The 144,179-nt window shown below is 37.4% G+C and overlaps 7 protein-coding genes across 10 annotated transcripts; 4 read left to right on the top strand and 3 right to left on the bottom strand.

Moving 5' to 3' along the window:
* Nucleotides 1–2,063: 2,063 nt before the first annotated feature.
* Nucleotides 2,064–4,839, bottom strand: LOC142164954 (uncharacterized). The gene is made up of 7 exons (XM_075223622.1): nt 4,835–4,839; nt 4,631–4,746; nt 4,476–4,546; nt 4,303–4,374; nt 3,597–4,178; nt 2,798–2,887; nt 2,064–2,753 (listed from the first exon to the last, which is right to left on the bottom strand). The coding sequence occupies exons 1-7, from the start codon at nt 4,837–4,839 to the stop codon at nt 2,064–2,066; spliced, it is 1,626 nt and encodes a 541-aa protein (XP_075079723.1).
* Nucleotides 4,840–41,829: 36,990 nt separating this feature from the next.
* Nucleotides 41,830–43,049, top strand: LOC142164955 (uncharacterized). The gene is made up of 2 exons (XM_075223623.1): nt 41,830–41,857; nt 41,950–43,049. The coding sequence occupies exons 1-2, from the start codon at nt 41,830–41,832 to the stop codon at nt 43,047–43,049; spliced, it is 1,128 nt and encodes a 375-aa protein (XP_075079724.1).
* Nucleotides 43,050–53,477: 10,428 nt separating this feature from the next.
* Nucleotides 53,478–55,453, top strand: LOC107802581 (uncharacterized). Of its 2 annotated transcripts, XM_075222538.1 has the most exons (4): nt 53,478–53,610; nt 54,068–54,174; nt 54,256–54,429; nt 54,502–55,453. In XM_075222538.1, exons 1-4 carry the CDS (start codon nt 53,592–53,594, stop codon nt 55,219–55,221), a joined length of 1,020 nt encoding a protein of 339 aa, XP_075078639.1. In that variant the 5' UTR covers nt 53,478–53,591; the 3' UTR covers nt 55,222–55,453. The 2 variants fall into 2 exon arrangements, with proteins under 2 accessions (XP_075078639.1, XP_075078638.1); XM_075222537.1 differs by having other exon boundaries at nt 54,256–55,453.
* A 4,182-nt stretch (nt 55,454–59,635) lies between these two features.
* On the top strand, nt 59,636–65,094 carry LOC107802582 (uncharacterized). The gene is made up of 5 exons (XM_016626112.2): nt 59,636–59,761; nt 61,440–63,110; nt 63,636–63,739; nt 63,838–64,005; nt 64,077–65,094. The coding sequence occupies exons 2-5, from the start codon at nt 61,499–61,501 to the stop codon at nt 64,848–64,850; spliced, it is 2,658 nt and encodes an 885-aa protein (XP_016481598.2). The 5' UTR covers nt 59,636–59,761; nt 61,440–61,498; the 3' UTR covers nt 64,851–65,094.
* A 3,240-nt stretch (nt 65,095–68,334) lies between these two features.
* On the top strand, nt 68,335–77,872 carry LOC142164585 (uncharacterized). Of its 2 annotated transcripts, XM_075222540.1 has the most exons (3): nt 68,335–68,985; nt 70,583–70,683; nt 71,525–77,872. In XM_075222540.1, the coding sequence occupies exon 3, from the start codon at nt 74,609–74,611 to the stop codon at nt 75,683–75,685; it is 1,077 nt and encodes a 358-aa protein (XP_075078641.1). In that variant the 5' UTR covers nt 68,335–68,985; nt 70,583–70,683; nt 71,525–74,608; the 3' UTR covers nt 75,686–77,872. The 2 variants fall into 2 exon arrangements, with proteins under 2 accessions (XP_075078641.1, XP_075078640.1); XM_075222539.1 differs by lacking the exon at nt 70,583–70,683 and having other exon boundaries at nt 68,336–68,985.
* Nucleotides 77,873–88,540: 10,668 nt separating this feature from the next.
* On the bottom strand, nt 88,541–94,655 carry LOC107807899 (uncharacterized). Of its 2 annotated transcripts, XM_075222541.1 has the most exons (5): nt 94,496–94,655; nt 91,162–92,823; nt 90,624–90,730; nt 90,380–90,526; nt 88,541–90,303 (listed from the first exon to the last, which is right to left on the bottom strand). In XM_075222541.1, the coding sequence occupies exons 2-5, from the start codon at nt 92,756–92,758 to the stop codon at nt 89,500–89,502; spliced, it is 2,655 nt and encodes an 884-aa protein (XP_075078642.1). In that variant the 5' UTR covers nt 92,759–92,823; nt 94,496–94,655; the 3' UTR covers nt 88,541–89,499. The 2 variants fall into 2 exon arrangements, with proteins under 2 accessions (XP_075078642.1, XP_016487839.2); XM_016632353.2 differs by lacking the exon at nt 94,496–94,655 and having other exon boundaries at nt 91,162–93,915.
* Nucleotides 94,656–96,323: 1,668 nt separating this feature from the next.
* On the bottom strand, nt 96,324–98,465 carry LOC107807900 (PAN domain-containing protein At5g03700-like). Its single transcript, XM_016632354.2, has one exon. The coding sequence runs from the start codon at nt 98,252–98,254 to the stop codon at nt 96,752–96,754; it is 1,503 nt and encodes a 500-aa protein (XP_016487840.1). The 5' UTR covers nt 98,255–98,465; the 3' UTR covers nt 96,324–96,751.
* Between the last annotated feature and the right edge of the window lie 45,714 nt (nt 98,466–144,179).

Genomic DNA, 144,179 nt, shown 5'->3' on the forward strand with positions numbered 1-144,179 from the left:
AGGGTTTAGGTTTGGGCTCTATAAGAGCATGCTTTGCTTCACCTTCGTGCTTCTTAACCTAGGAGCCTTTCATACTCACATATCACATACTTGCAAAGGCTCTAGAGTTGTAAGACTTAGAAATAGTGATTAAGGTATAATTAGATAGGGAAATTTGATGAGCTTCCAGAATGTGAGTGATTGTCATGCCATAGGGTAGGCTGGTGGAATCTTCAACAATTTCAATCATGAAATTAATGACCCAGGAGGATAACTTGATTTTGAGTTTGGTCACAAGGCAGTATACTAACAAAGTGTCTCTTTGAGAGAAGGTTGAAAAGGAACCAGTGTGGGGAAGCAGAGTAGTTGCTAAAATGTGGGCCAGAATTCGAGTTTCAAAGCTAACATCACTGGGACCTAACTGGTTGGGAAGGGAATCAGAGGGACATTCAGCAATATAATGTTTGTCTTGGTCAAAAGAAATTTCAAAATCATTCGGCCAGGTGTTTTTGAAAAGCATAGGAAAACCAGAACATCGACATTGAAATAGCGAATCAAACAGGGCACAATTAAGAACAATGCATTTTCCTAACACTATTCTAACCTGTCAGGATTACTAGAATGGAGATTGGCATAAAACATCTTTACCAGGGGCTCATAGACCTTAGGCGGAGGAATAGAGAGGAACTTAGCCCACCATTTATGAACAAAGAGGTTTTTGACCTTACAATTTAGGGCTTCCATGTCGTCAAGGTCGACTACCCTTCCATGAGCAACGACCTTGTCCTTTAGAGTAATGATGAAATCCCTATTTGGAGAATCCTAGAAATTTAGGTCGGATTCTAGAGAGCCATAAAAATCAAACTTGGATTTCTTTTGGGTAGAGGAAACACGGGGGGTCTTCCATGGGTCGTTTTCCTAGGGCTTTTTCTCCTAAGTTTTGAGAGTGATTAGAGAAATCTCCCTGTGAAGAGGCAAAACCCTCAGAGTGGTCAGACCCTAGGTCTACCTGTTCTGGGGGCATAGAATGGGGTTTTGCTTTGGAGCGGGTACTTTTTCTGGTGGAAGCAAAGGGATTTCTGGGTTGTTTGGCCATTGAAGAAAAGTGGTTTGATCAGAGCTTTGGAGAATGGTTTGCTAGAGGAAAGAGATGAAAGTGACTGAAAGGGGTTCTCCAACTTAAGAAGAGAACCTTCTAATGGTTGAGTGCAGAAAAGGAAAAGGTGTCAGTTGAAGGGATGTGATGATTGGCTTTCCAACTTTGAACGACGAACTAATGTGAAAGAAGAGAAAAAGAGAGGGAAAAACGGAGGCGTAATAAATTCATGTGTAAAGGAAAATCATTACACCTGTAAAAGTATCTGTAGTACACATAAGTCCTATAGGTTATTAGTTAAACAAGTAATGCCAAGTAATTTTCTTAAAGCACAAAATCTATCCTCTAATAATGGCTTAGTAAAAATATCTACTAACTGATCAGTAGTTCCAACAAAAGATATTTCTATGTCTCCCTTAAGAACATGATCTCTAATAAAGTGATGCTTGATATTTATATGGTTTGCTCTAGAATAATGCACATGATTTTTTGAAAGACAAATAGCACTTGAATTGTCACAAAAAATTTGTATAGGTTTAAAAAAGAGTTTATAGTCACCCAATTGATAAGACATCCACAGTAATTGTGCGCAGCATTGTCCAATGGCAATGTGTTCACCTTCAGTAGTAGATAATGCAACTGATGCTTGTTTTTTACTATTTCAGGATATCAATGCTTTTCCAAGTAATTGACATGTACCATTTGTGCTTTTTCTATCTTCCTTCACTTGCAAAATCAGCATCTGAAAAACATTCTAATTTAAAAGAGTTAGAGTGAGGATACCATAGTCCATGAGTTACAGTCCTAATGAGATATCGAATGATTCTCTTCACTGCAGTCAAATGAGACTCCTTAGGAGCTGACTGAAACCTGGCACATTTACACACACTAAACATAATATCCGGTAGACTTGCCGTCAGATATAGTAATGATCCAATCATTCCACTATATTTAGTTTCATCAACTGGGATTCCTTGTTCATCTTTGTCTAGTTTGTTGAAGGACTCATTGGTGTGCCAATGGATTTTGCATTTCTCATGCCAAATTTTTGAATCTGCTCCTTTGTGTATTTGGTCTGACATATAAAGGTTCCTTCTTCAGATTGTTGAATTCTAATGAAGAATGTTAGCTCTCCCATCATGCTCATTTCGAATTCGCTTTGTATAAGATTTAAAAATTTCTTGCACTTAAGAGGGTTAGCACTACCAAATATAATATCATCAACATAAATCTGAATAATGAGATTACCTTCTGATGTTCTTTTAATAAACAAGGTAGTGTCTACTTTACCTCTTGTGAAGCCATGATCAACAAGAAAAGAACTAAGTCTATCATACCAAGCACGTGGAGCTTGCTTTAGTCCATATAATGCCTTAGTGAGCTTATATACATGGTAGGGAAACTTTGAATCTACAAACCCAGACGGTTGTTTCACGTATACTTCTTCCTCAATAAATCCATTCAAAAAGGCACTTTTGACATCCATCTGAAATAACCTAAATCCTTTAAATGATGCGTATGCCAGAAGGATTCGTATGGATTCCAAGTGAGCTACTAGAGCGAAGGTTTCGTCATAGTCGACTCCTTCCTGTTGTGAGTATCCCTGAGTAACTAGTCTAGCTTTATTCCTTACGACCTTTCCATCCTCGTTCAATTTGTTTATGAAGACCCATTTATTCTGATTACAGAAACATTTTCAGGTTTGGGTATCAGATTCCACACCTGATTTTTACTGAACTGATCTAACTCTTCCTGCATTGCTTGAACCCAACTTGAATCTTTTAGAGCTTCCTCTATCTTCTTTGGTTCAACCTAAGAGATTATTGTAACATTTGCTTTATTTTTGAGAGCTTCTCTAGTTTCCATTCCTTCATTTGGATCACCTATGATGAATTTTTGAGGATATTCAGGCTCGTTTCTACATTAGTAGTCGATTCGATTGGATGATCTGGTACACTGCTGCTGATTTCATTAGTTGACTCTATCATAGCAGATATATCAGTCGACTCTTGAGATTTGCTTGTCTCCTGAATTTCTTGAGCTTGATCTTCGTCACCTACAATAATTCCTTTCTCGACCAAGGGATTATTTTCATCGAATATAACATGTACAAATTCTTCCACACATAAAGTACGTTTATTATAGACTCTAAAAGATCTACTATTTAATGAGTAGCCCAGAAAAATACCTTTATCACTTCTTGGATCGAATTTACCAAGATTGTCCTTACCGTTATTGTGAATGAAACACTTACTTCCAACGGGATGAAAGTAACTGATATTGGGACGTTTACCTTTCCATAATTCATGGGGAGTCTTCTTTAGAATGGGCCTTATGAGACATCAGTTGAGAATGTGACATGTTGTACTTACACCTTCTGCCCAAAAATGATTTGGCAGTGAATGATCTAGTAGCATGGTTCTTGTCATATCTTGGAGAGTTCTGTTCTTTCTTTCTACAACCCCATTCTGTTGTGGTGATCGTGGTGCATAGAAATTATGAGTGTATCCCTGATCATTACAGAAATCTTCAAATGCTCTACTTTCAAATTCTCCTCCATGATCACTCTGAATTGTAGAGATCGGATATCCCTTTTCTCTTCAACCTTTTTGCAGAAAACTTCAAATTTTCTTAATGCTTCATCCTTATGAGATAAGAAAATTACCCAAGTGAAACGTGAATAATCATCAACAATAACAAAGGCATACCTCTTTCCTCCTATACTAGCAGTTCTAGTAGGCCCAAATAAATCCATATGAAGCAATTGCAAAGGTTTAGAAGTAGATACAATATCTTTATTTTTGAAAGAGTTGCTGGTCCGATTACCAATTTCACATGCATCACAGATATGAGTTCTAGAAAAATTCAGCTTGGGTAGGCCAACAACTAACTCATGTTGGACAATGTTTCTATCAAATGCATTGCTAGCATGACCAAGTTTCCTATGCCATAACCATGGATCATCAGACATAGATGTTAAGCAAATATGACCATCTATCTTTTCAAAACCATCAAGGATATAAACATTTTTATATCTTTTTCCAGGAAGGACTGTTTTACCTGATTCGTCTTCAATAGCACAACCTGTTTTCTTAAAATTTACCTAATATCCTGAGTCGCATAGTTGACTTATGCTTAGGAGGTTGTAGTTGAGTCCATCGACTAGATAAACTTCAGTGATGTCACAGTTGTTATTGAAGGGAATTGTTCTAGTACAATTATTTTACCTTTTGAGTCATCCCCAAATTTAATGCTTCCTCCATCAATTTTTGTAACTTCTTTGAACAGGTTTTTGTCGCCTGTCATATGACTGGAACACACACTATTTAGATACCATTTTCCTTTGCGGCTTATTCTGTGGTGTTCCTGCAAAACAAAGTGATTACTTTCTTTTAGGTACCCAAGCTTGCTTGGGTCCTAGAGGGTTAGCTTTGCTAGATTCAGAATTGTTTTTTGCTTTCCAAACCCATCCTGAAACGTTTGCATTACGAAAGCGACAAAAAGAATATTTGTGTCCACTTTTGTTACAGTAGTGACACGTAACTTCTGACCCACCTTTAGGTCTTTCATTAGTGTTAGTACTAGTGGACTTTGTTCTGGCTGGTCCTTTTCCAGACGACTCTGGTCCTTTTCCAGTTGACTTGTATGTCGTCTGGTTTGACCTGACAGAGCTGTGATGGTGGATTTGCGCATGCCATTGAGTTGCATTTGCAATTCCTCAAACTCTTCTTGAATTACTTCTTTTTCAATTTCACATACTTCATGTTTGAGTTTCTAGCCTTTAACCTCTTTATTTAGTCTCTTAAGCTCATCCATCATTTTTTGAGATTCTTTCGAAGTTAAATCAAGAATATCTTGCAATTCATTACATCTTTTGCAGTCATAAGATCTTACCTCACTTGTTTCACCTCGTGCTATGAAACAGTTTTCATTTTCGTCATCTGACGTGTCCTCATCTGTCCAGCATCCTGAGGATTTGTTCATTTCGTTTTCTAGAATCATCATGAAGTAAAGATTTGCTATCTCTTTGTGGTCTAAACTGTCCTCATCACTCTGGCTTCCAAAAGATTTGTTCTTGTTAAAGCCTCTAGAAATTTTTCTTTTTAGTTCTGAGCACTCAGCTTGAATGTGTCCAAATCTTCCACACTCATAGCATTCTTCTTCATTCTTGTATTGTTCGTTGTATTGCCTGGATCGCCTTGGTGGAATTCTTCCTTTCTTTGTATTTTTGAATCTTCTCATTAAGCCATCTATGCTTCTCGATAGCATAGCAATCTCTTCTTGTAGAGCTTCAGGATCATCATCGATTTCGTTTTTAGCTATTTCAGTTGAAGCCTTGAACGCAACTGTTTTCTTTTTTTCTTATTGACTAGTTTTCTTGAGATGCGTCTTTTCAAAGGCTATGAGTTCTCCTCGTAGTTCATCATATGATAATTTGTTTAGATCTTGAGATTCCAGTGTGACTACTTTGGTCTGCCAAGTGGTTGGTAGGCTTCTAAGAATTTTTCTAACTTGATCACCACTAGTATATGGCTTGCCAAATGCCTTTAGATCACTAATTATTTTGTTGAACCTGGCAAACATCTCTTCAATAGATTCTCCTTCTTTTATTGAGAAGCGTTTGTAATCATGAACCAACATGTTAATATGTGTTTTGACTACAGAATGTTCTTGTAAATTATGGCCAATACCGGGTATATAAGCAATGATTTTACTTTGCTGGTTCCTTCGTATGTAACTTCAAGCTTGTCCCACATTTCTTTGGTTGTGTCACAGCTAGAGATTTTCTCATATTCTTCACCACTTATAGCATTGTGAAGCAGATTTCTCGCTTTACTGTTAACTTGTACCACTTCCATTTTCTCTTTTGTATATAAATCTATATCTTCAGGATCAACAAGTGGTGGAGTAGCAGCTGGTAAGGGATAGTTCCCCTTTTTGATGACTCTCCAAACTTTAACGTCATAAGCCTTGATAAAGATCTCTATACGCACTTTCCAATGAGAAAAATATTGTCCATTGAAGTATGGTGGTCTAACTTGTGAAGTTTCTTCCTAAAAAAGAGCTCCTATGATAACTTGATTTGCCATGATCTTTTCTCACAAGCTGTTAAGCAAAACGTAGAATGTGAGCCTTGCTCTGATACCAATTGAAAGTTTAAGAGGGGGTGGATTGTATATTTTTAAAACTTAATCTTATTAGTTGACTAGTTTGCCAATTAGTCGACTAGATGCAATGACCTAACAGTTATAATAGTAGATTGTAAAACACAGAAAGTAAGTGCAAGAATTAAACACAACGAAATTTTATACTGGTTCGGATTCAATGTGAATCCTAGTCCAGTACCATTGGGTTGCAAGAGAGTTCTCTTTAGTAAATGCGTTTTTCCGAGTATAATAGAAATGATGTGATAGCTCAGTTCCTATAACACTCGTCTCTTTTGATACAATGCCTCACCAGTGTTGTACTCTCATTTTTCCTCTGACTTGTTACATAGTAGATCTTAGAGAACTACAATGTTTGTATGTAGTAGAACAAAGAGAGGATTTTTGGTTCGATCAAAGTATATTTGTCTAAGGCTTGATGCTGAGTATAAATACTTTGGTGAAGACCGTTTTCTGATGAGACTTGACAACCTAAGAGATTTGATCCTTGGAAAGAGATTTATTCTTTTCAAGAATAAGATTGCTTGTCGTTGCTCTTCCTTGATGAGAGGAAATTAACAGCTTTCCTTCTACAGTTGTTAATGATGAGGGTTTACTCCTTGATTGTTGGTCCTTCCGAAATTAGCCGCTCAGCTACTCTTCTCATAGAATCTTCGATGCTTTTTGACTGCTACAATCTTCCGGATTTGAATGTGCTGGCCTTGATTAATGCATTAAGTTTAGGCTTGCTTGATTCTTTCCATCACAATCTTTTCTGATTGATTTCCTTCCTTAGACATCCATATTTGATGACTGATTCGTAATCTTTGCTGATTGATTCCTTTCCTTAAGCATCCAGATTGACTCCAACAATCTTGTTCTTTCTTAAGTAGCTCCTTGATTCCTTGTTCTTTTGTAACTGATTTCCTGCACAAATATATTATTTTAATCATTAAAATTAGATCTAACACCTTCTTCCTCTTCGACTTGACCAACATATCACAGATATAGACTTCCATTATTTACCGAGTTGGTCTTTGAAATTTTTTTGTTACCAAACCTCTGATATGTCGCCCCTGCATTTTACAAGCAGAGCGGCATAACCCTATAGCAGTACGTCCCCTGGTGAGTGATGAAAGTGGTCTTTTCTTGGTCCTCCTCCTCCATGAGGATTTGGTTGTACCCGAGTAGGCATCTAAGAAGCTTAATAGCTCGTGCCCGGCTGTTGCGTCGATGAGTTGGTCAATATGGGTCAGTGGGAATGAGTTTTTTGGGCAGACTTTATTCAAAATTGTGAAGTTTATGCACATCCGCCACTTCCCATTCTTCCTTTTTACCATGACCACGTTGGCGACCCATTGAGGGTACATCGATTCTCTAATATAACTGTTCTCTAACAGTTTTCCGACCTCTTTGCGGATCGCATAATTTATTGTGAAGTTGAATTTTCGTCTTATTTGCCTTACTGGGGGGTAAAATGGGTTGACGTTAAACTTGTGGTTTGCTATCTCTTTTGGGATGCCCGGCATATCTGCATGGGAAAAGGCAAACAAATATCTGTTGTTAGCTAAAAATTGATGAAACTTACCTGAATATTAGAGTTTGCGACCGATATAGGATCTTTTACTGTGGTTGTTATCATCGAGTTGGCCGGGGTCGAGGTCCTCTATGGCAGATACTGTAGCTTCTACTACTTCGGGATATTTGATTACATCCTTCTCGTCATCACTTGACCTCAACCCTGTTGGTTGCTATGCTTTTTTGGCTTTACCTTTCAACTGTTGGGTATGCCTGCAGTCTTGAGCAATGCGATAGAACTCCCGGGCGGTGCACTGTTCTCCTCGGATGCTGAATATCCCCTAAGGGGTGGGAAATTTGATGACTTGGTATAAGTTGGAGGGAACGCCTTTCATGGCATGGATCCAAGGTCTACCTATGATGGTGTTGTACGTCGTGTCTTAATCCATGAGGTGGAATGTGGTTTCCAAAGTGACGCCGCCGGCCAGGACGAGCAGTGTGAGTTCTCTAGGGGTCCGCTCAACTACATTGTTAAAACCCGTTAGTGTGATGCAATGTGGCACTATCTTATCCTCGAGTTTCATTTAAGTGAGAACTCGAGGGTTGATAATGCACGCGCCGCTTCTATTATCGACCATAATACATTTTATATCAGTATCTAAGATGCGTAAAGTAATGACAAGGGTATCATAGTGAGGAAAAACCAAATAGTGGGTATCTAACTTGTCGAAGAAGATAATTTCTTTGAGTTCGTCATACCGTTCATGAGTGATCAGACGTTTGAGTTTATGGGTGGTGGTGAACTTCACGTTGTTGATTGACGCGTCGTCAACCCCTTCGATGATCATGTGAATGGTTCAAGTCAAAGAGGGCGGTCCCTGGTATTGTTCACGTCCACGGGCAAAGTTGGCCCTTCCTCGGTTGCTCATCAGCTCCTTAAGGTGCCCATAGTGAAGCATATTCATGACCTCTTGTCTTAAGGTGATACAACCCTTGGTCTTGTGACCTCGCTCCTGGTATTTGCATAGGGCGTTTGACTTTCTACTGCTTGGGTCGAACCTCATCTTTTGCGGCCACTTTACTTTCAAGCCAAGCTTCTCTAGTGCGTAGACTATTTTTGAGGGCGAAACACAAAAATTATGAGCAGATAGTAGGGGGCATACCTTTCTCACCTCGGCGAGTCTCTGTTCGTGGCCTAGATGGGCCTTCATCGTGGTAGGGGGCGACATGAGGGTACCTCGATTGTAATGTTGATATCTTTCTCGACTAGGTTGAGGTCCCGCTAGATCTCTCCTATTTTTGCTTCTTCGATCCTTTCTAGGCTCGGCTTGCACTGAGTTAGCCATTGAGTCGGCCCATTTAAATCATCCTCATTAGCTCGAACTTTGGCACAATAAGCATTGTGTATTTCATCCCAAGTGGTATGAGGATATTTCATGAGGCAGTTCGGCATCTTTCTTGTCGCCCTCAAACCGCTTTTGTTTAGTCCATTCTAAAAGGCTGCCACGACCATTCCTTCCGATACGTTTGGAAAGGTCATCCTTACTCTGTTAAATCGGGTGAGGAAGTCCCCGAGTCCCTCTCCGGGCGATTGTTTGATACCAAGTCAACGCTCCCCCGATGAGAATTTTGCCAAACTTTTTCAGTAATATGGATGAAACTTGTTCTTTGGCGAGGTCATTTCCTTTCACTGCAGTGACATAATGGGTCACGTGATCCTCAGGGTCCATTGTGCCGTCATATATTTTCAAATACGGCAGCATTTTGAAGGTTTTAGGTATGGCGTGTGGCGCAGCTTCATCACTGTATGGCTGCTCAATAAACCGATCGGTGTCTCTTTTTGGTAGGAGTTTTGGGGCGCCTGTATTTTATCTACCCTTTCTTGATACTCTTTTATCTGTTCATGGAGCATTTTGTTTTCGTTCTCCATCTCTTCCATCTTTTTCAAAATGGTCGTGAGGGTGTCGTTACATGCATCATTAACATTGTGAGTAATGCTTGTTACGGGGTGGCATGTTGCTCGTTAGGCGTTGATGCAACGCGAGCTTCTGCGCCTTATGTGCTCGGTCTTTGAGATGGTTTGTCAAGAATGCTGGTCAACGTATTTGTCAACCGCGCCTCGAGTAGTTTCTTCACTACGGGTGGCGTCTTTTCTGTTGCGTATGTTAGAGGCCCCTTTTCCGTGTGAGGTTGTGATGTTGCCAATGGGAGGGGGCGAGATGTTTCACCGAGGAGATGCATTCGGTATTACGTCCTCGTCCTCCGCTTCATCGATTTCGTTGATGGTGTGAAGGAGGTTAGCAGTGAGGTCATCTATTGCTTTTCTCTTTTCCTCTCCGTCACCTGCCATGTTAGCTTTGCGTGCACGAAGAAGTGTTGCGTGTTTTATGTTATAGATCTAGAAGAAACTAAAATTTTAACTAGAAAATCCCCACAGACGACGCCAAATTGTTTTACCAAAAAGTATAACAACTTTTGTTAAATCAATTAGATAAGAAGGTAACGGGCAAATCCTAGTTAAATGTAATGAATTCTAGATCTAGACGAGAAAGTTTGTTTAAACCAATTTAATATAATGTATATTAAATGTTACTGTCATAAGTGAGTAAAGGAATAGTAATGGGCAATAGCTATATTAAATGGCAATAAATATATGTAAAGAGAATGATTCACCCAATATTGAAGAGGGTGAATGATCCTTTTCTCCGACAGCCTTGAATAACCTAAGTGATTGAGAATATGATACACTTTCTTGGATTTGATGGAAATAACAGTCGAATCATTCACAAAAAGATGGAATCTTTACTAAAATTAGTGTCACACCTCCTCTTTCCGCCCCCGCGAGGCGCGTGGGGAGTTTTCTCCAATTAAAAAACAGTCGAAACGGGATTTATTTGTTTGTTTCAGAGTCGCCACCTGGGAATTTTAAGGCGTCCCAAGTCACCGGTTTTAATCCCTGAATCGAGGAGAATATGACTCTGTCTATTTAACAGTTTGCGTACCAGAAATCCGAATAAGGAATTCTGTTAACCCGGGAGAAGGTGTTAGGCATTCCCGAGTTCCGTGGTTCTAGCACGGTCGCTCAACTGTTATATTCGGCTTGATTATTTTGATTTGTTAAATACATTTTTATTGCATGATTTTATTGTTACCGCTTCTATTTAGATTTAAAGACCCTTCTTTGAATCGAATCACGCGTACGTATATTCGTGTTATAAATTATATTCTTAAAACATGCGGAGTTGTGTCACGCGCACGTGTACACAATAATATAGATAATATTTTTATTAAAATAATTATTTTCGAAATTATGCTTTAAATAAAATCAAGAACATTCGCCCTTTTGGTATAATTAAGTAGTGAACCTCACATCTCGGGTTTTTATGAAATTAATAATGATATTCTCTGAGAAATCCCTTTTATTAAATATTCGATCGAAGTCACGCGAACGCATAATCCGAATTGCTTTTAGAAATATAATTAGGTTACGCGAACGTATCCCTAATCACAAAATATTCTTGATGGTAGTATAAATTTGTGTACCAATTGTTTATTATATCCACGTATTTTTGTGTGAACATCATGAGAAATAAATATGCTTCTAGTCTCTAAATTCCTTAAAAAGAATTTACAATTTATTGGACGTTGATCGCAATTTATATTTTTTCGCGTATGAATTATATTCCTCAAACCATTCGAATTTGAGGAGTAAAAATAAACAACGTGTGATTAATACTACCATTTAGTGAATACAATATTTTCCTACCCAAATAAACAACGTGCAAATTACGTATAAAAATTGGGAAAGAATGGATGTAAGAAAGGAAGTGATATTTTTGAATAATTTCCATTGTTCTATTTGAAGCGAATGCTAAAAAAAATGTTATAATCTATAAACCTAATCACCTTCTACATTACTTGTTTTTAATCCAAAGTTATAATCGTTTGGTTAATTTATTTATGATGGTAGATAGGCATCAAGTTGATAAGAAAAGGAATTATTATACAAATCGATTGAATAAAATTGCCTTACATGCAACACAATTGTACGTCTGAAACATTCATAACACTCTAACATCGTAACGAGCTATATCAAATCACCTTCCACTTATAGTTCTATATATACCTGTTATCATGCCATATATGAACGTACAACTTACATCGTTCAATCCACAACTAAATCAGATATTAGAATAAACTATCAATATGGTTTTTGATATTTTCATACTATTCTTTATTCAACTAACAATGCCACAAGGCTTAGTTAATGGCCAATCTTTATGCCATATTTTCTATCTTGGCAATCCAATCATAACTATGCTTTTAATGAGATTCCGAAATATAGACAACATTATTACTACGCTCATACGAATTTCAAAAGAGAAATGATCAACTAATAGTTATTCTATCAAGCATATTACTATGTTAATCAGTATGAAGCAAAACTGAAATTTAAAATAATGAACTTAGACGAATGAAAAATAGAATTGTATTTCCCAAACTTCATTTATTTGTCATGTTGAAACTCTTCACAACATGAGTTTAAAAGATATGTACCTGATATTGGAAGCAAAAGAAAATGAAGATGAAAATCAGCAACAGTAATAACAGTGCAACAGCAACAACTACCCAGCAACAGTAACAACCCAGTAACAAACCGGTGGAGTAGTAATCCCAAAAACAAAAGTTTTGAATGAAACAACAACCATTAATACTAATTTCAAACAAAGAAAGAAAGCAGAAGATTTTTTAGTTTTTATTTTTATTTTGAAAGCTTAAATATTTTTTGGAATTTTTCTCTCTTAAATGTTCAGCCCTTTTTTTTTCTTCTATTCTCTGTCCGTTTTTTCTATCTATTTGTGTGTGTATTTTTTTCGTATCTCTCTCCCTCTTCTATTTCAAGACTTCATATATATAACTCATCCCATAAATCTTTCAATTAATTAAAACCACTACATTTTCTCTACCCAACCCATTATCTTCCCACTCATCCCCATTACATTAAATAAACATATCACATCACCCCATTATATTTTGTCCCCCATGCCTAACATAAAATAATGCAAGATTCCCCTCACTAAATTTTGTCTTGTCCCCCCTTTATATTAAATAACCATATCACAACCCATCCCATTTCATTTTGTCCCTCATGCTTTATATAAACAATTACAAAATGTACAATTCCTAAACTACGCCTCCGACCTTATTGCAAATTACTGTTTTACCCCCGAAAGTACTATAAATTACCAAACTACCCATCAGCTATAACACATCAATTAATCAAACTTAACCAAAATATAGACAATATGATTAATTTCTAACAATGTTCAAACAACAAATTTCATGAACATGATTTCTTCAACATTTCAACAACAAATCACATGAACATGATTTCTTCAACATTTCAACAACAAATCAAATGAACACAAATTGAACAACAGAGAACAACTAAAATTTGATTGAACAATATTTTAGCAACAAACAATCCTATTTTCGGATTCAACAACAACAACAAACAAGTATATTTAGATTTCTAAATTCAATAATATTGAACTTAAAATCAGCTACAACAACATTACAACAAACAATTCCTATATTAAACTTAAACAAGATTATGAGACAAATTCAAGAAATAATCATAAGTGATAAACAAGAAATCAAACTATACAAATTTCGGATTCAAGAACAATCAAACAAAGTATGAACATGAATGAGTCTATTTTAACACAACAAACATGACGGATTAAATGATTAAATCAATATATTCCTTCAACACAACTAAATTCTTTAGACAAATAACAAGATCAACGAAGAAACAATTATGAACTTAAACTTGAACTTAACAATATTAACAATTTCTAACAATACATAAACACATGAAACAAATTGAAGAAACAATTAATTAAATTTCAATTTGAATCTAACAAACATCAAACTAACAAATTCTTACTTAAACAATAAAACAAACATGAAATAAACATGAAGAACCACAAATTAACTTTCCATTTGAAATCTGAAAATTAATTCAAACAAACAACATGAACAAACTAGAAAATTATTTTAACGACGAACAAACCAAACAAGAATTAAATCACTTATTGATTTTGGATCCGAAAATAACGAACAAAAATTACGAACAATAAATGAGATTCAAAAACCAACTAACCGGAAATGAATCAACGACGAACTTCGATTATAAACAAATCTGTCCAAGCCTCGACCAAAGCTCGAACGAAGGACGACGAAGACGAAAAAAAGAAGTAGAAGCAGTCATGCAACTACTGCCGCGACGAGCAGCAACAGCAGTCCGTCCAACACCTGCTGCGACGAGCAGCAGCAGCACTATGTAGGAAGCAGAAGCAACGGCGGAGGAAGGAGGAGAAGCAGCGGCGATAGGCGTGTTTGGACGTGAGGTTGCTGAAACGCAGCTGCGCGAGCAGCAGCAGTTCGGTCGCATTTGGTTGAAACAGAAGCAGCAGCGACATGGATGACGATGAAAACACGAAGAAGAAGAAGCAGCTGAACGCAGCAAGAAGGAGAAGCAGCTGAACGCAGTAGGGGAAGTCATGGATGAGCTCAAACTCGACGATGACGAAGCTTGATGGAGGAGGGCAACTATGGAGTTGTTGGTGCGTGTGTGCGTGAGTGACGGGGTGAGGGGGCGTTCGTGGGGGAGGGTGGTCGACGTTGCAGGCTGGGGTTTGTGGGGGGGCAGCCATGGATGACCTTTGGAGAAACTTGGAGAAGAAGAAGCAAAAGTGGGGGGGTGGCGGATGGGTTAGCATTTTAGGGTTTTCTCTTTTTTTTTTTTTTTTTTGTAAGATAGGGGTGTTGGGTTATGGACTGGGTCGACCCAGTTCGAAATGGACTGGTCGTAGGGAAGATTGGGCCAATTTTTGGGCCTATGGCTTGAAATCGAAGAAGAGGCCCAATTCCGACTTTCTTTATATTTTCGCTCTTTTTTCTTCTTTTATTTCTCTAAAACTAAATTATAAAAATACTTAAACTATTATTAAGAATTAAATTAAGTTATAAAAGCGCAAATTAACTCCCAATAACAATTAACGCACAATTAAGTAATAATTAAGCATAAAATTGTATATTTGGACATTAAATGCTAAAAATGCAAACGATGCCTATTTTTGTAATTTTTAATTTTTGTAAAACAAATTTAATTACTAAAAATTTTAGAATTAAATCCTACATGCAAAATGTGACATATTTTTGTATTTTTTATTAATGTAGCAAATAAACACGCACAGACAAATACAAATAATTATTCAAAATATCACAAAATATCACAAAATTGCACACCAAAGAAAAATCATTTTATTTTTGAATTTTTTGGGAGTAATTCTCATATAGGGCAAAAATCACGTGCTTACAGCTGCCCCTCTTTGCCCGAAGACACGAAGGGTTTTCGTGCAAAGATAAAGCGAACGATTTTTGCCCATCCGAGTACTCCGTTAAAGCATTTTTTGAAAAAGATTTGACCGAACCTTTACTTCAAAGGTTTCCTACATATCCTGGGCTAAACAGGAATCAGGTCAATGTAGTTCGGGAAACTTTGGGTAGCTGGGACTACCATGGGACTGTGATGCTACTGCTGTTTCGTGCTGCTTTTACTGCTTGCTGATCTCCTTATTACACCTTGCTTCAAAGGTAATACAAAAAGCTAAACTAGACTATGGTACATGAATTATAAAATCTTATCTAAATCATGCCCTTGCGTTTCTTGTTGTCTTGATATCTTGGTGACTCTTGGGCATTTGGCTTATTCTGCATTCCCTTTCATTGTGTCCCGTATTTTCTTTCTCTGTTTGGGACTCTTGTTGTTTCCTGCTGGGGACTTTGTTGGACTCCTCTGCTTTATTGTCCTCTGACTTGGTCTTGAAATGTATGCCTCTGTTGTATGGGCGGGCTCCCAACTTCAATACTTGAAAATTAAAGACTGAAATGTATGCCTCTGTTATCTGGGCGGTCTCCCAACATCAACAACAACTTTTAAAAATAAGCGTCATTCCTCTCTTCAGGCGGGCTCCTGACTTCAACCAATACATCGTCATTCCTTTCTTTAGGTTGGCAAGATTTCAACAACTTTTAAAAACGCCTTTCCTCTCTTCAGGCGGGCTCCTGACTTCAACAACAACTTTGAAAATAATCGTCATTCCTCTCTTCAGGCGGGCTCCTGACTTCAACCAATACATCGTCATTCCTTTCTTTAGGTTGGCAAGATTTCAACAACTTTTAAAAACGCCTTTCCTCTCTTCAGGCGGGCTCCTGACTTCAACAACAACTTTGAAAATAATCGCCATTCCTCTCTTCAGGCGGGCTCCTGATTTCAACCAATAAATCGCCATTCTATTCTTCAGGGGGGGCTCCTGATTTCAACCAATAAATCGCCATTCTATTCTTCAGGGGGGCTCCTGACTTCAACCATTTTTTTTTCAATTCAAACTTCTTCTTTTTTTAAATTATCCTAGGAGAAAATTCATCAGACTAGGATTTGATATCTTATCTTAGGAGAAAGATTCATCGGACTAAGATTTGATATCTTATCTTGGGAGAAAAATTTCATCGGACCAAGATTGTGACTCTAGGAGATAAATCGTCAGACTAGGTCCATTTTGTTGTGATCTTAGGAGAAAGATTCATCCGACTAAGATTTTATTATATTATCTTGGGAGAAAAAATTTCATCAGACCAAGATTTTGACTCTAGGAGATAAATCGTCAGACTAGGTCCATTTTGTTGTGATCTTAGGAGAAAGATTAATCCGACTAAGATTTTATTATATTATCTTGGGAGAAAAATTTCATCAGACCAAGATTTTGACTCTAGGAGATAAATCGTCAGACTAGGTCCATTTGTTGTGATCTTAGGAGAAAGATTCATCCGACTAAGATTTTATTATATTATCTTGGGAGAAAAAATTTCATCAGACCAAGATTTTGACTCTAAGATATAAATCGTCAGACTAGGTCCATTTTGTTGTGATCTTAGGAGAAAGATTCATCAGACTAAGATTTTATTATATTATCTTGGGAGAAAAATTTCATCAGACCAAGATTTTGACTCTAGGAGATAAATCATCAGACTAGGTCCATTTGTTGTGATCTTAGGAGAAAGATTCATCCGACTAAGATTTTATCTTGGGAGAACAATTTCATCAGACCAAGATTTTGACTCTAGGAGATAAATCGTCAGACTAGGTCCGTTTTGTTGTGATCTTAGGAGAAAGATTCATCCGACTAAGATTTGATATCTTATCTTGGGAGAAAAATTTCATCGGACCAAGATTGTATCGGGAGGTAAATTCATCAGACTAGGACTTTTTATCCTATGAAAAAAATGTAAAGATCAATGATTTGAGAAACTTACCTTCGTAATTTCTTCTTTTCTTTTCTCCTTCCTTTGCGCTGCTTTGTTCTTGCTTGCTGGGGATAATACCACTGTGGGAGTGTCCTTTCTTCCCCTCCTTCAAATTTGTTTTTTTTTTCAACACTGCTGGGGATAAAAGTGTTATCTTCTTGGGATAACGTTGTTGAGGATAACGCTGCTGGGGAATTTTATCCCTTCAAATCGATGCTTCATTCTTTTGGAAGCTGCTGGGGATGATAATGGCTCTTTGCTTTTCTGAGCACAAGTGTCATCCCTTTATTCTGTCTGCTGGGGATAACTTCCTCCATTGGAAACTTATTATGTTGGGGGCAACCCTGGTTCAAAGACCACTTCCTTGGTGTTATCTTTATTCTTCCCCAGATGGGTACCTGATTTCCAGAAAATTTTCTAATTGAAAAGAAAATTTTCTGCCCTAGTTTGATAATCTTTTTTTTTTATGGCATGCCTTTCCGTCATCAATGCCATTTCCTTTACTTGTTTCAAATCAAAAATTTGTTAGCTTAAAGCGTTGTAGTTGGCTGTGATACTCCACTGGGATGGTTTTCTCTTTCTCCTTCTTTGCTCTGCGTCCCACAACTTGTTGGGGATGATATTATTTGCTGGGGATAATCTATTTCTGCTGGGGATATCCCTCTTCTTTTGTGGCACAGCTCGGAAATTGGCTTTTCCCCGACTTTTTTGTCTCGCATGAATTTCTCAAATCATGCTCATTGCTCTCCTTGCTGTGTTCATGGGCCTTGGCCTTGAGGTTTATAACCTTTGGTTTTGCAAGGATATCCCTCTTGACACTCGTCAATCCTTCTGTCAATTCCCTTTTGCTGGGGATATCTTTCTTGATACTGGCCTCGCGCTTGTTCCTTGCTGACTATACCATTTTTATATACTAGTCAGATCTTAAGCTGATGGCCTATTTTGAAGTCATTTCCCACTGGTTCTGACCAAACAGACTCTACTGGGAAAATTTCTATGAAAGGAAAAGATAAAAGGAAACAGAATAAAAGACAACGGAAAAAGATGACTCTTTAACAAAAGAAACTATAAAGAAAAACCTATCAAACGCATATACCGACTCTAATGGTCATGACATGCACCTGTGGCCTATCCTCTGCCGTCAATCGTCTTTCAAGACCTTCAATTGGCAATTTCCCATCTGATTCCCAATCTTATTCGACTTGTAGTGCTCGAAGGGTTTTCACTATCAAGCCTCTCTCATTTTGGTTTTTCTCTCAACTTTCATCGCCTTATGGTGTCCGTGAAGATTTTCACCGATAAGACTCTCTCATTTGTATCACTTTCCAGCTGGGGATTTGGAGTGTTGCCGGTATGACTCTCTCTGCTGGAGATTAGAGTCCTTTCTGCTGTGGAACAGAATGTTATGTTTGCCGGTAAGACTCTCATTTGTCTGACTTGACATCTTTTGCAGACTGTTCAGAAGGTCTTTCTTTGGACCGTAATGTGGGTTTTTTGGATAGGCTTAGAAAGAAAGGGTATTAAAGGCTCAAAAACAAATCAAATTTGGGGTTCAAAATTACAACCTTCGAAATCATATTTGTTTACAACAAGCGCAACCTTTGCCCCAGTTTCTTGCTTGGGGATTATTTATTTATTATTTATATATTTTTTTAATTTTTTGTTACACTATGCACACCATGCACATCATGCACACTATGCACCCTATGACCGAGCCGTGAGGCGCCTACGTATCCTCTTTGAGGAATCAGGTCAAACGTAGTTCCCAATTCCTCTGTTTTCTTCTGACTTTCTTTTTTTCTTTATCTTTTTTTTTGTTGATTTTTTTTCTCTTTTCTTTTTCTTTACCTTCCAGGCTCGTATTTCCTAGTCGTTGCTATTGATTCCGAACGAGGGGTATGAAAGAAAATAAATAAGGCTCAAAAGGGGTAACAAAGGATAAAGTGTTTAGGTAGCAGAACAAAATGCCTTCGTCATTCCAGTCTTCAAAACATGCCAAGTGCAAACAACACAATTGAACATAGATTTATAGTCTCTTCCGATGGTGCTGGTCTTGACAATTATATTAAACACTTGCTTTTCATTTGTCATTTCTAAAGCACTGTTGGGCGACACTCTCACTCTCATTATCATGAAAGGTGAATCTTGCTTTTAACGGTTTTCTTTATGTTTTTCTTGCCCCCAGTTCCACATGACTCGGGCTTCAAATGATCTCAAACCGTTCTTATTTCCTTTAAATGCTTTGATCACCTTCCCAGGGTTTTATGATTAACTTTTAAGATTAGGCCCAAATTGTGTGCGCATGTCATGTCCCTAGAATCGGCATAAAAATGACAAAAGGACTAAACAAAAAGAAAACTGGAAATAATAAAGGACCGGATTTGCTTTAGACTACCGGTGAGATGGTTTGAATAACAAAACAAACAAAATAAAATGCTAACACAGCCTGGACAAACTTAAACAAACTGATATGACAAACTGGAAAGATAAGAAGGTTTGACACAAGACAATATTCGGATTACAACCCTAAGAATAATCCGGACAACAGAAATGGCAACAAAATAAGCCACCAAAAACTTCTCTCCTGCTAACCAAGGAACGGAGCGTCCTCCCATTTTATCAAAACTGATCTCAGCCACTGAGCTTCGCATCAGTATTGCCCAGACCATTGCCAACTTCAATATCATCAACTTTAGTCAACAAGTCCCAATAGGATTCGAGTGCTTCTGTTATCAGGCCTGATCCCCGCAAAGTGTGCTTCTGGGTCTTGTATTTCCGGCTTACCACAAACCAACCACCTTTTTTTTCTTTGTGATTCAAAACAAAACAGGTTAGAATGGACTCAGTCGGTCCTCATTATTAACAACATCTTTTTTTTCATTTTTTTTTCTTTCTTTTTTTTTCGATTTTTTCATTTTTTTCATTCTTTTTTCCATCATTTTTTTTCGTTTTTTGTTTTTATTTTTTTTTCATTTTTTGTTGTGGTCGAATCTTATGGAGATTGCCTACGTATCATGACCCCGCATGAATCAGACCTTGCGTAGTTCGGACCAATAAAAGATAAGCAATACTAATCATTTTTTTTTCAATTTTCATATTGGATTTCAAAGGTTTAAAAATGACCTACAAACTTGAAAATCAAACGACCCACATATTATAATCAAAAGTTTTACAAACTCCAAAACAAACGGCAAGCTTCCTTTCTCCGTTTGACAAATGCAACCGAACGATTATTTTTGCAAATGTGGCCCTTCCAAATTTGGAGGCTGGAGAGGATTATTTTATGACACTTTACAAACTTGCTCATTCTTTTACGAAAATAGCCTTTCGATAACTAAAAGATACTCTAAGGCTATTTCGGCAAGAACGGTTTAAGACGCGATCGAAGCTGGCTCGGCTTATTTTGACCAAAAATCCAAACGGTATTCACCTGACCGCTGACTCTTTGTTTTTTTTTCAAATTACAATAAAATCGTGTGTTGCAAACATGGCCCTTCAGCGCCTCGAGGACGAAGATTTTTAAGGCCGTGTGGGTCGACTGGACCAAAATCCTACACATGACCCAAAAAATGGCTGTTTATGCGAAGTCAGCCTTCCGGCGTCCCTTTCGAGAACATTCGGCTATTTTTGACAAAAACAGCACCACCCTGACTTATTTATGACTCTTTAAAATTTGTCATATATTTTTTTTTGTTGCTATTTTTAGCAAAAAGGGGGGGTTGGACACCACCCGACTTATTTATGACAAAAATTAAAATTTTGACACATTTTTTATTTATTTATTGATTTTTGGCTATTTTAGCAAAAAAAGGGGGTTGGACCCGATGAAGGTTGCCTACGTATCTCACATCCGGTGAGAATCAAACCCGCGTAGTTCGGGCAGATCATGAATAAAGTAAGTAAAGTAATTATTATTATTTTTGAATTTGTAAAAGAACTGTTTTAAAAAAAGAAAGGAAGTATATTTTTTTTGAATTTTTGATTGATTTTCTTTTTGAAAGAAAGACTTCTAAGAATTCCTTTTCTTTTGATTTGAACTTTGAGAATTTCAAAAGTAAAAGGAACATATTTTTTTTGTTTGAATTTTCATTTGTTTTCTCTTACTCTAAAGAAGAAAGAAAATATTTTTTGGAATTTTACCTTTAATAAAAGAAATGCTTTCTAAAAAAAAATATTTTTTGAATTTTGAATTTTCTTTTCAATTTTTAAAGAAGAAGGAAAATATTTTCGAATTTGTTTTATTTTATTATATATATATTTTTTTAATAATTAAAAAGACTTTCTAAAGAAGTCAATAATGGAAAATATTTTTGGATTTTTTGTTTTGAAAATTGGGAGTCTAAAAAAAACTTTTCTAGACTTTTTGGTAGGACAAATATTTTTGCAACAAATAAAGATATATATACACTTTTTGGAAATAAAGAAAAACTTTTTGGATTTATATATATATATATATATATTTGCATTTGCAACAAATAATAAAACCACTTTCAAAGCCCGACTCTTTTTATTTTATTATTTTTTAAAAAAAACAAGACAGAACAACAACTCTTTTTTTTTCTATTTTTTCTTTGCTTTTAATAAAACAAACTAATAAGACACATTTTTTTTTCAAAATTTCGGCAGAGTTTTGACAGTATTTGGGCATTGGTTTTTTACAAAAATAAACAATCAATTCCCTAACCGCTATTTTCCTTTTTTTTCGATTTCAAAATATTATTCCTGATATTCAAAAGTCAGTCAACACACAAATCCGGATCAATTAAATGCATAAGTAGCAGCAAGTAAGATGCATCAGGATGGTCATTTTCATTTTTTTTTGGTACACCTGTCCTAGACAGACCTAACCTCTGTGTTGAGCCTCCAAAGTCAAATGCACGTGATGCAAACAAACATTCCTACTAGGGATCCGGCATGAAGCTGAGTTATTCTAAGTGAAAAACCTGAGGCATATTGTTCTAGCCCTGGCTTACCCAAGTGGACAGCTTGAGCCGAAATGGGGGCAACGTACCGGGAGCACGAAAGTCTGTCCGGCCTAATTACTTGTCCCAACTTCGTTTTATTTGGTATGACTTCTAACAGAAAGGTGGGCCACGCGCACGTGTACACCATAAATTCAGAAGACTCAGAAAGAAGAAGGGTTTCGTAGCAGTTTTATATACACAATTCAAATAATATTAAAGCGGTAAAAGCATCATTTAGCACATTAAGCATATATCATGTAAAAATCAGATAATAAATAAAGCCAACTATAGCAGTTATTTTAAGCTCGAATTCTTGAACCCTGAACCAGAGATTCTGGATCTTTATCCCCAGCAGAGTCGCCAGAGCTGTCACACCTCCTCTTTCCGCCCCCGCAAGGCGCGTGGGGAGTTTTCTCCAATTAAAGGACAGTCGAAACGGGATTTGTTTGTTTGTTTCAGAGTCACCACCTGGGAATTTTAAGGCGTCCCAAGTCACCGGTTTTAATCCCTGAATCGAGGAGAATATGACTCTGTCTATTTAACAGTCTGCGTACCAGAAATCCGAATAAGGAATTCTGTTAACCCGGGAGAAGGTGTTAGGCATTCCCGAGTTCCGTGGTTCTAGCACGGTCGCTCAACTGTTATATTCGGCTTGATTATTTTGATTTGTTAAATACATTTTTATTGCATGATTTTATTGTTACCGCTTCTATTTAGATTTAAAGACCTTTCTTTGAATCGAATCACGCGTACGTATATTCGTGTTATAAATTATATTCTTAAAACATGCGGAGTTGTGTCACGCGCACGTGTACACAATAATATAGATAATATTTTTATTAAAATAATTATTTTCGAAATTATGCTTTAAATAAAATCAAGAACATTCGCCCTTTTGGTATAATTAAGTAGTGAACCTCACATCTCGGGTTTTTATGAAATTAATAATGATATTCTCCGAGAAATCCCTTTTATTAAATATTCGATCGAAGTCACGCGAACGCATAATCCGAATTGCTTTTAGAAATATAATTAGGTTACGCGAACGTATCCCTAATCACAAAATATTCTTGATGGTAGTATAAATTTGTGTACCAATTGTTTATTATATCCACGTATTTTTGTGTGAACATCATGAGAAATAAATATGCTTCTAGTCTCTAAATTCCTTAAAAAGAATTTACAATTTATTGGACGTTGATCGCAATTTATATTTTTTCGCGTATGAATTATATTCCTCAAACCATTCGAATTTGAGGAGTAAAAATAAACAATGTGTGATTAATACTACCATTTAGTGAATACAATATTTTCCTACCCAAATAAACAACGTGCAAATTACGTATAAAAATTGGGAAAGAATGGATGTAAGAAAGGAAGTGATATTTTTGAAGAATTTCCATTGTTCTATTTGAAGCGAATGCTAAACAAAATGTTATAATCTATAAACCTAATCACCTTCTACATTACTTGTTTTTAATCCAAAGTTATAATCGTTTGGTTAATTTATTTATGATGGTAGATAGGCATCAAGTTGATAAGAAAAGGAATTATTATACAAATCGATTGAATAAAATTGCCTTACATACAACACAATTGTACGTCTGAAATATTCATAACACTCTAACATCGTAACGAGCTATATCAAATCACCTTCCACTTATAGTCTATATATACCTGTTATCATGCCATATATGAACGTACAACTTACATCGTTCAATCCACAACTAAATCAGATATTAGAATAAACTATCAATATGGTTTTTGATATTTTCATACTATTCTTTATTCAACTAACAATGCCACAAGGCTTAGTTAATGGCCAATCTTTATGCCATATTTTCTATCTTGACAATCCAATCATAACTATGCTTTTAATGAGATTCCGAAATAGACAACATTATTACTACGCTCATATGAATTTCAAAAGAGAAATGATCAACTAATAGTTATTCTATCAAGCATATTACTATGTTAATCAGCATGAAGCAAAACTGAAATTTAAAATAATGAACTTAGACGAATGAAAAATAGAATTGTATTTCCCAAACTTCATTTATTTGTCATGTTGAAACTCTTCACAACATGAGTTTAAAAGATATGTACCTGATATTGGAAGCAAAAGAAAATGAAGATGAAAATCAGCAACAGTAATAACAGTGCAACAGCAACAACTGCCCAGCAACAGTAACAACCCAGTAACAAACCGGTGGAGTAGTAATCCCAAAAACAAAAGCTTTGAATGAAACAACAACCATTAATACTAATTTCAAACAAAGAAAGAAAGCAGAAGATTTTTTAGTTTTTATTTTTATTTTGAAAGCTTAAATATTTTTCGGAATTTTTCTCTCTTAAATGTTCAGCCCTTTTTTTTCTCTCTTCTATATCTGTATTTTTTTCTCTCTGTCTCCCTTAAATCTGATTTCAAGACTTCATATATATAACCCATCCCATAAACCTTTCAATTAATTAAAATCAATACTTTTTCTCTACCCAACCCATTATCTTCCCACCTATCCCCATTACATTAAATAAACATATCACATCACCCCATTATATTTTGTCCCCCATGCCTAACATAAAATAATGCAAGATTCCCCTCACTAAATTTTGTCTTGTCCCCCCTTTATATTAAATAACCATATCACAACCCACCCCATTTCATTTTGTCCCTCATGCTTTATATAAATAATTACAAAATGTACAATTCCTAAACTACGCCTCCGACCTTATTGCAAATTACTGTTTTACCCCCGAAAGTACTATAAATTACCAAACTACCCATCAGCTATAACACATCAATTAATCAAACTTAACCAAAATATAGACAATATGATTAATTTCTAACAATGTTCAAACAACAAATTTCATGAACATGATTTCTTCAACATTTCAACAACAAATCACATGAACATGATTTCTTCAACATTTCAACAACAAATCAAATGAACACAAATTGAACAACAAAGAACAACTAAAATTTGATTGAACAATATTTTAGCAACAAACAATCCTATTTTCGGATTCAACAACAACAACAAACAAGTATATTTAGATTTCTAAATTCAATAATATTGAACTTAAAATCAGCTACAACAACATTACAACAAACAATTCCTATATTAAACTTAAACAAGATTATGAGACAAATTCAAGAAATAATCATAAGTGATAAACAAGAAATCAAACTATACAAATTTCGGATTCAAGAACAATCAAACAAAGTATGAACATGAATGAGTCTATTTTAACACAACAAACATGACGGATTAAATGATTAAATCAATATATTCCTTCAACACAACTAAATTCTTTAGACAAATAACAAGATCGACGAAGAAACAATTATGAACTTAAACTTGAACTTAACAATATTAACAATTTCTAACAATACATAAACACATGAAACAAATTGAAGAAACAATTAATTAAATTTCAATTTGAATCTAACAAACATCAAACTAACAAATTCTTACTTAAACAATAAAACAAACATGAAATAAACATGAAGAACCACAAATTAACTTTCCATTTGAAATCTGAAAATTAATTCAAACAAACAACATGAACAAACTAGAAAATTATTTTAACGACGAACAAACCAAACAAGAATTAAATCACTTATTGATTTTGGATCCGAAAATAACGAACAAAAATTACGGACAATAAATGAGATTCAAAAACCAACTAACCAGAAATGAATCAACGACGAACTTCGATTGTAAACAAATCTGTCCAAGCCTCGACCAAAGCTCGAACGAAGGACGACGAAGACGAAAAAAAGAAGTAGAAGCAGTCATGCAACTACTGCCGCGACGAGCAGCAGCAGCAGTCCGTCCAACACCTGCTGCGACGAGCAGCAGCAGCACTACGTAGGAAGCAGAAGCAACGGCGGAGGAAGGAAGAGAAGCAGCGGCGATAGGCGTGTTTGGACGTGAGGTTGCTGAAACGCAGTTGCGCGAGCAGCAGCAGTTCGGTCGCGTTTGGTTGAAACAGAAGCAGCAGCGACATGGATGACGATGAAAACACGAAGAAGAAGAAGCAGATGAACGCAACAAGAAGGAGAAGCAGCTGAACGCAGTAGGGGAAGCCATGGATGAGCTCAAACTCGACGATGACGAAGCTTGATGGAGGAGGGCAACTATGGAGTTGTTGGTGCATGTGTGCGTGAGTGACGGGGTGAGGGGGCGTTCGTGGGGGAGGGTGGTCGACGTTGCAGGCTGGGGTTTGTGGGGGGGGGGGGGGGCAGCCATGGATAACCTTTGGAGAAACTTGGAGAAGAAGAAGCAAAAGTGGGGGGTAGCGGATGGGTTAACATTTTAGGGTTTTCTCTTTTTTTTTTTTTTTTTTTTTTGTTTTGTAAGATAGGGGTGTTGGGTAATGGACTGGGTCGTAGGGAAGATTGTGCCATTTTTTGGGCCTATGGCTTGAAATCGAAGAAGAGGCCCAATTCCGACTTTCTTTATATTTTCGCTCTTTTTTCTTCTGTTATTTCTCTAAAACTAAATTATAAAAATACTTAAACTATTATTAAGAATTAAATTAAGTTATAAAAGCGCAAATTAACTCCCAATAACAATTAACGCACAATTAAGTAATAATTAAGCATAAAATTGTCTATTTGGACATTAAATGCTAAAAATGCAAACGATGCCTATTTTTGTAATTTTTAATTTTTGTAAAACAAATTTAATTACTAAAAAATTTAGAATTAAATCCTACATGCAAAATGCGACATATTTTTGTATTTTTTATTAATTTAGCAAATAAACACGCACAGACAAATACAAATAATTATTCAAAATATCACAAAATATCACAAAATTGCACACCAAAGAAAAATCATTTTATTTTTGAATTTTTTGGGAGTAATTCTCATATAGGGCAAAAATCACGTGCTTACAATTAGTTCTTTGTATTTTTCTTGAGAGTCAACTTTCTATGATAATTCTTGTCATACAGAATATTGCATATCCCTTTTTCTTGTCTCTTACACTATTTATATGGGATATTCCCAAAGAATACTAGAAAGTACAAGTAGAGGAAATATTATGTTCCTTGCCGTTGCTTCTGTTCCTCGCTATTAGACCTCAATCTCGATGAGCCACTCAATGACTCGTTCTGTTTATCACTGACCCCAGCCTCAATGAACTCTTCAACAGCTCGTCCTGGTCGTGCTCGACCGAGCAGCCCATGGTAAGTTACGCTTCTCACGATGATCACCTCCCCGTACTGAACTACCTTGGTCGGATTTTGGCCTATACATATACTATATTTTTTAAGGGTATTTTAGGTAAGAAGAAAAGTCAAAACTTCTTCTGCTTCTGCTTTTGGGAAGAAGCTACTTTTTTTTGCTTCTCATAAATTGCTTCTGCTTCTTCTCAAAAGCATTTTTTCCCAAAAAAGCTTGGCCAAACACCTCAAGTTAGGAAAAAGGTCAAAATAGCACGAGCTAGCCAGTTTTCGGACTGGTCATTCTAAAATAGCCAGCGTTGCAAAGTCATTAAAAAATTATTTAGCTGCAACACGAAAAGTTCCAGTATAATATACTGGAGATCGGTGCACATGTGTATGAACTTCCAACATATTATGCTGGAACTCCAACACGCGGAAAGTTCCAGTATAATATATTGGAGGAGTATCTGTTCTCCAATCTCTAGTATATTATGTTGGACCGATATATTATACTGGAACTCTAGTAGCATAAGTATACTAGAACTCCAGTATATTATACCAGAGCATTTTTCTGGATTTTGAACAGTGTTTTTGTTCAGATTTATCTTTATATGAAAAGTGGCTAAATTTTGATTACTTTTGAAACTGTAGCTATTTTTGAATGATCACTTGTAAATCTGGCTATTTTTTAATTTCTCCCGTACTTTTGGCCTCTTGAGAAGCTTGGCTAAATAGGCTATTACCCTTTTAATAGTGGTGTGAAGTAAGATGGTTGAGGTCACCCCTAGTGTGGCTGATTGATTAGTTTCTGAAACAAATGCGGATCTTTAAAGTTTATATGTTCTACGGCGACCTCAAGTTAATACAACAATAATTATTATGATTCACAATAAAATATTTATAAATATTTAGTGCATTTATTAATCTAAATACAAGGTCTAAGCAAATGCCATTGAATGTGAAGGTATTAAACTTCACCCTGTTTATGTAAATGTGGTTTTCCTTTGATTTTCTCTTATTTTGTCTTTTGAGCTTCTTCAAGATTTCTTTTTATTACATTTTAGGATGAACTAGCAGTTCTATTTCCGTTCTTTATAATGTAGGACAACTAGTCCTTTAATATTCAAAAAGTAGGATTTAATATGGATTTGGCCCTTCGACAAGAGTAGAAAAGTGGTATATTAATCCTTATAATTCATAGTGCTAGGGGCAGCCTGGTACATAAGGTATTCTGCCTTCACGCAGGATTCGAAAAAGAATCGCACCCCAAGGAATTAAACTTATATTATATATGTTGACAATGTTTAACATGTTAGGGGTTGTTTGTGTTGAAGTTGTCAAATATCTCACATCGGTGGTTGACACTTTTGTTTGGGATTTTTTCCCTATAAAAGGAGGCCTAATATTTAGGATTTAAACACACCTCTCATTTGCCTTTTTATTTTCTTAAGGCATTTGTATCTTCTCTCTTTAGTATTATTTCACTTGTATTTTTGAAGTGGAATAAAATATTGGTTGTGTCCGAGGAGCAGGCAAAATTGGCTGAACCTCGTAAATTCTGGTGTTTCTTTTATTATTGCTTTATTGTCTTATTTATTATTTGGTGGCTGTCATAATTTTTGGTATAGTAGTTGTGACGTATTCACACTATATACATTTGGCTTTCGCAACAATTGGTATCAGAGCCAAGGTACTGTCTAAGTATGCTCTGAGGTTGCAGCATAGTCCGATCTTCCACATCAGAAAAGATTTATCTTGGTAACTGTGTCAAGGTTTTGTCTTAGTATGCTCTGTGGTTGCAGCTTAGTCTAATCTTCCACACCAGAAAGGAAATAATCTTGATTTGTGTCGTCAGCTATTAAATAATATTCGTGTCAAAATGGGAGACAATAAACAAGAAGAATCTACATCAAGTGTCAATAATATGTCATCGTTGACATCTTCGCTTATGACAAGAATTGTGTCAAATGCGAAATTTGCGGTAGAAATTTTTGACGGATCAGGACATTTTGGGATGTGGCAAGGCGAAGTTCTATATGTCCTTTTTCAACAAGGGCTAGGTCTTGCCATTGAAGAAAAAAGACCAGATTGTCACACCTCCTTTTTCCGCCCCCGCGGGGGGTACATGGGAGTTTTTTTCGATTAAAGGACAATCGAAACGGGATTTATTTATTTATTTCAGAGTCGCCACTTGGAAGATTTTGGGTGTCCCAAGTCACCAATTTTAATCCCGAATCGAGGAAAAGAATGACTCTGTATTACAGTCTGCGCACCAGAAATCCGGATAAGGAATTCTGTTAACCCGGGAGAAGGTGTTAGGCATTCCCGAGTTCCGTGGTTCTAGCACGGTCGCTCAACTGTCATATTTGGCTTAAATATCTGATTTTTATACAATTATGAGCTCATGTGCAAATTTTATCTTTTTACCGCTTTTATTATTGTTATTATTATTTTTACCAGAATGTGAACATTGTTTAAAACATGTCTTTGGATTACATCACGTGAAATGCTCCCGCAATCCGGAACACATTTTTATTCAATATTTTGGGATTTGGATTTGGGTCGCATAAATGCGTACCCGTGTTTTAAGAATGTATTATTATTATATCGCGCCTAAAGCAATTAGCGCTTTATTACTTTGGGGAAGGCCGTGAAATTTGCTAAACGGCTCATCCCGAAGTCTAAGTAATCAATTAAATTTTTATCGAGGGCCCCGCAATTTGTGTGTTTTATTTGGCAAGGCTGTCTCATTTATTATAAAAGGATAATCCTAAAGTGCCTACATTTTTTCCTATTAAATTTGTCTCTACAAAATAAAAGGGAAAATGTCTTAATTTATTTACATGTTATTACCTAGTTACATTATACTAGGCATGTTCTCAATTTGTCAAATTAAAAAATAGCAATCTAATTTTAATCCTAGACCATTTACATGCTGAACTTAACCAATATTATTTAACTAAACAATATTTCTACCAAATTCTTACTAGATGGCCTATTCGTTTGATTTTTACTTGACGAAGTTACTACACCATTTATTTATTTTTGGCAATATATAGGTAGTTCAATCGTTAAGCTATCGTCGGATATTCCACTATATGTATTAAATAGCTACACGATTCTGATTTTTTGCAAACTAAATAAATTATACATACAAATAAAATTCAGAATATAATTAAAGCTAATTCAGAATTTCAACTCTTCATTTTTTTGTATTCATGCTTCATATTCGGATTACAATAACCAGCGTGTCAGTTGTGTACCTGATATCGGAAGCAAAATAAAATGAAGATGAGAATCAGCAGCAGTAATAACAGTACAACACAACAACAACAGCCCAGCAACAGTAACAACCCAGTAAAAGAGTTTGTAAACCGGTGGAATAGTAATCCCAAAACAAAAACTTCAAGCTTTGATGAAACAACAATTAATTCTGATTTCAAACAACAAAAGAAAGCAGAATATTTTTTTAGTTTTTTTTTATTTTGAAAGTTTAAATATTTTTCGGAATTTTCTCTCTCTTAAATGTTCAGCCCTTTTCTCTCTCTTATTTTTTCTTTCAGATTCGTTTCTCTTATCTGTGTATTTTTTCTCTGTTTTTGTGTGTGTTTTTCTGTCTATCTCTTTATATTCTCTTCCTAAATCTGATTTCAAAACTTCATATATATAATCTCATCCCATAAATCTTTCAATTAATTAAAATCAATACTTTTTCTCTACCCAACCCATTATCTTCCCACTCATCCCCATTACATTAAATAAACATATCACACCACTCCATTTCATTTTGTCCCCCATGCCTAACATAAAATAATGCAAGATTCCCCCTTTAAATTAAATCTTGTCCCCCTTTATATTAAATAACCATATCACAACCCACCCCATTTTATTTTGTCCCCCATGCTTCATATAAACAATTACAAAATATACAATTCCTAAACTACCCCTCTGACCCTATTGCAAATTACTATTTTACCCCCGAAAGTACTATAAATTACCAAACTACCCATCAGCTATAACACATCAATTAATCAAACTTAACCAAAATATAGACAATATGATCAATTTCTAACAATGTTCAAACAACAATATGAACACGGATGAACATCATAACAACAATATCACATGAACACGATTTTAACAACATTTCAACAACAAATCACATGAACACAAATTGAACAACAAAGAACAACTAAAATTTGATTGAACAATATTTTAGCAACAAACAATCCTATTTTCGGATTCAACAACTACAACAAACAAGTATATTTAGATTTCTAACTTCAATCATATTGAACTTAAAATCAATTCTAACAACATTACAACCAACAATTCCTATATTAAACTTTATGAGACAAATTCAAGAAATAATCATAAATGGTAAACAAGAAATCAAACTACACACATTTCGGATTCAAGATCAAACAAACATAATATGAACATGAATTAAATCTAAAAATAAAAACGACGGATTCAAATGATTAAAACCAACATACTTCCCTTATTACAACTAAATTCTTTTAGGCAAATGACAAAACAAAACCTAAGAAGAAACAATTATGAATTTAAACTTGAACTTAACAATATTAACAATTTCCGAAAAATACATAAAATACATGAAACAAATTGAAGAAACAATTAATTAAACTTCAATTTGTATCTAACTAATATTGAACTAACAAATATTCACTTAAACAATAATACAAACATGAAATAAACATGAAAACAACTAATTAAACTTCCATTTTGAAATCTGAAAATTAATTTAACAAACAACACATGAACATGAACTAAAAATTAATTCAAACGATAAACAAAACAAACATTTGCCGATTTTAGATTCGAAAATATCAAAACCAAATACGGACAAAATAAAACGCAAAAACTACTAACCAGATCGAAACGACGAACAACGACCAAACAAACAACGAACTTGACGAGCCTCGACCAGAGCTTGAACCAACGATGACTAACACGAGCAGAAGACGACGAACATGAACCTACGAAGCAACTGAAGCAACAACAACAACGAGGTTTCAAAACAGACCCATATGGGAGGTCGACGAACAGCAAAGACGTGGCAGCTGGGGGGACTTCGAACTGGACGATGAACTTGGCCATGGAAACGAGCTGGAACAGACGAAACATGAAGAAGATAGCAGTGTTCGGACTGTTCGCAGTCGAAGACGAAGCAGTAAAGATGGTCATTTGGATGGGGAAGATGAAGGCAGAAGAAGCAGCTCGGTGGACTGCTTGTCGTCGTTCATGGTGAAGCAACTCGATGGGTCTGTTTGGCTCAAGGACGTCGAGCAGCTGCTCGTCGAGGAGGAAGGCTATGACGGACAGCAGTAGCTCGGAGAGAGAAGCAGCTGTTCGTCGAGGCAGAAACAACGGTCGACGCAACAATGGCGGAGAAGAAAATGAAGGTGAAAGGAAGTCGACGGACTGTGGTCGTTTGGTCGCCTGGTTATGTCCATCGACTGAAGACGCAACAGCGGGGGGGGGGGGGGGACTTAGGTGGTCCAACGACGTGTGTGTGTGTGTGTGTTGGGGGTAAAAGCTACCATGGTTGTGTGTTTTTTGAGTTTGGGGAAGAAGAAGCAAAGGGAAGGGGGCGGACCATTTTTAGGGTTTTTCCTCTTGTCTTTTGTTTTTTGTTTTGTAAAATGTAAGATAATAGGATGTTGGGTTATGGACTGGGTCGACCCAGTTCGAAATGGACTGGGTCGTTTGGGAAGATTGGGCCATTTTTTGGGCATGTGGCTTGAAATCGAAGAAGAGGCCCAATTCCGACTTTCTTTATATTTTCGCTCTCTTTTCTTCTTTTATTTTTCTAAAACTAAATTATAAAAATACTTAAACTATTATTAAGAACTAAATTAAGTTATAAAAGCGCAAATTAACTCCCAATAACAATTAACGCACAATTAAGTATTAATTAAGCATAAAATCGTATATTTGGACATTAAATGCTAGAAATGCAAACGATGCCTATTTTGTAATTTTTAATTTTTGTAAAACAAATTTAATTACTAACAATTGTAGAATTAAATCCTACATGCAAAATGCGACATATTTTTGTATTTTTTATTAATTTAGCAAATAAACACGCACAGACAAATGCCAATAATTATTCAAAATATAACAAAATATCACAAAATTGCACACCAAAGAAAAATCATTTTATTTTTGAATTTTTTGGGAGTAATTCTCATATAGGGCAAAAATCACGTGCTTACAGCTGCCCCTCTTTGCCCGAAGACACGAAGGGTTTTCATCAACCGTGTTGCTTGCGGTACCATTCGATCCTACCTTGCTAGAGAGCAGAAATATCCATACATAAAGGAAACTTCTGCAAGTAAATTATGGAAAGCACTGGAGGATAAATTTTTGAAGAAAAATAGTCAAAATAAATTGTACATGAAGAAGAGACTGTTTCGCTTCACCTATGTTCCTGGTACCACAATGAACGAACATATCACAGTTTCAATAAATTGGTCACAGATTTGCAAAATATGGATGCAACTTTTGATGATGTTGACTTGGCCTTGATGTTATTGGGGTCACTTCCTGATGAGTACAAGCACCTTGAAACTACTCTACTCCATGGGAATGACGAAATTTCTCTCAGAGAAGTTTGTTCGGCTTTGTACAGCTATGAACAAAGAAAGAGAGAAAAACAAAAGGCCGGAGAAGGAGAAGCACTGGTTGTGAGGGGTCGTCCTCAAAATCAAATGAGGACAAAGAAGGGAAGATCCAAGTCAAGATCTAAACTCAGCAAATATGAATGTGCCTTTTGTCGAGAAAAGGCGCACTGGAAGAAAGACTGTACGAAGTTGAAGAATAAGGCCAAACATAACAATGGAAAGGCCATTATGGATTCAAATGTAGCTGATTGTGATGATTCAAACTTCTCATTAGTTACAACAGAGTCATCAACATCATCAGACGTATGGTTGATGGACTCGGCTTGTAGCTATCATATGTGTCCCAACAGGGACTGGTTCGTGGAATTTCAAGAAGGAGAATATGGAGTCATCCACACAGCGGATAACAGCCCTCTTACCTCATATGGCATTGGTTCAATACGATTAAGGAACCATGATGGAATGATCAGAATATTAAAAGATGTTTGATATGTACCGGATTTGAAGAAGAATCTCATCTCTATGGGAGCCCTAGAATCAAAAGGGTTCAAAATCATTGCAAAAAATGGAGTGATGAGAGTATGCTCCGGTGGACTAGTGGTAATGAAGGCCAATCGGAAGAACAATAACATGTACCGTTATCGCGGTAGTATAGTTATTGGGACAGCGATAGTAACATCCAGTGACGAAAAAGAGGCAGAAGCAACCAGGCTATGTCACATGCGCTTGGGACATGCTGGAGGAAAATCCTTGAAAACTTCATCAGATCAAGGATTGTTAAAAGGAGTAAAAGCTTGCAACTTGGAGTTTTGCGAGCATTGTGTCAAAGGGAAACAGACAAGGGTTAAATTTGGTACAGCGATCCATAATACTAAAGACATTTTGGATTATGTACACTCTGATGTTTGGGGTCCTTCTAAAACACCTTCATTGGGTGGGAAGCACTATTCTGTAACCTTTGTTGATGATTTTTCCCGAAGAGTGTGGGTGTATACAATGAAGAGCAAAGATGAAGTGTTGGGAATTTTTCTCAAATGGAAGACGATGGTGGAGAATCAAACAGGCAAGAGGATCAAGTGTATTCGCACGGACAATGGAGGTGAATACAAAAATGATCATTTCAATAAGGTTTGTGAAAATGATGGCATCGTCTGACACTTCATTGTTAGACATACACCACAACAGAATGGAGTGGCAGAACATATGAACCAGACCTTGCTGGAGAAAGTACGGTGTATGTTGTCCAATGTTGGCTTGGGCAAAGAATTTTGGGCTGAGGCAATTACATATGCATGCCATCTCATTAATCGTCTACTATCTGCTGCTATTGATGGCAAGACACCATTTGAAAAATGGTATGGAAAGCCTGCTATAGATTATGACTCTTTGCACGTGTTTGGCTCAACTGCATATTATCATGTGATAGAGTCAAAATTGGATCCAAGGGCAAAGAAGGCTATTTTTATGGGAATTACTTCTGGAGTCAAAGGATATCGCTTATGGTGTCCTATGAAAAAGAAAGTAATATTCAGCAGGATGTTACCTTTGATGAATCTGCTATGGTAAATAAGGTAACAGAAGATACCAAACAAAATGAAGGTGCTTCTAAGCAGGTAGAGTTTGAGGGAAAATTTATTTTTCCTACACAAGAAACAGAAGAGGAAACAAATGAAGATTATCCTCTGGAAGGAGAGCCAGTAAAGGAGATTCCAGCTCAGGAACCTTAACAACAACTTGAATCAATAGCAACCAGCAGGCCAAAAAGGACAATAACGAAACATATTCGTCTCATAGAGACGGTTGCTTGTGCAACCTCAATTATAGCTGATGATGTTCCGACCACTTATAAATACGCAGTCCAAAGTTCAGAAGAAGATAAGTGGAGGATTGCCGTGAATGATGAAATACAGTCCCTTCATCAGAATCATACATGGAGAATGGCCAATCTCCCGAAGGGAAAGAAAGCAATTGGGTGAAAATGGGTATTTGCAAAGAAGGAAGGATTTCCTAACCAAGTAGATGTTCGCTACAAAGCAAAATTGGTGGCCAAAGGATATGCTCAAAAGGAGGGAATTGATTACAATGAAGTATTTTCTCTAGTTGTAAAATATTTCTCCATTAGAATTATGTTGGCTTTGGTAGCACAGTTGGATTTGGAACTAGTTCAGATGGATGTAAAAACTGCATTTTTACATGGAAACTTGGAGAAGGAAATCTACATGACTCAGCCAGAAGGATTCAAAGTTGTTGGAAAAGAAAATATGGTGTGCAAACTTGAAAAATTATTGTACGGATTGAAACAATCTTCTAGACAATGGTACAAGCGATTTGACGAGTTTATGTTGCGGCAAGGGTACAAGAGAAGCAAATACGATCATTGTGTATATTTGCGCAAGTTTAAAGATGGTTCCTTTGTATATCTTCTCCTATATGTTGATGATATGTTGATAACTTCCAAGAATTCGGAAGAAATTGATAAGTTGAAGATTTAACTGAAGAAGGAGTTCGAGATGAAGGATCTGGGTGAGGCAAAGAAAATTCTTGGCATGGAAATAATAAGAGATAGACTTTCAAAGAAACTCTATTTATCTCAGAAAGAATATTTGAAAAGAGTACTGCAACGTTTTGGCATAGATGAAAAGACTAAGCCAGTTAGTACTCCACTTGCTCCCCATTTTAAGCTAAGTGATACTATGTCGCCAAAGGATGAAGCTGAACGAGAGTATATGTCAAAGGTACCATACGCAAATGTTGTTGGTAGCTTGATGTATGCAATGGTTTGTTCGAGACCTGACATTTCACAAGCTGTTGGAGTTATTAGCAGATATATGCATAATCCAGGAAAGGAGCATTGACAAGTTGTGAAGTGGATTCTACGGTATATTCATAATACTGTAGATGTTGGGTTAGTTTTTGAGCAGGAAGGCAATCAGTCTGTAGTTGGATATTGTGACTCAGATTTTGCGGGTGATCTGGACAAACGAAGATCAACTACTGGTTATGTGTTTACTTTTGCAAAAGCACCAGTTAGTTGGAAGTCTACTTTGCAGTCAACAGTTGTTTTATCTACAACAGAGGCAGAGTACATGGCTATTACAGAGGCTGTGAAGGAGGCAATTTGGCTTCAATGGTTGCTAAAGGAGCTTGATGTTGAACAAAAAAATATCACAATTTTTTGTGATAGTCAAAGTGCTATTCAATTAGCGAAGAACCAAGTTTATCATGCAAGGACGAAGCACATTGATGTTCGGTATCATTTCGTACGAGAAATCATAGAAGAAGGTAGAGTCACGGTGAAGAAAATTCATACTACAGAGAATCCTGCTGATATGCTGACAAAGGTGGTGACTGCGGTCAAGTTTCAACATTGTTTGGATTTGATCAACATTATTGAACACTGAATATTGAAGATGAAGACACAACCAAAATTTGTTATTGAGAGAAAATTGAAGATGTGGAATTTTGCCAAGGTGGAGATTTGTTGAAGTTGTCAAATATCCCACATCGGTGGTTGACACTTTTGTTTGGGATTTTTTCCCTATAAAAGGAGGCCTAATGTTTAGGATGTAAACACACCTCTCATTTGCCTTTTTATTTTCTTAAGGCATTTGTATCTTCTCTCTTTAGTATTATTTCACTTGTATTTTTGGAGTGGAATAAAATATTGGTTGTGTCCGAGGAGTAGGCAAAATTGGCTGAACCTCGTAAATTCTGGTGTTTCTTTTATTATTGCTTTATTGTCTTATTTATTATTTGGTGGTTGTCATAATTTTTGGTATAGTAGTTGTGACTTATTCACCCTAGATACATTTGGCTTTCGCAACAGTTTGGAGGGTGCATAAAAATAATACTAAATATGGTGTATTAATGATGCTGAGATTAATTATGATGATATTATTTCTTATCGACTATTTGGTTTGGTGTATTAAAGGGTTAAAAAGGGAAATTTTGTATGTATACACGCTTATCCATGAATTAAGCAAACTTTTCACCATTTCAAAAATCTCGGTCACGCCATATGCGGAACCAAGGGGGCTAGAACACCGGTTATGGTTTCGACCGAGCCTAATAACTTTTATCCAAACTCTATGTTTGTTTTAAGAAATTATTGAATATGTACAAATTATTAATTTAGAATCTAGTAACCTAAATAGAGTAGAATCTCGAACCCATAAACTTCAAATTCTAATTCCGTCTCAACGCGTAACAATTACAAAATGCTGAAATAATCTTGGCGTTCTTTAGATTTTACAGGGAACCTTTGAATTTTTGTGGTGGCGATGGAAACGAAAACGACGACAAGTAATTAGATGATGATGCAATATTTCGATGAATTATTGAAGCAAATGATGAATTTTCTAAAAATAATGGAAATGAAATTGAATAGAAATGATGAATTTTCTGGTGATGGTTATAGGATTTGGTGGAAATTTATGAGAAGAATAAAGAGGGTGGGCGGTAAAGGAGATGGTAAATAGGATTTTGTAATATTTTTTTTTTATAAATTAAATGTCTTTTTCTTTTCCTTTTTTAATAAAAATTACACATATCAATTTTTTATTTGTCACCTTTTCATGTCATATGCAATTGTAACTCATGCTCTAAGCTTAACACAGGGGTGTCCACGAGACACACCCTGTACCTAGGGGTGTACGTATGAATTATTGTAAGCGGTGTCAAAATTATAAAAGTACAAGAATAACAACTTCAATTATCATACTTCTAGACAAGAAATATTCTTAATCTATCGGTTTTGTTAGTTTTAAGTTAGAAAAGATTTTGCGTTCAATTCTACTTCATCACAATTTTTAACCGTACAAACTCTTTCAAATATTTGCAAAATAGTGTGCTTGTTGAGGTTTGAAATTCTAACCTAATAGAGCAAAATAAAACATATAATCAATGCAACAAGAGACAATTAATGTCAAGTGATGTCATTTTTTCCTATTTAACCATTTTCTCATATTGTTAATATATATATTTAGTAAAAGAATTCGACGAAGTGGTGTCGCGTGACACCGCTTCACCAAGAGTGCATCCGCCCCTGCCTGCCCCAAGTTGAAGTGTCTACTTAATCATTAACAGTTGGAGCATCAGATAGACATCTTAGATCAACTTTAAGTATCTCTTTATGTATTTTGTCAATAATTTAATTTTAAACTTTTGATTTTATATTTAATAAAAGATTTATAATTACACAAACATTTTAGGCCATAAGTTTTACATTTTTTAATAATGGTGCATTTCAAGAAAGCGCTCACTGACATGAAGTACACAAAATGAAAAACGCCTCTGTTTTTTTTCCAAGCATAGGCGTACAGCAGCGGTCATCTTTCTCTGTATTTATTCTTCTGACTGTTGACAAGTCTTTAATCACTTTTGAATATAGACAGTGAAAAGAGCTTTCCTTGTCAAGGCCATCATTTTTCAGCTATGGGGTAATCCTAAAAAAGCTAACTGTGGTAAGTTAAATTTTTATCGTTTTCTTATTTTAATAAGTGCGTATTAGTTTTACACTTCGTTTGGTACGGAGTATAAGAATAGTGCGGAATAAAGTGTATTAGTGTTGCATGGATTAGTAATGCAAGCATTAGTTATGCATATATTATTTCTTGTTTACTGTTTGACGTGGTGTATTAAAATTATAATGCATTTCATAATTTTTAAGAAAAATAGTTGTTTACAAAAATGCCCTCCATATTCTCTAGCTTTAAGGGACTTTAAAGACAATTTTGTCTTTAAGCATACTAATGCATGCATTAATAGCCTTGATATTACTAATGTTATGGTTTTCTATGTATTACTTATACAAAGGACAATACCAAGAATGATGTATAACTAATGCAAGTATTAGTTATACACAAGTTGAAAAAATGTATCAAACAAAGTATTAATAATGCATAGAATTAATGTTTGCATTGTTTTTTCTAATACCTCCTACCAAACGACGTTAAGCGTTGTAGTTATGTATGTTTGATTCAAGATTGTAATTTTTTGCTGAACTTCACAATGAAGCTAGGGTTTTCTTGACAACAACAACAATATACCCAGTAGTATCCCACCATGGGATCCAGTGAGGGTAGTGTATTAGTGAATATGCAATCTTGTGAGGATATAGAGGTTATTTCCAATACACCGACTTAGGAAAGCATAAGCACCACATTAATGGAAATATATACCTTTCATGAAATGAAATTGTTTTTAAGTTTGTAATGTTATCAGCCTTTATAGTTCAACTGCTCTCTCATTTTAGCCAAATGCATTAGTTTTATAGATGTATTCTTGTTGTTTCACCCTGTAAAGTCGTTTGGTACATGAGATAAGAATAATATTCCGAGATTAAGTTTGAGATTAACTTTATACTATGTTTGGTTTGTGATATTAGCTAATCTCGGAATAACTTTTACAGTAAAATGGTGGGATTAATTAATAGTTATCCTACTTAGAAGGTGTGATAACTAATCCAATGAGATATCCCACCATTGTACCAAACGATCCCTATTGGACAAAGTTACTTTTGCTGCTTGGAGGTCGTAGGTGAAATAATCGAGGTGCGTCCAACTTGGATGAGACACCACTTTTATCGGGAAAAAGAAAAAGAGGGAGGAAAGGAAAAAGAGGAAGGAAAAACTGAATGATAAATTAAGTTCTTTATTTGGTTTGATTGAACAAACGGTCCGAGGAAGGGCTGCACCCTAGGGGTGTGATGTACACATCCTCTCTGGTAAGATTGTTGAAGTGCGGTAATCTTGTATAGTCACTCATCGCTGCAAATCTCCTTATATATTTTTGTTTTTTTGAGGTATAAACAAGACGAAGGGATTGTTTTCCCTTTGTTTACTTTCTTCCTTACACTATTTTGAGATGGGAAGATATTGTGATTAAAACATCTATTGTATTTTGTAATGGTGAAGGATTCTGGCAAGTTAGGATCCCCTTCCTTTTTTAGGTTCAATTAATTTATACATAAAGGATCTTCTTCTAGTAAAAATTAGGTTAGTGCAGATGATGAGATTTCTACATTAATATCCAATCCTATTAGTTTTTCTGTAATAACGGTGGTGTCCGGACTTAGGCGCATATCGACTATTCTACCAGGTAATGTACCCGGTACCGATCTACTATGGCTTAGACTTAGACAAATGAGAAGAGATCACCAATGTATTTTGTCCCTGCTGGAATCTGAACCTTGATATCGAAGCTTTTCACTCACTTCATCGATCACTAAGCCACATCATTGGGTTCCAACCCCCGTTAGTTCAAAATTCAAGTTTGCACACTATTATGAGAAGTAATGACATCATATCCATGTCGTGTAAAGTATGACAAGTTTGTACAACCTCTGAAAATTATGGCTTGATTTTAGTGGATAATTAACACAAGACTCCCTTTGTTCCACTAATGAGTTTCATGGGTAGCACTATAGGCCATTTTCATGTATGCATTTGGGATAGTGGAATAACCATTTAACAAAAGCTAAATGGATGAAGTTTCCTAAAGAAATGAGGTAACATGACTTTTATTTATCTGCTGCTAAGTTTCAGAATTTTGAAGATTATACAAATGGTTTAGACCAACTTCTTGAAAGCAGTAGCATTTCCACGCACATTCTCAATGTTAATTTAATGTTAGATAAATATCTGTTGCAGTTTGTGTTATTTAATTTTTTTTCTGACAAGCATATAATGTAGCAGGTTGTTTAATCTGAGAACAGATTATGATGTGTTTGGATGGGGTCCCGGGAGCCTCAGATGTGTTTCGGACGAGTTTGTGTGCAGTTGATTGAAATTGGGCTCGCAGCATATCTCTCCCATGTGTCCTTGTTTTCACCTTAAAGTTTAAATAAGTCAATTTATAACCTGTTCAAATCTGCAGGTTTTTGCCTGAGGTGTTTTGAATCTTTTTCTTCTTAACTTGGTTCGCTGCATATTGAAATGGCGAAAGAAAAAAGTGCATGCTTAGGTAATGAAGTTTCCCAGCCAAAGAAAAATTTGACAAAGAAAATGCAAGAGTTGAACGATGAAGTCCATGCTTTAAGACTACGTTTCGTCCAGAGCTCTCTCCTCTTTACCCCTTAGCTGAAGGAGAGAAGCTACTTCTACACTCCGTGGAACCTGATTGGTTCAAAGGTAAGACTCTGTGGTCATGGCCTTCTGCAAGTAGAAACTGGATTGATTGGGTAGATAGAGTTGAGAAGGCCAAAGGAGAGGTCTGGAAATCAGCTGGAATATATGATGCCATTCAGTTGTCCAAGAATGATATCCCCATCGACAAAGATCTTCTTTATGCTGCCTTGTGCTATTGGTCAATCTCCACAAACTCGTTCCACTTCAGATTTGGTATGATGGGGCCAACAGTACTCGATATTGTTGCCTTGACAGGACTTAGGCCACATGGCGAGGAAGTCAGTGCCATTCTTGGGATGTCTGAATCGGCTTGTGATATACTCAAGTATGGAAATATTTATAATAATTCCTTATTTCACCCCAAATATCTCAATGTGTCAAAGGGAGAAATGGCTGTGACAGAGGAAGAGCATGTATCTTTTCTGTTTGCGTGGCTCAGCAATCATCTGTTTTGTGACTCTTCTGTAAACATGATCAAGCAATGCACAAAACTGGCATTTGCTCTTGCTGCAGGTAGAAAGATTGCTTTGGCGCCCTTTCTCTTGTCTAATTTATATCGTGGATGCGCTTACATATTTAATGCAAAGTTTCAGTATGAAAGAGGTCCATTCTGGATCTTGCAGTTCTGGCTACAGTCTTACATTCCAGAATTTCGGCCTGCGACCTTGGATTACAGTAATGCTCCAACCTATGGGTTTCCCTTGGCTGAAGGTGCATTGAGATATAAATCATTCAAGGAATACTTTAACTTCTTTTTTAAATGCTCATCTAGAACAGCCAGCCAATTCACCCCATTTTCTTCTCGGAAGTTTGGACCTGAGTGGTTTAAGAAGTCACTCGATCCTGACTTCCAAAAACCTAATAGGGCAGAGCTACAAGACATTTGGGCCAGTTATCTCATTTCTCGAGATCTCCCTTACAGAGTCCTTCTCGATGAATCTTCGAAGTGCAAATGTGAGGTAGAACGTTATTCTCCAAATCAGATTGCTCGACAGTTTGGCATGACTGGGTCCAGCCCCTTAATCTAAAGGAAGTTGTTTTCTTCCTTTCTTCCTCATTTTCAAAGTTGGCACGTTTCTCATTTTTCTGTCAAAAATGACATGCTGCAGAAGTTGAAAGGTCAAGATTGGTAGACATATTTTGCCTATAAAATGAGAGCTTCGGCTCTCATTCTTTCATCACAATTTCAGAGGAAAATATATCTGAGAGCTAGAAAGAAAGAGTGAGGTTTCACAAACAGGGTATAAGAAAATAGTCTGTGAAGAAAATAGAGAGTGTGAGCAATATTGTAATGAGGTGAAATATCAAAAGAGGGTTATTTCTTTTGAGTATTGTAGTGGTCTTTGTAGTATTTTACTCGGGCCTACAAAGTGTAAATTCCTTACTATAGTGATATCAGTTGCTCCTCTCGGGGTCGTGGTTTTTCCCTTATTCAGAAGGGTTTTCCACGTAAAAATTTTGGTGTCATTGTTACTCTTTTATTCTTGTTAATTACCGTATCTCGGTGCTACATTATTATTCCGCTTTTATTACCGTGAATATTATTTTGGTAGGGGGTTTATTCCCAACAACTGGTATCAGAGCACAGGTTCTGCTCGTTCACTGAAATACTATTCACTGTCGGTAGTACTATACTTGGTGAAAAATAAAAATGTCTAGAGTAAAGTACGAGGTAACAAAATTCAACGGAGATAACGGTTTCTCAACATGGCAAAGAAGGATGAGAGATCTGCTCATCCAACAAGGATTACACAAGGTTCTAGATGTTGATTCCAAAAAGCCTGATACCATGAAAGCTGAGGATTGGGCTGACTTGGATGAAAGAGCTGCTAGTGCAATCAGGTTGCACTTATCAGATGATGTGGTAAATAACATCATTGATGAAGACACTGCACGTGGAATTTGGACAAGGTTGGAAAGCCTATACATGTCCAAAACACTGACAAATAAATTGTACCTGAAGAAGCAGTTATACGCCCTATACATGAGTGAAGGTATGAATTTTTTGTCACATTTAAATGTGTTTAACGGACTAATCACACAGCTTGCCAACCTCAGAGTGAAAATCGAGGAAGAAGATAAAGCCATCTTGCTATTGAACTCGTTGCCATCTTCGTACGATAATTTAGCAACAACCATCTTGCACGGTAAGACTACTATTGAGTTGAAAGATGTCACATCGGCTCTTCTACTCAATGAGAAGATGAGAAAGAAGCCTGAAAATCAAGGACAGGCTCTCATCACAGAAGGTAGAGGCAGGAGTTATCAAAGGAGTTCGAACAACTATGGTAGATCCGGAGCTCGTGGGAAGTCAAAGAACCGATCCAAATCAAGAGCCAGAAATTGCTACAACTGTGATCAACCAGGTCACTTCAAAAGAGATTTCCCAAATCCAAGGAAGGGCAAAGGTGAAACCAGTGGCCAGAAGAATGATGACAACACAGCCGCCATGGTGCAAAATAATGATAATGTTGTCCTCTTTATAAATGAGGAAGAGGAATCCATGCACCTGTCAGGTCCAGAGTCAGAATGGGTGGTTGACACAACGACATCTTACCATGCCACACCGGTAAGAGATCTTTTTTGTAGATATGTAGCAGGTGATTTCGGCACAGTGAGAATGGGTAACACAAGTTACTCACAGATTGCGGGGATTGGTGACATTTGTATCAAGACAAATGTCGGATGCATATTGGTTCTAAAGGATGTGCGACATGTACCTGATTTGCGGATGAACTTGATCTCGGGAATTGCTTTAGACCGAGATGGATACGAGAACTATTTTGCGAATCAAAAGTGGAGACTCACTGAAGGATCATTGGTGATTGCAAAGGGAGTTGCTCGTGGCACGTTGTACAGGACAAATGCAGAAATATGCCAAGGTGAATTGAACACAGTACAAGATGAGATTTCTGCAGATTTGTGGCACAAAAGAATGGGTCATATGAGCGAGAAGGGATTGCAGATTCTTGCCAAGAAATCATTCATTTCTTATGCCAAAAGTACAACGGTAAAACCTTGTGACTACTGTTTATTTGGTAAGCAGCATAGAGTCTCATTTCAGACATCGTCTGAAAGAAAATTGAATATACTTGATTTAGTATATTTTGATGTTTGCGGTCCAATGGAAATTGAATCAATGGGCGGTAACAAATATTTTGTTACTTTTATTGATGATACTTCACGAAAATTATGGGTTTATATTTTGAAAACCAAAGATCATGTGTTTCAAGTTTTCCAGAAGTTTCATGCTCTAGTAGAAAGGGAGACGGGTCGAAAGCTAATGCATCTCCGAAGTGACAATGGAGGTAAGTACACTTCAAAGGAATTTGAAGAGTATTGTTCAAGTCATGGGATCAGACATGAAAAGACAGTTCCTGGAACCCCACAGCACAATGGCGTAGCCGAGAGGATGAACCGCACCATTGTGGAGAAGATGAGAAGCATGCTCAGAATGGCTAAACTGCCTAAGTCATTCTGGGGTGAAGCAGTTCAGACAGCCTGTTACCTGATCAATAGGAGTCCATCAGTTCCGTTGGCGTTTGAAATCCCAGAGAGAGTTTGGACCAACAAGGAGGTGTCCTAGTCGCATCTGAAGGTGTTCGGTTGCAGAGCTTTTGCACATGTACCAAAAGAGCAGAGAACAAAGCTGGATGATAAATATGTTCCCTGCATATTTATCGGATATGGAAATGAAAAGTTCGGGTACAGACTGTGGGATCCTGTAAAGAAGAAGGTCATCAGAAGCAGAGATGTAGTCTTCCGAGAAAGTGAAGTTGGAACTGCTGCTGATATGTCAGAAAAGGCGAAGAATGGTATAATTCCTAACCTTGTTACTATTCCTTCTACTTCTAACAATCCCACAAGTACCGAAAGTACGACCGACGAGATTGCCGAGCAGTGGGAGCAACCTGGTGAGGTTATTGAGCAGGGGGAGCAACTTGATGAAGGTGTCGAGGAAGTGGAGCACCCCACTCAGGGAGAAGAACAACCTCAACCTCTGAAGAGATCAGAGAGGCCAAGGGTAGAGTTATGCAGGTACCCTTCCACAGAGTATGTCATCATCAGTGATGAGGGGGAGCCAGAAAGTCTTAAGGAGGTGTTGTCCCTTCCAGAAAAGAACCAGTGGATGAAAGCTATGCAAGAAGAGATGGAATCTCTACAGAAAAATGGCACATACAAGCTGGTTGAACTTCCAAAGGGTAAAAGACCACTCAAATGCAAATGGGTCTTTAAACTCAAGAAAGATGGAAATGGCAAGCTGGTCAGATACAAAGCTCGATTGGTGGTTAAAGGCTTCGAACAAAAGAAAGGTATTGATTTTGACAAAATTTTCTCACCTGTTGTCAAAATGACTTCTATTCGAACAATTTTGAGCTTAGCAACTAGCTTAGATCTTGAAGTGGAGCAGTTGGATGTGAAAATTGCATTTCTTCATGGAGATTTGGAAGAGGAGATTTATATGGAGCAGCCAGAAGGATTTGAAGTAGCTGGAAAGAAACACATGGTGTGCAAATTGAATAAGAGTCTTTATGGATTGAAGCAGGCACCAAGGCAGTGGTACATGAAGTTTGACTCATTCATGAAAAGTCAAACATACCTAAAGACCTATTCTGATCCATGTGTATACTTCAAAAGATTTTCTGAGAATAACTTTATTATATTGTTGTTGTATGTGGATGACATGTTAATTGTAGGAAAAGACAAAGGGTTGATATCAAAGTTGAAAGGAGATCTGTCCAAGTCATTTGATATGAAGGACTTGGGCCCAGCACAACAAATTCTAGGGATGAAGATAGTTTGAGAAAGAACAAGCAGAAAGTTGTGGCTATCTCAGAAGAAGTACATTGAACGTGTACTAGAACGCTTCAACATGAAGAATGCTAAGCCAGTCAGCACACCTCTTGCTGGTCATCTAAAGTTGAGTAAGAAGATGTGTCCTACAACAATGGAGGAGAAAGGGAACATGGCTAAAGTTCCTTATTCTTCAGCAGTCGGAAGCTTAATGTATGCAATGGTATGCACTAGACCTGATATTGCTCACGTAGTTGGTGTTGTCAGCAAGTTTCTTGAAAATCCTGGAAAGGAACATTGGGAAGCAGTCAAGTGGATACTCAGGTACCTGAGAGGTACCACGAGAGATTGTTTGTGCTTTGGAGGATCTGATCCAATCTTGAAAGGCTATACAGATGTTGATATGGCAGGTGACATTGACAACAGAAAATCCACTACTGGATATTTGTTTACATTTTCAGGGGGAGCTATATCATGGCAGTCTAAGTTGCAGAAGTGTGCTGCACTTTCAACAATTGAAGTAGAGTACATTGTCGCTACAGAAACTGGCAAGGAGATGATATGGCTCAAACGGTTCCTTCAAGAGCTTGGATTGCATCAGAAGGAGTATGTCGTCTATTGTGACAGTCAAAGTGCAATAGACCTTAGCAAGAACTCTATGTACCATGCAAGGACCAAACACATAGATGTGAGATATAATTGGATTCGTGAGCAGGTGACGAACGAATCTTTACAGGTCAAAAAGATTCACACAAGCGAAAATCTTGCGGATATGCATACCAAAGTGGTACCAAGAGACAAGTTTGAGCTATGCAAAGAACTTGTCCGCATACACTCAAACTAGAAACTGCGGTGTTATCCCCTTCAGGTGAATGAGACTGGAGGGGGAGATTTGTGAGGTCCAGCCCCTTAATCTAAGGAAATTGTTTTCTTCCTTTCTTCTTTATTTTCAAAGTTGGCAGAAGCAGGCAGCCCACGTTTCTCATTTTTCTGTCAAAAATGACAGGCTGCAGAAGTTGAAAGGTCAAGGTTGGTAGGCATATTTTGCCTATAAAATGAGAGCTTCGGCTCTCATTCTTTCATCACAATCTCAGAGGAAAATATAACTGAGAGCTAGAAAGAAAGAGTGAGGTTTCACAGACAGGGTATAAGAAAATAGTCTGTAAAGAAAATAGAGAGTGTGAGCAATATTGTAGTGAGGTGAAATATCAAAAGAGGGTTATTTCTTTTGAGTATTGTAGTGGTCTTTGTAGTATTTTACTCGGGCCTACAAAGTGTAAATTCCTTACTATAGTGATATCAGTTGCTCCTCTCGGGATCGTGGTTTTTCCCTTATTCAGAAGGGTTTTCCACGTAAAAATCTTGGTGTCATTGTTACTCTTTTATTCTTGTTAATCACCGTATCTCGGTGCTACATTATTATTCCGCTTTTATTACCGTAAATATTATTTTGGTTGGGGGTTTATTCCCAACATCAGGCTGTTCCCCTCCATCAATCAGCCAGTGATCTTTCAATCAGAAGAGAGGCAGATAACATCAAAGAAACTGAATCACGGTTTTGCCAATTAAAAAGGAAGTTTCCATTTGTTCCATTTGATTCTAAGCCAAGCTCTAGTGAGTTCTTTGATTCCTGGTGGTCCACTTATATGAACAATCGCGACAAGACTGCTAGACCTCTCAGTCCATCTGGCAGACAAGAATTTGATGCTCCTGTTGAAGTTTGGCAAAATGCCAAAGTCCCACATTGGTTGGGAGTTAAGTTTGGGGGGGATTTTTCCCCTATAAAAGAAGGCCTAATGTTTAGGATTGAAACACACCTCTCATTTGCCTTCTCATCTGTTTAAGGCATTTGTATCTTCTCTCTTTAGTATTATTTCACTTGTATTTTGGAGTGGAATAAAATATTGGTTGTGTCCGAGGAGTAGGCAAAATTAGCCGAACCTCGTAAATTCTGGTGTTCCCTTTATTATTGCTTTATTGTCTTATTTATTATTTGGTGGCTGTCATAATTTTTGGTATAGTAGTTGTGACTTATTCACACTCTATACATTTGGCTTCCGCAACAATTGGTATCAGAGCCAAGGTACTATCTAAGTATGCTCTGTGGTTGCAGCATAGTCTGATCTTCCACATCAGAAAAGATTTATCTTGGTAACTGAGTCAAGGTTCTGTCTGAGTATGCTCTGTGGTTGCAGCTTAGTCTGATCTTCCACACCAGAAAGGAAATAATCTTGATTTGTGTCGTCAGCTATTAAATAATATTTGTGTCAAAGATGGGAGACAATAAACAAGAAGAATCTACATCAAGTGTCAACAATACGTCATCATTGGCATCTTCGCTTATGACAAGAATTGTGTCAAATGCGAAATTTGCGGTCGAAATATTTGACGGGTCCGGACATTTTGGGATATGGCAAGGCGAGGTTCTAGATGTCCTTTTTCAACAAGGGCTAGATCTGGCCATTGAAGAAAAGAAACCAGATGTTATTGGAGAAGAAGATTGGAGAATTATCAACCGTGTTGCTTGCGGTACCATTCGATCCTACCTTGCTAGAGAGCAGAAATATCCATACACAAAGGAAACTTCTGCAAGTAAATTATGGAAAGCACTGGAGGATAAATTTTTGAAGAAAAACAGTCAAAATAAATTGTACATGAAGAAGAGACTGTTTCACTTCACCTATGTTCCTGGTACCACGATGAATGAACATATCACCAGTTTCAATAAGTTGGTTACAGATTTGCAAAATATGGATACAACTTATGATGATGGTGACTTGGCCTTGATGTTGTTGGCGTCACTTCCTGATGAGTACGAGCACCTTGAAACTACTCTACTCCATGGAAATGACGAAGTTTCTCTCAGAGAAGTTTGTTCGGCTTTGTACAGCTATGAACAAAGAAAGCGAGAAAAACAGAAGGGCGGAGAAGGAGAAGCACTATTTGTGAGGGGTCGTCCTCAAAATCAAACGAGGACAAAGAAGGGAAGATCCAAGTCAAGATCCAGACCCAGCAAAGATGAATGTGCCTTTTGTCGAGAAAAAGGGCACTGGAAGAAAGACTGTCCGAAGTTGAAGAATAAGGCCAAACATAACAATGGAAAGGCCATTATGGATTCAAATGTAGCTGATTGTGATGATTCAGACTTCTCATTAGTTACAACAGAGTCATCAACATCTTCAGACATATGGTTGATGGACTCGGCTTGTAGCTATCATATGTGTCCCAACAGGGACTGGTTCGTGGAATTTCAAGAAGGAGAATATGGAGTCGTCCACACAGCGGATAACAGCCCTCTTACCTCATATGGCATTGGTTCAATACGATTAAGGAACCATGATGGAATGATCAGAACATTGATAGATGTTCGATATGTACCGGATTTGAAGAAGAATCTCATCTCTGTGGGAGCCCTAGAATCAAAAGGGTTCAAAATCATTGCAGAAAATGGAGTGATGAGAGTATGCTCCGGTGCACTAGTGGTAATGAAGGCTAATCGGAAGAATAATAATATGTATCGCTATCGTGGCAGTACAGTTATTGGGACAGCGACAGTGACATCCAGTGACGACAAAGAGGCAGAAGCAACCAAGCTATGGCACATGCGCTTGGGACATGCTGGAGGAAAATCCTTGAAAACTCTATCAGATCAAGGATTGTTAAAAGGAGTAAAGGCTTGCAACTTGGAGTTTTGTGAGCATTGTGTCAAAGGGAAACAGACAAGGGTTAAATTTGGTACAGCGATCCATAATACTAAAGGCATTTTGGATTATGTACACTCTGATGTTTGGGGTCCTTCCAAAACACCTTCATTGGGTGGGAAGCACTATTTTGTAACCTTTGTTGATGATTTTTCTCGAAGAGTGTGGGTGTATACAATGAAAAACAAAGATGAAGTGCTGGGAATTTTTCTCAAATGGAAGACGATGGTGGAGAATCAAACAGGCAGGAGGATCAAGTGTATTCGCACAGACAATGGAGGTGAATACAAAAATGATCATTTCAATAAGGTCTGTGAAAATGATGGCATCGTCCGACACTTCACTGTTAGACATACACCACAACAGAATGGAGTGGCAGAACGTATGAACCGGACCTTGCTGGAGAAGGTACGGTGTATGTTGTCCAATGCTGGCTTGGGCAAAGAATTTTGGGCTGAGGCAATTACATATGCATGTCACCTCATTAATCGTCTACCATCTGCTGCTATTGATGGCAAAACACCATTTGAAAAATGGTACGGAAAACCTGCTGTAGATTATAACTCTTTGCACGTGTTTGGCTCAACTGCATATTATCATGTGACGGAGTCAAAATTGGATCCAAGGGCAAAGAAGGCTATTTTTATGGGAATTACTTCTGGAGTCAAAGGATATCGCTTATGGTGCCCTATGACAAAGAAAGTAATATTCAGCAGAGATGTTACCTTTGATGAATTTGCTATGGTAAATAAGGTAACAGAAGATACCAAACAAAATGAAGGTGCTTCTAAGCAGGTGGAGTTTGAGGGAAAATTTATTTTTCCTACACAAGAAGCAGAGGAGGAAACAAATGAAGATTACCCTCTGGAAGGAGAGCCAGTAGAGGAGATTCCAACTCAGGAATCTCAACAACAACTTGAATCAATAGCAACCAGCAGGCCAAAAAGAACAATAACGAAACCTGTTCGTCTCATAGAGACGGTTGCTTGTGCAACCTCAATTGTAGCTGATGATGTTCCTACTACTTATAAAGACGCTGTCCAAAGTTCAGAAGAAGATAAGTGGAGGATTGCCATGAATGATGAAATACAGTCCCTTCATCAGAATCATACATGGAGATTGGCCAATCTCCCGAAGGGAAAGAAAGCAATTGGGTGCAAATGAGTATTTGCAAAGAAGGAAGGATTTCCTAACCAAGTAGATGTTCGCTACAAAGCAAGATTGGTGGCCAAAGGATATGCTCAAAAGGAGGGAATTGATTACAATGAAGTGTTTTCTCCAGTTGTAAAACATTCCTCCATTAGAATTATGTTGGCTTTGGTAGCACAATTGGATTTGGAACTAGTTCAGATGGATGTAAAAACTGCGTTTTTACATGGAAACTTGGAGGAGGAAATCTACATGACTCAGCCAGAAGGATTCAAAGTTGCTGGAAAAGAAAATATGGTGTGCAAACTTGAAAAATCGTTGTACGGATTGAAACAATCTTCTAGACAATGGTACAAGCGATTTGACGAGTTTATGTTGCGGCAAGGGTACAAGAGAAGCAAATACGATCATTGTGTGTATTTGCACAAGCTTAAAGATGGTTCCTTTGTATATCTTCTCCTATATGTTGATGATATGTTGATAGCTTCCAAGAATTCGGAAGAAATTGATAAGTTGAAGATTCAACTGAAGAAGGAGTTCGAGATGAAGGATTTGGGTGAGGAAAAGAAAATTCTTGGCATGAAGATAATTAGAGATAGACGTTCAAAGAAACTCTGTTTATCTCAAAAGGAATATTTGAAGAGAGTACTTCAACGTTTTGGCATAGATGACAAGACTAAGCCAGTTAGTACTCCACTTGCTTCCCATTTTAAGCTAAGTACTACTATGTCGCCAATGGATGAAGCTGAACAAGAGTATATGTCAAAGGTACCATACGCAAATGCTGTTGGTAGCTTGATGTATGCAATGGTTTGCACAAGGCCTGACATTTCACAAGCTGTTGGAGTTATTAGCAGATATATGCACAATCCAAGGAAGGAGCATTGGCAAGCTGTGAAGTGGATTCTACGGTATATTCATAATACTGTAGATGTCGGGTTAGTTTTTGAGCAGGAAGACAATCAGTTTGTAGTTGGATATTGTGACTCAGATTTTGCGGGTGATATGGACAAACGAAGATCAACTACTGGTTATGTGTTTACTTTTGCAAAGGCACCAGTTAGTTGGAAGTCTACTTTGCAGTCAACAGTTGTTTTGTCTACAACAGAGGCAGAGTACATGGCTATTACAGAGGCTGTGAAGGAGGCAATTTGGCTTCAATGGTTGCTAAAGGAGCTTGATGTTGAACAAAAAAATATCACAATTTTTTGTGATAGTCAAAGTGCTATTCAATTAGCGAAGAACCAAGTTTATCATGCAAGGACGAAGCACATTGATGTTCGGTATCATTTCGTACGAGAAATCATAGAAGAAGGTGGAGTCACGGTGAAGAAAATTCATACTACAGAGAATCCTGCTGATATGCTGACAAAGGTGGTGACTGCGGTCAAGTTTCAACATTGTTTGGATTTGATCAACATTGTTGAACACTGAAGATTGAAGATGAAGACACAACCAAAATTTGTTATTGAGAGAGAATTGAAAATGTGGAATTTTGCCAAGGTGGAGATTTGTTGAAGTTTGGCAAAATGCCAAAGTCCCACATTGGTTGGGAGTTAAGTTTGGGGGGATTTTTCCCCTATAAAAGAAGGCCTAATGTTTAGGATTGAAACACACCTCTCATTTGCCTTCTCATCTGTTTAAGGCATTTGTATCTTCTCTCTTTAGTATTATTTCACTTGTATTTTTGGAGTGGAATAAAATATTGGTTGTGTCCGAGGAGTAGGCAAAATTAGCCGAACCTCGTAAATTCTGGTGTTCCCTTTATTATTGCTTTATTGTCTTATTTATTATTTGGTGGCTGTCATAATTTTTGGTATAGTAGTTGTGACTTATTCACACTCTATACATTTGGCTTCCGCAACAGCTCCCAGGTCCAATGGTATCAAAGGCAATTCTCAGTCTGCAGGAAATTTTGGCCAGAATATGAAGAGAAAATATAAAGGTATGATAACCTTCTTGATTACCAGATTCATTTGATTTGCAATAAATCTCGGAAACAACCTCTCTATCTTTATAAGGTAGGGGTAAGGTTTGCGTACATACTACCCTCTCCAGACTCCACTTATGAGATTACACTGGGTTAGTTGTTGTTGTATTTGATTTGTCGTAAAAGGAAAATGTTGGTAAATGAAGCCAAATAGATAAGTAATCATTATATTCTTGCTTGCCAATGCGATGGCTCGTTGAATCCTTTATATGATAACCCAAGGGTCTCAATAAGGTTAGTATAATATTAGACTATTAGTTGACCTTTAGGGTTGAGGATTTGTGCGTATACCATTATATTAGATTTTCGGATAGCTTTCCGTGTTCTCTCTGCTTGTCTTTTTCTTTGTTTGGTTTCTGTTTCTGCATTATATCTTGTATTGCCTCCTTATTCATGCCTTAATTGCTTTTAGGGGATAGTATTCCATCACAACCTTTGGGACAGCAAGACGAGCCCATACAACAAAGGAACTCACATGAGGTGGGTGAAAAGATACCTACGAGAACAACATCATGCAAGGTAAATATTCTCACCCCCAAAATGAGCCTTTGGGATCCATTAGCGTGATTCCTTCACCTCACTGTTGATTCACCTTTTCAGAAGATGAAGACTTCTCCGGGGGAAGTGCCGCTACCAGGCACAACTTCTGCCATACCTTCTACATTAGTTGTTCCTACGAGTTGTACCCCTGCAAATGAAGACAGGACTAAGACAGACATCCAAGTTTATGCTGATGCTACATCGATCTCCACCTCGTCCTCCACTTCTGACAAAGTAAGTTCTCCTTATTACATGTGTCATTATGTCTTACTACTCCATCTATGTTTGAGAGCTTTTTCTTTTCAGGATGGTGAGGACGGCACAGTTTCTCCTTCATTAGCTAAAACCAGAAACAAGACATCTGATATTATTGAACCACCTGATTGCGTTGTTAAATTTGATAATCTAGAAGACTTCTTTGCTCGAGTCAGTGGACAAATTAAACGAGCTCAATCTCTCGGTTTTTCTGCTTATCAATGTTCTCCAAATTCTACACCGTCAGCAGAAATGCTTGCCAAAGCGAAAGATGACATTGAGAGATTATTAATCATGCCTTCTCAGGACATGCTTCTACCCAAAAACTGTTCGACATTAAGTGCTGCACTATCAATGTATGCTGCAACACCTGATTTATCGGCTGAGAGAGCGCTTGCCTTGGAGAAACTCAAAGAGAACCTTCCGCACCTTTCCTTGACCCTGCGTAGAGCTAAGAAGGACCAAGAGGAGTATTATAAGGAGGCTGCCAAGAAAGTGCTCCTCGTCGATGAGCTCACAAAAGATCAGGAACTCTATACTAATCTCAAAGACTCAAACGACAAGCTTGAATGTACAATCAGCAAGTTGAAGGCAAGTTTGAAGGAGGCAAAGACAAAAAGAAAAGCAATCCAGGAGCAAAAATTGAGTTTGGCTAACAAGTGTTTTGAAAAGTCGATTGCTCTTGATCAAATGGAAGCTGACTTTCCTGTCCTGGAGGAGATGAAGAAGCTAGCTGATTCGGATGTTGCCCGAGTGGAAGAAAGCTTGTGAGACTTTAAGAGTAAGATAATCGAGTGATCGCTTGCATAAACCTGTCTGTCATGTGGATTTGCTGGCTAGTCATCCATAGTTTAAGAGCATGTAAATAACTTTTTTGCTATTTACAAACTTTCTCTTTTGAATGGCATCTGTAAGTATAGCCAAGTTAGTTCAAACGTGTAAGTGAAATGAGGAAGTGTACTTCTAGTTATGGTTTTTCATGGCACAGATTGATGGATAATGGATTCGGTTGTTTTTGTGCTGAAGCATTCTCTCTATTAATTATTTTTTGATAACGCTGGTGTCTAAGCCAATTTACATGCACCTCAACTACATTATCAGATACATTTTACTTCCTACTAACGCAAATATTGGGTAACTTTACTTACCAAGGTTTCGGCCGATGAAAACATATACAAATTTGTAAAACTTTGCTTACCAAGGCTTCATCATCCCCGAAGAAGATTAATGAACAATCGCATGGTTTTTCTTCTTCTTCTTCTTCTTCTTTTTCCCGCAACAAAATATTACTCTTCACCAAATTAATGCGGCCTAACCAAACACCCGAAAGAAGTTCTTTCTCCATCGAACGGGAATGGACGAAGAACGAGGAGGTTTAGGGTCCACTTGGTTTAAACGAAAGAAGAGATCTTTCTAGCGATTCAGTTCCTAGAGGGTTCCATTTGGAGAGAGTTGAGGCTGAAGAACTGGGTTGGGTGTTATTAATGTCAGCTAATGCGACCTATAACTCTGAGGACTTAAAAATATTGAGAATGAGACTTATAAATCGCATTTATCTAATGCGATTTATAAGTCGCCTGAATACGATTTATTAGTCGCGTTCTATTAATGCAATTTATAAATCGCATTCTTGATGTTGCAATTTACAATTAATGTTCGCAGAATGGAAGCCAAGTTTTTCCACTTGGTAGATCCTGATTCGTTACATATAAATTATTTTATCAAAATTTTATCTCTTCATTTATAATTTTTTGATAAAAATGACTTTTAGAGTTTTTTCCTACAGAGTAATGGGTTATTCTTCACTATATTATAGCACATAGTTAGTAAAGGCCTAAAATAATTTAACTCATAAAGTATTGAGCACACATATACATCAATGAATTTCTACATTTATCAAAAAAATTGACAACCATTAATTGTATAAGGGGTTACCATCAAAAGGAGAATTTTCTTAATAAATAATTCGCTATTGGAGAATTATAAATGAAAAGTTAATTTTTTTTAAAGAAATTCATATGTAACTGCAAGTAAATTCAGAATATAAATCAAGAATGAGAAAAAACCGAAGCATATTTATCAGCGATTTCACATTCGGCAAATATGTCCTTCAAGTATTGGCCTTTTCTTCTCATTTTTTCGTAAAAGCTTTTATATATCTCTATTATATTTAAATACGAAATTGGTAGCTAACAAGGATTTCAATGTCATACTATTTGTGTGATCAGAAGTGATTAAATCAGTAAAATGATTTTTTTTGTTATAAATCTTTACTTGCATGTCATAATATTTGTGTTATCATAAAATCTTTTCATTAACATCAAAATAAAAAAAAATGTTATTTATTTTAATATGTGATTCTTTTGGAGAGTGGAACCTTGGAGTAACAGTAAAATTGTCTCCGTATGACCTGTAAGTCACGGGTTTCAAGTAGTGAAATCAGCCACTGATGCTTGCATCAGGGTAGGTTACCTACGCCACACCTCTTGGGATGCGACCCTATATGAAATTGGTCACGAATTTGAACCGTGGAATCAGTCACTCACACCTCTTGGGGTGAGACCCTTCGTGAATGCAGGATGACCTATTGGTCACGGGTTCGAGCCATGGAATCAGTCATACACACTTCTTGGGGGTGAGACCCTTTGTGAATACAAGATGACCTATAGGGCACGGGTTCGAGTCGTAGAAGTATCCATACACACCTTTTGGGGTGAGACCCTTCGTGAATGCGAGATGACCTATAGGTCACGGTTATGAACCGTGGAATCAACCACTAATAATTGTCCGATTATATTATTAAGAAATCTAAATTCATGTGAGGGCTTCTGTAATCAGAGGCGGATCTAGGATTTGAAGGTGGCAGGTGCCATAATTTTCTTTAATGTATACCATGTAATGACTAATATGGAATTTTAGGAACATTTATTCAGGTATTTTGGGTTTATTCGGGTTAACCTAATAGGTATTTTTTATTTGCAAATATAAAAATTACATCTCAGATATATAAAAAAAACGTAATTAGTATTTTAAATAAGGAATAACACCTTTATTATAACAACACAAGTAAAATCAATATTTTCACTAGAAAATTACATCTTTTTCTATATACTAAAAATAAATTTACACAAGTAAGATAGCATCTTCAACAAGAAATTTATATCGATCAGAATAAGAAATCTTTTTAAAATAATATCTTCAATAGGTAAACTATGCCCCATAAGTATAAAATAAAATAAAATATAAGTTCCCAAAAATTAAAACTATAAATCTCATATTTTTAAGCAATGTTTACGAAATTTTTATCGTAATTTAACAATAAAGAGATTTCAATTATATTTAAAAATTATATAATAATATAAATTTTTATGATATAATAAAAATTAAAAAAGTATTGGTCTCAATCCAAAATTCCCACTAACACCCAAGTTTTTCGGATTTGAAAGAAGAAAACTCATAAATTTAAGATTAAGAGGAATGTTTATTTTATATAATTTTGAAGTTTTGGAGTCTTTATATTGAATGTTCTTGCTAGAGACTATATATAAAATAATAGAATAGAAAACAATATAAAAAATAATAAACGACAAATAAAAAATTGGGAGGCAGCCGAAAAGGAAAATAACTAAGACAAAAGAAAATAAAAAGCACAATGAAAATAAGAAGTTAGACAAGGTTCAAGATAAATTCCAACTTGAATTTTACACATGAGAAAAGCTTTCAAAAAGGTCTAACAGCTATGGTACCATTGTCTAGTTATGACTGTGGGTGACAAGATCAGATATTTATAGTATGTTTGGCCAAGCTTCTCCAAGCCGAAAACACTTTTTTTTCTTTCAAAAAAGTACTTTTAAGTATAAGCAGAAACAATTTTGGAGAAGCAGAAAAAAGTAACTTCCTCCTAGAAGCACTTTTGAGAAAAATACACTTAGAAGCAATTTTTAAAAGATTGACCAAATACTAATTGCTGCTTAGAAGTATTTTCAAATTAATTAGCAAAACACAAACTGCTTTTCTCCAAAAGTACTTTTGAAAAAACAAAAAAAGATTAAAAATGTCCCTAAATTATTGAAAAAGGTTTAAGAATATCTTTCATCCACCTATCAGGCTAAAAATATCCCTATATCCACCTTTTTGGTTCACTTATGCCCTTTGACCGTTAGGTCAATGCTGAATTAAAAATAATAATTATTTAAATTCCACGTGGCAACTTCTTATTGGCCAAAATTAAAAAATCCAACCCATTAGAAAGACCTACCCATATCTATCAATTTTTCCTACTAACCCGATTCAAACACTAATCCGACCCGAACAAAAAGTTCAACTAAAAAAAAGAGGCCCACTTCTATCAAACTCCATGGAACAAAAGCTCCATGGAAGTTGCAGCGAACATATAGACCAAATTTACTAATGCGTGGTTTTCTTTTTCTTGTTATGGCATCTAGTTCAATTTATATGTGGAATTTAAATAATTATTTTTTAACTTCAACATTGACCTAAAAGTCAAAGGGCATAAGTGAACCAAAAAGGTAGATAGAGTGATATTTTTAGCCCAATGGATAGATGAAGGATATTTTTAGACCTTTTTCAATAGTTGAGATACATTTTTGACCCTTTTCCGTTGAAAAAAAATACTTTTTAAAATAATCTGATATTTTTCGCTTCTCCAAACAGACCATTAACCTAGCTTAAATTTTTTTTAACATATGTATATAAAATATTTATTATCTTAGCGGGTGTCACGCCACGCTCTTGGAGAGGTGCATGGTGCCAAACCAATTGGAAATGGGAGGGTAATTATTAGTACTAGTTCTCGTACCATCCATTCCTGAAATAGACCTTCAAATAAACACATTCAAATAGTACAATTCAAACTCCCAAATATTTTTTTAAGTAGTACTCCCTCCGTTTTAATTTATGTGAACTTATTTGATTGGGCGTGAAATTTAAGAAAAAAATAAAGATTTTTGGAATTTGTGATCCTAAGCAAGTCCAAATGGGGGTCAGAGTATTTGTGTGGTTATAAAAGATTCTCATTAAGGGTAAAGTTGTAACTTTAAGCTAAATTGTTATCAAATTTAGAAAGGATTCATTCTTTTTGGAACGGATCAAGAAGGAAATAGGTTCACGTGAACTGGAACAGAGAGCGAATACTATATATATTTTTAATCTCAACCAAATCACTATTCGTTCACTCCATCTATTAGTTATTTCCCCTCTGCGTATTTCTTCACGTTCAGATAATAATGTTATAGCAGATAGCTGATTTTCTGGCAGCTACTATCTTCAACGTCTCTTGTCTAGCTTATAGGTTTGTCAATCAATTTAGTTTTTAGCTTCTCTCCTACTTTTACTCTGTGAATTTGTTAATTAATTTAATTTTTTTCCATGATCTCTGTTTCCTAATTTCTTATTCTTAATCTGCTCATCTTTTTTGACTTTGAGAAATTGGTGTGCTGCATTTGGAATGTTTTTGCTTTAACTAATGTTAGATACAGATGTCACTTTCTTAAGGGAGTTAATTTTTCTCAAAGTAAAGTTTGTTAACAGGTGGAGTACCCAATTATTATAATTTTTTTTTTTTTTTTTTTGGATTGGCAAAAAGATATTCGTTTGTTAAGGTTAAGTGGGCGTTTGGACATAAGAATTGTAAAATTCAGAGAAAAAAGTGAATTTTTTTTTCAAGTGAAAATGGTATCTAAAAATTAGAGTTATGTTTGGACATAGAATATAATTTTGGGTGTTTTTGAATTTTTATGAGTGATTTGAGTGAAAATTTTGAAAAATAGCCTTTGTAGAGTTTTTCAAATTTTCAAAAAAAATTCAAAATTTATCTTAGTGAAACTTTTACGGCCAAACATTTCGAAAAAAAGTAAAAAAAATTCGAAAAAAAAGTGAAATTTTTTTTTTATGGCCAAACGGGCTAAGTCTTCCATCTGTAGACCATCAGATGCATGCTACAAATGAAAATTTTGAAAGAGAATTCTATTTTATCTCTGATTTTTATGAAAGATTTCATTTTTTCATCAAATGTCATCTTAGTGTAGTTAATAATGGTTATAAGAAGTTGTCAAATTAGTTATTTTGTAAAATCTCTGAAAATTATGGCTTGATTTTAGTGGAAAATTAACACAAGACTCCCTTTGGTCCAATAATGAGTTTCATGGATAGCACTATAGGCCATTTTCATGTATGCATTTGGGATAGTGGAATAACCATTTAACAAAAACTAAATGGATGAAGATTCCTAAAGAAATGAGGTAAAAGGGCTGAATTCATTTATCTGCTGCTGAGTTTCAGAATTTTGAAGATTATACAAATGGCTTAGACCAAAAGCCATTATTAAGGAAACTTCTTTGATAGCACTAGCTAGGGGTGGCAAACCGGGGGGGGGGGGTCGGGTCGGATATGGTAAGGGTCGAAAACGGATAATACAAAAACAGATGAATTATCTGACCTAACGCATATTTAATACGGATACAAAATAGGTTAACCGGTAGATAATATGGTTATCCATGTATCCATGACTTCTTGAATATGATCACTTTTGGGAGAATTCCTAGTCACCCAAACTTGAGGAACCCCCAATTTGAAGCGTCGCAAACGTAAAAGTTAAACTCATTAGTTATCCATAGGTTATCCATTTTCTAAGCGGATAATATGGTTCTTATCCATATTTGACCTGTTTTTAAAAAGTTCATTATCCAACCTATTTTTTTAATGGATAATATGGATGGATAACTGTTTTCTTTTATCTATTTTGCCACCACTAGCACTAGCACTAGCACTTCCACTCACATTTTCTATGTCAATTTAATCTAGATTTTAGGGTTACTTATTAAATCACAGTGCTAAGGAAATATCTATATCAGTTTGTGTTATTTAATTTTTTTCCTTGACAAGCATGTAATAGCAGGTTGTTTAAGGTAAGAAAAGTTTATGAGGAATTCAAGTTTGTGAGCAGATGATTGAACTCAGGCTTTCTGCAGGTTTTTGCCTGAGGCGTTTTCAATCTTTTTCTTCTTAACTTGCTTCAGTGCATTTTGAAATGGCGAAAGAGAAGAGTGCAAGCTTAGGTAATAATGTTTCCCAGGCAAAGAAAAGTTTGGCCAAGAAAATGCAAGAGTTGAACAAAGAGCGGATTGTTGACAAGATATTTGTTCCTATTCCTGGATCATCCTCTAATTTTATATTAGGTCCATGCTTTAAGACTACGTTTCCTCCGGACCTCTATCCTCTTTACCCCTTAGCTGAAGGAGAGAAGCTACTTCTACACTCCGTGGAACCTGATTGGTTCAATGGTAAGTATTTGAAGTCACGGCCTTCTGCAAGTAGAGATTGGATTGATTGGGTAGATAGAGTTGAGAAGGCCAAGCGGGAGGTGTGGAAATCAGCGGATATATATGATGCCATTCAGTTGACAAAAAATGTTATCCCCGTGGACAAAAACCTTGTTTATGCTTCCTTGTGCTATTGGTCAATCTCCACAAACTCGTTCCACTTCAGATTTGGCATGATGGGGCCAACAGTACTAGATATTGTTGCCTTGACTGGACTTAGACCGCATGGCGAGGAAGTCAGTGTGATTCTTGGGATGGCTGGATCAACTTGTGATTTTACCAAGTATGGAAAAATTTATGATAATGCCTTATTATACCACAATTATCTCGACGCGTCAGAGGGAGAAATGGCTGTGACAGAGGAAGAACATATATCTTTTCTGTTTGCGTGGCTCTACGATCATCTGTTTTGGGACTCTTCTGTAAACATGATCAAGCAATGCACAAAACTGGCATTTGCTCTTGCTACGGGTAGAAAGCTTTCTTTGGCACCGTTTCTCTTGTCTAATTTATATCATGGATGCGCTGATATCATTAATGGCAAGTTTCAGTATGAAAGAGGTCCATTATGGATCTTGCAGTTCTGGCTACAGTCTTACTTTCCAGAATTTCGACCCGCAACCTTGGATTACGGTAATGCTCCGATCTGTGGGTTTCCCTTGACTGAAGGTGCATTGAGATATAAATCATTCAAGGAATACTTTAACTTCTTTCGTAAATGCTCATCGAGAACAGCCAGCCAATTCACGCCATTTTTTTCTAGGAAGTTTGGACCTGAGTGGTTTAAAAGGTCACTTGATCCTTACTTCCAAAAACTTAATAGGACAGAGTTAAAAGAGATTTGGGCTAGTTATCTTATTGCTCGAGACCTCCCATACAGTATCCTTCTAGATGAATCCTCGAAGTGCAAATGTGGGGTAGAACATTATTCTCCAAATCAGTTTGCTCGACAGTTTGGCATGACTCAGGCTGTTCCCGTGCACCAATCAGCCAGTGATCTTTCAATCAGAAGAGAGGCAGATAATGTTGAAGAAACTGAATCAAGGTTTTCCCAATTAAAAAGAAAATTCTCATTTGTTCCATTTAATATTAATCCGAGCTCTACGATGTTCTTTGATTCCTGGTGGTCCACTTATATCAACAATCGGGACAAGACTGTTATCGGTGTCCTCAGGAAGATCTCAGTCCATCTGACACCCTGTGTTGCGCCTCTCAGTCCATCTGACAGGCAAGAAGTTGCTGCTCCGAAGTCCATTGGTGTTAATGGCAATTCTCAGTCTGCAGTAAAATTGGGACAGAATATGAAGAGAAAATATAAAGGTATGATAACCTTCTTCATGGAATAAACTACTCCATACGATTTCTATTTGGCTGGTATATCCTTAGGGATAGAGGAACTACCAGAGGTATTTGAATTGTGTTGTAAATAGAGAAGGAAAATGTTGGTCAATGAGGCTAAATAGATAACTACTTTGTTCTGATTGTATCCTTCATATGATAACCCAATGGTCTCAATAACAACAACAACAACCACCCAGTATAATCCCACAAGTGGGGTCTGGGGAGGTTAGGATGTACGCAGCCTTACCCCTACCCTGTAAGGTTAGAGAGACTATTTCTGATAGATCCTCGGCTAAAGACCAAGGGTCTCAATAAGGCTGGCATAATATTAGTTGACAAGGGTTGAGGATTTTGTGCATATACCATTATATATTTGTATTTATTAGATTTTCGGATAGCTTTCAATGTTCTCTCTCTGCTTCTTGTCCTGTTCTCTGTTTGGTTTCTGTTTCTGCATTTTGATGTCTTGTATTGCCTCTTTATTCATTTCTTAATTGCTTTCAGGGGATAGTATTCCACTACAATCTTTGGCACAGCAAGATGAGCCCTTACAACAAAAGAACTCGCATGACACGGGTGTAAAGATACCTACGGGAACATTATGCAAGGTAAAAATTCCCACCCCCAAACGAGCCGCTGCCCCCTGGGATTATAATGCGATCCATTGGCCTGATTCCTTCACTTCACCGTAAATTCACCTTTTCAGAAGATGAAGACTTCCCTGAGGAATATGCCACTACCAGGCACAACTCCTACCATACCTTCTATATCAGTCGTTCCTACTCCTGCTAATGAAGACAGGATTAAGACATCCATCCAAGTTTCTGCTGATGATACACCAATCTCCACCTCGTGTTCCACTTCTGATGACGAAGTAAGTTCTCCGTATTACTTGTGTCATTATGTCTGATTACTCCATCTAACTTTGAGAGCTTTTTCTTTTAGGATGGTGAGGAAGGCACAGTTTCCCCATTATTAGCCAAGACCAGAAGCAAGACACCTGATATTACTGAACCACCTGACTGCCCTGTAAAATTTCATAATCTAGAAGACTTCTTTGCTCGAGTTAGTGGACAAATTAAACGAGCTCAATCTCGCAGTTTTTCTGCTGATCAATCTTCTTCCAAAGATGACAAGATATCCGCCACGCAAAAGTCTACACTGTCAGCAGAAATGCTTGCCACTGTGAAAGATGACATTGAGAGATTACTAACCATGTCTTCTGAAGACTTGCTTCTACCCAAAAATTGTTCAACATTAAATGCAGCACTATCGACATATGCTGCAACACCAAATTTATCGGCTGAGAGAGTGCTTGCCTTGTGGAAACTCAAAGAGAACCTTCCGCGACTTTTCTTAACCTTGCGTAGAGCTAAGAAGGACCAAGAGGAGTATTATAAGGAGGCTGCCAAGAAAGTGATCCTCGTCGATGAGCTCACAAAAGGTCAGGAATGCTACACCAACCTCAAAGATTGCAATGACAAGCTTGAACGTACAATCAGCAAGACGAAGGCAAGCTTGAAGGATACAATGACAAAAAGAAAAGCAATCCAAATGCAACTATTGAGTTTGGCTAAGAAGTGTTTTGAAAAGTCTACTGCTCTTGATGAAATGGAAGCTGACTTTCCTCTCCGCGAGGAGATGAAGAAGCTAGCTGATTCTGATGTTGCCCGAGTGGAAGAAAGTTTGAGAGAATTCAAGAGTAAGATAATCGAGTGATGCTTGCATAAACCATCGAACAATAACAACCTACCCAGAATTATCCCACACCGTGGGGTTTGGAGAGGGTAGTGTGTACGCTGACCGTACCCTTACCTTGTGAGGAGCTTGCATAAACCATCCGTCATGTGAATTTGCTGGCTAGTGATCCACAGTTTAAGAGCATGTAATTATCTTTTTTGCTATGTACAAACTTTTCTCTCTTTTGAATGGCATCCCTAAGCATAGCCAAGTTAGTCCAAACATGTAAAATGAAACGAGGAAGTGTACTTCTCGTTATGGTTTCCGGTAGGGGTGAAATTCAAAAATAACCAGGTTTACAAGCAGTAATTGAAAAATAGCCACAATTTCAAAAGTAATCGAATTTAACCACTTTTCATGTAAAAATAAATATGAACGAAACACTTTTCAAAATCCGAAAAATATTCCACCATAATATACTGGAGTTCCAGCATAATATATTGGCCAAGCATAATATGTTGGAAGTTCATACACATGTGCTCCAATCTCCAGTATATTATGCTGGAACTTTCCATGTGTTGGAGTTCCAGTATAATATGCTGGAAGTTCATACACAGTTGCACCAAACTCCAGTATATTATGCTGAAACTTTCCATGTTGTAGCAAAATATTGACTATTTTTCAATGACTTTGCAAACGCTGGCTATTTTTCGATTACTAGTTCGAAAACTGGCTAGCCCGTGCTATTTTCACTAGGGTTTCTGGTAGGGGTATCAATTTAAGCCCAAGCCCATTTGAACTTTCATAATATGCTGGAAGTTCAGAAAACTATGAACGAAAACACTTTTCAAAATCCGAAAAATATTCCAGCATAATATACTAGAGTTCCAGCATAATATACTGGTCCAGCATAATATGTTGGAAGTTCATACACATGTGCTTCAATTTCCAATATATTATGCTGGAACTTTCCGTGTGTTGGAGTTCCAGCATAATATGCTGGAAGTTCATACACAAGTGCACCAATCTTCAATATACTATGCCGGAACTTTCCGTGTTACAGCAAAATATTGGCTATTTTTTACGACTTTGCAAATGCTGGTTATTTTTCGATTACCAATTCGAAAACTAGCTAGCCCGTGCTATTTTCACTATGGTTTCTGGTAGGGGTATTAATTTAAGCCCAAGCCCATTTGACCCGCCCAATCCATCCAAGGTCTCTATTAGCTTAACTACAACATATAATGCTTCAGTGTCGAACATATATAACTCAATATCAAATTTACAATGGCTGAAATAGATTCTCTAATGTAGAAATAAATATTGTCCATGCCTGGCATTGTAAAACAAAGACTTACAATAGGATCATTGAATATTTGGATTATAAACTCTGTGATGATCATTGAATATTTCGTACTTTCCAGTTCTTATTTTTTACATGCATGTTAGTAGGCGAGGCTATTTAAAGCCTCAATAGGATTAGTAAGGTAAGGTTTAGCCCGGTTTGAGTTGCCTTGGTCCTATGCCTTTGGAAAAATATCCACACGGCTATGAGATTATATGCCCTCGTGAGACTTTGCCGGCAGCTACACCATGAATCCTCTACATGAGGCTGTCATCATAAGGCAATGTAAGGCGCAGATGAGTGATTATATAGCCAAGACATATGGTTAACAATACTGGTGCTATTGTCCCCCCTTATTTGTACTTTTCCGAATTGTTGTATTTTTTTCTTTTTCTTTTATTAATAAAAAACTAGCTCTAGGCGCTTGCCTAGCGGATTGCCAAAAAAACAAAAAAAAAGACTTATCCTATTTTCCTCTCTATTGTTTTGTTGTTCTTTTTTCTAGTTCTACACTTTAATTAATTACTTCTAGCTCACAAAACCAATTGCTTCCTGGTAGTTACTAAAGGCTTTAGGAAACGACGTCGTTGCTCTTGTTAGATTGGCTGTGAAGTAAATTCTAGTGCTAGTAGTACATGATTAGTAGTTATGGTTGGAGTATAATGTTCGAGGGTCACTGGTGTACACAGTACGTTCGAAAATCGGTAGATAATGTGCCCGCTCCTCTACTCTTCTCTACTTAAATAACAAGCATTTGTTTGCGACTCCTAACATGCGCCCAGAGGCGGACCTACATGGTGGCTTGAGGGGTCACGTGACCCCGTTAGCCTCGGCATAAATCCTGTATATACATATTATATATATTTGTGTGTATATATATATATATATATATATATATATATATATATATATATATATATATATATATATATATATATATATATGGGATATGGAAAAAGTTTAAGTGTGTACTCTAAAACAAAGAGGTGAATGAGAGAAGTGGTTGCTTTGGGCCCTTTAATTCCCAATTGTGATGAGGATGTTAGTTTGAAACCCCCCTTTAGCTTTTTTCTCCTCCTTTTATTTTTATTCTTTGAGTACAATATAATTTATATTTAATAGCAAATTGTTTTTTTTTTTACTTTTATCTTTCTTTTTTTATTTTGATTTCATTTATAATTTAGTACTAATACACAATAGTCAACTTAATTAATTTTATTCCTTCTCTTCCCATAGTACCCATTTTGCGAAGAAATCTCTCTCTCTCTCTCTCTCTCTCTCTCTCATATATATATATATATATATATATATATATATATATATATATATATATATATACATATATATATATATATTTATCGCTGGTGATTAGCATACAGTGGTGCCTCCCTCTTGCTCAAATCCTGGGTCCGCCTCTGCATGCGCCCTAATCCACACATCAGAAGCAGAATAATAGCATCTCATATAAAAAAAATGAAGAAGTATTATTAGGTAAAAGAAAGCTCATCACAACATCACAAGAGAGTAAAAATGCTCAAAGAGGAAAGCACACATCCAATGACAACCTTAGTCTTACATTTATAATATTTAAGCATAAATTGCATTATTTATTTAAAAAGAAAACATAACTTGCATATAAACATAAATTTAGAAGAAACCTCATTTCATCAACGCCAAGTATAAGTGTAGAAGTGTGATTTTTGACCCTCCCCAAGAATTTTCACATTTTTAGCGTAAATATTTTATTTAATCTAATATAGCTATTTCAACTATTTTTGACTTCTATACATTATTTCGTTACAAAATATATAAAATACAAAAAAAAAAGAAGTTTAGTGTATGTATTTCTCCTAAATTTGAAAAATACAAAAATAGTACTTTATATTTTATCTTTTTATAAAAAACAAAAATTACAAAAATAGTTTTGTTTTAATTGCCAGTCTTATTTTGATAGTTATTTTGCTTGCGTAGGATTAATTAAATAAGGTCGTATTTTTATTCTCGGTTATGGGGAAGGAATAATATTTGAGTTCAAACGACCCATTTTTAGGCTCAATACCTACTAACCTACCCTAAAACCTAGACTTATAAATACACCGACTCTTCAGACATTACAAGAGCCATGACTCTTTAGACATTAGAAGAGTCACGACTCTTCGGACACAATAAGAGACACGGACATGGGGGACCTCTTCAGACTTTGGAGATAAAAAGAGAATACACGGACAAAATTAAAGGGAGATAGATTTTGAAAGAGAGAGACTTTGGAGACCAAAAATGTGGATACTACTCACGTCTTTTTCTTCATTTCAGAGAGGGCACTAATGAAAACCCTACGCTGCCCAAACTCCATCCTCACCGGCGAACTTCCAAACAACCACGACACTGCCAACGTCCCCCACCTACTGTCACGCCGGACAGATCCTTAACCAACAGCGGTGACCGTGGTACGCCATTGACGAGCAGCAGCATTGCTGCGTCGACTAGTCACGACCCTCGTCGTCCACCCAAACCACCCGTCGACGACACTACCAGCGACCCCCACCAGACGAACAGCTGCTGCTGCAGCTTCTTCGACAGTGCTGCTGCTTTATGTCATGACGCACAACAGCCTCACGCTGCCTCGTCGCCCACCAGCAACTGAGCAGCTCATCTCTAACCATCGTTAAACGACGCAGAACAGTCCGTCGACCACACTACCAACAGCCCGTCGAGGTCGTTGGCAATCTTGGTTCGAGTTTTCCGTTTCCGTTGAGATCGTCGTTGTTCGTCGAGATCCGATACGTCGAGGTTGTTGTCCGAGTTTCTGTTCCGTTGTGGTCATTTCCGGTTAGTATTCTAAGTTGTAATTTTTAATCGATGAAAGGTCTAATTCTTTTCCTTTCTTCTTGCGATTTTGTCTCCTAAATTTGTCGTCTAATGAATGACTTTATGAAATGTTCTCGTGATTGACATTATCGTTTATGTGTTGATGTATTCTTAGTAAATGAATTGCTATGTTTGAATTGCTGTCTTTATTTGGAATATGAAAAAAATGAACTGATTTAATTTTGAGTTATTGGAATATAATATTATGATTAAATCTCATGTTAAACGATATATGCCTATCATTTTTCATTCTGAACTAGCATGCTAAGTGGTTATTTTAAATCATAATTGTGTTTCCTTGAATGTATTTTGTCTTTTACAGTGAATGTATTTTGTCTTTTGTCATCTCATTATTAATTTAGTACATTGGAATAGTGAGAGTGATTAATGAATTAATGAAAGGTAGATTTGGTTGAATTCATAGATGTTATTAATCAAGTTTCGTTGATTAGGTGCAATTAATAAATCATTGTGATTACGGGTATGGTTCCCGTGACGTAGTTGTGATGCTTAATTTCTAAATTTCGGGGGTGCATCTCATGTAACCCGATTATAATGGCTCTAGATAATCTTAGTGAATAAATTAGGATTTCTTTTTTTAGAGACAAATAAAGTAGAGAATCGTAGTTGCTTTTAGGTTTGCCCTTTAAATAATAAATAAGACGAGCCTCGCCAAATAAAATACGCAAATTATGGGGTTCTCAATAGATGGTTATTTTAAATAATTAGATTTCGGGACATGCCGTTTAACGAATTTTGCGGACTTCCCAAAATAATAACGCGTTAGTATCTTTAGGAGCGTATTTAATAATGTTATCTCCCTAAACTCGGGTGCATATTTATGTGATCCAAATCCAAATCTCAACTAAGTCGATATGTGTCAACAACCACGGGTGAATTGATATGACGTGGTTCGAGACACGTTTTCACGATGTTGTAATTCTCTTTAAAATAATGATAATTATAAAAGCGGTTAAAAGTTAAAATTTGCACATAGGTTCATAATTGTATAAAAATTAGATAATTAGGCCGAATATGACAGTTGAGCGACCGTGCTAGAACCACGAAACTCGGAAATGCCTAACACCTTCTCCCGGGTTAATAGAATTCCTTATCCAGATTTCTGGTACGCTAATTGTTAAATAGAGTCATTCTTTTCCTCGATTCGGGATTAAACCGGTGACTTAGGACACCATAAATCTCCCAAGTGGCGACTCTGAATTTTAATAATAAATCCCCTTTCGATTGTCCTTTAATTGGAAAAACTCCCTCTGCGCCTTGCGAGCGCGGGTGAAAAAGGAGGTGTGACAGCTCTGGCGACTCCGCTGGGGACGTAACCCAGAATCTCTAGTTCAGGGTTCAGAATTCGAGCTTAGATGAATTGTTATATTTGGCTTTATTTATTATTTGATCTTATTACATGTTTTGGCCTAAATGTGCAAAATGATGCTTTTTTTACCGCTTTGATATTATTTGAACTGTACATATAAACTATGCCGAAACCTTCTCTTCTCACCTCCGGGGATGTGCTTACTAGTTGAGACCCCTATTCTGTTAGTGTCATATCCTGAAATAAAAGAGGCTCGGAAAGTTTCTAAGTCGGATGGCCTTTTGGTTCCCGGAAAGGAGCTCCTTCCTCAACTCGAGTTGTCCGTTCAGGTACACTGTATAGTACAAACACCCAGGATAAACCTAGTATAACAAAACCTCATGCCGGATCCCTAGTAGGAACGTTTATTTGCATCATGTTGCATTTGACTTAGGGGACTCAACACAGGGGTTGGGTCCGTCTAGGACAAGCAACCTGAAATGAAAAAAGACCATCATGCTGCATCCTGTTTATTTTGCATATTTATTTGCTTTAGATTTGCATGCTAACCGGCTTCTGAAATCGAGAATTTTTGAAAAATTATGAAAAAGAGAAAAAGAAAAATAGCAGTGTAGGTAGATAACTACTTATTTTTAGAAAAATAAAACCAATGTCCAAGTAGTGTCAAAACCCTGCCGAAATTTTGAAAAAATGAAAAAAATTGTCTTTTTTAGTTTGATTTATTTGAAAAACAAAAGAAAGGAGTCTTGTTTACAAGTTTATTTTATGTTGGGCGAACTACGCCGGTTTGATTCTCACAGGGCGTGAGATACGTAGGCAACCCTCGTCGGGTCCAACCTCCCATTTTGCAAAAATAGATAAAAAATGTCAAATTTTAAAATCGTCATAGAGTCGGGCGATGCCGTTTTTGTCAGAAATAGCCGAATGTTCCCGAAAGGGATGCCGGAAGGCTGACTTTACATAAACGGCCACTTCTGTCATTGTTTTCGGATTTTTGATTGGTTGACTCACACAACCTTAAAATCTTCGTCCCTGAAGTGCTGAAAGGTCGTGTTCGGAAAATCGGGTCTTTCTTTTATGAAAAATAATCAAATCGTTTTGAGTTAAATAGTCAAATCGTTTTGAGTCAAATAAATTTTCTTTTGTTTAATCACATTAATAAATGTGCAGGATGAGCACGACTCAAAATGAACCTTTTTCAATCATGAATAAAATCCCTCTCCAGTTGCGGCTATGGTGGAATGATTTAGGCAAAGAAGGGCGAGACGAAGTCAAGAAACATCTGAAAGGTCTCACGGGTTTATTGGGTATCAGGCCTCGAGGGGATATTATAAGGGCACTGGTCCCTTACTGGGACCCGGCGCACAATGTCTTCCACTTCTCGGACTTTGAACTCACCCCGACTTTAGAGGAAATAGCCGGGTACATCGGCAGTGCTGAGGTTCCGTTGAGGCGTAAATAACTGGTTGCTCCAAGAGCCGTAGCGGTGCACCGGTTTTTGGACTCGTTAAAGATAGTCAGAACGATCCATAACCCAGACTTGGCGAAAGGTTTTTGCACTCTGAGCTTCATATACCAAAGATACGGCCACGTAGGAGGATTCGACAAGCGAGAAAACAAGTTGTGCAGCAAAAGTAACCGTCGATAGTGGGATGAACATAGACTGTTTGCTTTCATGATAACCTTCTTAGGGCTTTTAGTGTTCCTAAGAAAAGACGAGAATATTGACATAAAGGTAGCTGGGGTCGTCAGTACTTTGCTCACTCAAGATGACAGCACGTTTGCGCCCATGATTGTATCTGATGTCTTCCGAGCTCTCACGGCCTACAAAGCCAGAGGGAACTTTTTCGAAGGGTGTAACTTGTTATTGCAAATGTGGATGACTGAACACCTATGTCACCGAGCCCAGTTCCTGAGCCATGGATCTTCTGAGAAAACCTGCATAGAGGAGTTCTACACCAGAATTAATGAGGTCCGCTTACCTGAAGGAGTCTCGGCATGGACCTCATACTTTCAGACCCTCAACGCCAGTCAAATACAGTGGACACTGGGATGGTTACCGATCGAAGAAATCATATATATGCCAGCAGCTAGGCCCCATTTTCTCTTGATGGGGCTTAAGAGCATTCAACCTTATGCGCCGTATCGGGTTTTGAGGCAACTTGGGAGTTGTCAGATAGTGCCGAAAGATGAGGACCTGAGCACCCAAGTGACTGAGATCAGTTCCGATGGCCAGTTTCCTGAACCAAGGGTCCGCCAGATTTGGAGCCAATGTCAATACTTGGAGGCAAATACTTGTGTACTGAATCGGGCAAGAGGGGAAGTTTCACCCGGATATCAGGCTTGGTACAAAGGGGAAGTGTCATCTGGAAGGCCGGCTAAATGACCTCACCTTCAAGAGTTTGCCAAGTCCTCACAAGAGCATTGGGACTGGTTGGCGAAAGAAGAAGAATACAGGGCCACAATAGGCAAGTTGAAACAGCAAGTCACAAATCTTCAGTTTGAAAGAGAAATTCAGATCGCGACCGATGAAGGGGACAAAAAGAAATCAGCCCAAAAAAAAATGACTCCCTTAGAGCTCAAAACCGACAAGTGATAATAGATGCCGATAACCAACGGAGAAGCCGGTTCGATAAAAGGCTGATAGCAGGGTTAAGGAATCAGGTCATTGAAAGCTGAAAGGACTTGGAAAGATCCGAGGCTAGCATAGCAAGAATGCGGTCCAGATGGGAAAAAGGTGCAGCCACGCGGAAAAAGCACCTATGGCAAGTGAGAAGGGATTATGAAGGGAGCATTGAAATATTAAGAGAAACAAATTCCACTCTCAGAGATCGGGTCTTTAAACAAGCCCGAGATGCTAGAACGGACAGGGAGCGCTGCTATGATTGAATAGCCCGAATGGAAGAACAAATGGAGAGGTTCCAAGATCGGCTCGTTGACAACACTCAAGTATTGGGATTAAAGAATCAACGAATAGAACGGCTTTGTATGGAAAGGGATAGAATCAGGGGTAGGATCGATGAGATTAGGCACTACATCACCACGAGGTGCCTAACCTGTGAGGAAATGCCCCGTGATACCCTTTTTGCCTCAGACATGGGTTATGTCCACCGGATCATGGAGGAATTAAAAAGCTTGCAAAGAGGCCTTACACCAAAGCCCGCGGAAAGGCCGAACGATTCCTCGCGGGCACCAAAATTCAAGGCCTTAATGTATCCCTAGTTCAAGTCTGCACTTGTTGTTTTTAAGAGTCTGTTGTCTACCTTTCTGTTCTCTTTTCATATCAAACAATGTTAATAGTGTGGCGTCTGTATTTTGTTTGTCTTTTTTTTTCAAATGGGTAGCTTGTAATAGCATATTTTGGTAATAAAATAAAAAAAAAATTGTGTCTTTATTTTTACTTGTGGCAGAACTATGCCCGGCCTGATTCATACGGGGATATGATACGTAGGCAATCCACATAAGATTCGACCATCACTAAAAAGAAAAAAAAGGCATTGTGAATAAAATAAATGAAAAAAGGACATAAAAAGGAAGAGTAAGCCGGGATGACGCATGCAATCGAAGCAAAAACATGTTAGAAATGGTTAAACTACCTAGGAACATTGCATTCCCCAATGTGAAATTGCAATATGTGTTAAACTCTAATGCTAACAAGTTTGTTGTTTATACCAGAGAAAGAGATTTCAAAACAGTTAGCTCGTTAGAACGTTCTGGCAGATTACCATTACCACACAAGATCAAAAGGGCTCATTCCGGAAAGTATGTCTGGTTCGGACAAAAGTGTTGAGGAGGAAAAGACGGAGATACAAATGATGAAGGAGGAAGTAGACAGGTTGAGACAAGAGATAGCTGGGATGCACCTAGCCTGGGCTAAGGGACAAACACCACCAATACTTCCCCCTACTCCTACCCTTCCACTGGTCCATCAACGAGCTTCCCCATTGTCCAATACTATCAAGGGAAACTTCCTATAATCCCCAAGCTTCACCACCCAAACAAAACCCTCCTCCACCAGCTGTTCCTATTTTCGTGGCACCTCCACCCGCCACATTGAAAAAATCATCTGATGAACTAGTGTTTCAGGTTCACGACAATCAATACTATCCTCCTGAACTCACCTTCAAAGCACCCGAGCCATACACTTATACCCCTCACCTTCAGCTCCCGACAGAAACTGAGAGGCCAGCTAAGAATCCGGAGCAGGATGAAGTTCTCCGTAAAGTGAAAAGCCTGGAGCAATCCTTCAGGAATATGCATGGATTGGCAAACCAAGTCAGTGTGTCCTATAAATATCTGTGTCCCTTCCCCGATGTTCAATTGCCGGCAGGTTTTAAGATGCCAAAGTTTGATCTATATGAGGGATATGGTGATCCCATGGCGCATCTACAAGGTTTCTGCAGTAAGATGAGAGGGGCAGGTGGAAAGGATGAGTTGCTGCTAGCTTATTTTGGTCAAAGTTTAAGCGGGTCTGCATTAGAATGGTACACGAGGCAGGATTCTAGCAGGTGGTATACCTGGGACGATCTAGCACAAGCATTTGCAGGTCATTTCCAGTATAACCTTGAGATCGTCCCCGACCGTCTCACACTGTTAAAACTGGAGAAAAAGACTGGAGAGAGCTTCACGGAATTCGGATTCCGTTCGAGAGAACAAGCAGCAAGAGTCGATCCACCAATGAGGGAAGGTGAAATGGTGGACTACTTCTTACAAACGTTGGAGCCAACTTACTTTGGTCACCTGGTGACGTCAGTTGGTAAATCTTTCAATAAAGTATTAAAAATGGGTGGCATGGTTGAAGAGGGACTCAAGTCCAACAAGATAATGAGTTATTCGGCGACCAAGGCCACAACTCAGGCTATCCAAAGTGGCACGGGAGGTGCGCTCGGGAAAAGAAGAGAGAGGAGGTCGCAACAGTCGAAGCAGGTACTTGGTCCAAATCCAGAGGCCCTTCCCTCGCTACCAACCCAGACCCCATTACCCAAATTATCCACACACTCCATACAACCCTCCACAACCCTATTATCCACCACAAGAGCCACATTTCTCCGTCCATCACGCCAAAACTTACACCTAGCCTCCGGTTCGCCCGCAATGGCGTGCACCGGCTCCCCAACATATATATCCACCTCCACAAAACACATACCCACCTCCGCAAAGCACATACTCACAACCAAGGGCCTACAGGAATCCTTTAGGGCCAAGCTTCCGCGGAAATTAGGCTTTCAGGAACGAGAGGGTGCAGAGGTCGAGAACATTCACTCTGCTGGGAGAAACCTATACTACTTTGTTCCACAAGTTGAGGCAGTTAGGCCTATTAAGTCCTGTTGAACCCAAATTGCCAAATCCCCTTCCCAAAAATCTGGACCACTCAGTAAGCTGTGAATATTGTTCGGGGGCTCCCGGGCATGATACTGAGAAGTGTTCGAAGTTGAAGACTGCCGTACAATATCTTATTGACACAAATAGGATCGAGGCTCAGGCACCAGAGGCACCCAACATCAATGAAAACCTGTTACCGATGCACCATGAGGCCCACATGATCGAACTAGTGCACGAAGGAGGGAAACCTAAAACACCCTCACAAACGGTAATGTTGATTCGTGCCAGTCCAAACGAAAAGTCGACCAGTAGAAAGGTAGTGGTACAGTTGGGAAAAGAAGATGAAAAGCCATTTGTGGTAGTGGGGAAAGGTTCGTCTGTTGCTACGAAGAAGCCAGAATCAGTCAAGGTAGTGCTGCAGGGAGTATCAAGCACACTAGTGTTGGTGGTGAAGGGGGTCCACGTAGAACCAGTTGTTATCAGGCCAGTAATGCAGTTGCCGATAACAAATGAGAAAGCTGTGCCATGGAGCTACAGTCAAGTGACAGTGATGCATAAGGGGAATGAGGTTGTGGAAGAAGTATACGAGGCCCAGGGGTTAACTCGTTCGGGAAGATGTTTTGTTCCCGCAGAATTGAGAATGGCCAATCCTGTAACAATAAAGAAGCCAGTAACGGAGGAAGAAGCAGAAGAGTTTTTAAAGAAGATGAAGGCACATGACTACTCCATTGTAGAGCAGTTAAGGAGGACCCCAGCCTAGATCTTGTTGCTATCCTTGTTGATCCATCCAAACGATCATTGTCAGGCATTAATGAAGATTTTGAATGAAGACCATGCCCCGGACAAGCTCTCAGTGAACCATTTGGAGAAAATAGCGCACAAAATCTTCGAAGTAAATCGAGTGACATTCTCTGACGATGAATTACCGATAGAGGGTACAAAACACAACAGAGCACTTTACCTGACGGTGAAATGCGAAGAATCGGTGGTCACTCGAGTACTAATTGATATTGGGTCAAGTGTCAATATCTGTCCTTTGTCCACTTTGAACAAACTGAAGGTTGCTGATGATAGGATCCACAAGAACAGCGTCTGCTTCCGAGGTTTTAATGGGGGCGGTATTGACACAGTGGGTGATATCATACTGGAATTGACAATTGGTCCGGTCGAGTTCACCATGGAATTTCAAGTGATAGATGTGGCAGTGTCGTATAATCTTTTGTTGGGACAACCCTGGATCCACGCAGCCAAAGCAGTGCCTTCTACACTGCATCAGATGGTTAAATTTGAATGGAATAGACAAGAGATTGTGGTACACGGGGATGACGGCACACATACCGTCAGTGATGACATTGTGCCTTTCATAGAAACCGACGATGACAAGGGCCCATGGGTTTATCAGGTTTTTGACGCAGTCTTAGTAGACAAAATTCCTGAGGGTGGGGGCCTTCCACTTCCCAGAATCGCAGCTGCAACCTTCATGATAGCCTCGGAGATGTTGAACAACGGGTTTGTACCAAGAAAAAGGTTTGGGGATTGATCTGCAGGGAATGGTCCAACCAGTTTCTTTGCCCAAGAACCTGGATACTTTTGGGCTGGGATTCAAGCCTACCGCAGCGGATGTAAAGCGGGCCCGCCAGTTGAAAAAAAGAGTCTGGGTCCTTCCTAAGCCAATCCCACGCCTGTCCATATCATTTGTCAGAGCAGGGTTCAGAACGTTGCCGGTCCCGGAAATTCTCGGACCCCTGATCGGGCCAGATAGAGATTTGAATGAGGGCTTTGAAAGGATGTTCGCTGATGTCAACATGATAGAAGCTGGAGAGGGTTCCAGTAAGGCAGACATACAGTTTGCGGGTCCTAAGGCCAAGGTCAACAATTGGACATCTACTCATCTTCCTACCCGGAGGGAGTCTTGGTAGTAGGCTTTGGATTTTCTTTCTTGTGTTTTGGGATTATTCAGAGTTGTAATCCAGTTTTTGTTTTATCTTTGTATTCTGCAAAAGTGTGAAACTTTGTTATCCCGCAGTTTACAACAACAACAACAACAACAACAACCCAGTGTAATCCCACTAGTGGGGTCTGAGAGGGTAGTGTGTATGCAGACCTTACCCCTACCCCGGAGGAGTAGAGAGGCTGTTTCCGAAAGACCCTCGGCTCAATAAGACAAAAGGACAAAAGAACAAAAGGAAACAATATTAGTAAATGATGTAAATAATAAATAGCACACTCTCTAGTTCGCCTTCACTTTCCATAGTCACAGAACAATATGAAAGAAATACATACATATATATATATATGAAAAATAAGAACAACATGAAATCAAGAGGCATGATACCAAGCAAAAGCAAAATAGTATCCTTACCAAACTAGTCCCCCAAAGTTATGACATAAGACAATACTCAGCTACTTCCTAGACTACAACCTTAATACTGTTTTCTTCTTTCTCTTTCTGAACAGTTCTTTTCATACTGGTTCTAATGATATGGCATGCACAACGGATATTCAACCTAGTCTAAAAGATCAATCTGATTCCAAACTAACTATACAAGAGGTCGATTATGATAATGAATCGGAATACGATGAGGATGAAGCCTTCGAAGAGATAAACAGAGAGTTAAGCCAGTTTGAAGAGAAATCCAGGCCCAACTTAAATGACACAGAAGCCATCAATTTAGGGGATGCAGTCGATATCAGGGAAACTAAAATAAGCATCCACATTGCACCAAATATCAGGGAAGAATTAATCAAAACACTTATTGAGTTCAAAGATGTTTTTGCATGGTCGTATGATGACATGCCGGGGTTAAACACAGATTTAATGGTTCATAAATTGCCCACTGACCCGACATACCCTCCCGTCGAGCAGAAATTGAGGAAGTTCAAGACGGATATGAGTGTGAAGATTAAAGAGGAAGTAACCAAGCAGCTGCAAGCAAAGGTTATTCGTGTCACTCGATATCCTGATTGGTTGGCTAATGTGGTGCCGGTGCCGAAGAAAGATGGGAAGATCAGGGTGTGTGTTGATTACCGCAATCTGAACAGGGCAAGTCCAAAGGACAACTTTCCTTTACCCAACATCCATATCTTGATTGACAATTGTGTCAGACGTGAGATCATATCTTTTGTAGATTGCTATGTTGGGTATCATCAGATTCTGATGGATGAAGAAGATGCGGAAAAGACGACATTCATTACACCGTGGGGAACTTATGGCTACCGGGTAATGCCATTTGGTTTGAAGAATGCTGGGGCAACGTACATGAGAGCAATGACTACTGTGTTTCATGACATGATCCACAAAGAAATTGAGGTGTACGTGGACGATGTGATCATAAAATCCAAGCATCAGGAAAACCACGTAGCCGACTCAAGGAAGTTTTTACAAAGGCTTCGAAGTTACGATATTAAGCTCAACCCGGCCAAATGTACATTTGGAGTTCCATCTGGAAAGCTGTTGGGATTCATCGTCAGTCGACGAGGTATTGAACTGGACCCGTCGAAGATCAAATCTATCCAAGATTTGCCACCGCCAAAGAACACGACAGAAGTAATGAGTCTGTTGGGAAGGTTGAATTACATCAGCAGGTTTATTGCACAACTCACAACAACCTATGAACCCATTTTTCGGCTACTGAAGAAAGATGCTGCGATAGAATGGACGGCAAAATGTTAGGAGGCATTTGACCAGATCAAAAGATATTTATCAAATCCACCTGTGTTGGTTCCACCTGAGCGGGGAAGACCGTTAATTCTTTATCTAACGGTCCTGGAGAATTTGTTTGGTTGCGTGTTGGGGCAACACGACATTATAGGAAGGAAGGAGCAAGCCATCTATAATCTCAGCAAAAAGTTTACAGTATATGAGGTTAAGTACACTCAACTCGAGAAGAAATGTTGCGCCCTAACTTGGGTGACCCAGAAATTGAAGCATTATTTGTCCTCATATACTACTTATCTCATTTCATGCTAAGATCCACTAAAGTATATTTTCTAGAAGCCTATGCCCACAAGGAGGTTAGCTAAATGGCAAATATTACTCACGGAGTTTGACATCGTCTATGTGACGAGGACGGCCATGAAAGCCCAAGCACTGGCCGATCACTTGGCTGAGAATCCTGTTGATGAAGAATACGAGCAGTTGAGGACGTATTTTTCTGACGAGGAAGTGATGCATATAGATGAGTTGGAATTATCTGAGGAACCAGGTTAGAAGTTTTTCTTTGATGGAGCCACAAATGCGAAGGGAGTTGGAATAGGAGCAGTACTTATTTCTGAAACAGGACGTCATTATCCTGTTACAGCTCAGCTGCGTTTCTATTGTACCAACAATATGGCTGAGTATGAGGCATGCATTTTGGGTCTTCGACTAGCTGCAGACATGGATGTCCAGGACGTTTTGGTCTTGGGAGACTCGGACCTCCTGGTGCATCAGATTCAGGGTGAATGGGAAACACGGGATTTGAAGCTCATACCATATTGACAATGTTTGCACGATCTGAGCAAGCGATTTCAATCAGTGGAGTTCAGACACATCCCAAGAGTTCACAATGAGGTTGCCGATGCATTGGCCACTTTAGCATCGATGTTTCACCACCCAGACAAAATTCATGTTGACCCGTTGCACATCCAGGTTCGTGATCAGCATGCTTATTGCAACATGATAGGGGAAGAAGAGGATGGCGAGCCATGGTTTTATGACGTCAAGGAGTACCTCAGGATGGGGATATACCCGGAGCAGGCCACCGAAGATAAAAAAAAAGAGCCATTCGGCGATTGTCAAGTGGATTCTTCCTCAGTGGATGAGTGTTGTACAAAAGAACCCCAGATTTGGGATTCCTGAGATGTATAGATGCCAGTCAAGCCACGACAGTTATGACAGAGGTACATGTTGGAGTTTGTGGGCCACATATGAGCGAATATGTATTGGCAAAGAAGATTCTTCGAGCAGGGTACTATTGGCTCACTATAGAGCGTGATTGTATCAATTTCGTGCGAAAATGCCATCAGTGTCAGATACACGTAGATTTGATTCATTTTCCGCCGACAGAATTGCATACAATGTCAGCGCCATGGCCATTTGTTTCCTGGGGCATGGATGTCATTGGACCTATTGAGCCGGCAGCTACCAACGGTCATAAGTTCATTCTGGTGACCATCGACTATTTCACTAAGTGGGTTAAAGCTAAAACTTTCAAGTCGGTAACCAAGAAGGCAGTGGTAGATTTTGTTCACTCCCATATCATCTGTAGATTTGGAATCCCAAAGGTGATCATCACGGATAATGGTGCTAATCTTAACAGCAATTTGATGAAAGATGTATGTCAGCAGTTTAAGATTACACACCGTAATTCCACACCATATCGTCCCAAGGCGAATGGAGTAGTTGAAGCAGCCAACAAGAACATCAAGAAGATACTGAGGAAGATGGTAGAAGGATCCAGACAATGGCATGAAAAATTACCATTTGCATTGTTGGGTTATCGCACCACTGTCCGTACTTCGGTAGGGGAAACTCCTTATTTAATGGTATATGGAACTGAAGCAGTAATACCGGCGAAAGTTGAAATTCCATCCCTTCGGATTGTCGCTGAGGCTGAGATTGATTATGACGAGTAGGTCAAAACCCGTTTGGAGCAGTTGAACTTGATTGATGAAAAGAGATTGGCAGTTGTGTGTCATGGCCAGTTATATCAAAAGAGAATGGCGAGATCCTACAACAAGAAGGTGCGCCCCAGAAAATTTGAGGTGGGGCAGCATGTGTTGAAACGAATCCTGCCACATCAGGCCGAAGCAAAAGACAAGTTCGCCCCGAATTGGCAAGGATCATTCATTATAACCAGAGTGTTGCCCCATGGTGCTTTATGTTTAACAGATATCGACGGGAAATGCGTCGACATGGCTATCAATTCTGACGCAGTTAAGAGATATTATGTATGATTTCTTTTGATTGTAATTGTTGTTTGTTTGTGGTTGGCATCTATCGGAGAATGAAATGACGGAGGCAATTCTTTCTTCTATCCAAACACTTTAACCTTTGCTTCCCTTTTTGAGCCTTATTTATTCTTTCATATCCCTCTTTTGGAATCAGAAATTAAATTGAAAGAAAAATAATAAGAGAAAAATAATGATGATAAAGAAAAAAAAGTCACAGGAAAAATAAAGGAAGGGGAACTACGTTTGACCTGATTCCTCAAAGAAGGATACGTAGGCGCCTCACGGCTCGGTCATCGTGTAACATAGTGTGTATACTGTAACATAGTGTGCATAATGTAACATAGTGTAACAAATAAAAATCCCCAAGCAAGAAAAACTGGGGCAAAAGTTTGCATTTATAATTTTGGTAAGAAAGTTTGATTCCAAGAGTTGTACTGTTTTACCCATAAAAATTATTTTGAACTTTTGATATCCCTTTTCCTTTTGGCCATACATAAAAACCCATATTGATGTCCAAGAAAGACTTCCCGATCAGTATTTGAGAAGTGCCAATTCAATGAAAATGGAAGTCGGGAATAACACTCTGATCCCCAGCAAAGAAGAGGATCATAAGCTGGAAATGAATTGATAGCCGAAAAGAATCCCTAGCAAAGAGATTCATATCGACAGCACTCCAATCCCCAGCTGAAAATAAAATAAAATGAGAGAGTCTTATCGGTGAAAACCTTCACAGGCACCATAAGGCGACGGGAGTTGAGAGAAATGAGAGAGTCTTATTAGTGAAAACCCCTCGAAGGGCACTATGAGGCGACAAGACAAGATTGGCGGAAAGGGTCCACATTTGGCAAAGCGTTAAGTACTTGTTTATCCCCAGCAAGATGAGGCCGTCCGAAAGATTGATTGATACGAATAGACTGGGTTGATCAATCCGAAATGCACAACATGATCGTTGGGATTGGTTATATCATTCAGATAAGTTCTTTTCTTTCCTTTTCCCCAATATTTGTTCAGAAAGACTTCTTCTTTTTCTATTTTTTGAAATCATCACTTTTTCATTTCTTGGTTTAAAGACTTTACCTCCCCAGCAGTTTGTTTTTGAAAAGGATTTTCAGAACTTACTACCAGTGGCCAAAATGGGGCAAAACAAAAATGCGAATAGGACAGGCCAAAGATAAGGTAACAAAGTGAAAAGAAGTTTGTTGCAAGACCAGATGATGAATGGGTCTAGATCCCAAGAGGCCTAAATTTCTAGGGGAAGTCGGAGAAAAACAGAAAGAACAACAGTTGAAAAGTTATGGATCAAATTCCAAGAAGATCCCCAACAGATTTCCAAGACACAAGAACAACTCCGACAGATTCTCGACCAAGCTCCACAATGGTTGGACAACACAGAGCGGGGAAGGAAGAGAAAAGAAAAACCATCCCCAGCAAGAATATCAGCCGCAACAAATAATATCATCCTCAGCAAGTTTTATAGCAAAGCAGGGAAAAGAAAAGGGAAAAAACCATCCCCAGTAGAAGTGGCACGACCACTCGCCCCGTTTGAAACAAACAAATTTTTCTTTGATTTAAAGAAGGGAAAGGAAATATTATTGACAGTAGAAAGACAGGGTCACAAAGAAGATTATCAAACTAGGGCAGAAAATTTTCTCTCATTACGAAAATTTTCTTGAAATCAGATAGCCATTTGGTAAAGAGAGAAGATAACACAAGTTTTGAAGGAAGTAAAATCCCCAGCAGTATACGAGAAGAGAGATACAAGTTTTAAAATAAAAGCAATCTTGGAAGAAGCAAGATAACCCAAAGTTTTAAAAGTAATGGCCTTTGAATCAATATCATCCCCATAATTGTTAAAATGAGGAAGATAATTCCCCAGCAGTGTTATTCCTGACAGGTTTCAGGGAAGTGAAAGCACCAGCTTTAAAGGAAGTAGTCTTTGAAGAAGGAAAATGATATATTTGTGAATAAAATATCGGTGTTATCCCCAGTAGTTTACAGAGGAATAAAACACCAGTTTTGAGGGAAGCAGTTGAAAGAAGATGATTCAAGTTAAAGGAGTCAGGAGCCCGCTTGGAGAATGGAGGCTGAATTATTTTAAGAAGTTATTGAAGTCAGGAGCCCGCCTGGAGAATGGAGGTGTTATTTTTAAGAAGTTGTTGGAGTCAGGAGACCGCCTGGAGAATGGAGGCTGAATTATTTTAAGAAGTTATTGAAGTCAGGATCCCACCTGGAGAATGAAGCTGTTATTTTTAAGAAGTGGTTGAAGTTAGGAGCCCGCCTGGAGAATGGAGGTTGTATTATCTTTGAATTGTTGATGAAGTCAGGAGCCCGCCTGGAGAATGGAGGCTGTATTATATTTGAATTGTTGATGAAGTTAGGAGCCCGCCTGGAGAATGGAGGTTGTATTATCTTTTAAAGTCAAGTTGAAGTCAGGAGCCCGCCTGTAGAATAGAGGAGTACATTTCAAGTTGAAGTCAGGAGCCCGCCTGTATAACAGAGGAGTACATTTCAAGTTGAAGTCAGGAGCCCGCCTGTAGAACAGAGGAATACATTTCAAGTTTGAAGTCAGGAGCCCGCCTGTAGAACAGAGGAATACATTTCAAGTTTGAAGTCAGGAACCCGCCTGTAGAATAGAGGAATACACTCAAGTTCAAGTCAGAAGTCAGTAAAGCGGAGGGTTATAACAAAATACCCCAGCATAAATTCCACTACATAAATCAAAAGGAAGACTACTAGTCAGGTCAGAAAGAATGTAGTTCAAGCTTCGAAGAAAAAATAATTCGAAGCTCACAAGAAGGAAGTAATCAGTTCAAGTTCGAGTCAACAGAAGTTAGTCACAATAAAGAAAAAAAATGAATCCAAAATGCAGAAGTCAATAAAAGATGGGGTTGCCCAAGACATGGTCAATGTCACAAGCACTGCATGTCCCGTCTTGATTTTGAAAAAAGCTGAAAAAGATTGAACCAACACCTGTAGCTAACAAGCATCAAGATTCAGATCAGAGTCCGCATGAAGCACCAACTAAAACTCAAGATCAAGTTTCGAAAGACTCATAGATAGGAATCTTGTAACTAGTAGCTGATAGGCTTAGTTAGTCTTTTTTATGTTTTGATTTTTGATGTAATAGCAGGACCGCGGACCTGAACCTCGACGGAACGGAACCTCGATCGGCTCTCCACCTCGGCATACTCTATGTTCTCACTCACCTCCGAACTACACGTGGCCTGATTCCTTTATAGCCAAGGATATGTAGGCAGCTCAGATACCAGAGCTCGGTCACATTCTCTTCATTTCCTTTAGTTTTAGTCTCTCCAAATAAGGGTCGGGTCAAAAACCTGTCTAGTCGTTCTTTGTCGGAAAACTCTTCGTGTTTCCAGTCAAAGAGAGGCAGCTGTAGACGTATGATTTTTTACCCTCCCCAAGAATTTTCACATTTTTAGCGTAAATATTTTATTTAATCTAATATAGTTATTTCAACTATTTTTGACTTCTTTACTTTATTTCGTTACAAAATGAAAAATTACAATATATATTACAAAAAAAAAGAAGAAGTTTAGTTTATGTATTTCTCCTAAATTTGAAAAATACAAAAATAGTACTTTATATTTTATCTTTTTATAAAAAACAAAAATTACAAAAATAGTTTTGTTTTAATTGCCAGTCTTATTTTGATAGTTATTTTGCTTGCGTAGGATTAATTAAATAAGGTCGTGTTTTTATTCTCTGTTACGGGGAAGAAATAATATTTGGGTTCAAACGACCCATTTTTAGGCCCAATACCTACTAACCTACCCTAAAACCTAGACTTATAAATACACCGACTCTTCAAATATTAGAAAGCCATGACTCTTCAGACATTAGAAGAGTCACGACTCTTCGGACACAATAAGAGACACGGACAGGGGGGACCTCTTCAGACTTTGGAGATAAAAAGAGAATACACGGACAAAATTAAGGGGAGATAGATTTTGAAAGAGAGAGACTTTGGAGACCAAAAATGTGGATACTACTCACGTCTTCTTCTTCATTTCAGAGAGGGCACTAACGAAAACCCTACGCTGCCCAAACTCCATCCTCACCAGCGAACTTCCAAACAACCACGACACTACCAATGTCCCCCACCTACTGTCACGCCGGACAGACCCTCAACCAGCAGTGGTGACCGTGGTCCGCCATTGACGAGCAGCAGCGCTGCTGCATCGACCAGTCACGACCCTCATCGTCCACCCAAACCACCCGCCGACGACACTGCCAACGACCCCCACCAGACGAACAGCTGCTGCTGCAGCTTCTTCGACAGTGTTGCTGTTTCATCTCACGACGCACAACAGCCTTACGCTGCCTCGTCGCCCACCAGCAGCTGAGCAGCTCGTCGCTAACCATCGTTAAACGACGCACAGCAGTCCGTCGACCACACTACCAACAACCCGTCGAGGTCGTTGCCAATCTTGGTTCGAGTTTTCCGTTTCCGTTGAGGTCGTCGTTGTTCGCCGAGATTCGGTACGTCGAGGTTGCTATCCGATTTTCTGTTCCGTTGCGGTCATTTCCGGTTAGTATTCTAAGTTGTAATTTTTAATCGATGAAAGGTCTAATTCTTTTCCTTTCTTCTTGCGATTTTGTCTCCTAAATTTGTCGTCTAATGAATGACTTTATGAAATGTTCTCGTGATTGACATTATCGTTTATGTGTTGATGTATTCTTAGTAAATGAATTGCTATGTTTGAATTGTTGTCTTTATTTAGAATATGAAAAAAATGAACTGGTTTAATTTTGAGTTATAGAATATAATATTATGATTAAATCTCATGTTAAACCTTTGGATATATGCCTATCATTTTTTATTCTGAACTAGCATGCTAAGTGGTTATTTTAAATCATAATTGTGTTTCCTTGATTCACTGTGAGCATTTTATCCATAGTACAATGAATGTATTATGTCTTTCGTCATCTCATTATTAATTTAGTACATTGGAATAGTGAGAGTGATTAATGAATTAATGAAAGGTAGATTTGGTTGAATTGGTAGATGTTATTAATCAAGTTTCGTTGATTAGGTGCAATTAATAAATCATTGTGATTACGGGTACGGTTCCCGTGACGTAGTTGTGATGCTTAATTTCTAATTTTTTTGGGGTGCATCTCATGTAACCCGATTATAATGGCTCTAGATAATCTTAGTGAATAAATTAGGATTTCTTTTTTTAGAGACAAATAAAGTAGAGAATCGTAGTTGCTTTTAGGTTTGCCCTTTAAATAATAAATAAGATGAGCCTCGCCAAATAAAATACGCAAATTACGGGGTTCTCAATAGATGGTTATTTTAAATGATTAGATTTCGGGACATGCCGTTTAGCGAATTTTGCGGACTTCCCAAAATAATAATGCGTTAGTATCTTTAGGAGCGTATTTAATAAAGTTATCTCCTTAAACTCGGGTGCATATTTATGTGATCCAAATCCAAATATCAACTAAGTCGAGATGTGTCAACAACCACAGGTGAATTGATGTGACGTGGTTCGAGACACGTTTTCACGATGTTGCAATTCTCTTTAAAATAATGATAATAATAAAAGCGGTAAAAGTTATAATTTGCACATAGGTTCATAATTGTATAAAAATCAGATAATTAGGCCGAATATGACAGTTGAGCGACCGTGCTAGAACCACGAAACTCGGGAATGCCTAACACCTTCTCCCGGGTTAATAGAATTCCTTATCCGAATTTCTGGTACGCTGACTGTTAAACAGAGTCATTCTTTTCCTCGATTCGGGATTAAACTGGTGACTTGGGACACCATAAATCTCCCAAGTGGTGACTCTGAATTTTAATAATAAATCCCGTTTTGATTGTCCTTTAATTGAAAAAACTCCCTCTGCGCCTTGCGGGCGCGGGGTGAAAAAGGAGGTGTGACAATAAGTACAAAGATGGCATAGAAGTATAAAAATTGGAACTTTGAGTAGCAAACTCCATATAAAAAAAATTAAATTGACCCATACATTGCATATAAACATAATTATGGAATAAAGCCCAATTCAGCAAAACCAAATATAAGCATATAAATGTAAAAGAAAAAAAAAATTGACCTGTTGTAGCTTGATTATAAAGCTGTTCAACCATTTGAAGTACTTCATCCGAGCTTACTTTTTCAAGTGATGAAGATGGTGTTTGATTCAATACCTACAAAAAAAAAAACATACTCTTTTTCATAGATCACACCATACAATATAATAAAAATTGCAAAAACAATTGTGAAATATTTAATTAGCAATTGCTACATATGCGATTTCTAAGTCGCATTTGCTATTTGCAATTAAAGGGGATTTTTTTAAATAAGTCAATCGCTTTTATAGAATTATAAATGAGAAGTTAATATTTTTTTAAATAAATTCATATGTAATTATAAGTAAATCCAGAACCTAAATCAAGAATGAGGAAAAATCGAAGCATATTTATCACCGACCATAACAATAAAGTACTTGCATAGAGAAATGTGTGACATTCATGCATGCCAATAAGTTGCTCAATTTCGCATCAGCATGATAAATAACAATAACAATAATAATTACGCCTCAATCTCAAACAAATTAATATCATCTCCTTCATTTAACCTCAATTCATATCAGTCAATGTGATAAAAGGAAAAACAATTCAACCTTGATTATGTAGATTATTTAATTTTATTTTATCACCTTTTTAGTAATACATAACATAATATCATCATATATTATGTCATAAAACTCTATGATGGTATTTAGGATTTTGATTCACTCTAACTCTTATTTTTTACATGCTTATAATAGTAAGTTCCTCGTATATAATATATTTTTTTATTAACAAGAGGGGAATTCTAAAGTCAGTGAGTTTAATGAGCATGATAGGGACGAAGCTAGTAGCTTGGCTACAGGTTGAGACGAATCCAATAGTTTTTGGTCAAACATTGTATTTGTGCTAAAAAAATCATTAAATATGTACAAATATTAAGTTTAAAACCCAATTATTAATGTACTTAAAGTTATCGTTCCAAAATTTAGAACCCATAGGATTGAAATTCTAGCTCCGCCTCGGAGCGTGATCAAATACATATACACGTTGTTCGAGCAAAAAGTAATGAGTTCAACTAAACCTTCAAATCCCCTACATTATACCCAGTCATCCATGTCTGTTAACCTATGCCACCAGATATGGAGGCAGGGACAAATGTAGGCTTTAAGATATGGGTTCGACAGAACCAGTAGTTTTAACCCAAACTACTGATGTCCGAGAAGTGTATCTACACTTTTTGTTGTTGATGAAGTCTGGTGCACTAAGCTCCCGTTATGCGTGAGGTTCGGAAAAGGGTCGGACCACAAAAGTCTATGTATGCAGCCTTACTCTGCATTTCTGCAAGAGGCTATTTCCATGGCTCGAACTCGTGACCTCCTAGTAATCAAATTATCATTAAATGGCATCAAGTAGATGCAAAAGGTAGTACAAAAGAGATGATAATATCAGCTCCATGACAAATGATCACTTAAAGTTCAGGGAGATAACAAAATCCAAAAAATTAACTGCACTAAGCACAAGTTTAAGAAAACTCCAACTGTAAAGGTTAACTAAGCAAAAGGCCTTCAAAGTGTGAGTTGGAGTTGAGATTCCATCAAATTTCGTTCCATATACACCAAAAGACAGTAGCTCGGATCATTCTCCGTATCTTTTTGATGGCTTTGTCAACTCTGCAAAAACTCCAGTATATCGTCATGGATCGACACTACTCGTTCACTTTACAAGTTTAGACGACTTGGCTATACTTATGGATGCAATTCAAAAGAGAGAAAGTACGTCGCAAAAAAGATATTTACATGCTCTTATACTCTGGATTACTAGCCAGCAAATTCATATGAAGGGCGATTTACACAGGCGATCCGGTTATCTTGCTTTTGAAGACTTTCAAGCTTTCTTCAACTCGGGCAATATCGGAATCAGCTAGGTCCTTCATCTCCTCCAGGAGAGAAAACTCAGCTTCCATTTCATCAAGAGTAGTAGACTTTTCAAAAGACTTCCTAGCCAAACTCAATTTTTGCTCCTGGATTGCTTTTCTTTTTGTCTTTGCATCCTTCAATCTTGCCTTCAACTTACTCATTTGGTTTCTGATGGAATCCATTGTACGTTCAAGCTTGTCGTCGTAATCTTTGAGGTTGGTGTAGAGTTCCTGACCTTTTGTGAGCTCATCGACGATGACCACTTTCTTGGCAGCATTCTTATAATAATCCTCTTTGTCCTTCTTAGCTCTACGCCAGGTTGAGGAAATATGCGGAAGGTTCTCTTTGAGTTTCTCCAAGGAAAGCGCTCTCTCAACCGATAAATCTGGTGATTCAGCATATATTGACAGTGCTGCACTTAATGTTGAACAGTTTTCGGGTAGAAGCAAGTCCTGAGAAGGCATGTGCAGTAATCTGTCGATGTCATTTTTTGCTGTGGCGAGCATTTCCACTGACGGTGTAGACTTTTGCGTGGCGGATATCTTGTCATATATGGAAGAAGATTGGCCAGTCGAAAAACTGATAGATCGAGCTCGTTTAATTTGTCCACTAACTCCAGCAAAGAAGTCGTCTAGATTATCAAATTTGACAGGACAATCTAGTGGTTCAATAATATCGGATGTCTTGCTTCTGGTCTTAGCTAATAATGGGGAAACCTTGCATTTTTTGCCTTCCTGAAAAGAAAAAGCTCTCAAACTTAGATGGAGCAATTAGTCCGAATGACACAAGTAATAAGGAGAATTTACATACATTTTCTGCAGTGGAGGAAGAGGTGGAGATTGATGTATCGTCACCAGAAACATGCATGTCGGCCATATTCCTATCTTCATCCGCTGGATTACAACTTGTCGAAGTTGTCCCTGGTAGCGGCGTTTCCATTGCGGATATCTTCATCTTCTGAAAATGGTAAAGCCACAGCGAAGTGAAGGAATCAGGCCAAGCAATCCCCTTACAATCCCAGAGGCCTGTTTAGGGGATGCATGGGAACTTTTACCTTGCATGATATTCCTCTTGTAGATATCTTTTCGGCCGCCTCATACGAGTTCCTTTGTTGTCTGTACTCGTCTTGTTGTACAAAGGATTGTGATGGAATATTACCCCCTGAAAGGCATGAATAAGGAGGCAATACTAGATATCAAATTGCAGAAAATGGAAACCAAAGGTAGAAAAAGACAAGTCGCAGAACATTGAAAAAGGGTAGCCCGGTGCACTAAGTCCGGGAAGGGCCGGACCATAAGGGTCTATGTATGCAGCCTTACCTTGCATTTCTGCAAGAGGCTATATCCATGGCTCGAACCCGTGACCTCCGGGTCACATGGCAGCAACCTTACGAGTTATGCCAAGGCTTCCTTCTAGGGAAAATTATCCGAAAATCAAATATAATGGTATATGTACAAGCCATTGTATTGCAAGCCAGATCATAATGTTTACATATATTTTATGGCGAATCAAATGCCGATGATTCCTCTATTCCTAGGGATACGAGCCAACTAGGAAAATTATGATTCGTTCCATCAAGAAGGGTATCGTACCTTTATAGTTTCTCTTCATATTCTGGCCAAATTTTCCTGCAGACTGAGAATCGCCTTTAATACCAATGGACTTCGGAGCAGCAACTTCTTGCCTGTCAGATGGACTGAGAGGCATATCACACGGTGAGATCTTCCTGAGGACATCGATAGCAGTCTTGTCCCGATTCTTAATATAAGTGGACCACCAGGAATCAAAGAACGTTCTAGAACTTGGATTAATATTAAATGGAACAAATGAGAATTTCCTTTTTAGTTGCGAAAACCTTGATTCAGTTTCTTCGACATTATCTTCCTCCCTTCTGATTGAAAAATCATTGGCTGATCGGTGGAGGGGAACAGCCTGTTTCATGCCAAACTGTCGAGCAAACTGATTTGGAGAATAATGTTCTACCCCACATTTCCACTTCGAAGATTCGTCTAGAACGATACTGTACGGGATGTCTCGAGCAATAAGATAACTAGCCCAAATGTCTTTTAACTCTGTCCTGTTGAGTTTTTGGAAGTAAGGATCAAGTGACCTCTTAAACCACTCAGGTCCAAACTTCCGAGAAGAAAATGGCGTGAATTGGCTGGCTGGTCTATATGAGCATGTGTGAAAGAAAACAAAGTAATGGTTAAATGTTTTAGGTCTCAACACACCTTCAGCCAAGGGAAACCCATAGGTCGGAGCATTACCGTTATCTGAAGTCGAAGGTTGATGTTCGGGAAAGTAAGACTGTAGCCATAACTGCAAGATCCAGAAAGGACCCGTTGCATCGTCAAACTTACCCGTAACGATGTCATGACAGCCATGATATAAATTAGACAACACAAAAGGTGCCAAAGCAAGCTTTTTACCCATAGCAAGAGCAAAAGCCAGTTTCGTACATTGCTCGATCATGGTAATCGAAGAATTACATAACAGATATCTACAAAGCCACATAACCAGAAACGATATATGTTCTTCCTCTGTCACAGACATTGCTCCCATTGACACATCGAGAAATTTGCAGTAAGTTAAGCATTCTTTAATTTTGCCATACTTGGGAAAATCACAGGTCGATTCAGCTATCGCGAGAGGGACACTTACTTCTTCGCCATGCGGCCTAAGTCCTGTCAAGGAAACAATATCTAGTATTGTTGGCCCCATCATACCAAATCTGAAGTGGAAAGAATTTGTCGAGATTGACCAATAGCACAAGGCAGCGTAAATAAGATTTTTATCCTTCGGTATATCAATTTTCGACAACTGAATAGCATCATATATATCAGCTGATTTCCACACCTCCCATTTTGCCTTCTCAACTCTATCTACCCAATCGATCCACGTTCTACTTACATGAGGCCACGACCTCAGAGTCTTACCTTTGAACGAATCAGGTTGCACGCAGTGTAGAAGTAGCTTTTCTCCTTCAGCTAAGGGATAGCGAGGAGAGAGCTCCGGAGGAAGCATAGTCTTAAAACACGGGCCTAATATAAACTTAGATGGCGATCCAGGAATACGAACAAATATCTCGTCAAAAATCAGCTTGCTGTTCGACACCTGCTTTTTCTCGGCCAACCTTTTATTTGACCGGGAAGCTTCAGTACCGAAGCTTCCTACTTTATCTTTTGCCATTTCTAAGTTTTTCTCTGCTGGAGCAAGTTAAGACGAAAAAGATTGTAAACACCTCAGGGAAAAACCTGCAGATGTGATCCGGTAAATTGATTTCTTTAAATTTTTAGTATGATTAACTTCTAGATGAAAACAAGGAAACATATGCTGAAAGCAGTTTAACCAAGACTGGATTCCATAATCTGTTCCTACACTAAACAACCTGATATTATATGCATGTAACAAAAAACAGAAACTGATCTGGTTATTTCCTTAATAACATTGTGAAATTAATTAGTAACCTATGGTCTTAGATTAAACTGACATAGGAAAGAAATTTCCTTATTATCCATATGACAAATTGGCTCTTGCGATAACCATTTATTTAATCTTCCAAATCTTGAAATTCCGCAGTAGATAAATGATTTCATCCGTGTTACCTCATTTATCTAGGAATTTTTAATCCATTTAGCTTTTATTAAATGATTATTCCACTCTCCCAAATGCATCTATGACGATGACCTCCTCTAGTGCTAACCATCGGATATTTTATTGTCTACTCGTAACTATCAAGCCATAAAATTCAATTCAGATGTCAAAGATGGAAAGACGAAAAAAGGAAGAAAAGAGAAAGAGGGAAAATGATGAAACATGGAGTGAAAAATGGACATGAAAAAGGCTAGCATAAGAATGAAATCTCAGTTTCACCAATAGGAAATAATAGCTACTCATGAACTATAGTATTAGAGATTCGAGGTAGATGTTATATAACTAGAGCAAGCATTGAAGCTCCAACAACAACAACATATACAACAACAACATACCCAGTATTATCCCACACCGAAGCATTGAAGCTCCATTTACAAATATACTGTAACCTTCTAGCTCGTTTTAGGTGATTCTTTCTCATTCTTCACTTGCTTTGTTGTTGCTCTTATAGCTATTGTTTCTCCTTGTTTGACACTTAGTGACCAATTTAGAGGACTTTCATTAACTTTCCTTTGATATACGCATGGGCGGAGCTAGGGTGGCGGAAGTAGGTTCATCCGAACCCCCTTCGCCAGAAAATTACACTTTATATACAAGGTGAAAATTTATGTATATATAGTAGATGTTGAATCCTCTTGACTTTTTTAACTCTCTTTTGATATACCGGCATGGGCGGAGTTAGGGTGACGGAAGGGGTTCATCCAAATTCTTCGTTGGAAAGTTATACTGTATATATAAGATGAAAATTATTTCTTGTGTGTGTGTATATATATATATATATATATATTAGAATATCGAATTCCCTTGGCTTTTTCCTATTTTTACTTCTTTATATTTTGAATCCCTTAATAAAAATTTTGGCTCAATTTTTTTCCTGGTTTTTACTCCTCTTTAAAGAGGTTTTCTTATTCTTATTATTTTTTAACATAACAATTTTTCCAAACCAAACAAGGAAAATTAAATTTATTATTCAGCTTTTCCTTCCTTTTCCCCCTCTACTCCAAGAGGAAAAGGAAAAACAGTAAGAGTATATCTATAGAACTACCATATTTGGCAATCTATACTGCAATGAGAGAGCCATTGAACTATAAAGATTGATAAAGATTACAAACCAAACAACAATTTCTATGCATTGTCAAGAAAACCATAGTTTTAATTTGAATTTCACCAAAATATTACTATCTTAAATCAACATGCAATACTTCAACTTAAGTATAACCTTTTAGTGTAAAACAAATATTAGAACAAGAAAAGAAGAAAAATCAACTTTACCATAACTGAAATTGCAGATTCTTGACAATTTGAGCTCTTTTTACTGTATATTTTAAAGTGAGATCATAAACTTGTTACTAGTAGTCACAATAAGAAGAGAAAGCTGACTGCTGGTGGACACGTGTACCTAATGGGGCCAAGTTTTATTGGACTTGGAACAGTGGGCTTATATTGTTTTTACATAGGATCGTTTGACCATAAATTTTGCCAAAATGAATTTGAGTTTTATTTGGCTAACACATATTTAACCATAAATTTTGATTATATTTTGGCAAAATCCCAATAGCTGGTTTTGGGCCAAAATATTATTATTACATTTTTTAAAAAAATTCCAAACTTTTATATTTTATAAAGGAGCCTACCATTTATTATTTTGTAACAATATTGTTTTGTCTTTTCGGTCATCTGATAGTGTATCATGTAGTTCATTATAAAATTGATAATTTTGTACCAAATTTATTTATGTTCAGGACTATGGTTTGCGATTATAATTAATGTTATTGATAATGGTACTGTTGGGTATTTGTGATAGTTTTTAGAACTTGTGGGTATAAGTTATGTTTGATATTTTACCAAAATAAATTTGGGAAATATGTTTTGAAAACTGATGTCCAAACACACTTTTATCTTTAAACCAAACTTCACCTATATCAGATTTTTCAAAACAAATTTGGGAATCTATGGTCAAACGCTAGCTTAATGTCAAGCCCCAAGGCTTTTTGAGAGTCCAACTCAAATGTGGCTGGCAATTTATATATTGAAGAATTAATTAAGTAAAAATGACATTGTATAGCTGCTGTAAAAATAATAGCCGAAAAGTGCATTAAATTTTATATATATTTTGTATATATATATTATGCATGTTATATGCGAAAAGTATACAGATCTATCCACTTTTTCGCCTGCCAGATGTAAATAGTTTCTGGCGCGAGCTAAAAGTGATAATACCCCAAGAATTAATTTAAATAGCGGTTCACTCAACCACTTAAACTAAAATAGTCGAGAATATATGTATATTCATATATAACATTATAAGTGCGTGGGGGTGGGGGGGGGGGGGCAGAGTTTTCCTCTATTCTTTCCACATTTTTTTCGTATTTTATATCTTGAGCTGTCAATATTTGTGTTTTTCCGGTTAATTATATAGTTTTAATATAAGAACAATCTATAAAATACAGCAAAATTATGTTTTCACTCAAAAAATTGTGGACCTGCCTCCAAATATTCACAACGTAATTTCTGAAATTAATTCTCTCAACACCATGCATATCCAAAATTCAAAGGAAAAGAGATATTTCTGCCATATATCAAAAGTGCTTTTAAAACTTGTAGTTTAAATTTGTCATGACCTTCTGTGAGTAAAAACACATTATTAAAGGTAAAATTTAAAAAAAAAATATGACGTAAGAATATGTTATTAAAGGTAACATTTAAGATTAAAGAATTCGAATATAAAAGAGAAGTTATTCTTTTTGAGACATACTAAAAAGAAAAAAAATCACAAAAATGAAATATGAGAGTATTAAAGTCTTACATATATATTACTCTGATGCTAATCTACATAATAGTTTTGAATAAAAGACAACAATGTGTCAAAGGTGACATATTTCGAGGCAAGGGCGGATTCAATAGCTCATCCTTTTATACTAAACATAGAATTTTCAGTATAAAATTTATTAAAATTGCTAAAAAATTGAGCGAAGAACTCATAACTCGAACAACATAATTGATTTTAACGATCGAAACCGAATTTTTTAACCTGTAAAATTAAATTTTGGATTCACCTATGATTCCAGGGAAGAAAGAACTATGAAATTATGGAACATAAGTTATGTGAGGATAAAATGTGTATTCATGAAATCACTCTGATTTTCTTACAAAAGTCACAAAGCTACAATGAAATTGGTGACCTTGGTCGTGTAGATAAGAGTCAAATGAAATACAATTTACAATGTCTGCCATTTTCTATTAACTACCAAAACCATGTAACAACTAGGAAAAAAGAAAGAGCACATCCGTTTTGCAATTACAAGGATATAATATCATATCTTTTGCAAATATAGCCAATCTTTTTGTCCTTTGACCATCAACTTTCCACCCTTGTGATAAGATAGTGTCCATTTTATAAGCACTTTCACACATGAGAAGTAGTAGGCCCCACTTGCCAAAACCCAAAATGGGCCCCACTTCCACCATATATAGTAAAAATATAGTATGATCATGAGGTCTCTATCTTAAAAGATGTCATCCCTTACCTCATCTTTCACTTAGTTCAATTGACCTAAAACTTGCATTTCTCATTTCTTTGTATGGTCCAACTACCATTCCATCTTCTTCTACATATCCAGTCACACCTCTTTTTCTTTTCCTATATCTATACAACCCTAACCCTATGACCCCACCAAATACCAATATGGCCCCACATAATAACCCTATCCCTACCCCTAACCCCACCTCCACCTTATCTTTCCCTACACCTTCCCTCACTTTGAAATATCCCATCTTGGATTCATCCCCTACTCCTACTAAACTTTGTATGGGGTAGTCTAGTATGTAGCAAAATCCAGATGTATTAGTATACACCACACCCCAACATGTACAATTTCCTTCACATGTACTTTGACATTCTTGAAAAGAAACCATTTTTTGGTAAGTCATTAACTCCTTATTAGGCAATTCAACACCATTTCTTGAAAAACCCTTGTACTTTTTATGATCATAAACCCCACAAAAGTCGCCGGAATCTTGATTTTCCGGCGAGACACACCGGCCGGAGTTGTAATCCGTACTATTGTCTAGACAAGAACAACCTTTGCCCGGTTGACAGAGTCCATATATACCACAAGGATTAGGCAATTCACATGTTTCCTTTATTGCTTGGTAGTCCAATATCCAACTTGACCCGGCCCAAAAATATCCTTTCAAATTCCCATCCGGTTCGACCCGGATCCGACGGACACCGGATACGGGTTGTTGAAAACTGTTAAAAGATTCTACATCAACTGGAACTGACTCATTTTGGTACATACCAAAAAAACCATCTGACTTTAATACAGCATAAATTGGTCCTTGACCTTCAATAACATCAGCTTTTGCTTCTAATGCCTTGTGCTTCCAATAGATCCGACCCGGACCCGAAACCGAACCCGCTTCGTCCTTGGACTTGGCATACAACCCGAAAAAATCAAAGCCCAAACTCATGGAATAAAGCCCATTGGACGAAACCAAAGTCATTTTATTTGTGAAATTTTGATTTTCCACAAGGGTATCTGAGGGAAAATCAAAACTTTGCCACAAAACAGAATTTAACCTCATTCCACTATCAACCTTTTGAACTTGCAAATTTGACGTATTTGAAAGCCAAACACGGTCTCCATTAGTATGAGTTGACCAAAATACCCCTGAACGAGAATCCGACAACACAAGACTGCCATTGAAGAACAACTCAGTCGGGTCATCCCATCTTGCAAAACGGGTCAAGTTAGCAACCCATATTGACTCAGAAGATGGAACATGAATAATAGAAAGAGTGAGTTGATCTTTTTCAACTCGGAGAAAACTCAATGAGTAATTACCAGTAGAATCAGTAAGAAGAGGTTGAAAAGTTGAAATATGAGAATCTGGGGTTGCTTTAAATCCTTTGAAAAGCTCTTTGGTAGATTCAGCTCCAATATTAAACCAGTAAAAATTTGTGAAAAAAATGGAAATCAAGAAAATATGAGTTACCTTCAAACGAGTTACTGAGTTAACTATTTCCATGAAATTTTTTGCATGAACAAAATTTCAGAAAATTTGTGTTTTTGTTTGGTATAAAGATGAGGGTATAAATAAGAGCAAAAGCTAGCATATGGTATATATTATGATTGGGTAAGTATAGACCAAAAGAAAAAGATTAATATTTTATTGTGAAAGATCATGAAGATCTCGAAGAAAAGAAAATGAATATATAATGTTTGTATATAAATATAGTGCATGGTTTGAAAGAATTATTTTTGTAGTATATTTATTGATTGGGGAGATATAATGTTTAAATATAAGTACATCATAGGAATTAAAATAAAATAAATGTAGAATATCCAGGGCGGAACTAGCCTTTTGATTGTGGACGGAACTTAATAATTTTGGTCCAAATATTATTTTTGTCTTAAGAAATTTATTGAACTGTATAGAAATTATTAACTTAAAACCCGATAATTTAGAAGGATTATAATTTTGAACATATAAATTTTAAATCTTAGCTCTGCTTCTATGTAAATTCAGAGGCAGAGCGAGAATTTTAAGTTTGTGGGTTCGAGATTATAATCGTATTAAGTTACTGGATTCTACATTAATAAGTTGTAGTACATATTTAATGAATTTTTTAAGACAAATACAAGGTTTGAACCAAAATTACTCGGTTCAGCCGAACCCGCATCGGATACTCTGGCTCCGCCCCGTGTAAAACTACTAGAAAACAACAACAATAACAACTAAGTGAAATTCCACTAATGGAGTCTAGGGAGGGTAAGGTATACGTATACTTTATCCCTGTCTCGAGGAATAGTAAAAACTATTTTCGGTAGACCCTCGGCTCAATTAAATAATGAATTTTTTGAAAATAGTGACTGACATCTACTTGCGGGTGAAGGGGGATTTGTGGTATTTCAATGTAAAAATAAGCCAACTTTTACTTCGGTGGATCATAAAGTGCATGGAATGTGAACTACTACTGGCTTGTCCATATTCATATTTATTAGTTTCATCAACTGCATTTTATAGGACAGTTTTTATTTGACATTGTATTTGCAAAAGAAAGACTTTCGGCTCATATGTAAAAGTGATTTTAAAATTTGTGATCTTAAACACACCAAAATAATTTATTTTCTATAAATATATATTATTAAGGGTAAATATGTTGTTCAAATTTAACAAAAAGTTCAAAATATGAAAAGGTGTATCATATTTTTCACTAAATCTACGTGAATTTCAAGAGATCATGGGTCTTTCGAGATAACTTTATTTTATATATACTATAAATTTAGGTTTACTTCATTTCATATTATCACTTTCGCTCATCACGATTAGTTTTAGATTTCGACTCATGACAGGATCAAACAATCTCAAGCGACCAATCCACCAGAACACGTATTTACAAAATAAAATTTAAAAGTAATTTTGTCATAAAGTTTTAATAGTCCATTTCTTCCGGAAAGTTCAACTTTCTATAATTAGTTGCAGTAAGTCATGATTTACTCCCTTCGTCACTTTTATTTGACATGTATACTAAAAATAGATTTTTATTTTTATTTGTCACTTTACGCATATCAAGAGAAGACAAAAATTATTTTCTATTATACCCACAATATTTATTACTCATTTCAAATTATTTTCTCAAATCCAATAAAATATGAATCAATTAATATGAGTATCATAGTAAATTACGCAATTCATTTATTATTTCTTAAGGGACGTGAAAAATTAAAATGTGCAACTAAAAGTGAACGGAGGAGTACATGTTAAGAAGGTCAAATAGAAAAAAGTAAAAGCAACAAAGTTTAAATTGAAGGAAGCATTTGTCTTCGTAGTTAGGAAGATATTTAGGTACAATAAAAACCATAGTTTTGTGGTCTTTATTATTATAGGGATAATGATAATATATAGCCGCTATCAAAATATTAGTCGAAAAAATATATATTTTTTGTATATATATATATACACACATTATGTTTGTTATATAAAAAGATTATACAAATTTTATATATTTCTCTGTTACTGAATATAAATAGTTTTTGGCGCGAGCTAAAAATAATAATACCCCTTTATTATACGTAGTTAGGAGGGAAGATATTTACCTATAATAATTAATGTGAACTATTTGTGGTTTTGGCTACGCCATAATAATTTTTGGGTGGGCATTAAATTCTACATATAATATAAACCATAAAATCTGAAGACAACTAATCTGCTAAACCAACAACATGACAATATGGAACTCAAAAGTCAAAATCTACAAAGTCAAACAATCACGTTACTCTTTATTCTCTCCATCATTTATGTATCATGTCCCTCATAAATTCGCCTATTTTTTGCTTTTTATTTATTTATTTTTAAATTTGGTAAAGAGTTGAACAATAAATATATGAATATATGTACACCCTTTTTTCCAGAATAACTGTTGCCTTTTCTTTTAGAGTGTCAAGTTGACTAATCTTTGAAGCTAAATTATATTATATATATTAACTCAATATTTTTAAAATTAAAGTTTAAGTATTTAAAAACTTTATGAGAACTACTATTAGTTATAATTCTTCTCAGGCCAATATAAAAAAATATATTTTAAAATATTGATCATATAATTTGAATCTCAAGAAACGAAAAGTTACAAATAATTTGAGACGGAGGGAGTAGGATATAAATATAGCAGTTATAACACTGAACTACTATTCAATTTTCTATGAACATCACAGTTTCTTTCAAATTCTAATAAATTAACTATGCCACAAAAAGTCAGCTACTATAATTTATTTTTCTTGCTGATTTCTACCTATATAAATTTCTTAACACATATTGTTAGGTTTGGTTCACCTGAAAAGAGACATTTACTCTAGAAAAAGAAAAGATTAAAATTGCACAAATTAAAGCTTCTAACCTAAACTCTTTGTGGCGACTGACTTCTTAAACAATTTTATTAACCGTGGAAATCTCCTTTACACAATGTCAAAGTTTCTTTTTCTGAAATTGTCTCTTTTTTGGGTCAAAGATTATAGAGAACTAAAAAGAGCCTTACGCCTTGTTTGGATGGTTGTTACTCATTGTATCGTATCGTATTGTTACTTTAAATACAATGTTTGTTTTGATTGTTACTTAAATTTTATTGTATCGTATCGTTAAATCCATCGTTATATAACGACGAAATGTGCCACTTTATGTAACGACCGATTTGGTGTGGTCGCGTCGTTACCTTGTGTTTTTCTCTCAATCTAACCCTTTGTTATTATTAAATTATTTTATTTTATCATTTACCTTACTTTTTTATATAGTAATTTTACCTTGTATCATAATTTTTCTTTATAATATTGCAAGTTTATTCTTCATATTGTTGGTGCGTGATATCATGAAACGATGGCAAACGACACAATCTATCCAAACATTGTATTTATCAAACGATATAGTACAATACAATACAGTACGATACGATACATTATGAAACGATGCGTAACAACCATCCAAACAAGCTGTTAGAAAAATGATAAAATTGTCTCTGTGTGACATATAAGTCACGAGTTCGAGCCGTGGAATCAGCCACTAGTGCTTGCATGCAACAGGCTATCTACATCGTACCCCTTGGGGACTGGTCCTTCCCCGGACCATACGTGAACGCGGGATGCTTCGTGCACTGAGCTGCGCTTTTAAAGATTATAGAACTAAAATTACTTTTTAAGAAATATCAATGTCCTAAAAGTTAAAATAATGAGCTTATTAGCTGTGTGTGAAAAATGAAAAAGTTCCAATCAAACTGAGGTGTCTTCTTAAGTTTTGATTATTTGACTTACCTACTACTGAATATCCTTCCATAAATAGTTTTCTTAGAATATATTTTTTATTTTAAGTCACTAAGCTCAAGTTGGCGAACTCATAAATGGTTTTTGACTTTTTTTTTTTCCTTTTAATTTGTATGACAAGCGAAGGTGCCACTTGCTCAAAAGCTTTAATTTGTTAACTTTGTGATATCTGATTCTGAAACCATGTTGTTGGTTCATTCAATTCCCTTTTTGTCTATGTAGTTTTTAATTTAGTAGGCGTTTGGACACAAATTTCAAGATTTTTTTTTTTCAAACTTGAAATTTTATTAAAATTTGATTTGAATATAAAGTTGTGTTTGATTATAATTTTTGCAACATATTTGGATGTACTTTTTTTAAAATCATGAAATATGATTTATACCCCACAATTTGTAAAAAATATCAAAACCACCCCGACTTGATTATCCTGCTTGAAACAAACAATCAACAGAAGTTGTAGTGATTCCTTCACGTAAAAGTATAAATTGTAGATCTCAACAGTGGAGATCAAAATATAGTCCAAGACCACTCAAATAGACGGTGGGTAGCTGTAGGTATTACCTAGGTGTAAAACTTAAAAAATACCACTATTGAAAAACTAGTTCTCAGCAATTTTTCAAATTCGAGAATGCATTTTCAAGTTAGATTTGAAAAAATATAAAAATTTTATAACCAAATATTGTTTTGAATTTATTTATTTTTTTAAAAAGGAAAAATTTCTTATGTCTATACGGACTCTTAAAATAAGGCACTCTGAGTTCTTTCATTCAATGCTAGATATACTAGCTTCCATCTTTACAGTTGATAGTTCATCATCCATCTTTTAAAAAGCATTTAAAACTAAGTTTACTACAATCAGTCTTTTTTTTTTCATCTTGCTATTCCGAATTTATTGACCCATCTAATTGACGAGACACGACGTGACGTCATCGAGAGGCTAGAGGTTTGGAGACATGCCCTTGAGTCAAAAGGCTTCAGGTTAAGCAGGACAAAGACGGAATACCTCGAGTGTAAATTTGGGGCCGAGCCGACGGAAGCGGGAGTGGAAGTGAGGCTTGATTCGCAAGTCATCCCTAAGAGGGGTAGTTTCAAGTACCTTGGGTCAGTTATTCAGGAAACCGGGGAGATCGACGAGGATGTCACACACCGTATAGGGGTGGGGTGGATGAAGTGGAGGCTAGCGACGGGAGTCCTATGTGACAAGAAAGTGCCACTGTTACTGAAAGGTAAATTTTATAGAGCAGTGTTTAGGCCTGCCATATTGTATGGGACCGAGTGTTGGCCGGTTAAGAACTCACACATCCAGAAGATGAAAGTTGCAGAGATAAGGATGTTGAGGTAGATGTGCGGGCATACAAGGAGGGATAAGATTAGGAATGAAGATATTCGAGAGAAGGTGGGTGTGGCCCCCATGGAGGACAAGATGCGGGAAACAAGACTCAGATGGTTCGGGCACATTCAGAGGAGGAACACTGATGCATCGGTGAGGACGTGTGAGCGACTGGCTGTGGTGGGTACGAGGAGAGGTAGAGGGAGACCTAAGAAGTATTTGGGAGAGGTGATCAGGCAAGACATGACGCGACTTAGGGTTACTGAGGACATGGCCCTTAACATGGAATTGTGGAGGTCGAACATTAAGGTTGTAGATTAGGGAAAAATTGTGAATATTTCTACAGCGCACTAGAGTGAGACTAGCCAGTTAGGAGTTAGTCTTAGGATGCTACTGATCAGCTACTGATGATGGGCTTTATCTGTTGGTTATTAGTATACTTTACATCTTTCTCGTATTTCCTATATTTCTTACATTGCTGTTATTTTGTTATTTTATGGTATTTTATGTTATGTTATGGATTTTATGTAATTTTATGTTATTTTATTATGAGTCTATTGATAGTACTAATATAACATCTCTTGTTGCTTTCTTGAGCCGAGGGACTCCTGGAAACAACCTCTCTGCCCCTCGGGGTAGAGGTAAGGTCTGCGTACATATTACCCTCCTCAGACCCCACTTATGGGATTATACTTGATTGTTGTTGTTGTTGCTGCTGCTACATAGGATCCATCAGACGAGGAGACGCTTGTTAAAGTAGTTTCTTTATTTTTACTAATCGAACTCGAAATCTCTAAATAAGAGTAGAGGGATTCCATTTATCCCAACATACTCCTTAGTGGTAAATAAATTCATTTGTTCCTGAATTTTCTGACTTAGATTATAAGATTGTTTCACCTTTTTATACTCAATAATATTGTAAATGAAAGGATCTTTCTCTTTGAACAAGATTTCAAATCTTGCGATAAAACACAATTATTCTGTTATTATCACCTATCAAAATTAACCTAAATAGCCGTCCACTAAATAGCTTAAACTAAAAATAGATGGTGAACATTTGATATATATGTATAATCTATGTTTAAGATGTATATAAGTATGTATAATTAGTATATAATCTATATTACTGATCATTAATAGTAAATAATTAATCTGGTCGGCTATTTGGGTAAAGATCACCTTTAATTGCTCCTTGAGACTTGATCCAATAAAGTTGAAATACCTTTGATTTGTGAATTTCAAGAATAGCTAGATTTACAAGTGGTAATTGAAACATAACCACAGTTTCAAAAGTAATTGAAATTTAGCCACTTTTTATGTAAAGATAAATATGAACGAAAACACTCTTCAAAATTCGAAAAATATTTCAGCATAATATATTGGAGTTCCAATATAATATACTGGACTTCCAACATAATATACTGGTCCTGTATAATATGCTGGAGGTTCATACACGTACAAGTGCTCCAATCTCCAGTATATTATGCTGGAACTTTCAGTGTGTTGGAGTTCCATCATAATATGCTGAAAGTTCATACACAGGTGCACCAATCTCCAGTATATTATACTGGAACTTTCCGTGTTGCAGCAAAATAATTACTATCTTTCAATGACTTTGCAAACGCTGGCAATTTTTCAATTATCAGTTCGAAAACTAGCTAGCCCATGCTATTTTCACCATTTTATCTAAAACAAATGGTGCTTGATGAAAGGGAAAGGAGTAAAAAGTATGAGAAATCAATGGAAAAAATGTACCTTGATTTTCTCCATGTATTTAGGGTTAGTAAAAGTTTATGATTTATATCCTTTCATGTTTGACCAAAAGTTTAGACAATTTATTATTTCTAACCGTGAATACATAAAGGAGCATCCCCCCCCCCCCCGGATAAAATTTGAATTAGCTGCACTCCTCTAGCTTGTATTTCAAAACACGAAAAAGGGATTGAGAACTTAGATTTAAGAGTGCCTCCGAACTAAAATAGCAATAATAACTACAACAATTATATAACAATTTGTTGGCTATGCAAATAACGTTTCATATTAGTAGTTGAAAAGAATATGAATTATATATAGGTGTATGAATATTTTTAACAATGTGAGATCTTTTCGTAAAAACTGTATGAGTTTGGCCAACACGGATAATAACACATCAAGTCAAGTGTCTTTGGAGTGGTTTCGCCCAAAGACTGTTATCTAAACTTATGGCTCGGCGGAATGAGTATGAAGATGGTGGAGTGGCAATGTACTACCTTTACTATGCTAAAGGTAGCTTATAACACAGGCATTAATGCTTAGTCGATGTGGGTGACACACAACAAATCTCAGGAATTAACCCATATCTTAGTAACGAGAGCTACGTGGAACTTAGTTCGAGGGGCTTGTTAATCAACTATGTGAAACTTAGTTTGATGAGAGTTCGTTGGGCGTGCAAGATATTTTGGTGAAAACCATCATAACTAAATATTATTCCAAACAAGCTGGGATCGACTATGTGACTCCTTATTGGTTATATTTTCCATTTAAATTCATCTCACGTGCATTAGACTAAAACATAGGGCTAAAATCATAGAGATTCTAGAATAATGAACCGGCAATTACAATAAACTAGGACACATAAGCAATGAAGAATTTGTTCTGAAACCTTATAAGTGTTAGATCCAAGTTTCAATAATGAAAAATATCGCATCTTTATTTGTAGGTCCATTTCATAAGCAAAGGAGAAAGAGAGCAAGACTATTACAATATAAGAAGGAAGACAAGAAAGGAAGGAGTAAAAAAAAAAGAAGAAAAAGTTCTGCTAAGATCTGACAACTCAGGTGAAGGAAAGATAAGAAAGGAAGTTCCAAGACTAGAGGAGTTCGAGATTGCTGAGATTCTGCCCATCAAAATCACTAAATATACGCGTCAAAGGAAAGCTGTCAATCTCCGAAATCAAAGGATTAATCAAGGGTCATCTGCTTAGGAGGATTCACCCGCAGATAGAAAGTACGCCAATCAAGACCCAAAACCAGGATGCTCCACACTTATTGTTAGAATGAATCAATCCTAATTCACTCTAAGGATCAATTCCCTTGGGATTCCAAATCTCTTAAGATCTATCGCAATCAAATCAAAGCATATTTCAAAGTGTATATATTGCTAAACAACAAAGAGGAGCCAAATCCATTTGAATGGTGAAAATTAGATTTTTAACAAGCTTAAATATGTGGGTTTAGATTTCGAATTTGATTTTGTGAGAAATTTGGAGTGAGTGTTATTTAGAATTGTTAGAAATAGTATAAAGAGGTTGTATATAAAATTTGAAGTAATTTAATGGAGATTTGGACTGGTTTTGAAAAAGAATTGCAACTGAAAATCGTGGAAGAAGTTCGTCTACAGACGTTTGTATAAAGGTGTATAAAAGTGTATAATAATGTATCCGATGTGTTTATACACTCGTATATACTATTATACAAGATTATACACAATTATACTAAAAACTGACTTCGTCTTCTTCCTTGCGTCTTTTCTAAAATTTAACTCAAATCTTGCTCAAATCTACTCAAAATCACTTCAAATTTAAATTTTGAGCTCTTTCTGATATTTTCAATCAATTGGAACAACACCCAATCCAAACAACTAACAAACTCAAAAAATCTTATTTTCGAAAGCAAAGCTTTGAACAACCTTCAATGATGAACTTCTACTCTTCAGTTTTCTTACATTGCAACCAGGTGACACAGAGGGAGAAGCAATAATGACAGATGGCCCCTTGTGTCACGACCCAGATTTTTCACCCTCGGGAGTCGTGGTGGCGCCTACTAGAGAAAGTCAGGCAAGCCAACTATTCCGATTAATTACCCTTTTCATCTTTATCCTCTTAACAATTACAAGTTAACATATTATAAACATCGGAAATAACAATGCGGAAGAACGAAATTTAACAATTAAGCTAATACCAATACGAATCCATAAACATAAACCACCCAGAACTGATGTCACAATTTCACGACTATCTAAGAATACTACAAATAAGGTCTGAACAAAATAAATACATGTCTGTCTCTGAAATAGTAAAGAAAAGAAAGAAAAAAAGATAGAAGGGGACGCCAAGGCCTACGGACGCCTGCAGGACTACCTCGGGTCTCCTGATGGACTGAAGGCAGCAACCCCTAGCTAAGGTCCGTATGCTCCAGTACCGGAATCTGCATAAAAGAGTGCAGAGTGTAGCGTCAGTACAACCGACCCCATGTACTGAGTAAGTGTCGAGCCTAACCTCGGCGAAGTAGTGACGAGACTAGGACACAACAAATACATAACCTGCAGTTAAACAGTATCTAGCAGAATAACAGTAATAGAAGCAATTCAAAAGTAGCGGGGGAGAGATAACATGTTATGGGGGAAATATCAATGTAAAGAATCACAGTAATAATGGAATAAGACAATTAAGGTACTTGAACCGAAAATAGCAAGAAATCATAACAAACAGGCAATAAGTGCATATCATCACCCTTCGTGCTTTATCTCTTTTCCTCACCATGTAAATGTCAGAAATGTGCACGGCATCACCCTTCGTGCTTTATCTCTGTTCCTCACAATATGCATCAATATCAATGAAAATGTGTACGACATCACCCTTCGTGCTTTATCACTCTTTCCTCACCATATGCATAAACATGAATATGCACGGCATCACCCTTCGTGCTTTATCTCTCTTTTCTCACCCAAACAATAGCAGCAACAACATCCCGACAAGGGAATCAACAATAAGAATAAACATATCCCGGCAAGGGAATCAGCAGTAAGAAATAAATACGTCCCGGCAAGGGAATCAACTATAACCAAACTTGTACCAACAATTAACTTCACAAATAAAACCTCAACTTGAGCCAATGCTCAACAATAAACAAATACCACGAAGATAATCATAACTCTTGCTCAACACAGAGAATCAACAATTTAGGCGTTTGTAGTACTTATTAAGAACACAATAATTATAATTTAAGAATTATGGGCATGCTTGACACCGACGTATAGATACTCGTCACCATACCTATACGTCGTACACTACACTAGCACATAGAAAATAAAGCACAATACCTATTCCCTCAAGCTAAGGTTAGACCAAACACTTATCTCGAACTTCCACAGCCAACTCAAGCCTCAAACACCGCTTTTCCTTAGAATTTGCCTCCAATTTACTTGTATCTAACCCAAATTAATTTAACAACATCAATAAATGCTAAAGAATTCATACCCAATGCTTAATTATAGGTTTTTCTATCATTTTTTCCAAAAAGTCAAAAATCAACCCCGGGCCTGCTTGGTCAAAACACGAGGTTCGGACCTAAACCCGATCATCCATTCACCCACAAGCCCGAATATGCAATTAGTTTCAAAATTTTATCCCAAATCGAGGTCTAAATTCCAATTATTCAAAAAGTCCTAACTCTACCCAAATTCTTAATTTCTACCATGAAATTCTTGATTTTTGATTAAAAAGTGATGAAAATAGTTGGGTAATTGAAAAAGTAGAGTTTAGAATTGATTACCAACACTTTGGGGATGAATTTGTGTGAAGAAAATTGCCTCTAGGCCTTGGGAGTTCGAAAATATGAAGGAAATGGGTTCTTCCCATTTTTGCTACTGTTTTAAAAGACTGGGCAGGCCTTCATCGCGCGATGGGCCTGCCGCGTTCGCGAAGGGCTGCCGGTTGAGGACTTACGCGATTGCGAGTTCTCCTACGTGTTGCGAAGGGTTGGCCCCCCAAACCTTCACGTTTGCGGACCTGCGTACGCGTTCATGCAGAAGAACGACGACTTCCCAGCCCACCTCCAATTTACTATACGCGTTCGCGTGCCACAGGTCGCGTTCGCATAGAGCAACCCCCTAGTGCTCCGCGTTCGCGATCCAGGTTACGCGTTCGCGTTGAACAACTCCACCCCAGTCCCAATTTCCCTTTTGTGATAGCGAGAGTTACTATGCGATCGCGATGCACAAAAGGTCTGTGCACGAGAAGCAGCAAACATGCAATTTTCCTATGTGTAAAAACATCCAGTGGCCTATCCGAAACTCATCGAGCCCTCGAGGCTCCAAACCAAACATGCAAACTAACCTAAAAATATCATACAGACTTATCACTAACCTAAAAATATCATACAGACTTACTCGTGCGATCAAATCGCCAAAATAATGCCTCGAACTACGAGTTTAGCATCAAAATCAAAGAAAAAACTCATTAACTCTTAAGTTCAAATTTTAACAACCGAGGGTCCGATTCATGCCATATCAAGCCAAATTAACTCTAAAAACGAAAAAGGCTCATATAAACTTAAATGGAGGGAGTATATTACAAGAGATTTTTACCTATTTATACCATATATCAAACCTTATTACCCTCAATGTTTAAGGTTTGTGTTTATTACATTTAAGCATACCAAATTACCATTTCTATACCATAATTCAAATTAGGGATATAATTAAGGGTTTATTTATATTAGGCATATCTATACCATAATACAACTCACCTATTTGACCCTCTAAGCTTAAAAGATGACATTTCAATCAAATGAATTTAAAAAACATAAGCTTTAGGAATTTCACCCAAAATCATGACGGATAAAAAGATCCATATATAAAAGTAGTCAAGACATGCGTAATGACGTGTAGCTGTATGGTTGGGGGGGCAAAGTCACAAAGAAAGAGCACAAACAAAAAATAGCTTCTGGTATTAAGAAAGCATCTTAATTTGCTTGGCTCAATAATTGGTGATTGGAGGGGTCCCCCCCACACCACCTATTAAAGCAGTTTGGCATACGTAGCCTTCAGAATCTTTCCAAAATAAACGACATGTGTGGTGTGGTCATTCTTGCAAAACATATCGATTGCTGCTTCTTTAATTTGTTATCCACACTAACCTTATACTAATTGTATATCCATTTGATTAAGGGATTTTTACCTATCTATAACACAGTCGATTGAAATTCGAAGAAGAAGAAGAAGAAGACATATTTCCAGAATTTGTAGATATTTTGTAGTCAAATTAGAAAAATTGTAGATAAATTGTAGACTGTTTTTTGCAGAAGATTTTGTAGAAGCTTTAGTCGTTTTGGATTTGTGAAAACAGAAAATAATGCATCTACAATCAGAATACAAAAAATCTACAATTTATCTACAAGATATCTACAAAATAGATACATTGAATTTTAATATCCAAATTCTCATTTCAATTGTAGCATAATTGGCATTTTCGACATAATTGTAGAAGATTTGTAGAAGTTTTAGTCTTCCCAATCTACAATTCATCTACAATTTATCTACAATTTATCTACAATTTATCTACAATATATCTACAATTCTACAATTTAACTACAATTTATCTACAATTTCTGGAAATACGTCTTCTTCTTCTTCTTCTTCTTCTTCTTCTTCTTCTTCTTCTTCTTCTTCTTCTTCTTCTTCTTCTTCTTCTTCTTCTTCTTCTTCTTCTTCTTCGAGTTTCAATCTAAAATTCAGTCAAAACCAAGTCTAATCTTCACCAAAACCCCTCAAAATTGAGATATAAACTCCTAAACATATTCCGAATTATTTACAACAACACCCAATCCAAACAAATAATGATTTTTGAAAACCCAAATTTGAATTCAAAGCTTTCAAGCTTTTTAATGGCTATCAATGGTGGAAAATATATGGAAGAACATATGAAGATGAAGATGAAGATGAAGAACAGAAATCTCCTTTTCGTTTGATTACTGGAGCTTCAGTAGCTTGCATTTTTTGAGAATTGTAGTTGAGTGAGAGAAGAGAGATCTCTTTCCGTTGAGGAAGGAGAGAATTACGCAGCAATTATAATTTGATGTTGACAGAATCACACGCAGATCTAGCGCCTTCATTTTAGCTAGATTTTTATGGCAAAATCTACATATTTTTGGATTGGTATATAATTTGTAGTAAAAGTGTGGACTACACAGGTAAATAACAAATTATGAACATTTTTGGTAATAAAGTTTGATATATGGTATAAATACGTAAAAATCCCATATTACAATCGACTGTAGATAAGTTCGAGTGAGTTTGAGTTTTATCGTTTTACTTTCTGCTCTAAATTAATTCCTACACGGTATTTCTACTTTGTCAAGGTAAACAACATTCTCTTTGTGCGAACCCTTTTTTCTCTCTCTCTCTCTCTCTCTCTCTCTCTCTCTCTCTCTCTCTCTCTCTCTCTATATATATATATATATATATATATATATATATATATATATATATATATATATATATATATATATATATATATATATGTATGTATGTATGTATGTATGTATGTATGTATGTATGTATGTATGAAAATGATGATATATCCTTGACAGGTAATAGCTGCAGTCTAAATTAGCAGTTTCTTATTGGTAAAATGTATAGAAGCTATAAATGAAAATTAAACATAGCAATTTTATCAGCGATATCTTGGTAACAACATCCACCTTTAATTACAGATAGAAAATAAACTGGTTGAGGAATGCTATATATGTTGCATCTTTATATGTGCATGTTTAAGTGTATGACCATCTGATTTAAAAATTCAAGTTGTAAAAAGAACACACATTTATTTATTTATTTATTTATATTTTCAACACTAATGCCAGTACAGATGTTTACATAGTCAGAGAAAAATTAGCTGCACTATTACAAGGTTTCCCATAATAGAATAACAACTTACATTTAATTATTAAAATTATTAGTACAACATCTTATACATAGAAACAAAGGGCAAAAGCTGACCCTAATTAATTAATCAAGCTAGATCTATTTTCCCTTCATTAATATTGCAGCCAAGTCATTGAGAGGAATGATAATACGACATATGCTGCTCATAAAAGTTTATCAATTAAAAAGCAATGGTTCTTCCAAAAATCTAAAGCGAATTAACGAGTCACCAAGTTATTTATCGTGGAAATCCACTTAGACTTGAATCTGAGGGAATTAATCAGCCTAAATGTGACGATCTGGCCAGTCGTCTCATGAGTTACCGCTCTGTTTTCCTCATTTCTGCTTTTTATTGCTTTATCTATCGGTTCTATATGCGATCAGGTTGGTTGGCTCGGGTTCGGAAAGGATTTGGTAAGGTTTGAGACACTTAGTCTCTTTTGAAGAAGCTTAAGTTGGAAAAGTCAATCGGATATTGATTTATGTGTTAGAGGGCTCGAATGTGAGTTTCGATGGTTCGATTAGCTTCGAGAGGTAATTTGGGACTTAGGAGCGTGATCGGAATGAGTTTTGGAGGTCCGGAGTAGATTTAGGTTTGAATTGGAGAAATTGGATTTTGGCGATTTCCGGTTGATAGATGAGATTTTGATATAGGGGTCAGAATGGAATTCCGAGAGTTGCAGTAGTTCCGTTGTGTCATGTGGGATGTGTGTGCAAAATTTCAGGTCATTCGGATGTGGTTTGGTTGGATTTTTTTATCAAAAGTGTAATTTAGAAGATTTTGGAATTCTTAAGCTTGAATCCGATGCGAATTTGTTGTTTTGAGCGTTCCGAAGGTTGAAACAAGTTTGAATGAGGTTATGAGATATGTTGGTATGTTTGGTTGAGATCCCGGGGGCCTCGGGTGAGTTTCAGGTGGTCAATCGGACTATTCCATGAAGTTTAGAATTGCAAAATTTCTGCTAAGTGTTGTAGAAGGTTTACACCTTCGCGTTCGCGAGTGGTCCTCGCGTTCGCGAAGAGTCCGTTGATGAAGGCTAGGATTTAAGCCTTCGCGTTCGCAAGGAAGGCTATGCGTTCGCGAAGGATGGATATTTGGTCATCGCGTTCGCGTGAGGTGGACCGCGTTCGCGTAGAGGAAAAGTGGTCAGCTGGGTTTGAGGTATTTTGTTCATCGCATTCGCGAGAGGGGTAACGCGATCGCGAAGGGTGGCCTAAGTAAAGCATCGCGTTCGTGATGGGAAGGTCGTGATTGCGAAAGAGAAAATTTTGGTCAGAGTTATTTTGTGCTTCGGGAACGCGAGACTTTGACCGCGTTCGCGAAGAAGGATTTCAGGCCTGGGTAGAAGGTTTAAATAGTTGTCTTGTCCTTGATTTTGGGGTTTATTTCTTCCATTGTTGATGGTTTTTGGAGATTTTTGAAGAGGATTGAAGAGAGATTCAAGGGGAATCACTTGGAGGTAAGATTCATGGACTTAAAACTCGATTCTAATGTGCAATCTACCTAATTAATCATGGAATTTAAGCCTAAAATTGAAGAACTAGGGCATGAAATTGGAGACCTAGAAAGTGAGATTTGAGGGGTCGTTTGTGGATGGGTTTTGATGCTTTTGGTATGTATGAACTCGTGGGAGGATAAGGATTCCGTTGATGTGATTTTGATCGAGTTTCGAGTCGTGGGCCCAGGGGTCGGGTTTGGCAAATTTCGAGATTTTTAGTATTATTTGATTATTTTCGCTTGGGCTTCGTTCCCTTAGCATATTTTGACGCCGTGATTCTGATTTTGGATAGATTCGATGCGAGTGGAGGCCTATTCAAGGGGCAAAGGCATCACGGAGTAGTATTTTCACCGGTTTAAGGTAAGTAACCATTGTAAAACTGGAACTGAGGGTACAACACCCCGGTATTTAACTTGTTTTGATAAATGCGGTGACGCACATGCTAGGTGACGAGCGTGTGGGCGTGCATCGATTGGGATTGCGACTTGATCCGTCCCGTAGCGACTATTAAGCCGCGTATTTAATTTGGAACCTTATGATATTCCGTACTTTAGTCATTTATACTATATTATGGGTTGTATGCCATGTTTGAGGCCTTGTACCGACCTGTTGAGACCCTTAGGGGCATTTTTACTGTTTTTCCTCACTCTACTTGTTTGAAAGTATATCCTCAGTCATGTTTTACCTTTTTATTGTTTAAAATTGGTTTTATCACCCTACTTCTTAAATGTGAGGACTGTTTGGGCTGAGTTCCCTAGTTTCTACTGTTGTGCGTTTGATTGTGAGGTTAATGACTGAAAGAGGTTGAGAACCTAATGGTGAGGATATTTATATATGTATGAATTATGGATCGGGCTGCATGCCGCAACGATACTTATACGGATCAGGCTACACGCCGCAACGATACTTATATAGATCGGGCTGCACGCCACAACGATATATATATATTGGATCGGGTGCGCACCGCAGTGATATGACGCTTGGGCTGTAGGAGCCCCTCCGGAGTCTGTACACCCCCAGTGAGCGTAGTCGACTATAAACTATGGATCGACTGCACGCCCGGTTACTATGATTTCTATTATTATGAGATATTAATGAGCCTGAGTGTTGAGAGTGAGTACTAAGTGACGAGAGTTGAGTTACGAGTGACTGAGAGGCTGCCTGAGAGGCCATGTTCTGAGTGATACCTTGCCCGAGGGGCCTAGTAATGATATTTTCACTAATTTCACTCTTCTTTTAAAATAAGCCTCTATTAGAAAAAATGCTAAATATATGATTTCGAGTATTTAAACTGAAATTGATGATTTTACGGCAAAATTGGTTTTAAAATGTGGAGTTTGATCTGTTATCTTGTTGTTCATTCATTTATATAATTTTTAACTGCTCGTCACTGCTTTCAGACCTTATTTACTTTAGTTACTTACTGAATTAGTGTACTCACGTTACTCTCTGCACCTTGTGCGCAGATCGAAGTGCCCGAGCGGTAGAGTGAGGGTCCTCAGCTTATCTAGAGTTTGCCGAAGATTACAAGGTAGTTGCATGGCGTCCGCAGCCCTGCTTCCTCCTTCCTATCTTGTTCTTTTCCGCATTTTTAGTCTTATGATGTATTAGACAGTCGGTTATGTATTTAGAGGCTCTAGACTTGTGACACCAGATGTTTGGGCTGTGTTTTCTTATGTTTTATTGACTTCCACATATTTCAGTGGTTTTAAACACTTTTTATGATAATTGGTATTCAAACCCGTGTTAGAAAAATGATTTGTAAAAGGAAATTTGTTATGATTATATGGTTAGGTTGGCTTACCTAGTAATGTGATAGGCGTCATCACGACCGTGCATTTGGGGTCGTGACACTTAAGATGAGGTATTTTTCCTTAAATTCAATCCTAAATGGATTTCCATGATCGCGAGAAACTTGGTGACTCCTTGATTCAATTATATAGTAACGCCTCTTCCGGAATCTAAATTGAAATGATGAGTCACCAAGTTATAATTCGTCACGGAAATCCGCTTAGGATTGAACTTGAGGGAATTAATAAGCCTTAATATTAATTATTTTGCCTCAAGTTCAATCCTCTCCATGATCATGAGAAACTTGATAACTCATTGATTCAATTATAGAGCAACACTTCTTCCGGAATCTAAATAGAATTGATCAGTCACCAAGTTATAATTCGTCACGAAAATCCACTTAGGATTGAATCTGAGGGAATCAACAAGCCATAAGATTAATTATTTTGCCTCAAATTCAATCCTAAATGGATTTCTGTGATCATGAGAAACTTGGTGACTCATTGATTCAATTATAGAGCAATACTTCTTCCGGAATCTAAATTAAATTGATGAGTCACCAAGTTATATTTCGTCACAAAAATACGCTTAAGATTGAATCTGAGAGAATTAACAAGCCTTAAGATTAATTATTTTGCCTCAAATTCAATCCTAAATGGGTTTCCATGATCATGAGAATCTTGGTGACTTATTGATTCAATTATAGAGCTACGCTTTTTCGAGAATTTAAATTGAATTGATAAGTCATCAAGTTATAATTGTTACGGAAATCCACTTAGGATTGAATCTGAGGGAATTAGCCAGCCTTAAGATTAATTATTTTGCCTCAAATTCAATCCTAAATGGATTTTCGTGATCATGAGAAGCTTGGTGACACATTGATTCAATTATACAGAAACGCTTCTTCCGGAATCTAAATTGAATTGATGAGTCACCAAGTTATAACTCGTCACGAAAATTTGCTTAGGATTGAATCTGAGGGAATTAACAAGCCTTAACATTAATTATTTTGCCTCAAATTCAATCCTAAATGGATTTTCGTGATCATGAGAAACTTGGTGACTCATTGATTCAATTATAGAGCAACGCTTCTTCCAGAATCTAAATTAAATCAAGTTATAATTCGTCACAGAAATACACTTAGGATTGGATCTGAGGGAATTAACAAGCCTTAAGATTAATTATTTTGCCTCAAATTCAATTCTAAGTGAATTTTCGTGATCACGAGAAACTTGGTAATACATTTTTTCAATTTAGATGAATCCTCCTCCTTGCTATAGCTTGAAGTCCTAAAAATAAAGATTTCAGACAATTAATTAATTCAGATCTACATCAAGAAATCAAGGTTAAGGGAAAAAAAATGAAACCATGGTATTGAAGCATGGAAATAACAAGATATGATATCTTGTTAATAAGTTATTTCAGATATGGAATAAAGGTAAATTGAGTTACCTTTGCTACTTCTTCATATCAATGACACTAACACTTCTCATCCCTCTTTATATATGAAGTGAAACAATGTTCAACAATTTAATGGTTGATTAGTTTTAGGATAGGGGTTTTTATAGCAAAAGAAATGATAAATATTAATGTCACGACCCGAATTTTCTACCGTCGGGACCGTGTGGCACCTAACATTGAACCCGATAGGCAAGCCAACATTAACTGATTATCCTACCTTTTTACTTTATTTTTTAATAATTTAAAAGTTAATATAAGAAAAAGAACGGAATAAAATGCGGAAGAACGGAATTTAACAGTTTAACTCAGTACAATCACAAAACTATAATAAAACTCCACCCAGAACTGGTGTCACAATTTCACGAACTGTCTACGAATACTACAAATAGTGGTCTGAATAAGGAAAGTACACATCTGTCACAGGAAAAGATAAAAAAACAGAATGGAAATATGATAGAAGGGGACACCAAGGCCCGCGGATGCCTGCAAGACTACCTTGGGTCTCCACTGGGCTGAAAGCAGCAACCTCGAACTATGGTCCGTAGGGCCCAGTACTGAGATCTGCACAAAAAGTGCAGAGTGTAGTATCAGTACAACCGACCCCATGCACTGGTAAGTGTCGAGCCTAACCTCGGAAGTAGTGACGAGGCTAGGACACAACAAACATCATAACATGTACAGTTAAAAAATATCTAACAAAATAACAATAATAGAAGCTAAACAGAAATTAACGGGAAGGGGAAACATGCTATGGGGGATACCAGAATAAGGAAGCAAAGAAATAATGGAAATAAAACAATTAAGGCACTTGAACTGATAACAACAAATAATCACAGCAAACAGACAATGAGTAGACGACATCACCCTTCGTGCTTTTACTCTCAATCCTCACCATGCAATCAATAATGAAAATGTGCACGGCATCACCCTTCGTGCTTTATCACTCTTCCTCACCATATGAATATTAGGAATGTGCACGACATCACCCTTCGTGCTTTATCTCTCTTCCTCACCATATGCATCAATATAAATATAAATGTGCACGACATCACCCTTCGTGCTTTATCACTCTTCCTCACCATATGCATAAGTATGAATGTGCACGGCATCACCCTTCGTGCTTTATCACTCTTTCCTCACTCAAACATTAGAAACAACAACCTCCCGGCAAGGGAATCAACAATTGAATTAAATACATCCCGGCAAGGGAATCAACTATAACCAATCTCGTTCCAATAGTTAACATCACAAAATGAATCTCAACTTAAGCTAATACTCAACAAAGATCAATCACTAGGAAAATACCACAAGTCTTGTTCAACATGGATAATCATCGGTTTAGGGATAAATAGTACATAATAGGAATCACAACGATCACAGTATAAGACTCACGGGCATGATCGACACCAACATATAGATACTCGTCACCACACATATACGTCATACACAACACTAACACGTAGCAAATAAGACACAACACCTATTCCCTCAAGCTAAGGTTAGACCAAACGCTTAACTCGATTCCACGGCCACAAATCAAGCCTCAATTATCGCTTTCCCTCTAGATTTCACCTTCAATTCACTTGTATCTATGATTTGGGAAAGAGCTTTTCTTTAGAAAATCGCATATGGGAGCTTTGGTTTGAAAATTTGAAAGAATGAGATGAAATCCCATCTAAGTTATAATTTATACAGTTGCAGTTATCGCATTTGCGATTACAAGTTCGCAATTGCGAACTTGCAAATGCGACCAAAGCATCGCAAATGCGAAGCTTGGTCTGGGATGCTAACTTCGCAAATGCGAATAATTGTTCGCAAATGCGGTGACTGCTGGGGTTGCAATTGCGACATGGAACTTCGCAATTGCGAAGGTCCCCCTCCCTGTCCTCTGATCGCAATTGCGATGGATCTTCGCAAATACGATGATCGCATTTGTGAGCCAGACTTCGCAAATGTGAAGTCTGCAGATCTGCAACACAATAACTATTTCCTTTAAGTCTCAAAACACTCCGCGATCTATCGAAAACTCACCCAAGCCCTCGGGGCTCCAAACCAAACATGCACGCAAGTCCAAAAACATCATACGGACTTGCTTGTGCAATCAAATAATCAAAATAACATCAACAACTATGAATTTAGCATCAAAATCAATGAAATTCTCAAAAACACCTAAAGTTACTATTTTCACAACCGAGGGTCCGATTTACATCGAATCAAGTCCGATTCTTACCAAATTTCACAGATTCGTCTTAAACATTATTTTAAACCTGTACCTGGCTCTGGCACCAAAATACAGGCCCGATACCATCATATTCAAAGATTATTCAATTTCCAAACTTCTTATATTTTTCAGTTAAATAATTTTCTTCAAAAATTTATTTCTTGGTCTAGGGACCTCGAAATTCAATTCCGGGCACACGCCCAAGTCCCATATTTTTCTACGGACTCTCCGGGATCGTCAAATCACGGGTTCGGATCCGTTTACCCAAAATATTGACCGAAGTCAACTTAAATTTAATTTTAAAGGAAAAATTAGCATTTTCTCAAATTTTCACCTAAGGGCTCTCCGGAAGCGCGCCCGGACTGCACACGCAAATCGACGAGATGACCTTTTGGGTCATCACATTATCCACATCTAAAATAACCGTTCGTCCTCGAACAGACATAGAAAAGTACCTGAGTCGGGAAAAGATAGGGATATCGGCTTTGCATATCAGACTCGGACTCCCAAGTCACTGCCTCAACAGGCTGACCTCTACACTACACATGAACAGAAGGAAAATTCTTCGATCTCAACTGACGAACCTGCCGGTCTAGAATAGCTACCGGCTCCTCCTCATAGGTCAAGTCCTTGTCCAACTAGACAGTTCTAAAGTCTAACACATGGGATGGATCACTGTGATACTTCCGAAGCAGGGACACTTGAAACACTGGATGCACAACTGATAACTTCGGCGGCAACGCAAGTCTATAAGCCACATCTCTCACTCGATCAAGAATCTCAAAAGGACCGATGAACCTAGGGCTTAGCTTGACCTTTATTCCAAATCTCATCACGCCCTTCATGGGCGACACCCGAAGCAACACTCACTCTCCGATCATGAATGCCACATCATGAACCTTACGGTCGACATAACTCTTCTACCTAGACTGAGCTGTATGAAGCCTATCTTGAATGATCTTAACCTTCTCCAAGACATCTTGAACTAAATCTGTACCCAACAACTGAGCCTCCCCCGGCTCAAACCACCCAACTGGCGATCGACACCGTCTACCGTATAATGGCTCATATGGAGCCATATGGATGCTCGACTAGTAACTGTTATTGTAGGCAAACTCTTCTAATGGCAAGAACTGATCCCAAGAACCTCTAAAGTCAATAACACATGCTCGGAGCATATCTCCCCAGATCTGAATTGTACGCTTGGACTGTCCGTCCGTCCGGGGATGAAAGGTTGTACTCAACTCAACCCGCATACCCAACTCACGCTGCACCACCCTCCAGAAATGCGAGGTAAACTACGTACCTCGATCAGAAATGATAGACACGGGCACACCATGAAGATGAACGATCTCACAGATATATATCTCTGTCAATCCCTCAAAAGAATAGGAAACCGCCACAGGAATGAAATGCGCTGACTTGGTCAGCCTATCCACAATAACCCATACTGCATCGAACTTCCTCTGAGTCTGCGGGAGTCCAACAATGAAGTCCATAGTGATACGCTCCCACTTCAACTCAGGAATCCCAATCTTCTGAAATAAACCACCAGGTCTCTGATGCTCGTACTTTACCTGCTGACAATTCAAACACCGAGCTACATACGCAATAATATCCTTCTTCATCCTTCTCCACCAATAATGCTGTCGCAAGTCCCGTTAAATCTTAGCGGCGCCCGGATGAATAGAATACCAGGAACTATGGGCCTCTTCTAGAATCAACTCATGAAGTCCATCCACATTAGGCATACAAACACGACCCTGCATCCTCAAAACTCCATCATCTCCAACTATAACCTGCTTGGCACCCCTGTGCCGCACTGTGTCTCTAAGGACAAGCAAATGAGGATCTTCATATTGACGATCTCGGATACGCTCAAATAATGAAGAACGAGCGACTGTGCAAGATAGATTACGGTTGGGCTCATAAACATCCAACCTCACGAACTGATTGGTTAAAGCCTGAATATCCAAATCAAGCAGTCTCTCGCTGACCGGAATATACGCAATGCTACCCATACTGGCTGACTTCCTACTCAAAGCATCGACCACTACATTGGCCTTCCCCAGATGATACAACATGGCGATATCATAGTCTTTCAATAGCTTCAATGTCACGACCCTAAAACTAACCTGGTCGTGATGGCGTCTAACGTAAAACTAGGCCAGCCGACACAAACCCCAAAACCAACCAGAAATTCATAATAAGTCATTTTTAAGCCATTAATTAGCTAAAATCCCATAATATAAGTTACAATAAGCTGTGCGGAAATTTAACACAAGCCTGACATCAGGGTGTCACCAGTCATGAGCAACTGTAAACTCGTCTAAGAACAAGAAAGGATGACTTAGTGCGAAAATAAACTACTAAGACAATCTAAATAAGATAGGAAGGAGAAGCACTGGGTTGCGAACGCCAAACATCTACCTAGTCAACTCTGGAGACCTGCTGGAAGACTGATCAGTGCTCGCTATCGCATCCCGAGACTCCTGGATCTACACACAAGAAGCAAGGAGTAATGTGACTACGCCAACTCAGTAAGTAATAAAAGTAAAAGCAATTGAGCAGTAAGAAAATAGGTAATTTCACATCATAACACTACATCAAAACAGTATATGTCCAAAACAATACACTAAATCAATAAACTCGTAAAAACAACCTAGTTCAGTAAAAACCCTTTTAAAAACATCTTTCAATAGTTTCAAACGAGTGAGGAAAACAGTGAGTAAAAGGATAGAAACATAAATGGCCCCTCGGGCAAAACATGTACCACAATGCCCCTTGGGCAAAATATCAACAGATCCAGCCCCTCGGGCTACCTTAAAATCACTCGTAATCAGCCCCTAGGGCAACAACATGAAAAAATAACAGCCCCTCGGGCAATACCATATCTCTCATACTATGCACCCACGCTCACTGGGGTGTTCAAACTCTGGAGGGGCTCCTACAGCCCAAACGCTAGCACAAGCCATCTCGTGGCATAACAAATCAGGCCCTCGGCCTCTCATATATCACAATCAGTACACATGCTGTAGCGCGTAGCCCGATCCCATGATATCCTCACAATACAGGCCCTCGGCCTCACTCAGTCAGAAATCTCTCAAGCCCCTTGGGCAATAGTAGAACATGATGCTCAGCCCAAAATATCATTTAAAATATCAAAACGGAGTAAATACGACTGAGTTATGAAAATAATAGAATACAACATGACTGAGTACAAATATGAAGTCAAAAACAGTAAGGAATAGTAGTAAAAACCCCTAAGGGTCCAAAATAATTGGCAAGAGACTCAAATATGGCATTCAGACCAAAACATGGTAATACTTTCCAAAACACAATGATATCAAACAATTTTCAATCAAATACGCAACTTAACAGTCGTACGGGACGGACCAAGTCACCATCACCAATAGTGCACGACCCCATGCTCGTCATCTAGCGTGTGTGTTACCTCAAAGTAGAGCAACAATGTAAAATTCGGGGTTTCATACCCTTAGGACAACATTTACAATCATCACTTACCTCAAACCGGTCCAAACTCTAACCCGCGATGCCTTTGCCTATTGAATCGGCCTCCAATTACTCCGAATCTAACCAAAATTAGTTTCACATCATTAATACCCGCAAAAGGCACAAAGCCCACTCAAAAATAACCAATTTACATAAACAAATCCTGAAATTGGCGAAACCCAACCCTCGGGCCCATGTCTCGGATTCCGATAAAAGTCACAAAACTAGAATCCTTACACTCTCACGAGTTCATACATACTAAATACACCAGAATCCGACCACAAACGACCCCTCAAATCTCTAAATCAAAGTCTCCAATTTCAAACCCTAGACCCCAAATTTTAGCCACTAATTTCCATAAACTCCATGTCTAATCAGTAAAATATCACCATAAAAACGAGTTTTAGTTCCAAGAACCTTACCTCCGTGAAATTCCCTTGAATTCCCTCTTCAAATTGCTCCCACAAGCTCCAACCCGAATGAGAAATGGATGAAATAAGCTAAGAATTCGCGAAGGCATCTATTTATATGTTCTACCTAGCGATACCGCACCTGTGGCCTTTTTACACGCATATGCGGACCACTTTTGCGGTCAAAGTAACTGCATCTGCAATTTTCACTTAAGGGCCCAACTCCGCATCCGTGGCTAAAACTCGCACCTGTGGCCCCGCAGGAGAGAAAAAAGCTCTACACTTGCGGTCAAGCTGCAGTTAACCCCAGACCGCTTCTGCGACCTCCTCTGCGCATCTGCGACATCGCACCTCCGATCCACAATCCGCAGGTGCGGAAACGACAGAAGGAGAACATCTGCAGCACAATTCTAAAACCCAAAACTCTCCGTCAACCATCCAAATCCATCCCGAGGTCCTCGGGATCTCAACCCAACATGCCAACAAGTCACATACCACTATTCAAACTTGTTCCAACCTTCGGAACACTCAAAGCAACATCAAAATATCAAAACACTATCAGATTGAAGCCTAAGAATTCCAAAACTTTCAAATTCCGCTTTCGATCAAAAAGTCTATCAAACCTCGTCCGAATGACCTGAAATTTTGCACACACGTCCCAAATGACACAATGGACCTACTCAAATTTTCGAAATACCATTCCAACCCATATATCAAAATTTCCACCACCAACCGAAAAACGCCAAAATTTCAATTTCGCCAATTCAAGGCTAAATCTACCCCGAACCTCCAAAATACATTCTGATCATGCTCCTAAGTCCCAAATCACCTCACGAAGCTATCCGAACCATAAAAAATAAGTTCCGAGATCATTTACTCAAAAGTCAACTTCCAGTTGACCTTTCCAACTAGAAGGCCAACTTAAGAGACTAAGTATCTCATTTCTCTACAAAACCACTCTGAACCCAAACTAACCAACACGATGCGATGAAACACAGTTGAAAAACACACAAAGAAGCAGAAATGGGGGAAATAGAGCAGTAACTCATGAAACAACTAGCCGGGTCGTTACATCCAACCACCTCATCTGCCTCAAATTGAGCTCCTTTTGCTTGAACAAAACTGCAGACTCTTGTGATCTGTAAACACTTCATATAACACGCCATATAAATAATTCCTCCAAATCTTTAGCACGTGAACAATTGCTACTAGCTCCAAATCATGAACTAGTAATTCTTCTCGTGAATCTTCAACTGTCGTAAAGCATATACGATAACCCTGCCATTCTGCATCAACACTGAACCAAGTCCAATACGAGATGCGTCACAATATACTGTATATGGCCCTGAACCCATAGGCAAAACCAACACCGACACCGTGGTAAAGGCTGTCTTGAGCTTCTGGAAGCTCGCCTTACACTCGTCCGACCACCTGAACTGGGCACCCTTCTGGGTCAACCTAGTCATCAGGGCTGCAATAGATGAAAACCCCTCCATAAACCAACACTAATAGCCCTCCAAACCCAAGAAACTCAGGATCTCTGCGGCTAATGTGGGTCTAGGCCAGTCCTTGACTGCTGCAATCTTCTTAGGATCCACCTGAATACCCTCTGTTAATACAACGTGACCCAGGAATGCTACTGAACTCAACCAAAACTCACATTTTGAAAACTTTGCATACAACTAGCTGTCTCTCAGAGCCTGAAGAACGACTCGAAGGTAATGCTCGTGCTCCTTTCGGCTGCGGGAGTAGATCAAAATATCATCAATAAAGACGATTACGAAGGAATCGTCAATCCAAATAATGCATGAACACTCGGTTCATTAAATCTATATAAGTTGCTGGGGCATTTGTCAACCCGAATGACATCACTAAGAACTCATAATGCTTGTACCAAGTGCGAAAAGCTGTTTTAGGGACATCAGATGCCCTAACCCTCAATTGATGGTAGCCAGACCTCAAATCAATCTTCGAAAATACCTTGGTACCCTGAAGCTGATCAAACAAATCATCAATCCTCGGCAATGGATACTTGTTCTTGATGGTGACCTTGTTCAACTGCCAATAATCTATGCACATACTCATCGATCCATCGTTCTTCTTAACAAACAATACCGGAGCACCCCAAGGCGAGACACTAGGTCTAATAAAACCTTTATCAAGTAAGTCTTGCAGCTGTTCTTTCAATTCCTTCAACTCTGGTGGGGCCATATGATATGGCGGGATAGAAATGGGCTAAGTGCCCGGAGCCAAATCAATGCAAAAGTCAATATCCCTGTCGGGTGGCATCCCTGGAAGGTCTGAAGGAAATACCTTTGGGAACTCACGAACGACAGACACAAAATCCATAAAAGGAACCTCAGCACTAGAATCACGAACATACGCCAAATAGGCCAAACATCCCTTATTAACCATACGCCGAGCCTTCATATATGAGGTAATCCTGCTGGTAGAATGACCAGGAGTACCTCTCCACTCTAAACGAGGCAACCTCATCAATGCTAAGGTCACGGTCTTGGCATAACAGTTCAATATAGCATGATAAGGTGACAACCAATCCATCCCCAAAATGACATCGAAGTCTACCATATCGAGAAGTAGGAGATCTACATGGGTCTCAAGACCCCCAATAACAACCACGCAAGCGCGATAAACACGATCTACCACAATAGAATTACCCACCGGCGTAGGCACATATACAGGAGCACACAAAGAATCACGAGGCACAACCAAATAAGGGGCAAAATAAGATGACACATAGAAATATGTGGACCCTAGATCAAATAGAACTGAAGCATTTTTACTGCAAACTGAAACCGTACCTATGATAACTGCATCGGAGGCCTCAGCCTCAGGTCTGGCAGGAATAGCATAACATCGTGGCTGGGCCCCACCACTCTGAACTACATCCCTAGGACGACCTTCTGCTGGTTGGCCTCCACCTCTAGTTGCCTGACCTCCACCTCTAACACCTCGACCCCTACCTCTAGCTAGCTGAGCAGACGATGGAACACCCGCTGCTGGAACCATAACACGAGAACCCTGGTGCTGAGAACTGCTCGAGGCTCGAGGGCAAAACATAGCAATGTGCCTCGTATCGCCATAAGTATAACAAGACTTTGGCTGCTGAGACTGCTGACCCTGAAACTGACCCTGACGGCCTTACTCTCTCTCTCTCTCTCTCTCTCGGTGGGGAGTATTAGAAGAGTATGACGAGCCAAATCAATAAACCTCATCTCGTACTGGGCAACAGTTATGGAACCCTGATGAAGACGCTCAAACCGCCTGCGGTACTCCTCTCTCTAAGTGACGGGAATGAACTTCTCGAGAAATAACTATGAGAAATAGTCCCAAATGAGAGCTGGTGACCCACCTGGTCTGGCTTAACAATAATCCCTCCACCATTTCTTAGAAGAACCTGACATACGAAAAGTAGCAAAGTCTACCCCATTGGTTTGCACTATCCCCATGTCCGAAGAACCTCATGACAACTGTCCAAATAATCCTAGGGATCTTCTGAAGATGTACCGCCATAGATAGTAGTGGAGAGCTTGGTGAACCTGTCCAACCTCCACAAGGCATTTGAAGACATAACTGATCCATCAACGGTTTGAGCTGCAACACCCGGTGGAACTACCCCAACTGGCTGAGCTACTTGAGTCTGAAACTGGAGAGCCATTGCTCCGGAGTGCGAGTAGCGGGAGTCTGTGCTCCTCCCCCGGCCTGAGAGATGGTTAGTGCCACAAGAAGTATGCATGCCTGAGTGACACTCTCCATAAGCCCCACTAGACGAACCAGAGCATCCTAGAGTACCGGGGTAGCGATGAACCCCTCTGGGACCTGACTGGGCCCGCTGGAACTCTCTAGGTCGGAACCTCATAATCAAACTCTACCTGAGGCTCCGCCGCTGGTGATGCTACTCTAGGCTGAGCTCTACCCCTACCACGGCATCTGGCATGGCCTCGGCCTCGGCCTCTACCCTTCGTAGAAGCTGCTACTAGGGGCTCGGGCTGCTGATCAGCTGATGAAGCGGTACGTGTTCTCGCCATCTGCGAAAGAACAGAGTAGAAGTTCAATTAGCATTGAGAAATCAAACCGCACGACAAAGATGAATAGAAGTGAAACTGTTCCTAACTTCGTAGCCTTTGAGGGATAAGCACAGACATCTCCGTACTGATCCCTCAGACTCTACTAAGCTTGTCCGTGAATTATGAGACCTAAGAAACCTAGAGCTCTGATACCAACTTGTCACGACCCGAATTTTCCACCGTCGGGACCGTGATGACACCTAATATTGAACCCGCTAGGCAAACTAACGTTACTGATTATCCTACCTTTTTACTTTATCTTTTAACAATTTACAAGTTAATATAAGAAAAACAGTGGAATAAAATACGGAAGAACATAATTTAACAGTTTAACTCAGTACAATCACGAAACTATAATAAAACTCCATCTAGAACTGGTGTTACAATTTCACGGACTGTCTACGAATACTACAAATAGTGCTCTGAACAAGGAAAGTATACATCTGTCTCAAGAATAGATAAAAAAAATAGAATGGAAATATGATAGAAGGGGACGCCAAAGCCTGGAGGACTACCTCGGGTCTCCACTAGATTGAAGGCAACAACCTTGAACTACGATATGTAGGGTCCAGTACCGTGATCTGCACAAAAAAGTGCAGAGTATAGTATCAGTACAACCGACCCCATGTACTGGTAAGTGTCGAGCCTAACCTCGGCGAAGTAGTGACTAGGCTAGGACACAACAAATATAATAACCTGTGCAGTTAAACAATATCTAACAAAATGATAATAATAGAAGCTAAATAGAAATTAACGGGAAAGGGCAACATGCTATGGGGGATACCAGAATAAGGAAGTACGGAAATAACGGAAATGAAACAATTAAGGCACTTGAACCAATAACAATAAATAATAACAGCAAACAGACAATGAGTACACGACATCACCCTTCGTGCTTTATCTCTCTTCCTTACCATATGCATCAATATAAATGTAAATGTGCACGGCATCACCCTTCGTGCTTTATCACTCTTCCTTACCATATACATAAGTATGAATGTGCACGACATCACCCTTCGTGTTTTATCACTCTTTCCTCACTCAAGAATTAGAAACAACAACCTCCCGGCAAGGGAATCAACAAATGAGTTAAATACACCCCGCCAAGGAAATTAACTATAATCAATCTCGTTCTAACAGTTAACATCACAAAATGAATCTCAACTTAAGCCAATACTCAACAAAGATCAATCACTAGGAAAATATCACAAGTCTTGTTCAACATGTATAATCATCGGTTTAGGCATGAATAGTACATAATAGGAATCACAATGATCACAGTATAAGACTCACGGGCATGCTCAACACCAATGTATAGATGCTCGTCACCACACCTATATGTCGTACACAACACTAACACGTAGCAAGTAAGACACAACACCTATTCCCTCAAGCTAAGGTTAGACCAAACACTTACCTCGATTCCACGACCACAAATCAAGCCTCAATTATCGCTTTCCCTCTAGATTCACCTCCAATTCACTTGTATCTATGATTTAGGGAAGAACGTTTCTTTAGAAAATAGCTTATGGGAGCTTAGGGTTTGAAAATTTGAAAGAATAGGTTGAAATCCGGTCTAAGTTATAATTTACACAGTCGGAGTTATCACATTTGCGATAATAGGTTCGTAATTGCGAACTCGCAAATGCGACCAAAGCATCACAAATGCGAAGCTTGGTCTGGGCTGCTAACTTCGCAAATGCGATCGATTGTTCGCAAATGCGGTGACTGCTGGGGTCGCAATTGCGAAGGTCCCCCTCCCTGCCCGCTGATCGCAATTGCGATGGATCTCGCGAGTTAGACTTCGCAAATGCAAAGTCTGCAGATCTGCAACACAACAGCTATTTCCTTTATGTCTCAAAATACTCTACGGCTTATCCAAAACTTACCCAAGCCCTCGGGGCTCCAAACCAAATATGCACGCAAGTCCAAAAATATCATACGGACTTGCTCGTATGATCAAATCATCAAAATAACATCAACAACTACGAATTTAGCATCAAAATCAATGAAATTCTCAAGAACACCTAAAGTTACTATTTTAACAACCGAGAGTCCGATTTACATCGAATCAAGTCCGATTCTTACCAAATTTTACAGATTCGTCTTAAACATTATTTTAACCCTGTACCATGCTACAAAACTAAAGTACGAGCCCAATACCATCATATTCAAACATTATTCAATTTCCAAACTTCTTATATTTTTCAGTTAAACAATGTTATTTAAAAATTCATTTCTCTGGCTAGGAACCTCGAAATTCAATTCCGGGCATACGCCCAAGTCCCATATTTTTCCGCGGGCCATCCGGGACTGTCAAATCACGGGTCCGGGTCCGTTTACCCAAAATATTGACCGAAGTCAACTTAAATTCAATTTTAAAGGTTCTCAAATTTTCACCTAAAGGCTTTCCGGAAGCGCGCCATGACTGTGCACACAAATCGAGGAGAAAGAAAATGAGGTCTTGAAGGCTTCGAAACCCCGAATTGGGTTCTAAAATACGAGATGACCTTTTGGGTCATCACAATTAGCACTAGTTACTAGGTATTAATAGCCTGGATCTGATGTAATCTCTTGCCTTTAAATTTGACTTGGATTTTCTGTAATCTACTTTAGTCAACTTGTTGCATGGATTCTTGTAATCCAACAGACTCAATTTAGAGGGAACTTTTATCTATAATCACTTATATCCTCTTTTATTAGAAAACTAGTGAATATATCGCGCGCTTCGCGCCATTGTATAGAAGATAATTAAGCAAGTAAATAAACCGAATAAAAGTTATTTATATGACCATATATATAGCAACGGTGGTTTACATGTAATATTGATACATCATAAAATGGAAAAATATGAGTAAATTTGAATGAACCACATATATCTTATCAGCTAAGTGTCATCCTTCTCTTAGTGATTTGATGAATTAATTTCCTTTACCAGCCTCGTTTATAATTTTACACTAAGTAAATAGAAGTCACTGGTGGTGAAATTGCAGGTTAAAGAGAATTCTGTTGGTGTTTAACCATTAGAGCATACAAAACATATTATATAAAAAAATAAATATGAGAAACATCAAACTACATTAATTCCATCTATAAAAATTATGAGTTTTTATGTTTTACTTTTTGTTCTAAATTAATTCCTGCACACTATTTCTACTTTGTCAAGCTGAACAACATTCTCTTAGTCCGAACCTTTTTTTTTTCTTTCAAATAATCAGCAGACAGTACTTAATTTATATCACAGTTTACATGCTTGCTTTAGTGATAACTAATTAAACTTAATTACACTATTTCTGCTATTTAGTTAACGATCTAATGATAAAAATGATGATATATACTTGGTAGGTAATAATTTCTGCAGGCTAAATTAGCAGTTTCTTATTGGTAAAATGTATAGAAGCTATAAATGAAAATTAAACATATTTATTTTACCGGCGATATTATGGGTAACAATATCCGCATTTAATTACAGATAGAAATTAAATAAACTGCTTGAGAGATGTGTGTGTATATATATATATGCTGCATGGTTACATGTTCATATCGCAGTGTATGACCATCTTATTTAAAGATTTAAATTATTAGAGACACATGCATTTAATTATTTATTTATTTACGTATGTTCAACAAACCCCACACATGCAATTTTTTTTTTTTTTTTTTGGCATCGACCAAGTACCTGAAAATTCTTAGGCAATGAGATTAGAATTACATCTGCCTTCTTTGATGATATGTTATGGTCCTTGTAATCCGGCCCTTCTCCATACCCCACGCATAACGTGCACTGAGCTGCACTTTTTTCTTTGATAATATGTTGAATTGTGTGACCAACTGACCATTATATCTAAAAATTAAAATTATTAGAGAACACAAAATTTATTTATTTATTTATATTTTCAACTACTAAAAATATTACTACAACTTTTAATACATAGAAACAAAGGGCAAAGAGGTAATTGGGCTAGATTTATTTTCCTACATTGATATTACAACCAAGTCATTGAGGGGAATGATAATATGGCAGATGTTGCTCATAGAAGTTTATCAATTATAAAGCAACACTTTTTCCAAAATCTAAATTGAATCAATGAGTCACCAAGTTATAATTCGCTACAGAAATCCGCTTAGGATTGAATTTGAGGGAATCAACAAGCCTTAAGATTAATTGTTATGCCTTAAATTCAATCCTAGGTGGACTCCGTAGTCACGAGAAACTTGTTGATTCATCGATTCAATTATAGATCAGTGCTCTTCTTCCAAAATCTAAATTGATTTAATAAGTCACCAAGTTATTTATCACGGAAATCCGCTTAGGATTGAATATGAGGGAAAAACCGGCCTTAAGATTAATTGTTTTGCTTCAAATTCAATCCTAAGCGGAATCCGTGATCATGAAAAACTTGGTGACTCATTGATTCAATTTAGATGAATCCCAAAATCGTCTTCGTTATAGACTTCCTCCTCCTTTGCCATAGCTTGAAGTCTGGAAAAAAGAAAATTTCAGACAATTAATTACTTAGATCTAAGTCAAGAATTCAAGGTTAAGGAAAACAAATGAAACCATGGTATTAAAGCATAGAAATAATAAGATACGATATCATGTTAATAACTTATCTCTGATATGGAATAACACTTCTCATCCTCTCTATGAATTAAAACATTCAACAATTTGTACGAAGAAGAGTGTTCTAAGATATGGGGTTTTATAGCAAAATAAATGACAAATATTAAGACTAGTTATTAATAGTCTAGATTTATGTAATCTCTTGCCTTTAATTTGACTTAATTTTTGTAATCTACTTTAGTCAACTTGTTGCATGGATTCTTGTAATCCAACACACTCAATTTAGCGGGAACTTTTTCAAATATCACTTCCATCCCTCTTTTACTAGAAATTATTTAATTTTAGAAATGGGTATATATTCATATTTATCACATATTGTCGCATTCAGTTTAAAGAATGGACCATAGTCATTATCTGAACGTGACAATGACCTTTTATACCAAATCGGTGATTTTTATTGTTTGAAAGAAAAACAATTTCCAGCTCTTACTTCTACAACTCATTCCTATGTTATATAAAATAAAATACTACATAAAAAATGTATCATTCTGTCACTTAAATAGCACTCTTTCCGTCCAAAAAGAATGATACGTTTCGAATTTTGAGAGTCAAACTTTTTCATTTTGACCACGAATTTGGACGTAGAATTTTTATTTTTTTTGAAATAAAATACACATCACTGAAAACTATATAAAAAGTACTATAAGTCACAATAATTAATAACTTAAAATAATTAAAAAGCATATAAAAAAGTCACGACCAAACAACAACTCGTTTAATTTTACTCGCAAAATTGTATTTGTGATTGTTATAAGTTCCTTTGAGGAGACGATGAGAAAGATTACCAGGAAGACGGCCTTATTATTTGAGTTATGTCATTTACTGTGTTCGAAACAAATAGCCCAAATTAACTGAAACCCCAGAATAAAATCAAAACTTGAATTAATTTCGAGCTCATATAATTTATTGTGTGTCCTTAGGGAATTTAATCCCCTCTCTTAGTATTCGAGGTATTGAATTATTTCCTCCAAAAATGGAATAGATATACCTTTATTGGAATAGCAGACCTTCAAATTCCAGCAAACTTCTAACCCAAAGACTAGAGTAATTAACAAAAACTTACTACAATATAAGAGAATGATATCGTATCATTAAGAGCTTATGATGATTTGGCGAAACGAGTATGGAGATGGTAGTGTGCTAACGAGTATGTAGATGACACAAAATGAATCTCGAGAATTAATCCGTAGATCGTGGTAATGAGAGCCACATGGAACTTAGTTCGAAGGATTTGTTTGGGCCATGTGAAACTTAGTTCGAGGGAAAAATTGCTAGGTGGGCAAACAGAGTCCTATGTACATTGGTAGCTGAAAGGAATAAGAAGCTATATATAAAGTAAAAGAATACTCACAATTGCGTGAGGTATTTTGGTGAAAACCGTATGAGTTTGATCCAAAGCGGATAATGTCACATCATCATGTTGAGAGTATCTTTGGACTAGCCAGCTTAGCCCAACATAATTAAACATCAGTTTGAAACAAGTTTGGAATCAGCTGCGAAGGTCCTCGTTGATCGTGTTTTTCCATTTAAATTTATCTCAAAATGTCTCAGACTAAAACAAAGGGCTAAAGCCGTATAAAAACGTTTCTTCTGGATGCATCTAATTATTTCCTGCATGCGACACCACATAAATCTCCACGCCACAAAATGTTATAGTGATTTATATTTGGAAAAACAACAAGTTATTATCGTCAGCATTCAATAATGATGCAATTATCAAACTATATGCAGATGTTCAGAAGTATGAGAGTATAATTGGAGTTGAACGATAGTAGGTGTAGGACCTACCATGGATGCATTGATGTGACGTGATTTTGCGTAAACTGCAGTGTCAATCAAGATTGGTACTCAAGTAATCCTAAAAGAGGTAGTTTCAAGTATCTTGGGACCATTATTCAAGGTAATCAGGAGATTGACAAGGATGTTACTCATCGTATTGGAGCAGAGTGGATGAGATGGAGGTTTGCCTCAAGGGTTTTGTGTGATAAGAATGTACCATCCGGACTTAAGGGCAAGTTCTACAAAGTGGTGGTTAGACAAGTTATGTTGTATGGGGCTAAGTGTTAGCCTGTCAAGAAGTTCGATGTCCAGTGGCGGAGGCAGGATCTCCACGAAGGGGGCTCAAAAAATAATTTGTATCTAGTGGGAATTGAACTCATGACCTTATGTAGATTTTGACCCCCCTTGACCACTAAACTATACTTTTAGATTGTGTTAAGGAGGTTCAAAACTTAATATATAGAGGTAAAAAACAGATTTTGCCTTATATATACAGTGTATTTTTTCGGCGAAGGGGGTTCGGGTGAACCCCCTTGCGCCCCCTAAATCCGCCCCTGCCCATGTCTAGAAGATGAAAGTAGCTTAAATGAGGATGTTGAGATGGATGTGTGGGCATACCAGGAAGAACAAGATTAGTAATGAAGTTATTAGGGGTAAGGTAGGAGTGACATCCGTGGAGGACAAGTTGCGAGAATCTAGGTTAAGATGGTTCGAGATGTGAAGAAGAGAGACATAGATGCATCGGTCAGGAGGTGTGATGGGTTGTCCAAGGCGGGTCTGCGAAGGGGAAGGGGAAGGCCTAAGAAGTATTAGGGAAAGGTTATAGGAAGGACATGTCATTGCTTCAGCTTACCGATGATATGACCCATGATAGAAAGGTGTGGAGATCGATGATTAGGGTTGTAGGTTGACAGTTAGTAGTGCGTTCCTCCTAGGCCTACTAGTAGTACTAAGACTATTGTTGTATTATTTTAGTCATAATTCTTTATTATTACATGTTGTGTTTGTTGTTGTTGTTGTGTCACATTCACGCCCGCCAATGCATTGTTGTCACCTTCGTTTGCTACTTGGCTGCTTTATCTTATCTCTATTGTTCATTGAGCTGAGGGTCTATCGAAAACAACCTCTTTATCTTTATAAGGTAAGGGTAAGGTCTGCGTACACACTATCCTCCTCCCAGACCTCATTTATGGGATTACACTGGATTTTTTGTTGTTGTGCTCGGTGTCCGGTACCTGAATTAGGGTCCCCCTAATTCTGGATTTCTGTCGCGAAGTTCTACATTGGGGAGTAAAACACTCCCTAACAAAGGCGACTCTATACCCAAGGCTTGAACCCGAAACCTCTAATTAAAGATAAAGCGTACTTGTATAAGAGTTCAAGTGAGTTTGGAGTTTTAATGTTTTACTTCTTATTCTGAATTAATTCCTACACACTATTTCTACTTTGTCAAGCTGAACAACATTCTCTGAGTGCGAACCCTTTTTTTTCGAATAATCAGCAGACACTTAATTTATACTATCACGGTTTATATGCTTGCTTAAACGATAACTAATTAAACTTACACTTTCAACCTGATTGTGTTTAGGTAATGATCTAATGATCAAAACGATAATAGATGCTTGGTATACGTAATAATTTCTGCTGTCTAAATTAGCAGTTCCTTATTGGTATAAAATGTATAGAAGCTATGAATGAAATACAAATATAGCAATTTTACCAGCAATAGATATCAAAGTAACAACGTCTGACTTTAATTACAGATAGAAAATAAACTGCTTGAGAAATGTATATATGTTGCAGGATTACATGTTTATGTTGAAGTATGACCATTTGATTTAAAGATTTAAGTTGTTAGAGATAACATGTATTTATTTATTTACGTATACTCAACAATTGATTGAAGATGAAGACACAACCAAATTTGTTATTGAGAGAAAATTGAAGATGTGGAATTTTGCCAAGGTGGAGATTTGTTGAATTTGACAAAATGTTTGTCCCACATCGGTGGGAAAACAAAAGTTGGGGGGATTTTCCCCCTATAAAAGAAGGCTTAATGTTTAGGATTTAAACACACCTCTCATTTGCCTTCTCATCTGTTTAAGGCATTTGTATCTTCTCTCTTTAGTATTATTTCACTTGTATTTTTGGAGTGAAATAAAATATTGGTTGTGTCCGAGGAGTAGGCAAAATTAGCCGAACCTCGTAAATTCTGGTGTTCCCTTTATTGTTGTTTTATTGTCTTATTTATTATTTGGTGGCTGTCATAATTTTTGGTATAGTAGTTGTGACTTATTCACACTATATACATTTGGCTTCCGCAACAATTGGTATCAGAGCCAAGGTACTGTCTTAGTATGCTCTGTGGTTGCAGCATAGTCTGATCTTCCACATCAGAAAGATTTATCTTGGTAACTGTGTCAAGATTCTGTCTTAGTATGCTCTGTGGTTGCAGCTTAGTCTGATCTTCCACACCAGAAAGAAAATAATCTTGATTTGTGTCGTCAGCTATTAAATAATATTTGTGTCAAAGATGGGAGACAATAAACAAGAAGAATCTACATCAAGTGTCAACAATACGTCATCATTGGCATCTTCGCTTATGACAAGAATTGTGTCAAATGCAAAATTTGAGGTAGAAATATTTGACGGGTCCGGACATTTTGGGATGTGGCAAGGCGAGGTTCTAGATGTCCTTTTTCAACAAGGGCTAGATCTTGCTATTGAAGAAAAGAGACCAGATGCTATTGGAGAAGAAGATTGGAGAATTATCAATCGTGTTGCTTGTGGTACCATTCGATCCTACCTTGTTAGAGAGCAGAAATATCCATACACAAAGGAAACTTCTGCAAGTAGATTATGGAAAGCACTGGAGGATAAATTTTTGAAGAAAAATAGTCAAAATAAATTGTACATGAAGAAGAGATTGTTTCACTTCACCTATGTTCCTGGTACCACGATGAATGAACATATCACCAGTTTCAATAAGTTGGTCACAGATTTGCAAAATATGGATACAACTTATGATGATGGTGACTTGGCCTTGATGTTGTTGGCGTCACTTCCTGATGAGTACGAGCACCTTGAAACTACTCTACTCCATGGAAATGACGAAGTTTCTCTCAGAGAAGTTTGTTCGGCTTTGTACAGCTATGAACAAAGAAAGCGAGAAAAACAGAAGGGCGGAGAAGGAGAAACACTATTTGTGAGGGGTCGTCCTCAAAGTCAAACGAGGACAAAGAAGGGAAGATCCAAGTCAAGATCCAGACCCAGCAAAGATGAATGTGCCTTTTGTCGAGAAAAAGGGCACTGGAAGAAAGACTGTCCGAAGTTGAAGAATAAGGCCAAACATAACAATGGAAAGGCCATTATGGATTCAAATGTAGCTGATTGTGATGATTCAGACTTCTCATTAGTTACAACAGAGTCATCAACATCATCAGACATATGGTTGATGGACTCGGCTTGTAGCTATCATATGTGTCCCAACAGGGACTGGTTCGTGGAATTTCAAGAAGGAGAATATGGAGTCGTCCACACAGCGGATAACAGCCCTCTTACCTCATATGGCATTGGTTCAATACGATTAAGGAACCATGATGGAATGATCAGAACATTAACAGATGTTCGATATGTACCGGATTTGAAGAAGAATCTCATCTCTGTGGGAGCCCTAGAATCAAAAGGGTTCAAAATCATTGCAGAAAATGGAGTGATGAGAGTATGCTCCGGTGCACTAGTGGTAATGAAGGCTAATCGGAAGAATAATAATATGTACCGCTATCGTGGCAGTACAGTTATTGGGATAGCGACAGTAACATCCAGTGATGACAAAAAAGCAGAAGTAACCAAGCTATGTCACATACGCTTGGGACATGCTGGAGGAAAATCCTTGAAAACTCTATCAGATCAAGGATTGTTAAAAGGAGTCAAGGCTTGCAACTTGGAGTTTTGTGAGCATTGTGTCAAAGGGAAACAGACAAGGGTTAAATTTAGTACATCGATCCATAATACTAAAGGCATTTTGGATTATGTACACTCTGATGTTTGGGGTCCTTCCAAAACACCTTCATTGGGTGGGAAGCACTATTTTGTAACCTTTGTTGATGATTTTTCCCGAAGAGTATGGGTGTATACAATGAAGAGCAAAGATGAAGTGTTAGGAATTTTTCTCAAATGGAAGACGATGGTGGAGAATCAAACAGGCAAGAGGATCAAGTGTATTCGCACAGACAATGGAGGTGAATACAAAAGTGATCATTTCAATAAGGTCTGTGAAAATGATGGCATCGTCCGACACTTCACTGTTAGACATACACCACAACAGAATGGAGTGGCAGAACGTATGAACCGGACCTTGCTGGAGAAGGTACGGTATATGTTGTCCAATGCTGGCTTGGGCAAAGAATTTTGGGCTGAGGCAATTACATATGCATGCCACCTCATTAATCGCTTACCATCTGCTGCTATTAATGGCAAGACACCATTTGAAAAATGGTATGGAAAACCTGCTATAGATTATAACTCTTTGCACGTGTTTGGCTCAACTGCATATTATCATGTGACGGAGTCAAAATTGGATCCAAGGGCAAAGAAGGCTATTTTTATGGGAATTACTTCTGGAGTCAAAGGATATCGCTTATGGTGTCCTATGACAAAGAAAGTAATATTCAGCAGGGATGTTACCTTTGATGAATCTGCTATGGTAAATAAGGTAACAGAAGATACCAAACAAAATAAAGGTGCTTCTAAGCAGGTGGAGTTTGAGGGAAAATTTATTTTTCCTACACAAGAAGCAGAGGAGGAAACAAATGAAGATTATCCTCTAGAAGGAGAGCCAGTAGAGGAGATTCCAACTCAGGAACCTCAACAACAACTTGAATCAATAGCAACCAGCAGGACAAAAAGAACAATAACGAAACCTGTTCGTCTCATAGAGACGGTTGCTTGTGCAACCTCAATTGTAGCTGATGATGTTCCTACTACTTATAAAGACGTTGTCCAAAGTTCAGAAGAAGATAAGTGGAGGATTGCCATGAATGATGAAATACAGTCCCTTCATCAGAATCATACATGGAGATTGGCCAATCTCCCGAAGGGAAAGAAAGCAATTGGGTGCAAATGGGTATTTGCAAAGAAGAAAGGATTTCCTAACCAAGTAGATGTTCGCTACAAAGCAAGATTGGTGGACAAAGGATATGCTCAAAAGGAGGGAATTGATTACAATGAAGTGTTTTCTCCAGTTGTAAAACATTCCTCCATTAGAATTATGTTGGCTTTGGTAGCACAATTGGATTTGGAACTAGTTCAGATGGATGTAAAAACTGCGTTTTTACATGGAAACTTGGAGGAGGAAATCTACATGACTCAGCCAGAAGGATTCAAAGTTGCTGGAAAAGAAAATATGGTGTGCAAACTTGAAAAATCGTTGTACGGATTGAAACAATCTTCTAGACAATGGTATAAGCGATTTGACGAGTTTATGTTGCGGCAAGGGTACAAGAGAAGCAAATACGATCATTGTGTGTATTTGCACAAGCTTAAAGATGGTTCCTTTGTATATCTTCTCCTATATGTTGATGATATGTTGATAGCTTCCAAGAATTTGGAAGAAATTGATAAGTTGAAGATTCAACTGAAGAAGGAGTTCGAGATGAAGGATTTGGGTGAGGCAAAGAAAATTCTTGGCATGGAGATAATTAGAGATAGACGTTCAAAGAAACTCTGTTTATCTCAAAAGGAATATTTGAAGAGAGTACTTCAACGTTTTGGCATAGATGACAAGACTAAGCCAGTTAGTACTCTACTTGCTTCCCATTTTAAGCTAAGTACTACTATGTCGCCAATGGATGAAGTTGAACGAAAGTATATGTCAAAGGTACCATACGCAAATGCTGTTGGTAGCTTGATGTATGCAATGGTTTGCACAAGGCCTGACATTTCACAAGCTGTTGGAGTTATTAGCAGATATATGCACAATCCAGGGAAGGAGCATTGGCAAGCTGTGAAGTGGATTCTACGGTATATTCATAATACTGTAGATGTCGGGTTAGTTTTTGAGCAGGAAGACAATCAGTCTGTAGTTGGATATTGTGACTCAGATTTTGCGGGTGATCTGGACAAACGAAGATCAACTACTGGTTATGTGTTTACTTTTGCAAAGGCACCAGTTAGTTGGAAGTCTACTTTGCAGTCAACAGTTGCTTTGTCTACAACAGAGGCAGAGTACATGGCTATTACAGAGGCTGTGAAAGAGGCAATTTGGCTTCAAGGATTGCTAAAGGAGCTTGGTGTTGAACAAAAAGGTATCACAATTTTTTGTGATAGTCAAAGTGCTATTCAATTAGCGAAGAACCAAGTTTATCATGCAAGGACGAAGCACATTAATGTTCGGTATCATTTTGTACGAGAAATCATAGAAGAAGGTGGAGTCACAGTGAAGAAAATTCATACTACGGAGAATCCTGCTGATATGCTGACAAAGGTGGTGACTGCGATCAAGTTTCAACATTGTTTGGATTTGATCAACATTGTTGAACACTGAAGATTGAAGATGAAGACACAACCAAATTTGTTATTGAGAGAAAATTGAAGATGTGGAATTTTGCCAAGGTGGAGATTTGTTGAATTTGACAAAATGTTTGTCCCACATCGGTGGGAAAACAAAAGTTGGGGGGATTTTTCCCCTATAAAAGACGACTTAATGTTTAGGATTTAAACACACCTCTCATTTGCCTTCTCATCTGTTTAAGGCATTTGTATCTTCTCTCTTTAGTATTATTTCACTTGTATTTTTGGAGTGAAATAAAATATTGGTTGTGTCCGAGGAGTAGGCAAAATTAGCCGAACCTCGTAAATTCTGGTGTTCCCTTTATTGTTGTTTTATTGTCTTATTTATTATTTGGTGGCTGTCATAATTTTTGGTATAGTAATTGTGACTTATTCACACTATATACATTTGGCTTCCGCAACAACCTCTGCCTTCTTTCATACTTTATTGAATTGTGCGACCATTATATCTAAAAGTTAAAATTATTAGAGAGAACATAAAATTTGTTTAATTATATCTTCAACGTTCCAAGCTTTAATTCTCAGCAGACCATTTCCTTCCCCGAGCCTCTCTCAACCAAATAATTTAAAGAAGAAAATAGAAAAAATGCTAAGATGGTGTTTGGGTGTGGAATCGTCTTCGTTATGGAGCTCTTTACCCTTAATGTAGAACTTTCCAGCACAAATCTGAATTTAGTCAGTTTCAATGTAATTATAAAATACCAGGTGAGAAATAAAAATAAATAAATTATTAGTAGCTGAAACTGAATCAATGACATCATAAAGCTATGCAGAGCCACCAACACAAGAATATAACTAAGCCTCGTACCCAAATCATAAAGCTATGCAGAGCCATCAACACAAGAATATAACTAAGTCTCAGACCCGAATAAGTTGGGATATATTATAAACAAGCTAATTTGAACCAAAACTAACAAAAAAGAACGAAAGAATAACTAACTCAAATCAAGAACTATATTAAAGTCCTTTTTCCTTTGTATGCCTTAAAATTTAAAGTAATTGATGATATATTATAAACAAGTACAGATATATCTTCGAGAAGGACAAATGAAGAAAGCTTCTTCTAAAGACATGTTTCCTTTAATTTGCTCATATATTGCCTTTGTGTAATAACAATCAAACTTTCTTTCATTTTCATTCTTTTTCTGTTCTCTTAATTGTTCTTGACATTGGTTTTCTGTACGACACGAATAGTCTCGTCTAGCATACGGAGGGGACCTCAGTTGTCGGATAGTAACTACACGGACACCAATTGCTTAGCCTTACGTCGTCCTTCCAAGAAATCTCAGGAACAGGAAGGTGCCTCGTGTTGTATATAATACATCGACATTTAACATAAAATCATCGTCTTTGACAAAATTAGCTGCCCTGTGACAAGATTTTTTATAATAGGCTAACAACTACATAAAAACAAAGGGCAAAAAAGTAATCGAGCTAGTTCTATTTTCCCTACATTAATATTACAGCCAAGCCATTAAGAGGAATAATAATACGACAGATGTTGCTCATAGAAGTTTATCAATTATAGATCAACGCACTTCTTTCAAAATCTAAATTAAATTATTAAGTCACCAAGTTATTTATCACGGAAATCCGCTTAGGATTGAATATGAGAGAATTAACCAGCCTTAAGATTAATTGTTTTACCTTAAATTCAATCCTAAGTGGATTCCGTGATTACAAAAAACTTGGTGACTCATTAATTCAATTTAGATAAATCCCAAAATCGTCATCGTTATCTTCCTCCTCCTTTGCCATAGCTTGAAGTCTGAAAAATAAAGATTTCAAACAATTAATTACTCATATCTAAGTCAAGAAATCAAGGTTAAGGGAAATGAAAAAAGAAACCACAGTATTTAAGCATGGAAATAATAAGATATGATATCATATTAATAACTTATCTCAGATATGGAATAACACTGCTCATCCTCTCTATGAAGTAAAACATTCAACAATTTGTACGAAGAAGAGTGCTCTAGGATAGGGGTTTTTATAGCAAAATAAATGGCAAATCTTATAACTACTTATTAATTAATAGCCAATGATCTCTTACCTTTGATTTGACTTAATTAGATTTTTTGTAATCCACTTTTATTAATTTGTTGCATGGATTGTAATCTAACACACTCAATTTAGCGGGAATTTTTTTCAAATTTCAATTCTATCCCTCTTTTATTAGAAAATTATTGAATTGTAGGAATGAGTTTATATTTATATTTATCACATATTATCGCATTCAATCTATAGTCATCATGTAGACGTGCTCAATGACGACCTTTCATATCAAATCAATTATTATTTATTTATTTTTATTGTTTGAAAGATTATCTTGAGAACCCTCAATGTTTTTTATTATATCCATAACAATGATGGCAGTTATTTCATCTCTTGTCACGTCCATATCCACCACCATGGTAATGACCACAATTATTATTACATTATCATCTCTCTAATATTTCATATGCTATAGCATTCACTTCGAGGAATAAACTAGATTTAATGGGGCGAGCTTTATGATTTTTCACCAAAAACTTATTATTTTTACTCAGTCATAAGGAGCGAATTCAAGGCATGCAAAAACTTACTTTAATTTTGACCGCAAAATCGGATATAGAATCTTTAGTTTTCTGAAATAAAATTTAGATTTTGGAAACCATATAAAAGTTCTATAAGTTACAAAAATTAACAATTTAAAATATTTCAAATGTATATGACAAATTCATGATAAAAACAACTCGCTTAATTCTCGAAATCCAAACGTTCAATAGATTTGGCTAAAAGCAAACAATCAGACTCAGTAACGTGAGCAGTGTCAATTTATTATTATATTCAATCCGATTGTATAAGATCGAGTGAGTTTGAGTTTTATCGTTTTACTTTCTGCTCTAAATTAATTTCTAAGCAGTATTTCTACTTTATCAAGTTGAACAACATTCTCTGAGTCCGAACCCTTTTTTTCAAATAACCAGCTGACACTTAATTTATATCATAGTTAACATGCTTGCTTTAATGATAACTAATTAAACTTACACTTTCAACCTGCTTATTTCTGCTATTTAGGTAACTATCTAATGATCAAAATGATGGTAGATGTTTGGTGGGTAAAAATTTATGCCGTCTAAATTTTGCAGTTTCTCATTGGTGTAAAAGTGTAGAAGAAAAGAATGAAGTATAAATAAAGCAATTTTACCAGCGATAGATATCTTAAATAACAACATTTATTTTTCAAAAACCACCATGGTGGTGGGGGTTAGGCCATGATCCCTACCAGTTTATTAATACCACAAAAAAAAAAAAAAAAAAAAGTATATGGAGGAGGATATAAACCTTGAACTCCATTACAGAGTGACAAATATTCTTAAACGTCCTTATGGTGGACCGCTCAATAAGAAAATTTCTTGCTAGAGAACTTCTCGTCCTTTACAATTGACCTTAGTAAGGTAGCAAAAAAGAGGAACAATGCTAGTAGCCCATACATCAAATACTAACTACTCATTCTGGCTTGTCTAACTCTGAAGTTAGTCATTTGAGCTTTCTCCGTATAGAAAGAACCTCTATCAGGTTGTGGTAGTTCTTGGACTAAGAAGAACATATCAGCAATCCCTTGATCCTGTATTGTGCCTCCAATTTTAGCCAATGCATCTGCAATAGTATTCTCCTCCCTAAAATAATGCACTATTTCGATTTGCAGATGTTTAATGATGTCACGACCCAAATCTACCATGTCGTAATGACGCCTATCGTAGAACTAGGCAAGCCGATTCTTTTACAAAAACAATCCGATATTTCAATTTAAAGATTACTTCAACTATTTAAATAATAAAACTTCATAAAGAATATCAAAATAACAAAGTGCGGAAAGAAAAGCCCGACATTGGGGTACCACTAGTCATGAAGCATCTACTAAGAACTGCCCAATAATACTAAGTCTAACACAGTCTGGAAAACAACTAATAACATCTATAGGAAGATAGGAGGGAGAAGAGCAGGGCTGCGATCGCCATGCAGCTACCTTGCTAACTCCAACAGATCCATGACAAATGAAATCAACACCCGCTAGCACGTCCAGCAGCCCCTGGATCTGCACACAAGGTGAAGGGAGTAATGTGAGTACGCCAACTCAGTAAGTAATAAAAGTAAATAAAGACCGAGTAGTTGTGACGAGCAATAAAACA

The sequence above is a fragment of the Nicotiana tabacum genome, chromosome 10, assembly GCF_000715075.1.
Source record: "Nicotiana tabacum cultivar K326 chromosome 10, ASM71507v2, whole genome shotgun sequence".
NCBI lineage: Eukaryota > Viridiplantae > Streptophyta > Magnoliopsida > Solanales > Solanaceae > Nicotiana > Nicotiana tabacum.

Excerpts from the sequence above, each read along its gene's own strand:
- LOC142164954 (XM_075223622.1), bottom strand. Across the intron at positions 4,375-4,475 it reads TAGGACCCAAGCAAGCTTGG|GCGACAAAAACCTGTTCAAA; the intron begins GTACCTAAAAGA and ends GTCATATGACAG. Across the intron at positions 2,888-3,596 it reads TAGAGCATTTGAAGATTTCT|GTTGAACCAAAGAAGATAGA; the intron begins GTAATGATCAGG and ends ATAATCTCTTAG.
- LOC142164955 (XM_075223623.1), top strand. The coding sequence starts at position 41,830 with ATGGCGAAAGAAAAAAGTGCATGCTTAG. Across the intron at positions 41,858-41,949 it reads AGAAAAAAGTGCATGCTTAG|AGCTCTCTCCTCTTTACCCC; the intron begins GTAATGAAGTTT and ends CGTTTCGTCCAG.
- LOC107802581 (XM_075222537.1), top strand. Across the intron at positions 54,175-54,255 it reads CGAGAACAACATCATGCAAG|AAGATGAAGACTTCTCCGGG; the intron begins GTAAATATTCTC and ends TCACCTTTTCAG.
- LOC107802582 (XM_016626112.2), top strand. The coding sequence starts at position 61,499 with ATGGCGAAAGAGAAGAGTGCAAGCTTAGGTAATAATGTTTCCCAGGCA. Across the intron at positions 63,111-63,635 it reads TATGAAGAGAAAATATAAAG|GGGATAGTATTCCACTACAA; the intron begins GTATGATAACCT and ends AATTGCTTTCAG. Across the intron at positions 64,006-64,076 it reads GTTCCACTTCTGATGACGAA|GATGGTGAGGAAGGCACAGT; the intron begins GTAAGTTCTCCG and ends TTTTTCTTTTAG.
- LOC142164585 (XM_075222540.1), top strand. The coding sequence starts at position 74,609 with ATGCATGGATTGGCAAACCAAGTCAGTGTGTCCTATAAATATCTGTGT.
- LOC107807899 (XM_075222541.1), bottom strand. The coding sequence starts at position 92,758 with ATGGCAAAAGATAAAGTAGGAAGCTTCGGTACTGAAGCTTCCCGGTCA. Across the intron at positions 90,731-91,161 it reads TATGAAGAGAAACTATAAAG|GGGGTAATATTCCATCACAA; the intron begins GTACGATACCCT and ends CATGCCTTTCAG. Across the intron at positions 90,304-90,379 it reads CTTCCTCCACTGCAGAAAAT|GAAGGCAAAAAATGCAAGGT; the intron begins GTATGTAAATTC and ends TTTTCTTTTCAG.
- LOC107807900 (XM_016632354.2), bottom strand. The coding sequence starts at position 98,254 with ATGGAAATAGTTAACTCAGTAACTCGTTTGAAGGTAACTCATATTTTC.